At 42.4% G+C, this 144,179-nt stretch overlaps 2 protein-coding genes and 1 pseudogene across 2 annotated transcripts; all 3 read right to left on the bottom strand.

Moving 5' to 3' along the window:
• Positions 1-14,334: 14,334 nt before the first annotated feature.
• LOC145361674 (gamma-crystallin N-like) lies at positions 14,335-21,995 on the bottom strand. The gene is made up of 4 exons (XM_080217574.1): positions 21,927-21,995; positions 18,097-18,345; positions 16,827-16,972; positions 14,335-14,470 (listed from the first exon to the last, which is right to left on the bottom strand). Exons 1-4 carry the CDS (start codon positions 21,945-21,947, stop codon positions 14,335-14,337), a joined length of 552 nt encoding a protein of 183 aa, XP_080073700.1. The 5' UTR covers positions 21,948-21,995.
• A 27,263-nt stretch (positions 21,996-49,258) lies between these two features.
• rheb (Ras homolog, mTORC1 binding) lies at positions 49,259-143,858 on the bottom strand. Its single transcript, XM_080213183.1, has 8 exons — positions 143,446-143,858; positions 97,079-97,150; positions 71,202-71,269; positions 67,634-67,716; positions 64,805-64,861; positions 64,662-64,709; positions 63,774-63,855; positions 49,259-50,672 (listed from the first exon to the last, which is right to left on the bottom strand). Exons 1-8 carry the CDS (start codon positions 143,495-143,497, stop codon positions 50,580-50,582), a joined length of 555 nt encoding a protein of 184 aa, XP_080069309.1. The 5' UTR covers positions 143,498-143,858; the 3' UTR covers positions 49,259-50,579.
• On the bottom strand, positions 116,474-135,029 carry LOC145351776 (small ribosomal subunit protein mS23-like; annotated as a pseudogene).
• Positions 143,859-144,179: the final 321 nt, after the last annotated feature.

Raw genomic sequence — 144,179 nt, 5'->3', positions numbered from 1 at the left:
CTTCCTCATGGTGCATGAGTCACACCTTCCCGTGAACACTGACTGGGAAAGGCTGGTACTTTTATTTCAATATGTCTTCAGAGTTAATGAGTTCAATGATAATTTTCCTTTTGAATCCCACTATTCCCATTGGTCACATTAACCATCCTGTCCCAAGCAAAAATACAAATGGAATGTTGAAGATCAGATAGGAAGAGATAACGACTAATACCTTTATCAAATAACGACTAATACCTCTCAGCATATTGCATTGTCTTCATTTGTCACTGTCTGTTATATTGGGCAGGACCCATCTGTGGAGGGATCTGTTGATAGCAAGAACAGAGAACTTGGCATTCCAGCCAAAACTAGTCCCTGGATGGGTTTCTGAGAAAGACATGGAATCTGCTTTGGTCACATCTGTCATTTATTGTGTAGTGTAGTGTGTCCAACCACAGTCAGCCTGTTAATTCACATGTACCTCACGCTTACCCTGAATATTAGAGTATGAGATAGATATTGTAAATTGTTGCATCTGTTTCTTTTTATTTGTTTAGCACCCAGGGGATCTTGTGGCTTTATTCACAAGTGTTGTGAATCTCAAACTTTGTCGGCTAATTTTGCACACTAACACCTTATGAGAGACTTTATCAAAAGCTTTCTGAAAATCTGAATACACCACATCCACTGGTTCACCCTTATCTATTCTACTAGTTACAACACATGATGGGTTCCAAACTGAGTCAAGTTGACCAAGGATGATAACAAGACTAATTTTGGTCAATGTCCCTGTTACCCTCCTCTCCATTAGGATATTTCTTGAAACCTGTCTCTTTAGAATCCAATAGTGCAGAAGGAGGCCATTCAGTCCATCAAGTCTGCACCGACCACAAACCCATACAGGCCCTATCCCCATGTATTTACCCTAGCTAATCCCCCTGACACTTGGTTCCCCCTTGATCGAGTGTTTGGTCATCTACCTGAATATCTGTTTGTGTGGTTATAATGCTCTCGTTCGGTTCTGTGTGCTTACACGCACTAACCATTTTCACCATATCGTCAGTGGTCACTGATAATGTGCACCGGAGAAACTGGCTCTGTACAAACGCTTGGTGCCCTGTCCCTCTGTGGCTGTGACTCCAAGGTAGCATGCTTTGCTCCACAAGCACTGACTGCCCTGTCCCTCTGAGTCACATTGTTATCCAGTTTGCTGCGAGGGACATTGCCAAAGCTGTGTAGTTGCACCCTGATAGATGGGTGGCAAAAGTGTAAGTGGAAGGCATACTGAGTATATCCCTGTTCACCATTCTTCCACCCACTGAGCCCTGACACTAACTACATGACTGCAGGCTACCAGGTGCCACCTCCATGACTGTACCTGCGAATCCGCTCCGTGGTTTCAATACTTCAGTAGAAACATTGAAAATAGCTGCAAGAGAAGGCCATTCAGCCCTTTGAGTCTGCTGCGCCATTCAACATGATCATTGCTAATCTTCTTTGGGTGGCATGGTGGCACAGTAGTTAGCACTGATGCCTCACAATGCCAGGGATTCAATTCTGGCCTCGGGTTCAGACTGTCTGTGTGGAGTTTGCACATTCTCCCCGTGTCTGCGTGGGTTCCCTCCAGGTGCTCCGGTTTCCTTGTACAGTCCAAAGACATGCGGGTTAGGATGATTGGCCATGATAAATTACCCCTTAGCGTCAGGGAGACTAACGGGGTAAACACGTGTGTTTACAGGGATAGGGTCCGGGTGAGATTGTTGTCTGCGTGGGCTCGATGGGCCTCGTTCTGCACTGTAGTGACTCTGTGATTCAATGCCACACTCATGCTATCCCCGTACTGCTTGACACCTCCAGAGTCTAGCACCAAGGATTTTCTGGCCCAATACTGGAAAATCCTGCCTGAAGTCAACGGATCCGTACCCCGCCCATTACAATTTCCGTGGCAGGTGAGACTGAAAAATTTCACCCGAGAAATCTATCCATTTCCTTCTTAATGATTTGGCCTCCACAGCTTTCTGTGGTCGAGAATTCCACAAGTTCACCACCCACTGAGTAAAGAAATTTCTCCTAATCCCAGTCCTAAGTGCATCGATAAATGGAGGAACTGCCCAGCTCATATCCTGAGACTGTGACCCCCCCCAGCCAGCGGAAACAACATCCCTGCACCCAGTCTGTCCAACCCTGTCAGAATTTTATATGTTTCAATGAGATCCCCTTTCATTCTTCCAAATACAAAATGAATACAACCCAGTCAACCCAATCTCTCCTCATATCACGATCCTGCCATTCCAAGGATCATTCTGGTGAACCTTTGCTGCGCTCCCTCTATGATAAGTACATCCTTTCTGAGATAAGGAGATCAAAACTGCACAAAATGCTCTAGGTGTGGTCTCACCAATGCCCTGTACATCTGCAGTGAGACAATCTTGCTCCTGTACTCAAGTCTTCTTGCAATGATGACCAACATGCCATTTGCCTTCCTAACTGCTTGCTGTACCTGCATGTTTACAGTCAGTGGCTGGTGCACACCCAGGTCCCTCCGCACATCAACATTTCCCAATCTATCACTGCCCATCTCCCTCACTCAGTTCACACAGTTACTGTTCTGACACATCTTTACTCGATGAATCTTGGTGTTTCCAAACTTTTTCTCAAAATTTATATTTTATGATATTAATTTATCATTATATTATTTTCTTAGAATTCATTTCATTCAGAATTCTGGGTTATTTTGGTGAAAATCAGGCTTTGTTCCAGGATCCAATCCCTGATGAGTAACACTGTTCTTGTGGGAAAATCAGTTCCGGCTTACGACATTTCAGATTAAGATTTGGTTTTCTGGAAGCAATTGCATTGTACATCCAAAGACTGCCTGTAAATCCTGTGGGCTAGTAACCGTGCAAATCAAATCTCACCCAAAGCGGTCACAGAAATTATGCTGCATTGATAAAATATAGTGACAGACAAATGAATATTTTAAATAAAGAAAAATGCATACATGTGGCACGGTGGCACAATGGTTAGCAGTGCTGCCTCACAGCATCAGGGACCTGTATTCCATTCCCAGCTTGGGTCACTGTCTGTACAGAGTCTGCACATTCGCCCCATGTCTGCGTGGGTTTTCTCCGGGTGCTCTGGTTTCCTCCTACACCCCAGAGATGTGCGGGTTAGGTTGATTAGCTATGCTAAATTGACCCTAGCGTCAGGAGGATTAGCAGGGTAAATATGTGGGGTTGCGGAAATAGGGCTTGGGGGGATTTTGGTCGGTGCAGACTCAATGGGCTGAATGGCCTCCTTCTGCACTGTAGTGATTCAATGCTCATTCAAAAAGCTGCTCATCACATCCCTCCACCGTCTTCGAGAATTGGATATGAAGACAGATTTCAATTCTGGACCTCATTGCTTGAAAGATGGGCACAACCATCTGGAATTTGACTGGGTTTGTGCTTTTGTTTCATTAAATAATTTCTGCTGAAATGTAATCAGTTCCTTTGAATTAATAGAATTGATTTACATTCAGCCGTGTTTGCTGAATGTAGGAGGAGCTTAGAAGATGATTGACATGTCCAACGCACTGTCTCAGTGCGTCTATTGAAGTGAGTGAATGGTATCAATCTTAACAAACCAAAAACAGGAGAGTGTTTAATATCACTAAACACAAATGACAGATTCACTACCACTCTGTCACCCCCTCGAGTGAAAGGCAGCAATGCCCTCCTGCTTTATAAATTAGTCACAAATTGGAACTCGAGCACCACACGAGAGTCTTTTACACATTACTTCATGGACTGATTATTATAATTAATCAGATCCAGAAGCAACACAATTTGAACAGTCACTTTGAATTTGTGTCAGTGTGCACCAGGGAGAGAAATGGATTGAGGTTACAGGGCAGTGAAGTTGTTTGCACTGCTGCCTCACAGTACCAGGGATCCGGGTTCGATTCCGGCCTTGGTCACTGTCTGTGTGGAGACCGCACATTCTCCCCGTGTCTGCGTGGGTTCCCTCCGGGTGCTCTGGTTTCCTCCCACAGTCCAAAGATGTGTGGGTTAGGTGGATCAACCCTTAGTGTCAGAGGGATTGGCAGGGTAAATGTGTGGGTTTATGGGAATAGGGCCTGGGTGGGATTGTGGTCGGTAAAGACACAGTAGACCGAATGGCCTCCTTCTGTACTGCAGGATTCTATGATTCACTTTAGGAAATACTCATTTAAAATAACTCAAACATTGTCATGAAATTCTCATCATGTATGTCCATTTGATCATGCACAGGGCTTGTTGAACAAAAAGTAGGTTTTGTTCCGATATACCATAAATTCTGGAAAATTTATGGAGTCGATTAGAAAATGTATAAAAGGTCAGTCAGGTTTAGGAAGGAAAGGAATGGATTAATGCTTCAGTCATAGGTACTTTGTCACAATTATAGGAACCTTATCCTGCCTTTCTGTTGCAGATGCTAATTAATCTACTTCCTGCCTGTTTTTGCTTTGTTTTTACTTTTGTTGAATTTATTTTACCTTTTTTTCCATTTTTTATTCACCGCAAAATAACGTGCCCACCTGACAACATGAGAGGTCACACGACACCAGGTTATAGTCCCACGGCAGCACCCCGAAAGCTTGTGGTTTCAGATAAAGCATTGGACTGGGGTAAACACAGTAAGAAGTCTCACAACACCAGGTTAAAGCCAACAGGTTTACTGGGTAGCAAACGCCACTGGCTTTCAGAGCACTGCTCCTTCCTTACCTGACAAAGTTTACTATCAAATAAACCTGTTGGACTTTGACCTGGTGTTGTGAGACTTCTTACTGTGTTTACCCCAGTCCAACGCCAGCATCGCCATATCATGATTTCCCCCAACCCAAGAGTGCTGACCAATTGTGACCCTCTCGCCCTTAAGGGCGTTCAAATGGTCAGTGGATAGGCATATGGATAACATTGGAATAGTTTAGGTTAGACGGTCATTAGATTGGTTCCACTGGTCGGCACAACATTGAGGGCCGAAGGGCCTGTACTGCGCTGTGATGTTGTATGTTCTATGTTCTCTCGCGGTATCCAAGTTGAAGTTAGCCAACACCATTTCATCCAACTCTAAGTCGGTGTCACTGTGTGGCAACATGACCCACCCCAATCCTTCCTACAAGCCATCAGTAGAATAAATGGTGGAATCGCAATGTCCCAGTGCAATTGTATCCCTGTCTCTTTCTTCAGAATTCATGCAGACCAGAACAATGTGCAAAGGCCACGATGCATTCTGAATTGATGAAGCTCCGTGTTGTCAAAGCATTTCTTGGCAGGTACATGATAGATTTATAAATTCCAGAGTCATCTCCCTCGCTGCAGGTTATCAGGCAGAATAATGATCACCTTGAGGCTTCTTGGCTCCAGTCCACGCACAATTACTCATGAAAAATTAGACGTAGATGGGGAGAGCGGTAAGTGCACACACTATAAATAGACACAGCAGATGGTCAGCAATGAAGTGCAAACACTTACATGCTCCTGAATTCGTAAGACAGCAGGAACAGGATGGTATTGCCTTTATCCGTAGTCAGCTGTTCAAACACGGGCCACTCGCTGTTACTTCATTCCCTGGTTACCATCTGGTGCTACTTGATCCAACAAGTAACAGTGCACGGTGAGAGAGAGGCGATGCCTGTTCCGGAGCACACTGGGTCACCGGCTCTGAGGTTCAGAACTGTGGACAAGCTCGAAACAAAGAACCATTACAGCTCAGAAGGAGGCCATTCAGCCCATAGTGTCAGTGCCAGCTGAGTGATCCAATTTGTGCCACTCATCCTGTTCTTTCTCATAAAGCTGCACATCTTCCCTTTACAGATATACAACTCCCTTTAGAAGATTACTACTGGATCCACATTAGGTGCTCTCTAAGGCGCCATGTTCTAGATCTTAACTCGCCGTATAAAGGATTCTCGCCTTCCCTCTGGCTCTAACATTTTAACATGTTGATTCTGAATTTTGGAATGTGCAAGTTGTAGAACATAGAACATTACAGCGCAGTACAGGCCCTTCGGCCCTCAATGTTGTGCCAACCTGTGAAAACCAATCTAAAGCCCATCTAACCTACACTATTCCAATATCATCCATATGTTTATCAAATGTCCATTTAAATGCTCTTAATGTTGGTGAGTCCACTACTGTTGCAGGCAGGGCATTCCATGCCCTTACTACTCTCTGAGTAAAGAACCTACCTCTGATGTCTGTCCTATAATTACCACCCCTTAATTTAAAGCTATGTCCCCTCGTGTTAGCCATCACCATCTGAGGAAAAAGGCTCTCACTGTCTACCTTATCTAGTCCACTGGTCATCTTATATGCCTCTATAAAGTCACCTGTTAACTTTCTTCTCTCTAACGAAAACAGTCTCAAGACCCTTAGCCTTTCCTCATAAGACCTTCCCACCATACCAGGCAACATCCTGGTAAACCTCCTCTGCACCCTTGCCAATGCTTCCACATACTTCCTATAATGCGGCGACCAGAACTGTACGCAATACTCCAAGTGCGGCTGCACCAGAGTTTTGTACAATTGCAACATGATCTCATGGCTCCTAAACTCAATCTCTTTACCAATAAAAGCTAATGTACCGTACGCCTTCTTAACAACCTTATCAACCTGGGTACCAACTTTCAGGGATCTCTTCATATGGAAACTGAGATCTCTCTGCTCATCCACACTATCAAGTACCTTACCATTAGCCCAGTACTCTATATTCCTGTTACTCCTTCCAAAGTGAATCACCTCACATTTTTCTGCATTAAACTCCATTTGTCACCTCTCAGCCTAGCTCTACAGCTTATCTATGTCTCTGTGTAACCTGCAATATCCTTTCGCACTGTCCACTACTCCACCAACTTTAGTGTCATCCGCAAATTTACTAACCCTCATCCAGGTCATTTATAAAAATGACAAACAGCAATGGCCCCAAAATAGATCCCTGCAGTACACCACTAGTAACTGAACTCCAGGATGAATATTTCCCATCAACCACCACCCTCTTTCTTCTTACAACTAGCCAATTCCTGATCCAAACCACTAAATCAGCTTCAATCCTATGCCTCTGTACTTTCTGCAGTAGCCTATCATGGGGAACCTTATCAAATGCTTTACTGAAATCCATATACACCACATCAACTGCCTTACCCTCATCTACTTCTTTGGTCACTTCTCAAAGAATTCAATAAGGTTTGTGAGGCACAATCTACCCTTCACAAAACCATGTTGACTATCCTTAATCAAAGTATTCCTTTCTAGATGATTATAAGTCCTATCTCTTATAATCCTTTCCAAAACTTTGCCCACAACAGAAGTAAGGCTCACTGGTCTATAATTACCAGGATAGTCTCTACGCCCCTTCTTGAACAAGGGGACAACATTTGCTATCCTCCAGTCTTCAGGCACTATTCCTGTAGATAATGATGGCATAAATATCAAAGCCAAAGGTTCTGCAATCTCCTCCTTATCTTCCCAGAGAATCCTAGGATAATTCCCATCCGGCCCAGGGGACGTATTTATTTTCACACTAAAATCAGTTGATGAAGGAGTTTGTATAAGTGCCACAAAGCTGTATTGATTAGAGGGTTCACTGGTGATAAACATTGGAAGTTCTTTATCTTGATCAGAACAACAGGGTGTGACATGCCAACATGAGATGTTTTTCTATTCATTTATGGGACATGGGCATCTCTGGCTGGGCTCAGAATTTATTGCCCATCCCTAACTGCCTTCCAATTTCAGAGAGCATTCACAAGTTGACCACATTGCGGTGGCCCTGGAGTCTCATGTAGGCCAAACCAGGTAAGGGCAGCAGATTTCCATCCCTAAAGAACACCAGTGAACCAGATGGGTTTTTTCTGACAATCGTTTCACGGTCATCATTAGGCTTTTAATTCCAGATTTTTTATTGAATGCAAATTTCACCATCTGCTGTGGCGGGATTCGAAATGATGATGCCACTGCATTTGTCCCTGACAAATGTTTCTTCCCCTAAGGGAGTGAAGTGGACAATAGTTTGTCCATGCTGTTTCCTTTCTCAGTTTCCAATCGCTGGACAGCAAGAGGAGAAAGAATGTGAGTAAGAGAGAGATTGTCCAATCTCATTAACCAGGGACTGACCACTGTTTGATCTGGAAACATCTAACCAAGAGAAAGGATGGCTTGGTATGGCTCTAACCAAGACTGCAACAAATTACAAATGGTTGTGAATGTAGTCCAATCCATTACGCAAACCAGTCTCCCATCCAGTGACTCTGTCTACACTTCCCACTGCCTCGGCAAAGCAGCCAGTATAATTAAGGACTCCACACACCCCTGACGTTCTGTCTTTCACCTTCTTCCATCAGGAAGAAGATACAAAAGTCTGATCTCACATACTAACTGACCCAAGAACAGCTTCTTCCCTGCTGCCATCTGACTATTGAATGGACCTACCTCACATTAAGTTGATCTCCCTCTTCACCCTAGTTATGACTGTAACACTACATTCTGCACTCTCTCTTTTCCTTCTCCCCTATGTGCTCCATGAACGGTATTCTTTGACTATATTGCGGATTACAGACAATACTTTGCACTGTCTCCTGATACATGTGACAATGATAAGTCAAAATCAAGGATGCAGGAGCATGTTAGAGACAAACATGCCAGTGGTTGGAGTGGAACATTGTCCATGTTCTTTGTAGTCAGGGGGTCAACTCCAAACACTCGAGGCAAATTTTGAGTTGTATCGGAGGTTGAGTACTGAGTGCCTGAGAAGGCAATGCAGGGGGCAGGGGAGGGGGTCGCATGATTCACACAGCCTGATGTTACCCACAGGTGAAAACTCCACCCCATCCAACAGGGAACCGATACATTTATTCATTCATAAGACATGGGTTTCGCTGGCTGGCCAACGTTTATTGTCCATCCCTAGTTGCCCTTGAGAAGGTGGTGGTGAGCAGCCGCCTTCTTGAATGAGTCCACGTGCCGTGGGTTAACCCACAATGCCGATGGAGAGGGGATTCCAGGATTTGGACCCAGTGACTGTGAAGGAACGCAAGGAATGCAATGAACATCATTCCATCACACTGTCACAAAAGTCATCTTTATCTGAGCAAAGCATCAGTATGACAGATCCAGTTAGAACATAGAACATTACAGCGCAGTACAGGCCCTCCAGCCCTCAATGTTACGCCGACCTGTGAAACCAATCTAAAGCCCATCTAAACTACCCTATTCCAATATCATCCAGACAATGACCATTTAAATGCCCTTAATGTTGGCGAGTCCACTACTGCTGCAGGCAGGGCATTCCACACCCTTACTGCTCTCTGAGTAAAGAACCTGCCTCTGACATCTGTCCTATATCTATCACCCCTCCATTTAAAGCTATGTCCCCTCGTGTTAGCCATCTCCATCCGAGGAAAAAGGCTCTCACTGTCACCCTATCTAACCCTCTGATCATCTTACATGCCAGTTCTCACAGGAAAGGCTTATTGTTCTTTCACAGAATCCCTGCAATGAAGAAAAGACCATTCGGCCCATCAAATCTGCACCGACTCTCTGACAGAGCATCTCATCCAGTCACTCTTCCCTACCCTATCCCCGCAACACCACACTTTCCCATGACCAATCCATCCAGCCCACACATTTTGGGACACCAAGGGGCAATTTAGCATGACCAATCCATCTAACCTACATATCTTCAGACTGTGGGAGAAAACTGGAACTACCGGAGGAAACCAGCGCAGACACAGGGAGAATGTGCAAACTCCCACACAGACAGTGACCCAAGCTGGGAATTGAACCCAGGTCCCTGGCACTGTGAGACAGCAGTACTAACCACTGTGCCACCATGCCACCCTCTTTGGGCTCTTCCTGTAGTAGCAAGCAAAAGAGAATCAAAAAGAGAGACTTGCATTTCCGTAGCACCTTTCACAACCTCATGATATCCCAAAGTGCTTTGCAACCAATGAAGTATATTTCTTGAAGTGTAGTCAATATAATCTCGCAAAGTTGCCAAGATGCCAACTTGCATAAAACAAGGTCTCACAAACAGCAGTACGCGCCTGAGAAGGCCACTGCTTTTATTAGATATTGGTTGAGTGATAATTATTGACCAAAATATCCTGCCCTCCTGTAAAGTACTGCAACGGGATTGTTTATATCCAACTGAGAGGGCAAACAAAGCCCCCAGTTTAATGTCTCATTTGTAAGGCACAGCTTTGACAACACAGCTCACCCTCAGTACTGCGCTGGTGTGTCAGTCTAGTTGGAGCGAGAGAAGAAACATTCTGTCAATGCTGATAAAGAGGTGAAAGTCCTCATAGGGGATATAAACTTATTAATATTAAACTAAATTTTTCTCAATAGCTGTTATCCAGTGTTGCCATCTTGTGACTACTGAATGGCATTGCCAGTGGAAGATTTGGATACTGCTACTAATTGGGTGACACGGTGGCACAGTAGTTAGCACTGCTGCCTCATAGCATCAGGGACCTGGGTTCAATTCCTGGCTTGGGTCACTGTCTGTGTGGAGTCTGCATGTTCTCCCTGTGTCTGTGTGGGTTTCCTCTCACAGTTGAAAAGTGCTTAAGTGCACTGGCCGTGCTAAATTCCCCCTCAGTGTACCCAAACTAGGGGATTTTCACAGTAACTTCATTGCAGTGTTAATTTAAGCCTACTTGTGACACTAATCTTTAAACTTTCCTTCCTTTGGTTTCCTTAGCAGCCTGAGATATATTTCCCTTGGGGCCTGGTAATTAATCCACTTTCAAGGTTACTAAAAGCATTAATATTTCCAGCTTTAATCCATTACGCCGAGGTCTGCTTTTCCTCTCTCTGTTATGTATACAGATGTAGATGTAAGGTACTCATTAAGAACCATGCCCACACTCTCCAATTAGCCCTCTTCCTTATCCTTTTGCTCTTTATGTATTTATAATCGTCCCTGGGTTTTCCTGTCTTTTACTTGCCAATATTTTTCCAGACCCTCTCTTAGTTTTCCTCACTTCCTTTTTGATTTTACTTCTGCACTTTCTGGGCTCTCTGCAGCTGTTTACATCGGACATCAGCTTTCTTCTTCAGCATTTTGACATCCGGGGTTGGGCCCCCGGGGGGGGCGGGAGGGGACGGGACTCTAGATTTATTCATCACTTTCCTTTTCTCTGTGGGAATATATTTATCCCGAACCCTCACTAACTCCTCCCTGAATGCCTTCCACTGCCCTGACATCTTCAGCTGATCATTTGCAATCCATTTTTGCCAAATCCATCTCAGTTCAGTCTGAATGGCCTTTTCCCAATTTAAAACATTGACTCTTTGTCAACTTTTATCCTTTCCCATAGAATCCCCACAGGAGGCCATTCAGCCCATCGAGCCTGCACCAACAACAATCCCAACCTGGCCCTATTCCCGTAGTCCCGTGTATTTACCCTGCTGATTCCCCCGATACTAAAGGGCAATTTAGCATGGCCAATCAACCTAACCCGCACATCTTTGGACTGTGGGAAGAAAGCGGAGCACCCGGAGGAAACCATGCAGACACAGGGAGAACTACACTAAATCTATCTGTCTGGTGATCACCACCACCATATACAAATACTCCTTCCACCTGCCCAGATTTCTTGCCTAAAACGAAACCAGAACTGTCACTTTTCTCTTGTTGAGCTTGTTAATTACTAACTGAATTAAGGTGCAAAACAATAATGTTTAAAAATAATCCAACGCTACAATCTGGTATGTCCGCTACGTCTGTCACCAACTTTTATACTTGCACCATAGAAAGCACCCTTTCTGCATGTATCACAGCTTGGTATGGCTCCTGCTCTGCCCAAGACTCCAAGAAACTGTAAAAGGTCGTGAACGAAGCCCAATCCATCACGCAAACCAGCCTCCCATCCATTGGCCCTGTCTACACTTCCCACTGCCTCAGAAGAGCAGGCAGTATAATTAAGAACCGCACGCACCCCAGACATACTGTCTTCTACCTTCTTCCACCAGGAAAAAGATATGAAAGTCTGAGGTCATGTACCTACCTCCTCTAATTGTTTGAAACTGTGGAATCTTGTTCTTTTTGTTGTCTTAGTAAATACCTGGGATTTAAAATTTTGGCTAATTTACAGCAGGTTACTGGCTCCTAATCAGATCACAAAGACTGATTTATTTAAAAAGTCAACTCCCATTACAACCAAGGGCTGAATTTAGGTCGGTTTTACAATCAAGCATCCCAAGTAAAATATAAAATACAAAAACATGACACGAAGATTAACTTCTTCCCTACTGCCATCAGATCTTTTAATGGACCTACCTGATATTAAGTTGATCTTTCTCTACACCCTAGTTATGACTGTCACACTACGTTCAGCACCCCCTCCTTTCCTTCTATCCTATGTACTCTATGAATGGTATGCTTTGTCTGTATAGTGCGCAGAAACAATACATTTCACTAATGTACGTGATAATAATAAAGCAAATCAGATCAAACGCATCTCATCTGCACAATGAACAAATTCTAACGACTGTTAAACTTAGAACCCTGATAACATAAAGACTCCAATCAAATAATTAGCATTTTATCCTATTCTGTTCTTTGTGTCATGTTTTTGTTGGTGTGTCTGCTACAGCTCTCACCAACTTTTACAGATGCACCATAGGAAGTATTCTTTCTGGTTGTATCACAGCTTGGTATGGCTTCTGCTCTGCCCAAGACCGCAAGAAACTACAAAAGGTCATGAATGAAACTAGTCCATCGTTCAAACTACCGATTCCCATTGCCTTGGAAAAGCAGCCGGCATAAATAAAAACCCCACACACCTTGGACATTCTCTCTTCCACATTCTTCTGTTGGGAAAAAGATGGAAAACTCTGACGTCAAGTACCAACCGACTCAAGAACAACTTCTTCCCTGCTGCCATCAGACTTTTGAATAGACCTATTTCATATTAAATTGATCTTTCTCTGCACCCTAACTATGACTGTAACACTGCATTCTGCACTCTCTCATTTCCTTCTCTATGAATGGTATGCTTTGTATAGTGCACAAGAAACAATACTTTCCATTGTATGCTAATACATGTGACAATAATAAATCACATCAAATCAAGAACTTGTCATCATTCCCCCACTCAGCCCAGATCACTGCTTTATAGCGATTCACCTTAAATCTCCGCTTTTGCACTCTGTGCCTCTATTTATAAAACACAGGGTCCTATGTGCATTTTTAACCATTTATGCCACTGTCAATGTATAACTCAGGTTTCTCGCTGTCTCTACACCCTCTTCAGAATTTTATCTTTTGTTTATATTGCCTTTTCTCTTCCTTCCAATCAAAATCCATCACTTCACACTTCACTGATGTATATCTTCCTCCAGTCCAAAAGACAACTATTCACCTTTACTCTCTGTTTCCTGTCATCCACTGCTCCTTTTATCGCTGAAAAATCTACTGTGTGGCACGTTCCCAAATACCTCTCAGAAGTCCATATACACCACATCCGCCGTGTTATCCTTATCCCATCTCTTTTACCGCATCCAAAAAACTCAATCCTCCCTTCTCTAACCAGCTAAAACCTGTCTCATAGAATCGTGCAATAGCACAACAGAGAAGCAGGCCTGGTGTAACAGTGGTTAGCATTGCTGTCTCACAGACCCAGTGTCCTGGGTTCAATCCCAGCCTCGGGTCATTGTTTGTGTGGAGTTTGCATGTCTTCCCTGTGTCTGTGTGGGTTTCCTCCTGGTGCTCTGGTTTCTTCCCACAATCCAACAATGTGTGGGTTTGGTTGATTGGCCATGCGAAACTGCTCCTTAGTGGCAGGGAGACTAGCAGGGTAAATATGTGGGATTATGGGGATAGAGCCTGAATGGGACTGTGGTCAGTGCAGACTCGATAGGCCTCCTTGGGCACTGTAGGGGTTGTATAAGAGGGGGAGGTGGGGGGTCATTCTGTTCATTAATCTGGACTCGCCTTTAGGACAGCAATCCAGTTTGTTCCACGTTCCTGCTCACTCCTCATATCTCTGCAACAGCTTTTCTTCTGAGTATTTCCTTTTGCGGGTTACTATTGAATTTGTTTCCACCACCTCATCAGGCAGTGCAGGCCAGCAACTAACCACTGGTCCCGTCAGGAAGCTTTTCCTCACATCTCCTCTATAGAAATGAGGTTGGTGATGAACTTCTTCACCTCTCCACACAAGATCCTGCCCTGTCTGTGAAACCTAAATTCAATCCAGTCATCGAAACAGGAAAGAATACACGTGGCCATGAATGATTTTCTTTTTTAAATAGTTTTATTTACTTTGCAGTTTTGAACGTTGATGGTGTAAGCTTGACCTCAGCAGAAAGAAGTACTTGCGGCTCGTTAGAAGTAGTTGACCACTCTTCGCAAGGACTGGATGTTTCCGTTTTGTGCCTGCCACTCGGAGTGCGAATGGTAATATCCTCGCTCCACTACGTACATTCTACCTCGGTAGTTGGGTTCGTCGTATAAAACCCAGCTGGGGATTAAAGGGAGAAATGGCAAATAATTAAGTAGCCGCAGAACGAAAAGGCTTGAATCATGACAACAGATTATATAGGCCCGGTTCGCGTTCATTCCTTTTGGTAAAATATTAGTCAGGTAGCCGACCCATGCAAACAAATTTAAATTCCCATAAACAAAAGTCGCTTCATGATACACGCAAGTGTCTTCAGTGCAGAAGGTTCAGGGGGCGATCGAACTGGAGTGTTTCCAAGGTTAAAGAGATTGGTTGTTCAGAGAGACAGGAACTACGCCCTCTAGTGGGGGAGGTCTGGAACGGCCCAGAAAATCCAATTTCAGCCACTCAGGGGTGAGGTCATGAGGAAGAGGTGGCGCAGTGGTATTAATGATGTGGAGATGCCAGCTTTGGACTGGGGTGGGCACAGTAAGAAGTCTCACAACGCCAGGTTAAAGTCCAACAGGTTTATTTGGTAGCACAAACTTTCGGAGTGCTGCTCCTTCATCAGGTGAGTGACGATGGAGTAGTGGTGTTGTCATTAGATAAGCAATCCAGAGACTCCGGGCGGCATGGTGGCACTGTGGCCTCACAGCACCAGGGACCCAGGTTCAATTCCAGCCTCGGATCACTGTCTGTGTGAGTTTGCACATTCTCCCCGTGCCTGTGTGGGTTTCCTCCGGATGCTCTGGTTTTTCTCCCACACTCCAAAGATGTGCAGGTTAGGTTGACTGGCCATGCTAAATGGTCCCTAGTGTCGGGGGATTTGCAGGATAATTATGTGCGGTTATGGGAATAAGGCCTGAGTGGGATTGTAGTCAGTGCAGGTTCGATGGGCTGAATGGTCTCCTTCTGCAATGTAGGGATTCTATGAAAATCTGGGGACCTGGGGTTGAATCCTGCCATGGCAGATGGTAATACTTGAATTCAAATTTTAAAAGTCTGGAATTTAAAGTCTAACAATGACCATTGTCAATTTTTATAAAAATCCATCTGGTTCACTAATATCCTTCAGGGAAGGGAATCTGCCATCCTTACCTGGTTTGGCCTACATGTGACTCCAGGCCTGCAGCAATATGGTTGACCCACGGAAATGGAGAGCAGTTAGGTATGGGCAATAAGCCCTGGCCCAGACAGAGGTGCCCACATCCCATAAACGAATTAAAAGAAGGTGTTTCTTCACCCAAGATTGAAATCTGGAATCATATCCCCATGAGAGCAGTTGGTGCTATGGGAGGATTGATATCAAGTCTGAGGATGACCAGGTTTTTGTTTGGTAGGTGAGATATTAAGAATCCCCGAAACAAGGCAGATAAACAGTGTGAAGATATAACCTCACCTTGACCTAGCTGAATGTGGAACAGGCTTGGGGGGCTGAATGGCCCCTGGGCCGAAATTTACAGTCCAGTTGTAGAGGGGGTGGGACTGAAAAATGCGGCGAGCTGTTCAAAACTCCAATGACGCCGGCAGGACTGGAAAACTCCCCTGGCGGAAGGGGCTGGAAAATTCCACCCATTGCGTTCCCAAATGCCAATTGTAACCACGTAACTTGGGGTACGGGGAGCGGCAGGGATTTGTAATTGGGAAATGACATTTTACTGAGTGAGTAACTAAATGACAATTTGCCAGTTTGAGCTATGAGATGACTTGTAACCTATCAAAAAGTGGAAATGAGAATAAGAATGTAAAGAGATTGATAAATGGATTTGAAGAGCAGCTGTGAGCAAATTTGGAGCTCTATCCTGTTATTGTGTTCCTTTTCTAAGATGTTCCTGGACTTTGCTGAGTTAGCCCAGTTTCTTCCCTGTGGGGTCCGTTTACAGTGGGGAGGTGAGAAGTTCAGGGGCCCATTCCTGGTCACATCCTGGGACACCCTTCTGGGGGGATGCTTCTGGGGCAAGCAACGGGATATCCCATGAATTCTACCCAGCTCATCCACGCTAGGCCCAACTGGGCTGACACTTGCTGAGGGCTTTGGATCCTGCCAGGGTCAAGGAGAGGTCAATGCAGCTTGGGCTTGTTTCTATTCGAAGAGAGGGCCAGAGGGGTTGTATCTCGAAGTGAGAAGATTAGAAAATGTTTATCTGCTCTTGCCTTTGGTCCAACGGGAATCTGGGGTCGCTCCTCTCCAAGAAGCAGGATAGCTTCAGAATACCCTTGTTACCTCTTGAGTAAAATCCGTCAATTTTCTTTTTGACTGCTATATTCAGAAGAGGACGTGAGACACAGCCAGACGGAATATCATCACCAGCCTGTGCATTTCACTTTCCATTTTTCCAATGTGTTCAAAAAAAAAGATTGCGACTTCCAAACCAAGAATGGACATTAAATTTACATCAGGTAAGAGCTTCAAGCCAACAGAGAAATCTATACATACGCTCCATCACCATAAACCCTGAGGGAGTTGACACACGTCTTGTTCCAGCCTCTTCCCTGCAGGAATGGGCAATCCTCACAGAACTCCATACACTGGCCGTTGAAGTCACAATTCTCAAACAGCTCTATTCTGTAATGTTCACCGTGCTGGAACAGATCAGAAGCAAAGAGTGAGCTAGGTACATGCTGTTCATTAGTCCTGGGAAATTCTGGGTGCCTAGAGCAGGAAGATAACATTCGACACACCCAGTACAGCTCAACCAGTTCATTATCTGAGGTTTCAGAGATAAAAATGAATACATAATCTAGATTATACCTACTGGTCAGAGATTTTTTGAACACTTTCAATGGGTAACAGAGTCCAGGAATGTTCAGAACACCCTCATGTTTCACAATGATAAATAACCATGGAAAGTGGCGGGGAGTAAAATATATTTGGTGTGGGCTGGGCTGTAGTGGGGGGTGTGAGTTGATCATAAGAAATAGCAGCAGGAGTAGGCCATTTAGCCCTTTGAGCCTGTTCTGGCATTTGATAAGAGCGTGGCTGATCTGATTGTGGTCTTAACTCCACTTTCCTGACTGCACTCCTCCTTCCCCCAACCATCCATCCCCCCATCCATCCGTCCCTCCATAACCCTCGACTCCCTTGTTGACCAACAATCTGTCCAACTCAGCCTTGAACAGCCGCCACTGCTCACTGGGGAAATCAATTCCAAAGACTAACAACGCCTTGAGAGAAGAAATTCCTCCTCATTTCCATCTCAAATGGGAAACTGTGTCCCATGGTACTCAATCCTCCCAGGACAGGAGGTATCCATCCGCCATCTACCCTGTCAGGCTCCCTCAGAATCTTATTTCTTATATGTGATGTACTTGGACAGATGGGCTGAATGGCCTCTCGCAAAACCATTGGAACGCCAATGTTTTCAGCACTCGTGTGTTCACCATGTGGACTGCTGTGTTCAAGAGGAAGGTTCGTCGCCAATCAGGGGATTGGCAATGGATGTCACCCACCCCATCCCCCACCCTCCCACTACCCCATCCCCACCCCACCCCCACACCCCAACCCCAACACCACCCCGCACACCTGCTCCCACCATCCCAACCCTGCCCACCCAGGCCAGAGACAATCCCAGAATGGATGTCAATGAAAATGTGTTGCGATGCACTCTTGTACTGATCTTGCTCCACAACGAGCTTGGCTGGGTCCCCTCTGCTCTTTGGTGGATTTGAACCAAAGAGCAGAGGAGGTTCTTTGAATTTGGACGCACCATTTTCACAGGTCTGCAGGATCCCATGTGGTCATTGTAGGCATTCCAGCGGTAGAAATCAGGATACTCTCCTCGTTCCAGGATGTACTGGTGCCCTTTGAAATCAGGGTGATCGTAGCAGATCCAAGCACTGCTCTCCACCCGGATGGAGTTCACTCTGTTCAAGAATCCCCTGTCCTGGAAGTTGTCGCAGTCTCCGCACACCTCCAGCTTCCTGCCCGTAAAACTTTTCCCCTCGTAGAAAATGATCTGAGGGAGGGATAGAGAACACAAACATCTTAACTAACGTCCTGGTAACGTAGCTAATTTCCCGAGAAATCCAAAGCAAGCTGGGATCAATTGAGCTAACTCAATACATACAAACAGGAAGTTTATTATTAGTGTCACAAGTAGGCTTACATTAACACTGCAATGTAGTTACTGTGAAAATCCCCTAGTCACTGCACTCTGGCACCTGTTTGGGTACACTGAAGGAGAATTTAGCGTGGACAAGGCATCTAACCCATACGTCTTTCGGTCTGTGGGAGAAAACCGGAGCACCCGGAGAAAACCCACACAGGAGAACATCCAGACTCCACACAAGCAGCGACCCGAGGCTGGGAGTTGAATCAGAGTCCCTGGTGCTGAGCTGCCATATGAGCTGGGGATAGGAGGAGGCCATTTGAAATCAGGGTACTCAGTTGATTTGATTGCAGCTTCAACTTGACATTCCCACCTTCCCCCAATAACCCCCAACTCCATTCTTCGTCAAGGATCCAGCTACCTCTGCCTTAAAAATATTCAACCACCCTGTTCCACCCCCCCTCCCTGGGGAGGAGAGTTCCAAAGACTCACAACCCGCTGAGAGAAAAAATGTTCCCTGCAGCCCTGCCTTAAATGGGAGACCCATGTGGTTGAGGCCAAAACGTTGTCTGATTTCCAGAAGAAATTAGATACAGTTCTGGGGGCTAAAGAGATCAAGGGATATGGGGGAAAGGGGAGATCAGGATATTGAATCTGATGATCAGACATGATCGTAATGAATGGCAGAGCAGGCTCGAAGGGCTGAATGGCCTCTTTCTGCTTCTACTTTCTATGTTTCTATGTTGATTGAATATAAAAGCTTTGACGAAGGGTCATCCTGACTTGAAACCTTGGCTCCATTCTCTCTCCATAGATGCTGCCAGATCTGCTGAGTTTTTTTTGTTTTTGATTGAATAGCCATTGGCCAGGAAGCTGGGAAAGACACAGTTCCTCTTTGAAATATTGTGTGGTTTCTACCTGAAAGGACCCTCAATTTAATGCCTCATTCAAAGGATAGTTACCTCCAACACTGCAGCACTCCCTTGGTTCTGCAATGCAGTGTCAAAATAGATCCAAGTCTCTGGAAAGGGAATCGAACCCTTAACCTTCAGAGTCAGAAAAGAGGCCAATACCTAATCCGACTGTGTCATCCCAAGAAATCCCATGTGTGAACTATCCAGCAACAGTTCCAAAAGAGGTTATCTTCCATCAGTGCTCTGAGCTGGCACACACAACTCACCCACCAGAGAGGTTTACAGCATGGAAACAGGCCCTTCGGCCCAACTTGTCCATGCTGCCCTTTTTTAACCCAAAGCTAGTCCCAATTGCCCACATTTGGCCCATATCCCTCTATACCCATCTTACCCATGTAACTGTCTAAATGTTTTTTAAAAGACAAAATTGTACCCGCCTCTACTACTATCTCTGGCAGCTTGTTCCAGACACTCACCACCCTCTGTGTGAAATAATTGTCCCTCTGGGCACTTTTGTATCTCTCCCTCCTCACTTTAAATCTATGGCCTCTAGTTTTAGACTCCCCTACCTTTGGAGAAAGATATTAACTATCTAGCTGATCTATGCCCCTCATTATTTTATAGACCTCTATAAGATCATCTCTCAGCCTCCTACGCTCCAGGGAAAAAAGATCCCAGTCTATCCAGGCTCTCCTTATAACTCAAACCATCAAGTCCCGGTAGCATCCCAGTAAATCTTTTCTGCACTCTTTCTAGTTTAGAGTGGGCATTAGGTTTGGGCTGAGCCGTGATGCTCCTGTGGTCAATGGGTCACTTATGAAGAAGGGCTTTTGCGATGAAGTTGATTCAGCCCATGTGAGGGAGAAGCAGCTCAGGTTGAAGCATTGGGGTGGGAGTGATCCCACTCTGCCATCCGCCATATTTGGCCAACATGAGACCTCACTGCCAATCAGCTTGTCCACTCCAACTCCATACCACTCTTCATGCCAAATTCAAATCAGCATCCCAGCATTTAAAACTCAAAGGACAAAATGATTCCGGTCAGTTTTGGCTGAGTTAATTTTTACTCCATTCCTAAAATTAAAAAGCCAATGCTCTGAATGGACCAGGCAAACCCCAATCCATTCCTTGCTTCAAGTTTTGACCAATGAAACAGGCTGACCTCAAAGTGACCAGGGCAGCAAAAGTTCATGACCTTTCCTGACCTAAACACCTCCCACCCCCTGCCCTGCCAATCAACCAACCAATCCTGCCCTTTGCTCTGCCACTGGAGAGAAGAGACAATAATATTATCTAAGAGACAAAAGAAAATCATTTATACAACAGCTAAAATAGTCGAAGAGGTGCCATTAAGGCCCACATTACTAACATTTGAATATAAATTCATGATTAATAACAAGGAAGTTAATAACAGAATGAGTGTCCTTGCCAAGGTTTGCTTTATAAATCACATTCAATTACTAAGCTGATTAAGTTTGACTTCCTTCAAATATCACATCATTGACCTTTTGACTGTAACAAACCAATGTGAAAATCTCAAACACAGGGACAAAACAAGCACAGACTTCATTTGTCGAGAAGGGTACGAGGAACAGTCACTTCATGAAACAATTAACTAATTCCAATCTGCAAGAACTGAGGAATATAATAAAGGGAGAGCATCGCCCCCACTCTCCCTTGCCCCAAGCTTGTGTTTATCAAACCACAGCTAAACCAGGTTATTCCAGTCCCATTCTCTTCAGCCCTGCTGTTGCCCTGGACTGTGGCACTCCTTTACATAGGTTCTGAATCGCGGAACAAACAAACCAATGTGTGAAGTGAAATTCGCTTTTATCGGCTTTGTAGTTTAACAAAGAAAATAAAGACCTTGCGTTAATGTAACACTTTTCACAACTTCAGACCGTTCCAAAGCACCTCGCAGCTAATGAAGTACTTTACAAGTGTAGCCTGGGTTGAAAGGCAACCATCTTCACACTCAAAAATAGCTCCCACTAACCACAGTGTCTTCATGGCCCCAGACACTTGGTCTTAACATTTAGTGATGCTGTTTGAGGAGTAACTATTGGCCAGTACTCTGGGGAGAATCCCCTGATTATCTCACCAACCAATTCAATTACCAACCAAACCAAGAACAACTTCTTCCCTGCTGCTGTCAGACTTTTGAATGGACCTACCTCGCATTAAGGTGATCTTTCTCGACACCCTAACTATGACTGTAACACTACATTCTGCACTCTCTCTTTTCATTCTCTATGAATGGTATGCTTTGTATAGTTTTCAAGAAACAATACTTTTCACTGTATCCCAGTGCACGTGATAATAATAAGTCAATTCAATTAGCTAAATTCAATCCTTGAAACAGAGCCACGGGACTCTTTCCATCCAACCGATAGCCAGGCCCTAGATTTTATTTCTCAAACTAAAAGTGACATCGCTGACAGTGCAGCACTCCGTCAGCACTGCAGTGGAAGCCCCAGAGCTGATTTTGTGCTCAGGTCTCTGGAGTGAGACTTGACCAGGTGCCGACTGCAATTTACAAACATCATGGTACCCTGAAACAGAAGGGCCTCTTACCTTCCCGGAGTACTGTGACATGTTGTTGCTGGATTTTGTCCAACCAAGCGAAATGCCAGAATGCTTTGTGACAGCTGGGAATAGTTGGACACCCCAATATATACCTCCGAGGCTGGGCGAAGTCCACCCCTCGCGAGGATTCCTCGTCAATAGAAGTGCAAAGCGGGGCTGAAAAGATTTTGCTTCCCTCACCAAACCATTTGGAACGCGTTCTGCTGACTCTGAGCTTCTGTGACTGTTGCGGGCAGCTCGATAAAAGATTTGCCCGGGGGAGGGGATTAGGGAGGATTAGCCCCCTTCATTCAACGCCTCTAATCTGCTGGCTGGAGCTGGCCTTGGACTGATTCAGGGGCAGATGCCAGAATTTGAAAGAGTAAGTGTAATCTGTGTGTTAAATAAAGGGCAGGGTGATAATATCTGTAACAGTTTGTAAATCAGAGGTCAGATTGTCAAATACACACCATGAGTTGCTCTCCTAAAACTTCCCTCGGTGCTGCACAGAGGCACAACCACCAAAATAAATCCAATGAAGGAAGCGTCGGGAGGGAAACTCAGTCAATGAATCCAAACGTCTGCAATTGATTTGAGTTATTGTTGTGACATGCATTGGGATGAAGTGAAATGTATTGTTTCTCGCACACTATACAAAGCAATCATACATAGGGGAGAAGGAAAGGAGAGGGTGCAGAATGTAGTTTTTTTTTATTATTCGATCGTGAGACCTGGCCAGCATTTATTGCCCATCCCTACCTCCCCGAGGGTAGTTGAGAATCAACCACATTGCTGAGGCTCTGGAGTCACATGTAGGCCAGACCAGGTAAGGACAGCAGATTTCCCTCCCTAAAGGACATTAATGAACCTGATGGGTTTTTCTGACAATTGACAATGGTTTCATGGTCATCAGTAGATTCTTAATTCCAGATTTCTTTTATTGAATTCAAATTCCACTGCCGTAGCGGAATGCAAACCCGGATCCCCAGAACGTTAGCTGAGTTACTGGATTAATAGTACAGTGATAATACCACTGGGCTTCTCCTCCACTGTTGCAGTCATAGCTAGGATGTAGAGAAAGATTAACTTAAAATAAAGTAGGTCCATTCAAATGTCCGATGGCAGCAGGGAAGAAGTTGCTCTAGAATTGGTTGGTACGTGATCTCAGACTTTTGTATCTTTTTCCCAATAGAAGAAGATGGAAGAGAGAATGTCCAGAGTGCATGGGGTCCTTAATTATACTGGCTGCTTTTCCAAGGCAGCGGGAAGTGTAGACAGAGTCAATGTATGGGAGGCTGGTTTACATGTTGGACTGGGCTAAGTCAAACCTTTGTAGTTTCTTGTGGTCTTGGGCAGAGCAGAAGCCATACCAAGCTACGATACAACCAGAAAGAATGCTTTCTGTGGTACATCTGTAAAAATTGGTGAGTGTCATAGTGGACATTCTGAACTTCCTTAGCCTCCTGAGAAAGTAGAGGCGTTGGTGAGCTTTGTTAACTATAGTGTCGGCATGAAGGGACCAGGACAGGTTGTTAGTGATCTGGACACCTAGAAACTTGAAGTTATTGACCATTTCCGTTACATCCCCATTGATGTAGACCAAGGTATGTCCTCCACTATTCTCCCAAAGTCGATGACTATCTCCTTTGTTTTGTTGACATTGAGGAAGAGATAATTGTCATTGCACCAGTTCACCAGATTCTCTAAATCTCTTTCCTGCGCTCACGAGGCCCAGTTGATGGGAGGTTAATATGGGTAATTGGTAGCAAACGCCACGAGCTTTCGTTGGGAGAGTGGGCTATCAAATAAACCTGTTGGATTTTAACCTTGTGTTGTAAGACTTCTTACTGTGTTTCCAGGAGAACCCCAGCTCCCCGATGGAAGCTGGAAAAGCTGAGGTGCAGCAACAGAGAGACAACTTCAACTCCAAACAAAACCAAATGTTTTCACCTAAAACAAACCTTGTATTTACACTGCACCTTGCACAAGTATTAGAACAAGCCAGAGTTTCCTCCTCTGTCACCAGGTCCCGAGTAGCATCTACTTCCTGGATAAAAACAGATGCAAAGTATATATTTAATAAAACAGCCAAGCCCCTCCTGTTTTAGATCCCTAATTGGCTCTACTCACCCTTTAACTATTTATATACTTGGAGAAACCTTTAGGATTCCCCTTTATATTGGCTGCCAGTCTTTTCTCATAATCCCACTTTGCTTCTCTAATGTGTTTTTTTACTCCTCTCAACCTCCTGCATTATAATGGAGGACAGCACGGTGGCACAGTGGCTAGCATTGCTACCTCAAGAACGGGGTTCAATTCTGGCTTTGGGTCACTGTCTGTGTGCAGTTTGAATGTTCTCCCCATGTCTGTGTGGATTTCCTCCCACACTCAAAGATATGCTGGCTGGGTTGATTAGCAATGCAAATTGACCCTAGTGTCAGGAAGATTAGCAAGGTAAATCTGTGGGGTTACAGGGAGTGAGATTGTGGTTGTTACAGAGTGGATGGGCTGAATGGCCTCTTTCTGTCAACTGTATCTTCTACCTGGCACCTTGTCAGAAGCACACATTCTCTTCCTTATCAGAATTTCTACCTCCTTTTTCATCCAGGGAGCTTTGAATTTATAAAATTTGTTTATTTATTAGTCACGTGTAAGGCTTACATTAACACTGCAATGAAGTTACTGTGAAATTCCCCAGTCACCACACTCTGGTGCCTGTTCGGGTCGATGTACCTAACCAGCACGTCTTTCAGAATATGGGAGGAAACTGGAGAACCCAGAGGAAACCCACACAGACATGGGGAGAACGTGCAGACTCTGCACAGACAGTGACCCAAGCCAGGAATCGAACCCAGATCCCTGGTGCTGTGAGGCAGCAGTGCTAACCACTGTGCCACCATGCCACCCTGTTTGTTTGCTATACTTTTCCCCTTTTAAGGAAATTTATCTTGACTGCACCCAAACCATTTTTATTTTGAAGGTCGCCCATTGTGGAGCTACAGTTTTACCTGCCAACCTTTTGTTCCAGTCTAACCGGCCCGGCTCCGTTCTTGTCCCATTGAAGTCAGCTTTCCCCCAGTTAATTACTTTTACTCTAGATTGCTCATCCTCCTTTTCTACCATCGACGTAAACCTTACAATACAATGATCACTGTCTCCTAAATGTTCCCCCACTGAAGCTTGATCTACTTGGCCCACCTCATTTCCAAGATCCAAGTCCAACGGCGCATCCTTTCTTATTGGACTGGGTGTAAGGGAGGCGGTGGTGTAGTGTTATTGTTGCTGGATTAGTAATCCAGAGACCCAGCATAATTCTCTAAGGACCCAGCTTCAAATCCCACCATAGCAGATGATGGAATTTAGATCCAATATTATTAAAATTCTAATGATGACCGTGAAAGGGTAGTTGTGAAAATTGCCTTTTGGGGTTGAACCCTGCTGTCCTCACCTGGTTTGGCCGGTGACCGGACCCACAGCAATGTGGTTAACACTTACCTGCCCTCTGAAATGGCCAAGCAAGCAACCCAGTTGTATCCAGCCCGACCCTACCGACCTGCAATGTATCCTTATGAATATCATAGAAACCCTACAGTACAGAAAGGCGCCATTCAGCCCATCGAGTCGGCACCAACCACAATCCCACCCAGGCCCTACTCCCATATCCCTACATATTTGCCCACTAATCTGCCCATCTCAAAGACACTAAGGGGCAATTTTTAGCATGGCCAATCAACTGCACATCTTTGGACTGTGGGAGCAAACCGGAGCACCCGGAGGAAACCCACGCAGACAAGAGGAGAAAAGGGGAAAAGTATGGCAAACCCACAGAGAGTGACCCGAGCTGGGAATCAAACCCAGGTCCCTGGAGCTGTGAAGCAGCAGTGCGAACCACTGTGCTATCATGCCGCCCAATATCTGTGGGAATTTGGAAGGGAGGGTTTGAGAAAAAAACTCTCTCGCTTGGAGGGTGGTGAGAATCTGGAAGGCATTGCCTGGGAAGGTAGTGGAGGCCAGAAAACTTACAACCTTTAAAAAGTATTTGGAGGAGCATTTGAAATATCAGAACATTCAAGGATATGGGACAAGTGCAGGAAAATGGGATTAGCACAACTTTAGTGGTAATTATTGTCAGTGCAGACTTGATGGGCCGAAGGGCCTTTTCTGTGTTGTATGATTCTATGACTCCAATGCCATATTCCTGCATTCTCTCTATATGCCTTGATGCCACTAAAATCTAAAAAAAATCTATCTCTTTCTTGAATACATTTAGTGACTTGGCCTCCATAGCCTTCTGTGGTCGAGAATTTCATAGGTTCACCTCCCTCTGATTGAAGAAACTTTTCTTAATTTCAGTCCTAAATTACCTTCCTCATATCCTGTGTTCCCGGGTTCCAGATTCCTCAGCCAGGGAATATATTCTCCCTGCGTCAAGTGTGTCCTGCCCTGTTAGAAATGATGCATTTCAATCAGATGTCATCCACCTGATTTCCAGTGAATTCAGGCCCAATCAAACAAATGTCTTCTCAAATGTCCCCCCAACTCCAGTGTCAGCCTATTAAACCTCTGCTTATTCTTTCTTAGGTAGGGTGACCAAAGCCACACACAATACTTCAGATGTGGTCTCTTCAGGACCTTGCATATCTGCAGTAAGATAGCTCTACTTTTTACTTTATTCATTCATGGGACATGGGCATCGCTGGCAGGCCAGCATTTTTACGGTCACCCCTAGTTGCCATTGAGAAAGTGGTAGTGAGCTGCCTTCTTGAATCACAGTAAAAAGTCTGACAACACCAGGTTTAAGTCCAACCGATTTATTTGATAGTAAACTCACAAGCTTTCGGGGTTAGTCCCTTCGTCAGGTGAATGGAGAGTTCTGGCCTCAGACAGAGCATATAACAGCACAGACAGTTTACAGAATACTGATTAGAATGCGAATCTTTACACCTAACCTGCTGTTCAAGTCTTAAAGTTGCCTACAATGTGAGTGGAAGGAGCACTGAGCACAGGTTAAAGAGATGTGTATTGTCTCTGACCTTCGAGTAAGCATTCTCCAAGGCGGCCTTCATGACACACGACAGCGCAGAGTCGCTGAGCAGAGACTGATAGCCAAGTTCCGCACACATGAGGACGGTGTCAACAGGGATCTTGGGTTCATGTCGCACTATCTGTAACCCCCGTGACTTGCCTGGGTTTGCAAAACCTCACTTACTGTACTGTCTGGAGACAATACACATCTCTTTAACCTGTGATCAGTGCTCCTACCACTCACATTGTCAGCCACTTCAGGACTTGAACAGCAGGTTAGGTGTAAAGATTCGCATTCTAATCAGTAACCTCTAAACTGTCTGTGCTGTTATATGCTCTGTCTGAGGCCAGAACTCTCCATTCACCTGACGAAGGGACTAACCCCAAGAGCTTGTGAGTTTACTATCAAATAAATCGGTTGGACTAAAACCTGGTGTTGTCAGACTTTTTACTGTGTTTACCCCAGTCCAATGCCGGCACATCCACTTCTTGAATCACTGCAAGCCCACATGCTGTAGGTTGACCCACAGTGTCTTTAGGGAGGGAATTCCAGGATTTTGATTTTAGGGAGGGGACATTCAAATGCAGGAACTGGCATCAAAGGCACTGCCTTTATCACTCACTGCCTGTGTGGCTCTCCTACCATCGGACACCTGTGAAAGATACGACAAAATTCCACCACATCCCAAAAACGTGCTTTTTAGGCTGATTGGTGTCAATAAATTGTCCCTGAATTGGATCTCCCTTAATCTGGCACACATATAATTCCCTAAATTTGCACCCCCCCTTTATTGTGGAGTCCACTAGAGATAGACAAGGACGTCAACGATTGACGAAAGACTTGAATAAGGCACTCACTGAGTGTTAAAATAGGTGGCACGGGCTTGTAGGGCCAAAGGGCCTGTTTCCTGTGCTGTGCTGTTCTTTGTTCCTTGTTCTATATATAATCCAGGCCAATAAAAATGCTTTTATATCATAGCCTGAGTCTCCCTCGCTCCCACAGGTAATTTGTGCGCTCCCCATAATACTTCCTGTCTGTAGTCTACAGGCAGCACAATCTGGTGAACTTCCGCCCATTCCTCATTGGCACTGACCTGGTGCAAGAGGGAGGGATTCAAATTCCTGGGACATTGGAACCGGTTCTGGGGGAGGTGGGACCAGTGCAAATCGGACGGTCTGGACCTGGGCAGGACTGGAGCCAATGTCCTAGCGGGGAGTGTTTGCCAGTGCTGTTGGGGAGGGTTTAAACTAATGTGGCAGAGGGGAATGGGAACCGATGCAGGAGGTCAGAGGGAAGGAAAGCGGGGATTGAAACAAAAGGCAGTAAGGGGATGGCAGAGAAACCAAAGACAAACATCAAAAAGTGGATGTTTCCAGTCAGGTTAAGAGAAATAAAACACAGGGAGACTGTATAAAATATGACAGGACAGATGGTCCGAGGTGTGTTTGCTTTAGCGCAAGGAGTATGACAGGGGGTAAGGCGGACAAACTCAAAGCTTGGATTACTACATGGAACTATGATGTTGTAGCAATTACGGAGATTGGATGAATGAAGGACAGGACTGGCAGCTTAGCATTTCAGGATTTAGATACGGAGGGTGACGAAAGAGGTGGGGGTGTTGCTTTATTGATTAGGGAGAATGTCACAGCTATATGGAAGGAGGACACTTTGGAGGGATCATGCAGTGAGGCCATATGGATAGAACCCTGGAACAGGAGCGGTACAATCACACTGTTGGGGTTGTACCTCCCAACAGCTTCCCATAAGCCAGCTTATGGGAAAATGTAAAAACAAGAGGGTTGTTGTGATGGGCAATTTTAACTTCCCCAACGTAGACTGGAATTCCATTAGTCCCAGGGGCTTGGATGGGGCAGAATTTGTTCAGTGCGTCCAAAAGTGCTTTTTGAAGCAATATGTAGATAGTCCAACTCGAGAAGGGGGCTATCGTAGACCTGGTTCTGGGAAACGAGCCCGGATAGGTGATTGATGTCTCAGTGGGGGACCATTTTGGGAACAGCGATCACAATTCTATGAGTTTCAAGATATTTGAAGAAAAGGATAGAAGTAGCCCCAGAGTAAAAGTACTAAACTGGGAGAAGTCTAACAACCACAGTGTTAAACAGGAATTAGGGAATGTAGTCTGGCGGGGGATGGCTGTTTGAAGGTAAATCCACATCCGATATGTGGGGGTCTTTTAAAAGTCAGCTGTTAATAATTCAGGACAAGTGTGTCCCTGTGAAAATGAAGGATAAAGATGACAAGATTCAGGAACTGTAGATGATGAGAGAGATTGTGAGCTTAGTGAAAAAGAAGGCAGACATAAATTTCAGGAAATTGAAAATGGGTAAGGCTGGAAGAATACAAAGATAGCAGGAAAGAGCTTAACCAGGGACTTAGGAGGACAAAAAGGGGCCATTAAATGTCCCTGATAGGCAGGATTAAGGAGAATCCCAAGGCCTTTTATGGGTATATAAGGAGGAATAAGATAGCTAAGGAAAGGGTGGGTCCACTCAAGGACAGTGGAGGAATTTGTGTGGGAATCCCAATGAGGTTCTTTACGAGTACTTTGCATCAGTATTCACAAAGGAGAAGGATGTGGTGGATGGGGTGTGTAGAAAGGAGGATGTTGACATTCTAGGACATATCGAGATAAAAAGGGAAGAGGTATTGGAGGTTTTAAAAAACATTAAGGTGGACAAGTTCCCAGAGCCAGATAGGGTCTATCCCAGAATACTGAGAGAGGAGAGGGAAGAAATTGCTGAGGCCTTGGCCAAAATCTTTATATCTTCTTTAGCCACGGGCGAGGTATCAGAGGATTGGAGAGTAGCTGACATTGTTGCTCTGTTTACGAAAGGCAGTAGAGACAATTCAGGAAATGACAGCCCTGTGAGCCTTACATCAGTGGTGGGGAAATTATTGGAGAAGATTCTTAGGTTGTACTCACACCCGGAAGGGAATAGGCTTATTAGCGATAGGGAGCATGGTTTTGTGAATGGGAGGTCATGTCTCTCAAAGTTGATTGAGTTCTTTGAGGAAGTGACAAGAAAAACTGACCAGGGCAGGACAGTGGATGTTGTATACATGGGCTTTAGTAAAACCTTCAATATAGTTCCTCATGGCAGCTGATACAGAAGGTGAAGTCATATGGGATTCGAGGTGAGCTGGTAAAATGGATACAAAACTGGTTTGTGTATGGAAAGCAGAGCGGTGGAAGGGTACTTTTTTAACTGGAGGTCTGTGACACAGAGGGTTGTGACATTCTGGTTCTCCACAAGGATCAATGCTGGGGCCTCTGTTGTTTGCAATATATATAATTGATTTGGAAGAAAATGTAGGTGGTCTGGTTAGTAAATTTGCAGATGAAACAAAAATTGGGGGAGTAGCAGATAGTGAGGAGGATTTTCTAAGAATAAGGATCTGGGTGGAAAGATAACAGGTGGAATTTAACCCTGACAAATGTGAGGTGATGCAATTTGGAAGGTCTAATGCAGAAGGAAAGTATACAGTAAATGGTAGAGCCCTTAGAAATATTAGCATTTAGAGGGATCTAGGCAAACACATCCATAATTCCCTGAAGGTGACAACTCAGGTGGACAAGGTGGTCAAGAAGGCAGACGGCATTCTGGCCTTCATCAGTTGGGGCGTTGAGATTAGGAATTGGAAAATCATGTTGCAGCTGTATAAGGCTTTGGTTAATCCACATTTGGAGTATTGTGTACCATTCTGGTTGCCACACTACCGGAAGGATGTTGATGCATTGGAAAGAGTGCAGAAGAGATTTCCCAGTATGTTGCCTGGTTTGGAGGATATGGACTAAGAAGAAAGGTTGAACAAACTTGGATTGTTTTCATTGGAGCATTTGAATATGAAGGGGGACCTGATCAAGGCTTATAAGATTAGAGCGTATTTATTAGTCACAAGTAAGGCTTAGATTAACACTGCAATGAAGTTACTGTGAAATTCCCCTAGTTGCCACACTCCGATGCCTGTTCGGGTCAATGTACCTAACCAGCATGTGTTTCAGAACATGGGAGGAAATCGGAGCACCCAGTGGAAACCCACACAGACACAGAAAGAATGTGCAAACTCCACACAGACAGTGACCCAAGCTGGGAATCGAACCTGGGTCCCTGGTGCTGTGAAGCAGCAGTGCTAACCACTGTGCTACTGTGCTGCTCGGTATGATTATGGTAGAGTGGGTAGTCAAGAGTCTTTTTCCCAGGGTCAAAGAGTCAATTACTTGGGGGCATAGGTTGAAAGTGAGAGGGGGAAGTTCGAAAGAGATGTAAGCGGCAAATTTTTTCACACAGAGGGTGATGAATCCTGGAACACACTGCCAGAGGAGGTGGTGGAAGAAGATTCTATAACAATGTGCAAGAGCATTCACATAGACAAGGAATAGAGAGATATGGACCATGTAGGGCACGCAAATATTAGATTAGGGAGGCATCTGTGACAGTACAGACTTGGTGGGCTGAAGGGCCTGTTCCTGTGCTGTACAATTCTTTGTTCTTTGAATGCTCCACTATTAACATCCTGGAGGTTATCATTGATCAGAAACTGAACTGGACAAGCCATATACAAACAGTGGCTGTCAGAGCAGGTCAAAAGCTAGGAATCCTGCAGCGAGAAACTCAGCTCCTGACTCCCCAAAGCTTGTCCACCACCGACAGAGCACAAGTCAGGGGTGTGATGGAATAAAAAGAACAAAGAACATAGAAAATTACAGCACAGGAACAGGCCCTTCGACCCCCATCCAAGCCTGCACCGACCATGCTGCCCGACTGAACTAAAACTCCCTACGCTTCCGGACCATATCCCTCTATTCCCATTCTATTCATGTACTTGTCAAGACGCCCCTTAAAAGTCACCATCGTATCCACTTCCACTACCTCTGGGTGCTCTGGTTTCATCACCACAGTCCAAAGATGTGCGCGTTAGGTGGATTGGCTATGCTAAATTGCCCCTTAGTGTCAGGGGCAAATGCATGGGGTTGTTGGGATGTACCTGGGTGGGATTGTGGTTGGTGCAATTCAGTGGGCTGAATGGCCTCCTTTTGCACTGTAGAATTCTATGAATCTATGATTCTATAATGTATCATCCAAAATAGCTTACTGATCCTCAACATGCTGTTCTAGAAAACCATCTTATATACATTCCAAGAATTTGTCCTCTACATTAGTGCGAATTAGGTTTACCCAGACTCTTGTAGATTAAAGTCTCCCCGATCACTGCATTACCCTTCTTACAGGCACCTCTAATCTCCCCACTTATACCATGACTTACATAAGCACTGCCGTTTGATGGTCAATAGACAACTCCCACCAAGATTTGATACCCCTTGCTGTTTAATAGCTCCCCAAACTGATTCAACACTTTGATCTTCAGATCTACAATCCTCACTCACTAATCTACTGATGCCATCCCTTACTAACGGTGCTGCCCCACCTCCTTCTGCTTTTTGTCACCTATCCTAAATGTTGAATACTCGAGAATATTCAACTCCCAGCCTTGATCAATCTGCAGCCATGTCTCTGCTTTGGAAATTAGATCGTATTTATTTACTTCTATTTGTGCTGTTATTTCATCACCTTGTTGTGAATGCTGCATTTATTTAATTTTGCCTTTTTAACTTCTTTCCATATTTTAACCTGTTTGATATTGGCCTTTCTTTCCATCACCGTGCGATTTCACTTACCGCTATTTTTTCCCAATCATTTCCCAGTTTCATTTCTCTCCTACACACAGAGGGTGGTGAGTGTCTGGAACGAGCTGCCAGGGCGTGTACTATTTTGTCTTTTAAAAAGCATTTAGACAGTGACATGGGTAAGATGGGCATAGAGGGAATTGGGCCAAATGAGGGCAATTGGCACTAGCTTAATGGTAAAACTGGGCGGTATGGACAAGTTGGGCTGAAGGGTCTGTTTCCATGCTATAAACCTCTATGGCCTATCTGTACTCCCTCTTAAGTTTGCAACCCCTTGCAAAGCTAGTTTAAACCCTCCCCAACAACAAACGCAAATTCCCCTGCACGGATATCAGAGCCAGATCTGCTAAAGTGTAATCTGTCTCCCTTACACTGGTCCCATTGGCCTCAGAACTGGGTATATTTTTAAAGTTTTTATTTGTTGGTGTCACAAATAGGCTCACATTAACACCGCAATGAAACGACTGTGAAAATCCCCTCGTCTCCACCCTCTGGCACCTATTTGAGAGAGAATTTAGCACGGCCAATGTACCTGACCAGCACATCAAAAAAAAACAGAGACCTGGGGGAAACCCACATAGACATGTGGGGAATGTGCAGACTCTGCACAGACAGTGACCCAAGCCGGGAATTGAACTCAGGTCCCTGGCACTGTGCAGCAGCAGTGCCAACCTATTATATGTCAGGATGAAATCTGGGACAACTGGATGCCAAGGAAATTGTGAAACAACTTTTCACAATCAGTATGCATAGCATTGTATGACCATGAAAAACACGATTAATTGACTAATGCTTTCCAGTAAGCACTGCAGAAAAATGGGAATCACACTTCATTGCGTTAGTTTGAATGTAAGAAATTTCTCTGGTATTTAACGGAAGTATTAACCTCTTTAAACTAAACAGTCTCCACGTTTGTTAGAGGAACCCATTTGCGTCAGTTTAATTATGTCTAAATACTGCAAAATTACATCCGCTAATGACATAAAATTAAATCAAAATTACAAAGCAGAAAGGGGCCATTTAGCCCAACTAATCTGTGTTAGTTTTTATCCTCTCCATGGTCCGAATCCTATGCGCATGTCCTGAGTCATCCCAATGCAACCAAGCTAATCATAGAATCCCTACAGGGTCAAATCCCAACAACTAATTATACATGAACCCGCCCTTATCAGTTTTGTATCCCTCACCCCAAGGCTGAGCTAACCTGTGGCACTGTGATTAACTACACCAGCTAAAGCAGGACAGATGAAGAATCCAACCTGGGGGGTGCGGTGGGGTGGGGGTGGGGTGGGGTGGGGGTGCGGCATTTAAATTGTGCTGTTGTGATCACTGCTCCTACCCACTGGGCCATTTAACGTAGACTTCAGTCTCTAAACACTAACATACACCATCATAAATATCACAGTAACTGCCCAGAATGAATGCTGCTTCATAATATTCACACTGCAAAACATGAAAGACCAGGCTGCTGTTTGCAATAATGCTTGGTTATTTTCAGCAATACGGCCAAAAGGTACACTTGCGATTTATTTTAAGGGCGGCACGGTGCCACAGTGGTTAGCACTGCTGCTCACAGCACCAGGGACCCAGGTTCAATTCCAGCCTGGGGTCACTGTGCAGAGTTTGCACGTTCTCTCTGTGTCTGCATGGGTTTCCTCCGGTTTCCTCCCACAGTCCAAAGACGTGCTGGTTAGATTGATTGGCCATGCTTAGTGTCCTCAGTGTCGGGAGTACTGGTAGGGTAAATATCTGGGGTTACAGGGATGGGGTCTTGGATGGGGCTGTTGTCGTGTGGGTTTGATGGGCTGTAGGGATTCTACAGCTGGGGAGAAAGATCACACATTTGAGCTGCGGCTCAGTCTGGAAGGCGCTTGCTTCGGGGTCAGAATGTTGTGGGTTCAAATCCCACTCCAGAGCAGACAGTCTGAGGTGATGCTCCTGTGCAGCGCCGGGGGTGGTGCTGCTTTATAGACCAAGCATTAAACTAAGGCCTTGTCTGCTTTTATCTGGACATAAAGGATCCTATGGTATTATGTTGAAGTTTTGGAGGGAAGTTCTCCCTGACTTCTTGACCAATATTTACCTCCTCAACAAACATCTGTTACAGAAGTAACCACTAATCTGGCCACTGCTGGGGGTGGGAACTGGCTGTGTGAGGATTGACTCCAACATCATAGAAGGCTGAGGGATGCTCTTATAGAGGTCTATGAAATAAGGGCATAGATCAGCTCGTCAACATCTTTTCCCAAAGGTAGGGGAGTCTAAAACTAGAGGTTTAAGGTGAGAGGGGAGAGATATAAAAGTGTCCAGAGGGGCAATATTTTCACACAGAAGGGTGGTGAGTATCTGGAACGAGCTGCCAGAGGTGGTAGTAGAGGCGGGTACAATTTTGTATTTTAAAAAGCATTTAGACAGTTACATGGGTACGATGGGTAGAGAGGGATATGGGCCAAACGTGGGCAATTCAGACTAGCTTAGTGGTAAAAAAAGGGCAGCATGGACAAGTTGGGCTGAAGGGCCTGTTTCCATGCTGTAAACCTCTATGACTCTATGGCTGGGATTTTACCGGCATGCCCACCCCAATTCCGGGGGCGGGCTCAGCCCGGGGAATGGTATTCTCCATTCGTACGGACCTCGGGCGAACGTGCCGATAAAATTCCGCCCAATGACTCAAAGTCTGGAATGAATGTCAGTTCAGAACATTCTGAACAGGCAGCACAGTGGCACAGTATTTAGCACTGCTGCCTCACAGCGCCAGGGACCGGGTTCAATTCCAGCCCCGGGTCACTGTCTGTGTGGGGTGTGCACATTCTCCCCGTGTCTGTGAGGGTTTCCTCCGGGCGCTCTGGCTTCCTCCCACAGTCCAAAAACGCATGGGTTAGGTGGATTGGCCATGATAAATTGACCCTAATGTCAGGGGGATTTGGAGGGTAAGTATGTGGGGCTATGGGGATAGGACAGGACGTGGGTGGGGTTGTCGATGCAGGCTTGATGGGCCAAATGGCCTCCTTCTGTACTGTAGGGTTTGTATGGTTCACATTGCAGATCATGGAAAAAAGAAAATATTTTCATAACAAGTTCATTTATTTTCAATTGTAGACCGGTACAAAAGCCATTCTGGCAGAATAGTACATAGATGAAGATGAAGATAAACGCTCCCAGATTTGTGACTGTGTAGTGCATCTCAATACAATGCTTTGCTTCCAGACTATATGATATCCAACAATTCTTCATTCATGTTTGTGAACTGTCCCATGTGGATCACACTGCCCTACATCTGTGTACGTGTTTTACAAGCAAACATTTTGAATAGAAATGTATCAGTCGGTACATCTCCACGACATCAGGACACTCAGAAGTACAAATGATTACAGAGCAGTTAGATGGTGTTCTGTAATACAGAAAATGTTGGTAATCTTCAATTAAAAATGAAATTACTAAGTGTTGCAAGGAAGTGCAAATCATTTGAAGCAGTCAACCGTTGCGAGTCTTTGGAATTCTCTATCCCGGAGGGAAGCTCAATTATTGAACATATTTAAAGACAGATTTCTAAATGCGATTGGCAGAAAGGGGTAGTATGGGAAAAGGGCACTGAAGTGGATGACCAGCCATGATCGTATTGAATGGCAGAGGCAGCTCCGTGGGCTGTATGGCCTCCTCCTGCTTCTATATTCCTATCACAGCTTTCAGAAAGGAAGATCATGCTTCACAAACCTGATAGAGTTCTCCGAGGAGCTGACACATGGTGAATGGAGGAAATGCAGCAGGCAGGAGCTCTGAGAAGGTGTTTGACAGAGTATGACCCAGGAGGCTGTCAGACAGGATTATGGAGCATAGAATACTGACAGGCCCGGATAGAACGGACATAGGAAAGATATTTTATATATTTTTTTTAAAGATAGGGGAGACTAAGATCCGAGAGTACAGCCTCAGAGTAAAGGGATGACCTTTTAGAGCCGAGATAAGGAGGAATTTCTTCAGCCAGAGGGTGATGAATCTATGGAATTCGTTGCCTCAGAAGGCTGTGGCGGGCAGGTCATTGAGTGTCATTGAGACAGAGATAGATAAGTTCTTGAGTGGTAAGGGAATCAAAGGTTATAGGAAAAAGGCAGCAGAATGGAGTTGAGAAAGATATCAGCCATCGTTGAATGGTGGAGCAGACTTGATGGGCCGAGTGGCCTAATTCTGCTCCTCTATCTTATGGTGTCATGGCCTCATTAGAAGAAGGTTTACAAATTGGATTTAAAAACTGCATTGAAAGAGAAGAAGCAAAGAATAAGGGCTTGAGCGCAGGGTGATTGAAAATCAGGCTCATGTCCCACATATTCCGTCCTGAAACTGCGCACTCCAGCGATTTGGATCTTGAACAGGAGGGAGTGATGCCAAATTGTGTAAACACTGCTAAAGTAGTGAGACATTCTGAGGACCAAAGAAAATGACAAAAGAATATCGAGGAGTTGATGGAATGGACTAAAAAAAAAGTGGCAGGTGGAATTTAACGTTGCTAGGTTTGAGGTAGCACATTTTGAAGCAAAAAAATAATATTTATCCCTTGAGTGGTGAAAGGTTGTGGAAGACCAAAGGGGATTTGCAGGGAATGGGGCTGGGGTTGTGTTCACTAAATATTGAAATTGCTGAGGACATAAATGTCTAACAGAATATTGGAATACATGGCAGAAGATTTAAAGACTTAGAAAATAGGAGCAGGAGTAGGCCATTCGGCCCTACAAGCCTACTCCACCAATCATTATGATCACCTGTTCCTCCTTTCCTCCTGTGTCCCTCGATCCCTTTGGCCCCAAGGGTTATGTCTAATTGAGAGACATTTGTGAATCTATTCAAAACAGTTGGAGCACAGTAAATAAACAGATGGGACAGACTGGGTAGAAGTTGTTTTTCTGTGGTTATATTGAGCAGACGTAGGTATAAGAAATGAAATGTAAGTGGGATAAAATACAGAGAAGGAGAAACATTTGTACACAAAGGATCACTAGGCTGTGAAATACACGGCCACTACCAGAGTTTGTGATTGCAGCAGAGGTCATCTCAACATTTGACAAATATGTTAAGATGGCACAGTCAATCCCAGCCATGAGTCACTGTCTGTGTGGAGTCTGCACATTCTCTCCATGTCTGCATGGGTTTCCTCCGGGTGCTCCGGTTTCTTCCTACAGTCCGAAAGATGTATTGGTTGGTGGAATGGCCAAGCTAAATTACTCCTTGTTGTCCACTTAGGTAGATTAGTTATGGTAAACATGTGGGGTTACAGAAATAAAGCAGGGGGCTGGTGGTGGTGAGAGGGTCTGGATGAGATGTTCATTTGGAGAGTCATAGAATCATAAAAACCCTACTGTGCAGAAAGAGGCCATTCGGCCCATTAAGTCTGCATCACCTACAATCCCACCCAGGCCCTATCACTATATCCCTACATATTTATCCGCTAATCCCTCTAACCTATGCATCCCAGGACACTAAGGGGCAATTTAGCATGGCCAATCAACCTAACCGGCACATCTTTGCACTGTGGGGGGAAGCACCCGGAGGAAACCCACGCAGACACAGAAAGAATGTGCAAACTCTACACAGACAGTGACCCAAGCCAGGAATTGAACCCAGGTCCCTGGAGCTGTGAGGCAGCAGTGCTAACCACTGCGCTACAGTGCCAGCCGAGTTGTTGCAGAATAGATGGGCATAATGGACTCCTTCTGCAATTAGCGATTGAGGTTTGATACTGGTGCAGAGATTGTCCAGTGAGGTGGGTATTTGTATTGGGTTTGGCTGAGTTACGTTGCTGGGTTTTTCCTGCGTTATTGACATTCAAATGTGCAGTCTCAGCGAGAGGTGACATGTTTACAACTAGTATGGGCTGGTAGTGGGAAGAAGTTCCCAGCTTGTTTGACTTATTTATAACCTGACAATGCCTTGGAGAACATTAACCCCTACAACACTGACTTTCCATTTCAACAGCATGACTGGAGAGAACACAATTTGTCCTTCATTACCAGGCAGTACCGGATTGCTCTCCACTTCCTGCTACTCCAAGAGGTTAAACACTGGTCAGGTCACATGAAGTTCATGGAGTGTATACACTATACACTGTGTGAGGGATAAGCAACGTGAACAGATCAGCCAGCCAGAGCTCTTAAACATTACAGAGGAAACCATATCAAGACATGAAGGTGTTTTAAATTTTATTTATTAGTGTCACAAGTAGGCTTGCATTAACAGTACAGTGAAGCTACTGTGAAAAGTCACCGCACACTGGTGCTTGTTCGGATACACTGAAGGAGAATTTAGCCAATGCACCTAACCAACATGTCTTTCGGACGGTGGGAGGAAACCGGAGCACCCGGAGGAAACCCACAGGGAGAATGTGCAGACTCCGCACTGACAGTGACCCAAGCCGGAAATCGAACCCGGCTCCCTGGCACTGTGGCACAGCAGTGCTAATCACTGTGGCACTGTACTTAACAAGAGAAATTAAACCCGAATCGAAAGGGTGTGACATTAAACCGAGTTTCCTCTGTCTGTGTTAGTCGTTGAATTTGGGCTTCTTGAACATGCCCAGATTTTCGTTGCTTCACCATTTGTACCTTCAGCTGCCTGGTTCCTAAGCTCTGGAATTTTCTTCCATTGGCCCCTTTGCCTTGGTTCCACCTTTAAGTGACTCCCAAAGACTCCTACTTCTTTGATCAAGCTTTGGGTCATCTCTTCTGTAATGTACCTGAGGATGTTGAACTCCATTAAAGATGCTTTAAGGGATCAATGAAAATCCGGAGATGTTCAAAAGGCCAAAATTCAACGACTAACACAGACAGGGGAAACTCAGTTTAACATCACCCTTTGCTTTTGGGTTTACTTTCTCTTGTTAAGCACGGCTTACACAGAAGTAAAATACCGTAACATCAAACAGAATTATTGCCAGGAATCCCACCAGTATCCAGGCCAACATCATGTCAGCACCTCATTTATCTCACTGATGTGTCCAAGCATGTATGTGTGTATATGCATGTGTGTTATGCTTGTGTGTATGCATGTATGTGCAGTCCAAGATGGTTAGAATCATAGAACCCCTATAGGGCAGAAGGAGGCCATTCAGCCCATCAAGTCTGCACTAACAACAATCCCACGCAGGCCCTATCCCTGTAACCCCATGTATTCACCCTGCTAATCCCCTGGCATTAAGGGGCAATTTAGCACGGCCAATCCACCTAACCCACACACCGTGGGAGGAAATCGGAGCACCCGGAGGAAACCCATGCAGACACAGGGAGAACATGCAAACTCTGCACAGTGACCCGAGGCTGGAATTGAACCTGGGCCCCTGTTGCTGTGAGGCAGCATGCCAACCGTTGTGCCAAGTGACACTATGAGGTGCTGTGTACAAAGGGCCTCAGCTACAGAAGCCTCGGCATTTTTGCAAATATATCCTTCGCAATAGGATGTATCTAACCCTGACACAGCAGGATTCATAGATCATAGAATCCCTACAGGGCAGAAGGAGGTCATTTGGCCCGTTGAGTCCATACCAACCACAATCCCACACAGGCCCTATTCCTGTAACCTCACTATTTACCTTAGCTAATCGCCCTGAGACTAAGGTGCCAATCCACCTAATCCGCACCTCTTTGGACTGTGGGAGGAAACCCACGTAGACACGGGGAAAATGTGCAGACTTTGCACAGACAGTGACCCAAGCCAGGAATTGAACCTGGGTCCGTGGTGCTGTGAGGCAGTAGCGCTAACCATTGTGCCACCCAATTCATCACGAGAAAGACACGATGAGGAACTGTCTTCAACACATCCACGCAGGTGTATAATACTGTGGATGCTGGAAATCTGAAACAAAAGCTGAACATGCTGGAAACACACATCAGCTTTGGCAGCGTCTGCCCAGAGAGAAACAGAGGCCATGTTTCAGGTCTTTTGTCAGTACAGGGAAGGTAGTTTAATTTCTCTTTCATATTAAGCGAATTACCAAAGAGACACTGGTTAAAAAATATCCAGAATTAAAACCTGATCACTAAGGTCTGTTGCAAAAAGAACAGTTCAGACTAGCTTACTGGTAAGACATCTTTCGGGGACAGTTCTGGCACACATTACTGAGACCTTACAGAGCATTGACAGTTCATTAACTATACATGTGTCTCTGCATTGCCGTGAAGTGAGAATTGGAACAATTGCTGTTGTCAGCACCAAATGTAACCCATAAGAACTGCGTCAGCTTTTAATTCTAATGTGAAAGAACGCCAGCTCAGATATTCTGTTGTTGTGACTCACTTCATATTGTTTCTAGCACTACCCCCACCCGCCTGCAACCCTGGACTAGAATAAACTGACAACTGTTTGCTCTGCACATTATCCCAGCTGCCTTACATATACAATTATTCCAGTCTGCCTTCTGAATGGCCAGAGCGCCCAGCTTGGGGGATAACTTTCCGCCCTCACATTTACTTTGTCACTCAAACTCTTTGTCAAACTAGGCCTCGTTCCTCCATCGCTTCTTATCTCTCAGGTGATTTAGCCATCACTCCCCCCCTCGCAGACATTCTCACCTCAATTCCTTCAAAACACTCCTTTCCTCTCAGATACCCCCTCCTTCCCTCCCATCCTGCGTTCTGTCTCTGGGACTCTCGCCCTCACACCATCTTTGGGACTTCGCCCTCTGGGACACTCCTCCCACTCTCTTTTTCCTAGACACTTCTTCCTACTGTTCCTTCATTCCTATCTCCTACTCTCACCCTCTGGGACTCTCTGCCACTCCTATGTAACTTTCCCCACATTCCCCCACTCTCCCTCCTTCCAAGTGGGCCTCTCCCTTAATTCTTTTTGATTTGATCTATTATTGTCACATGTATTAGTATACAGTGAAAAATATTGTTTCTTGCGCACTATACAGACAAAGCATACCATTCATAAAGAAAGAAATGAGAGAGTGCAGCAAGTAATGTCACCGTCATAGCTAGGATGAAGAGAAAGATCAACTTAATGCAAGGTAGGTCCATTCAAAAGTCTGATGGCACCAGGGAAGAAGCTATTTTTGAGTCAGTTGGTACGTGACCTCAGACTTTTGTATCTTTTTCCTGAGGGAAGAAGTTGGAAGAGGGAATATTCGGGGTGCGTGGGGTCCTTAATTATGCCGGTTGCTTTTCCTAGGCAGCGAGAAGTGTAGACAGAGTCGATGGATGGGAGGCCGATTTGCATGATGGATTGGGCTACATTCATGACCTTTTGTAGTTTCTTGTGGCCTTGGGCAGAGCAGGAGCCCATACCAAGTTGTAATACAACCAGAAAGAATGCTTTCTATGGTGCATCTGTAAAAGTTGGTGAGAGTCATATCTGACATGCCAAATTTCCTTCACCTTCTGAGAAAGTAGAGGCATTGGTGGGCTTTTTTAACTATTGTGTTGGCACAGGGGGGACCAGAACAGGCTGTTGGTGATCTGGAACCCTAGAAATTTTAAGTTCTCGACTCTTTCTACTTTGTCCTTGTTGATGTAGACAGGACATGTCTTCCACTACGTTTCTTGCAGTTGATGACTATCTCCTTCATTTTGTAGACACTGAGGGAGAGATTACTGTTGCCGCAGCAGTTCACCAGATTCTCTATCTCATTCCTGTACTCTGTCTCATCATTGTTTGAGATCCAACCCTCTACGGTGGTGTTGTCAGCAAACTTGAAAATTGGAGAAGAATTTGGCCACACAGTCATAGGTGTATAAGGAGTATAGTAGGGGGCTGAAACACAGCCTTCTGGGGCACTGGTGCTGAGGATGATTGTGGAGGTGGTGTTGTTCCCTAACCTGACTGATTGCGGTCCATGGGTCAAGAAGTTCAGGATCCAGTCACAGAGGGAGGAGCCGAGGCCCAGGCCAAGGCATTTGAAGATGAATTTCGTGGGAAAATCCTTCCATTTTTCTGCCAATGCCTTTCCAAACATAGGGCAAATCGATGAGAATATTTGAACGCAGGATTTTGTTATGATCTGGAATGCATTGTCTGTAAAGGTGATGGTGGAAGATGTTAGACGAGAACAACACTCAAGAAGCTGATCACTATCCAGGACAAAAGTTGTTTGTTTGGTTGACACCATATTCACCTCCTTAAGCATTCACTTCCTCCAACATTGGCTGTACCAGCTATAAGCTGGAAAGTAGCAAGTCACCAAACCTCTTTTGACAGCACATTCAAAAACCTAGAGGAACAAGGTCAGCAGGTCCCCTCCAAGCTATGTCCTGATCTGGAACGATATCACCATTCACTGCTGTCAGGTCAAAACCTTGGCACTCCCAACCTAACTGCAGTGTGGGTATACCTACAACAGATGGACAGTTGTTCATCACCACTTTTTGATTTGATTTATTATTATCACATGTATTAGCATACAGTGAAAAATATTGTTTCTTGTGCACTATAAAGACAAAGCATACCATTCATAAAGAAAGGTAATTAGGAACAAGCAACGAATGCTGGCCCAGTTAGTAACATTCATATCCCATGAACATTTTTAAAAGATTGGCCCCTGAGCCTTCGATATTCAGTAAACTGGCTCATGTTAACTGCAATACCTGTTCATTGAAATAAAAAGATTGCATAAGTCAAAAAACTCAACAATAATGGAGCAAAGGTCAAATTTTGCACTCAAACTCCTGTGTTGGGTCTACATTTTGGCCAATAACAAATCATCAACCTACAATTTTTCATGGCCTCTGGTCGTAGAATCCCTATAGTGTAAAAGGAGGTCATTCAGCCCATCAAGTCTGCACTGACCACAATCCCACCCAGGCCCTATTTCTGTAGCCCCACATTTGCCCTACTAATCCCCTGATACTAGGGTTAATTTAGCATGGCTAGTCCACCTAACCCGCACATCTTGGGCTGTGGCAAGAAACCGAAGCACCTGGAGGAAACCCACACAGGAACGGGGAGAATGTGCAAAATCCACAGTCACCCGAGGCCGAAATTGAACCTGGGTCCTTGGCGCTGTGAGTCAGCAGTGCTAACCACTGTGCTACCCCGATATGCGATTTACAAATACATACTCTCAATGCATGCCAGGAATGCAGCAGCAATCAATATCACTTCTCCTGGACAGGAACAAGTGACAACATGGAAAGTACCGGAGTTGCTGCCTGACTGGATGTGAGGCGAATTGGTGGTGATATAGTTAGCCAGGATGGCTGATGGTTCAAAGTAGCAAGGTGGGGCCTGTCCTTCTGCTCCACTCCATTTACAGGCTCACTGGACTCTGCTCCTTCCAATAAACCTAAATATTGCTCACTAGTCTCTGCCTCTTCACTGCAACAACGTTCCTCCTCACCCCCGCCAGAACCCAATTTCAACTCCATGCCCACAAATCCCGAGAACAACTCTGTGCTCACAAACCTCTACAACACACTCCAACCCCAGGCCAATATCTGATATTTCCATACGCAGCCCTTAACCTACCCGAAGAATACTGACACCCCATTGCAAGGAAGTCACAGTTTATTTATTAGTGTCACAAGTAGGCTTACATTAGCACTGCAATGAAGTTACTGTGAAAATCTCTGAGTCACCACACACCGGTGCCTGTTCGGGAGAATTTAGCACAGCCAATGCACCTAACTACCACGTCTGTTGGCTGGAGGGAGGAAACTGGGGCACCTGGAGGAAACCCACACAGACACCACACAGTGACCCAAGCTGGGAATTGAACCTGGGTCCCTGGTGCTGCGAGACAGCTGTGCTAACCACACTGCCACCCAGTCCCAGACTTCACAGTGACCCAATATTGGTAAGTCATCACCCCTGTTAATGACATGGGTGGAACATAGAACATAGAACATTACAGTGCAGAACAGGCCCTTCGGCCCACGATGTTGCGCCGACCAGTTACAAAAACAATGACCCTCTAACCTAAACCAATCCCTTTTCATCCATAAACCTATCCACGGATCTCTTAAACGCCCCCAAACTAGGTGCATTTACAACTGCAGCAGGCAGGGCATTCCAATCCCTCACCACCCTCTGGGTAAAGAACCTACCCCTGACATCCGTCCTATAACTACCCCCCTTAATTTAAAGCCATGGCCCCTCGTGCTAACTTTCTCCATCCAAGGAAAAAGGCTATCACTATCCACCCTATCTAAACCTCTAATCATCTTACATGTTTCAATAAGATCCCCTCTTAGCCGCCTTCTTTCCAGCGAAAACAACCCCAAATCCCTCAGTCTCTCCTCATAGGACTTCCCCTCCATACCAGGCAACATCCTGGTAAACCTCCTCTGCACCCTCTCCAAAGCCTCCACATCCTTCCTATAATATGGGGACCAGAACTGCACACAGTACTCCAAGTGCGGCCGCACCAGAGTTGTGTACAGTTGCAACATGACGCTGCGACTCCTAAATTCAATCCCCCTACCAATAAACGCCAAGACACCGTATGCCTTCCTAACAACCCTATCTACTTGATTCCCAACTTTCAGGGATCTATGTACACATACACCCAGATCCCTCTGTTCATCCACACTATTCACAGTCCTCCTGTTAGCCCTATACTCGACACATCTGTTATTCCTGCCAAAGTGAATTACCTCACACTTCTCCGCATTAAACTCCATCCGCCACCTCTCGGCCCAGCTCTGCAACCTGTCTAAGTCTCCCTGCAAACTATGACACCCTTCCTCACAACATCACTGCTCACGTAAAGCCTTCTGAGCTACTGTGTACAATATCCCGGTTTGATTAAAAAATGCTCCAGATATTATTCTGTACCACCACCAAACGCCAGTGGATCTCCCTCCACCATCACCAACTGAAGTGAAGCTCAAAACAGGAACTTAATTTTGATCTGATGATGTTTCAGTGGATGCTCCAGCAGCAGATTCAGATAATGATTCCCTTCTCTTTTGCTAAGTAGTATCTGGCCCACTGAAACCATTTCCCAAATGTCCAGGGAGAATTGGCAACTGTGAACTTGTGGGATTTGGTGACAGCGATGATACTCTAGCATACTGAGGTAACCATAGAACATTACAGCACAGAAACAGGACCTTTGGCCCTTCATGGCTGTGCCGAACCATTTTTCTGCCTAGTCCCATTGACCCGCACCTGGACCCTATCCCTCCACACCCCTCTCATCCACGTACCTATCCAAGTTTCTCTTAAATGTTAAAAGTGAGCCCGCTTTCACCACTTCATCTAGCAGCTCATTCCACACTCCCACTACTCTGTGTGAAGAAGCCCCCCCAATATTCCCTTTAAACTTTTCTCCCTTCACCCTTAACTCATGTGCTCTAGTCTTTTTCTCCCCTAGCCTCAGTGGAAATAGCCTGCTTGCATTCACTCTATCTATACCCATCATAATCTTATACACCTCTATCAAATCTCCCCTCATTCTTCTACGCTCTAGGGAATAAGTCCTAACCTATTCAGCCTTCCCTTCTCACCCCACAAATCAGGGGTAACGAACACAACCACTGCCCAGTCCATGTTGTAAGGTTTCAATTCCCAAAACAACCAGAAATGAATAGAGTTAATGATTTCACAGTACTGACATATTATCAAAGGTTCTTTATTGTTATAAGAATACATGAAGTTTCATTTTCCAAACGGCTGGAGGAAGTTCCTTCAGATTGTCTTTGTAACTGAGTCACTTGCGAGTTTTTGTTTCAATAAATCAAAGCCTGCATATAAATTTACTTGTACAGACAATGTTACAAAGAGATAGTTTTGTTATCCAGCAACAGCTTAGGGCGCGCAATCCTTCACAGTGAAACGCTCTGATGCTCCCTACATTACGTTGTACTTATTTATATATTAAATTTCCCATTTGTAATATGCTCTCCTTATTTGGACATCACTGTAGTTATACCTGCAACTGGATGCTTCTACCACTAGATGGAGTTTGCAGATACCAACACACACATTAGTTTAATCCCAACCTGTCCAATAAATTCTGCATCTCCATGTCCCCACCTCAATCTTTTCAGAAAACACTGCAATATCTTTCCTCTGAGTACATATGTAATTTTCTTTTGAAAGTTACTCCTCAATCTGCTTCCAGTGCCTTTCAGGTAGATTAATTCTAATCTCCCCACTGCTTAGAGTAAGAAAAAAATCCAGTTTCTTTTATCTCTTTGCTTAACTGTGAATCCCCTCATCCCTGGCATCATTCTCATAAATCTCCTCTGTACCCTCTCCACTGCCTCAAGTGAGATGTCAGAAATAAGACTCAAAACTCCAACTGAGGCCAAACCAGCGTCCTTTAAAAATTGAGGAACTTGGTCACTTTTGTATTTTATTCTTAAAGCCGACAATCCTTTAAAATACTTTAAAAAAAACCTCACCAACTCCATCCACTTTCAAAGCAGATCTTTCGATATTCAAAATGTTACAGATCTGACGTAGATTTACCAAACAAGTTTTTCAAAAACTTCCTTCAGAAACTTGATTCTTTTTGAGTTTCATGTTTTATCCATTATTTTAAAGTTCTAAGTTTATTAGTGTCACAAGAAAGCTTACATTAACACTGCAATGAAGTTGTGTGAAATCCCGTAGTCGCTACTTCAGTGCCTGTTCAGGTGCATTGAGGGAGAATTTAGCATGGCCAATACACCTAACCAGCACATCTTTTGGATTGTGGGAGGAAACCAGAGTACCCGGAGGAAACCCACACAAACATGGGGAAAATGTACAAACTCCAGACAAGCTGGAAATCAAACTTAGGTCCCTGGTGCTGTGGAGCAGCAGTGCTAACCATTGTGCCAATCTTTGGTTAAAGTGCAACTGTCCTCCACTTGGATAGAGATTTGGATCAAATGTTTGAGGCAAAGACTTGAGGACAGGAAACAGCTCGTCTGATGGGCACTTCAGCTCTGTACTTCTGGCATCCAACCAGTCAACATTCTTGCAAATATTTCTCGTTTTTTGTAAATTCCTAATAGGTTCAGCTTCAAACTTGGCTCATCCTACATACCCACTATATTGAAATCCAGGACTCAAAACTTTGGGGTAACCAAAGTAATGTTGCAATCAACTTAAAAACCCAAACCTGGCCTCACCTAACAAAATTCCCCATTTAACTCAATCACCACATTAGTTGCATTCTGAGCCAGAAGCTTTTCACTCAGGTTTTACATCTTAAATTAATGTGCAAAAAGGAATTAATAGATTGCCCAAAGGTTATAGAGATTTAACATAGTAGAAAGGTTTCTCTGTGACGTCTCATTTCACTTTGTGTTGTTCAAATTAGGGTAAAATTAGACTGAAATCTACATGCTTTAGAAAGTCAGATAAAACATTGACTGAGTTGGCAAAGTAACAATTAACAAGGGTTTGGTTGCCTAGGATGCTGCAATGTTGCAGCCTTTCTAAAAGCTCAATCTTGAGAGATAGTCAGTAACTTTATTTTTAAGAAGCGGGTTGATGGGTTCTTGATAAGAGAGGGGATTAAGGGTTATGGGGAGAGGGCGGGAAAGTGGAACTGAGCCACAACAGATCAGCCATGATCTTATTGAATGGCGGGGCAGGCTCGAAGGGCTAGATGGCCTACTCCTGCTCCTATTTCTTATGTTCTTATGTTCTTATGTTTACTGTAAATGTTTTTCTTCTAATAATTGAGCTTGTTGAGGTATAGGCCGCCATGAAATGCTGCCTGTGTGACATAGCTATTCTAAGCTACAATAAACACATATTTTACCCAGTGGATGAGCAGATTTTCAGCAGTTTTCCATGAAAGTTGCAGTTCACAATTGTTGCTGTTTAATCACATTTTAAGTGCATTTTTTAAAGGAAGCTGTTTGACGGTTTTCATGGTGACAGCAGCAACATTGAGAAGATGACTTCATAGTTGCATCTTCTAAAAATTGCTCTAAAAAGAGCAGTCATTATCTTAAGTGATGCTGAGAAGAACGGGTAGGCCTCAATCCAATATTGAGGCTCTAGGCCTATCTATCCATCACGCTATGGCGTATAAAGACATATCGAGAAGAGGGATGAGCCAGCTCCACCAATACCCTCAAGACAGCAGCCTCACCGCAGCATCTGACCATCTTTATGACCCATTCTGCACTGTCAACCAAGCAGCAGCAACAACAGCTACCAACCTACTTCATTCTCTGAGGGTTGTCTCTGGAACTCTTGCCAATGGCAGTGGAAGCAGAATCTTTAAGGGCAGAACAGGAGATTCTTGATTAACAAGGGTATGGAAGATTAACAGGAGTAAGCAGGAATGTGGGTTTAAGGTTAGTCAGATCAGTCATGATCTATGGAGTGGCAAGGAAGCCCGAGGGGCTGAGTAGTCCACTCCTGCTCCTAATGTGTGTGTGTGTACTGTTAATGGTGTGTCATATTTCCCATTTCCCTTTCACCTGTTAGTCAGACAACAGGCAACTACACTCCTGAAATATCCAAGCCTACCAGTTTTTCCTGAAGGAACAGGTAACAACTGCTCTTTTCAGGACCAAGTCTACATAGTGCAACTGTAAAATCTTCTTGCTCAAGTTCAGGCATTTCTCTTGCTGTTCTGCACCACCTTCTTCCTAACTGCAAAGTTGTTGCTATGTTGCAGTGACATGGCTTCCAATCGGGCTGAACTCTCAAATAGTTTGCAGCATTCAAGTGAGGTGAGATTAAAATATTTTTATTGCATTTTTAACCGATCACAGTAATATTTTCATTGTGTCGTAAATAGCATTGCCCAAGGTTGTAAGACCAATAGGCATCGCAACAAATTTATAGTCGAGAGACAAACTAAGCCTTCCTCATCTTTAACTTAAAAACATTAATATTTTGCATTACTTCAGGCAAACAAAATTTCATTACATCTATCCATGTACTAAATCCCACTTTTTATTAACTGGCAAATACCCTGTGTGTACGAATTACAACAAAGGATGGAATAGGACATTTTATAAATCCTCCAGCAGAGTTTTTGCAAATTGTTGGGGGGGAAAAGAACATGAAATGCAATTTCCTTGAAAACAATGACAAATGCTACCCAGTGGAAGTTTTAAAGGCAGTCCGTGTGAATATTTATGCATTAGTTTCAACCTACATAAATAATTATTTCAGGATGGTCTGCTTAAAAAGTAGATAATATATAGCAGTCGTACTACTGCAGATTGTCAATAGCTACATCAATTTTATGTTTCTAAATAACATTTGAGTGAATGGTAATTTCATAAATACATATAAAAATCTGTTTTGTTGCATTGCATTTTTAGAGACCTCTCAAGTTTTAACCTTAACCTGCTGAAAACCCATTTAAATACACAATAGAAACCTGAACGCAGCAAGCTAATGACTTTTAATTAATGAATGTTGTTTTCAACTTAAAAAATGTTAGAAACAAAAAAAGCAGATGTCAGTCAACTCCCCCTTCCCCAACAAGCTCCATGCTCAAGAGCAAGAATGAGGTGTAAGCATCATCTTAAATACAACTCGTCTCGATTGATTTAAAATACCTTTGTACAGCAAGTCTAGTAAAAACTTAATACAGCATTTTTCTACCAGCAAGTATTAAAAACAAATCAGTTTGCTGCTAATGTTTATTTACAAGTGTACATACAACATGAAGAAAAACACTGATATATCCAAGCCCATTTGTGTAAATAGTAGTGTAACAATATGCACTTTTCAGTTTACAATCAACTACTTCCAATTGACATTCACGCTACATGAAGAATGAATGCTGGCAAATGATTATTCACTGCCCATGTCAAGAAATACAATATACAATCTGAAAAATATGAATTGCTTTTTTAAGTTTTTTTATGCCGAAGTGAAGCTGTTTGCAAAAAAAGGGTCAGAGTTCAACTTAAGTGAGGAAAGATAAAGGAAGTCTCTGACCATCTGTAGAACTGGTAAAAAGGCATAGTTTTTATTTCAAGGGAAAAGTGGCAGCATGCCTCTTCAAGTGGAGCAGTTTCACCGGCAGCTTCAGGGCTCACATTACAGAGCATGAAGACTTCGCTTGCTGACAACCTCCATCTGCCCTTTCAGCCTCCATAATTATTCGCTTAAAGACCTCAACCGCAGTCTGAAAAGAAAATGCAGGACAATTAATCGAAATACCTTTTTTTTGCCAGGATACCACAAATTCTGTAGGACAGTCAAATGTCTTTAGAGTCAATACATATTCATGAGAATTTGAGCAGCATTTCCATTTTTTGGCTCTGTTCCAATATTTCTCTTGTGCGCATTGCCTAAGATCACAAATCAGTTCTAATCAACCAGGGATACTCAATATGCTCACTTGCCCACTGAACTGAGACATGAATCATGGAATTCACCTGCTCTTTGGGACAGAAGAAACAGACTATCAATTGAGTTTTAGTAGATGCAGCGGCAAAATTCGTCAGAACAAGAATGCTTAATTTGTATCTTTCCCAAGTGGAAAAAATATAAGAAAAGCAACACTGGGCTAACTAAACCCAGACCACTGTCTCCAACATTAAACATACATATCAAATTTTGTCTAATGATCGTGGAATCTATGTACAATCTGTCACTTTTTAACAAGTGCAGAAAAAGAATCTGAAAGAGATACCCAAAGTTGCATGCCTTTGGCTGGACACTGAGGTTAGTTAACTGTCAGTGACATCCTGTGGGAATATTCCCTTCTGTCCTGTCCCCTCAATCATGCATTCACCAAATTGCATATGTTTGCCATCATTTAAATTACGTCAATGGTTTCAACCAGACAGCCTTGTAACAGATTTGAGATTCAAATCCATTCAAAGTCAAATCCAAGCACCTTTATTGACTTACTTCAGTGCCAAGACAGAAACAGATATGAACCGATTCTGCAGGAGCACGAAATATTCAGCCGTGGTCTTATTGAATGGTGGAGCAGGCTTGAGAAGCCAGATGGCCTACTCCTGCTCCTAATTCTTACGTTCTTCTCTGATGTTTCTTGAGAATTCAAATAGATACTCAGGAGAACTAAATTTTGAATCTGCTAGAAGCACAAAGCGGCCTAAGTGTAAACACAGAGCACAGTTTTAAGATAACATTTAGGGTAGATTTCTGATGTCACGCCATTCTGATTTGGACAGATATCTTTGTCCATCCGTGGGCTGAAATCCTGGAACTTCCTACCTAATACTATATAGTGTTGATATAAGATTGAAGATTGCCATAAACTGCTGCAAAGAATAACTGGAAACATACTAATAACTGTGGATTTGCCTGCACTGTCATATCCCAAGAAATAAATAAAAATACAAATCTGCTTATAAGGAAGTTAATGGAGCAGGAGAACAAATTTCTACCACATCTTTCCTCACTGTTGATATCTGCATCATGAATTATCTTGTGCATTTTAAAATATTTTCACATCAGATGCTATGGAAACCTAACATATTTTAATATAAAAGGTCAAGTGCCTTTCACAATCTCAGGACATCCCAAAGCACTTTATAACTGATAGCACAGTGGCACGCAGTGCTGCCTCACAGCGCTAGGGACTCGGGTCCAATTCCTGCCTTGGGTGTTTGCCTGTGTGGAATTTGCATGTTCTCCCTGTGTCTGTGAGGGTTTCCTCCAGGTGCTCCAGTTTCCTCCCACAGTCCAAAGATGTGCAGGTTAGGTGGACTGGCCATCCTAAATTGCTTTAGTGTCAAAAGAATTAGTGAGGGTGCAGGAATAAGGTTTAAGTGGGATTATTGTCGGTGCAGGCTCAATGAGCTGAATGGCCTCCTTCTGCACTGTAAGGTTCTATGATTCTATGAAATATTTCTTAAGCACTATAGAAATACAGCAGCCAACTTCCACAATTAGCAATATGAAATTGCTCAGATGATCTAGTTTGATGTGTTGGCTGTGACTCCATTGTTGGTCTTTAAAATAGTGTTGTGGGATCTCGAGCATTCATCCAAGAGAGAAAACAGAGCTATTGTTTAATGCTTCATCTGCTCAACAGTGCAGCTCCCCTCCAGTACAACATTCGAGTGAGACACGTGAACTAACAACCTTATGTATCACATGCCTCCTACTAAGTCACATTCTGTGGATATCATGGTTCCAGACTACTTAAATATGAAATTTCAAATAGCCAATTTAGCAAGACCAGGTAAGGACAGCAGATTTCCTTTCTCTAAAGGACATTGGTGAACCAGGTGGGGTTTTACTACAACTGACAATTGTTTCATTGTTATCACTGGACTTCAATTTCAGATTTTTTATTGAATTCAGTTTTCACGATCTCGCCATGGTAGGATTCAAACCCAGATTCCCGGAGCATTACCCTTGGTCTCTGGGTTTCTAGTCAAGCAACAATACCACTACGCCATTGCTTCCCCACAACTGTCCACCTATCCATAACCAGCAAACGGGGAATGGGAAATTGAGACATTGTGGTAATGTCACTGGATCAATAATACAGAGGCCCAGGTTAAAGTTCTGGTTGAAGGGTTTAAATCCAATTATGTCAGTGGTGGAATTTAAATTCAACTAATAAGTTTAGGTTTAGTTATTAGTGTCACAAGGAGGCTTACATGAACACTGCAATGAAGTTACTGTGAAAATCCCCTAGTTGTCACATTTTGATGCCTTTTCGGGTACACTGAGGGAGAATTTAGTACGGCCAATGCACCTCACCAGCACATCTTTCGGACTGTGGAAGGAAACCAGAGCACCTGGAGGAAACCCACACAGACACACAGAGAACCTGCAGACTCCAGGCAGACAGTGATCCAAGCCGGGAATCAAACCCAGGTCACTTGCACAGTGAGGCAAAAGTGCTAACCACTGTGCCATACAATATCATAGATTTTTATAACAATCAATCTGGTTCAGTTATGTCCTTTCGAGAAGGATATCTACCATCCTGTCTGACCTACATGCGACTCTAGAGCCACAAAATTGTGACCAACTCTTATGTGCCCTCTGAAATGGCCTAGCAGATCACTCAGTTCAAGGGCAATTAGGGATGGGCAACATCTACATCCCATAAAAAACTAATTCCAATCACAAAGTTGTTCCAAGGAAAATACTTCTTGAAATCGCGAGCTGACAGTAGTTAGTTACTTGCATTGAAATAGGGCTATTTAGATTACTCCCTGATTGTTTAAAAAGCTGTAACAAGTCAGAATGATTCAATTTCCTTAGTGTCACTGCTAGGATCAAGCAAACAAAACTCTTGCCAAGTACCAGCAATCACCTTCTCTTAACCAATGAATTGGTACTCCCCCACGACAAACACTACATAATTGTGCCCAAACCCTGATCCCAAAATCTACGGAAAATCAGCAAATGCCCATTTTCACATCCTGATACAAGGAGGGGCACAGACAGAGTCAGGGAGAGAGAGACTAAAACAGCCACTGTGGTGAAAAGCAGAAATCTTTTTATGTTAGCCACCAAGCAAGATGCTGGTGAGCACTGATTCTCTGTTCCATGAGACTTGCAGATATTTACAAATTAAGGAATTATGGAGTCAGAGTCATGCAGTACGAAAGAGGCCATTCAGCCCATAGAGTCTACACTGACTAAACTACATAAGCGCAGGCTTGTTGGGCCGAAGGTCCTGTTTCCTGTGTTGTGTTGTTCTTTGCAAACCCAATTTCCAGCACTCAGCCAATAGCCTTGAATGGTATGACATTTCAAGTGATTCGCCACATACTTTTTAAAAGGTGGTGAGGTTTCCTGGTGTCCAGCCATTCATTGAGTTCTCGCTTATTGTCTTACTCCTGCCAAAGTGCATCACCTTGCACTTTTCAGGGTTAAATTCCATCTGCCACTGATCTGCTCATCTGACCAACTCATTTATATCTTCCCACAGCCCAAGACATTTTTCCTCACTATTCACCAACCTGCAATCTTAGTGCTATCTGCAAACTTATCACTCCCTCACATTCTCATCTATACACATCACAATGAAGAGACTGATTCCTATGGTACCTCACTGGACACTAATCATACAAACAGTGCAATGCTCAGGGAACCTGGGCTCAAATCTTACCACAGCAGATGGCAAAATTTGCATTCAATAAGAACATGGAATTAAAAGTCTAATGATGACCATGAAATTTTGGGGGCAGATGGTGATACAGTGATTAGCACTGCTGCCTCACAGCGCTAGAGATCCAGGTTCAATTCCACATAGAGTTTGCATGTTCTCCATGTGTGGGTTTCCTCCTGGTGCTCTGGTTTCCTCCCACAGTCCAAGTGAGGTGAATTAGACTGGCCATGATCAGTGCACGGGGTTATAGGTACAGGGATAAGACGAGGGAAGTGGGTCTACGTAACTCTTTCGGTGCCTACTCACTGAGCCCAATGGCCTCCTTCTGCATGTTGGGATTCTATGATCCATCAAAGGAGCTTGCTGAAAAGTCAGGAGCGTGGAACTTAATCTTCTGGGCTACTTTACTGCTGGGAGTCTGGTGTAAAGTAAAAATGGATCAAAATATTTCAGGTGTGTTAGTTAATGGAGAAGCACCTTTTCTGTGTTTTGGTGTAATAACTATCTGTTGATTCAGGTTTAGTCTCTGTTGATTTTAATTTATTACAGTAACAGTCTCAAAATGTGAAATTCTTTGAATCTTGTCCCATGATTCTGTCAGCTGCTAGGAAATGAATTTATCTTTATAAATGTCACTGGTCTCTAAGGGAATCATAACTGCCATAGGGAATAGTTGAGATGAATAGCATCAAGGAAAAGCTACAGAAGCATGAGGAAGAAATTAAAAGCAGGATATGCTGATGGGATAAGACATTGTAGGATAGAGGAGGTTGGTGCACACCATTAATTATTTAGATTAAATGGCTAGTTTCTGTGCAGTAAATTCTAGGTAATAGTTAATGAGTATTCAAAATCACCAACTGGCTTTTTGGAACACTGCCTTTTGTCACTTTTCATCTTTGATTTTGTTTTGCAATCTGGAGTACAGCTGACCTTTTAAAATTAAAAACAGAGGAACTAAAACTTGTGGGTCTACAAACATCTTTGTATCCAGTCAAGTAAATTTTTGTTAGTTGTTGCTTTGCAATTGCTAAGAACCGTGATTCTATTCAGCTCGAGAATGTTATGGCTGCTCAGATTGCCCCAGAATGTTAAATGTGCCAAATACAACTCCATCTTCAAGAATTTTAATGGTAACAGTGAAGAAAAATTCCAGTACTGTATCATTAGGCTGGGTACGGACCTTAAACACAAAGCAGTTCACGCACGCTACCTTGTGTGCCTACGCTGTGTTTATGCAGCAGAAGTGATACTGCAGAGTCACGATGATCTGGCAGTGCTCCACACTGATTTACTTCAGCCTTGTAATTAGGAGGGCTATTGCATTTTAGAGTTTTTGCAGACTAACCCTTCAAGCTCATAGGGAAGGATGCCAGATTCGATTATATGCTTATCCTGCCATTAAACCGGTCACATCAGAGCTGAAGGAATCAAATGAAACTGGGTAACATACACTGCAGAAGCCTGTCGGGGTCATATTAAAGCTGACCTATGGATCTCTGCCACCACACAGGTTAACACTGATTTCCAGAGGTTGAATAGATTACAGAAACAAAACCTTGAAACTCTGCCTTCAGGATTTTCTTCTGTTCTATGCTGTTCAAAGATGTAAGACACTAAGCAGTTCTGCAAGAAGAAAACTTTTCTGCTTAAATTTAAATCTGCGTGTGCATTCTCAAATTACAATAAATACTGTACTAATGAATCTTCTGTGCCATTGCTTAGTGAGCTGGGAGATAAATTGTCTTCTGAGGCACGCAATATTTCTTAACTTTGAAAAGCACAGCATCCACATCAAGATATACAAGGCTGGAGTTAGGTGCTCAACGCAGGGTATTATTTTGGGGGAGGGCAGAGGAGGAGTACTAAATTTGCAACACCAAAGAGGGCTTTAGTGGGATAGGGTGGTTTACAAGGGTTAAATCAGTGTTCCTGGGGATTTTGCTGCACTGCACTAAGTTTGATTTGATTTATTGCCACATATATTAACAGTGAAAAGTATTGTTTTTTGCACACTATACAGACAAAACATACCATTCAGAGAACAAAAGGGGAGACTGGAGAATGTAATGTTACCAGTCATAGCTAGGATGCACAGACAGATCAACTTAATGCAAGATAGCTCCATTCAAAAATCTGATGGCAGCAGGGAAGAAGCTATTCTTGAATCGATAGGTATGTGACCTCAGACTTTTGTATCTTTTTCCCGATGGAAGAAGATGGAGGTATGTCTGGGGTGCGTGGGTCCGTGGTTATGCTGGCGAGAATACAAGTACAGGATATACTTTGAGGCAGTATGCTGTTCGCCCATTGACGCTGATGAGGACCACGACATCATTAGTCATTTTGAGGCTGGATGCGATGTGTCCGAAGATGACTGATCAGGCCAATTCGGGCACGGAATGTCCTGGCATATATTGGACAGACTTGGGTAGGCACTGTAGTTGTTGCGCTGCTGGCTCTGATCTTGTGCAGCTCGCGTTTAAGTTGTGCTTCAGCAATGCACCTTGCTTCATAAACTTGACAGCCCTTGGGGATAAGGCAGCACCAGGTAGAGCAGTTTTGTGCCAGCTTTCCCAGGTGGTTGTGTCTATGTCAAGCGACTTCAGGGAGGCCTTGTGTCTTTGTAACATTTCTTCTGCCCTCCATGCCAGCATCTTCCACCAGATAGTTCTCCAAAAAGCAGCTGCTTGGGTATGTACTCGTCTAGCACCCAGACCTGCCCACTGGGTCTGCACTCTTATCAACAGTGTGTGGACTGATGGTAGACTTGCTCTAGAGAACACTTCAGTGTCGGGTACTTTGTCTTGCCATCTGATGCGTAATATTCTGCGAAGACAAGTCATGCGGAAATGATTGAGCTGTCTTGCATGCCTTCAATACACAGTCCACGTTTCACAGGCATACAGGAGGGTAGTGAGTACCATGGCACTATGGACCTTCAGTTTTGTTGATGGACTGATTCCTCGATGCTCCCATACAGTGGAGCGCAGTAAAGTAGAACTTGCCTTTGCTATTCTGCAGTTAACTTCTGCATCAACAGTCACTGCTTGGGAGAGGGTGCTGCCAAGATTAAGTGAACTGGTCCACTGTTTCTGCCCTTTGATTGTGATTATGGGTTCTGTGTACAGTGCATGACCTCGGTCTTTTTAATGTTGATGGTGAGTCCAAAGTTGTCACAAGCTGTGGAAAATTTATCCACACTGATCTGCATCTCTGGCTTTGAACTAGTATATAGGGCGCAGTTATCGACAAAGACAAAGTCTCTCAGAACAGTCTCCTTCACTTTGGTAATAGCTTGAAGTCTCCTCAGGTTGAAGAGCCTCCCATCTACTCTGTACTTAAGGCTGATTCCAGCAACACTGTCCTGGAAGGCATCATTCAACATGGCAGCAAACATCATGCTGAACAGTGTAGGTTCAAGCACACAGCCCTGTTTGATGCCATTGATGACTGGGAATGCCTCAGAGGATTCTCTACCATCCAGTACTCTGGCCATCATGGAAATGATGTGGGTATGCCGGCGTTGGACTGGCGTAAACACAGTAAAAAGTCTGACAACAACACCTGACGAAGAGGGTGTCCCTCGAAAGCTTGTGAGTATATTATCAAATAAATAGGTTGGACTAAAACCTGGTGTTGTCAGACTTTTTACATCATGGAAATGGCATACTATCTGAATGAATTTGGGGGGACAGCCAAACTTTTTCACGATCCTCCACAGGCCTTTCTGGCTGACAGTGTCAAAGGCTTCCGCGAGGTCAAAGGTTGTGTAGAGCTCGCGATTCTGCACCTGACACTTCTCCTGAAGTTGGCACGCAGCAAAAATCATGTCAATAGTCCTGCGATCTTTGCGGAAGCCACACTGTGGCTCTGGAAGCAGGCCCAGTTCCAGATGAGTGACAAGACAATTTAGCAGGACTCTTGTGAGGGTTTTTCCTGTGATGGAGAGCAGCGAGATTTCTCGGTGGTTGTCGCATACTTGCTGATTGCCCTTCCTCTTGTAGCGGTAAATGATGGATGCATCTTTAAGTTCCTGAGAAATGGGTCCTTGCTTCCAAAAGGACTGAAACAACTCTGAGCTTCTCGATAAGTACAGGACCAGCAGCTGCTTTGTAGGTCTCTGCGGGTATGGCATCTGCCCCTGGGGCTTTGCCACTGGATAGCTGGCTGACAGCTTTCGTGACTTCGGCTACTACCGGTGGGTCATCCATGGCGCTGTTGATATCAACCTGGGGAGTCCTGTCTATTGCCTCATCGTTAATAGATGACGGTCGGTTGAGGATGGCTTTAAAGTGCTCAGCCCATCTCTGCAAGATCTGAGCCCTCTCTGTAATGACAGTTGTACCATCTGGACTCAGGAGGGGGCAACTTCCGAGAGATTGAGGTCTGTAGAGAGTGTTGAGGGCTTCAAAGAACCATTTCAAGTCATTTCTGTCAGCGTATAGCTGTATTTCATCTGCCTTGGCACTCAGCCAGGCATCCTGCATTTTACACAGTTTATTTTGGCCCATCCAACGAGCACTGATAAAAGCATTTTTCTTGGCAGCTGATGATGGGTCATTCTGACAGGCTCAATGAAGATGGTGCTTTTCAACAAGTAGAGCCTGTATCTCCTCATCAAACCAGTTATGCTGCTTGTGGGTAGAGAGCCCGAGCATGAGGCAGTATAAGGCTCTAGTCAGACCCCATTTGGAGTATTGAGAGTTTTGGGCCCCATATCTAAGAAAAAAATGTACTGGCCTTGTCAAGGGTCCAGAGGAGGTTCACAAGAATGATTCCCGGAATGAAGAGCTGGTTGTAAGAGGGATGATTGAGGACTTTGGGTCTGTATTTGTAGAAGTTTAGAGGATGACAGGGGATCTTATTGAAACTTACAGGATACTGAGAGGCCTAGATAGAGTGGAGGATAGGATGTTTCCATTAGTAGCAAAAACTAGAACCAGACAGCACAACCTCAGGCTAAAGGGACAATCCTTCAAAACAGAGATGAAGAGGAATTTCTTCAGCTAGAGTGGTGAATCTGTTACAGAAGACTGTGAAGGCCTGGTCATTGAGTTCTTTAAGAGAGATAAATAGGTTCTTGATTAATGGGGGGGGGGGGGGCTGCAGAGGTTATGGAGAAAAGGCAGGAGAGTGGGGATGAGAAAAATATCAGCCATGATTGAATGGTGGAGCAGACTCGAGAAGCCTAATTCTCCTATGTCTTGTGGCTTCTTGCCCGAGGCAGTGGCAAGCATAGACAGAGTCAATGGATGGGAGGCTGGTTTGAATGATGGACTGGGCTATATTCACAATCCTTTATAGTTCCTTGCGGTCTTGGGCAGAGCAGGAGCCACAGCAAGTTGTAATACAAACAGAAAGAATGTTTCTAGGTGCATCATACGGTGAGATGGTGGAGGAACTTTTGTGATTTGCACAGTGGTGGAGGGTAGGGGAGAAGAATCTGACTTTGGGAGAACTGGGAATTTGGTTGAGCAGGGGAGCAGGAAAGTTGGGATGGAGCTTCCATGGATTTTCAGTATGAGATTAGATCTTCATGTCTCAAGTACTGGACAGAGAATCTAGGGTGGTTTCACAGACTGAAAGCAATGCCTGGGCTGTATCAGAATTGGGAATGAGATCCCAGGTCCCGTGTGCCAGCAGCATCAGAAAATGGTTCCAGGGCATGTGAAAGCACAATAGTTGGAATGAGATTGGAGCCCACCAGTACTGGGAGAGTGCCAGAGGATGTCCATGACACTTTACCGAAAGGCTTAAACATGTCAAACACTGATGCTCACAACACCACTTGTCTAGAGACGCACTTAGGAAGTTTCAACAAGAACTTGTATTAATAAATTTGATGTAATAAGACATAACAAAAGACTCCAAGGGGCACTATAAAACAGACATACAAGGAGATACAACGAAGACAGCCAATGAGATTTTAAGAAGCATCTTAAAAGGAAGATGTATTGGGGAGGGGGCCAGTTAGGTGAAAGCACTTCCACCAATGGTGGAGCCATTAAAACCAGAAACAGAAAAGGAAGGATTAGGGAGGGAGGGGCTATGGAAGGATTTGAAAATCAAAGGTTGAGACTCCTTGCCTTACTGGAGAAAGAAATGGTGCTCAGTGAACACACGGGTGATGGGGGAAAAAGGGATTAAGTACGTATTAAGACATGGCAACTGAGTTGTGGGTGACCAAAACTTTTGGAGGGTAGACGTGGTAACAAAAAGTTACCATTAATTAGCTGGAGACCAACCACAGGGAATCCAAGTTTTTAAATCAACAGAAAACCGGCAAGGATAGAAGTTATGTGACACCATGATGTTAGAACGAGGAAATGCTAAACTCAACATTCACTGAAACCATTCCAGCTGCTGCAGAAAATCAGTCACTTCTTCTCACACAATGCTCCCTCATTTAACTACCCGATTTTATAAACCTATTGCTCAACTATTTCACAATCATGTACTATCATGTACTTTTAATCCCAAGAATAAAATTTGGCAGTGACAATGCAAATTAAGAACTAGAATGTTTTTAAAAAATGTTGCTATGGTAACAGGAGATGGAACCCTCCAAGGCAGAATTAAAACAGTGCCAATCGAAGATGGATGATACAGTTACAGGTTCAGTATGGAGTGTCGAAACTCAGGACAATCTCAGCAGCTACCTGCTAACACCTGTTAACAGACTGCCTAACCACTTCAGACTTTTGCATATAATGGAGGAGTGGATTTTGGTTACTGTCTGGAAACTACTAGGCTGCTGTTATCTTGAATTAAACAAACAGCTTCTTCTACTGAAACCACAGTCCGGAAGAATCATTTCTCCATTCTATCCTCTTCCCCTCTTGCTTTGGGCAATGATTTATTATGGTTGATTAGAATCTCAAAGCAGCTCGCACACAATTTCAGTCTAAACCTAGATCGACATTTCTCATGCACAACCAGATGTATTTAACACTTGCAAGACAAAGAAGGAATGTGACAGAAATAATATTGGAACACTAAGAAAAACAGATGGCAGTGGATGATATTTCCATCATTGGGCTTTTTGGTCATGCATCAGAATTTACACATGCAAATTTGCACTAGACTGGGGGAAAAAAATCAAACATTTTCAACAGTCAGGGGATCACTATCATTTACTAGGACGCGGGACAGATCTTTTTACTGTATCACACCAAAGGAACTTTTTTTTTAAAACCAGTTTCTCTCCTTTCATGACTCTCCAAACTCATGCCCACAGGATCTACCTTGTGCTCAACCACATTTTTATTAAACTGCTGACCGCTCAACTTCTCTTCCTAGCCCTCATATTGCCAAATGTGGTTCCCTCCCCACAGTTCTGGTTCTCCTCCCTTTCAAAACCACTGACATCACCTACTCTTCAAAAAAATCCATGCATGAACTTTGTCCTTGAAAACTTCAAATCTCCAATCTCTATGCTATCAGTAAAGTAAGATTAGTCCACATAATTTCTGCCTCATCTTTCCCAGTCTGACCAACACAATATTCTGTTACAACTCAACAATATGTCTGCATGCCACCATTAAAGAATATTTAAGCCACAACCTTGGATTTCCTTTAGGTGCTCTGATTTCCTCCCACAGTCCAAAGATATGCAGGTTAGGTTGATTGGCCATGCTAAATTGCCAGTGTCAGGGGGACTAGCTAGACTAAATATATGGGGTTACAGGGATAGGGCCTGGGCGGGATTGTTGTCAGTGCAGGCTTGATGGCTGCCTTCTGCACTGTAGCGATTCGATGAACTGTCCGAGCATGAAAGCATCCAGACATCAAGATTGTATTATTGATAATCTGCACCACTCACAAGTTACTCTTTCTTTTTGAAAGTTTATCTCTCTGTGAACAATCATTGCAAAAGAAAGCAAAGTCCTTATAATGTATCACTCCAACATGGAAATCCTTTTGCAATATCAGGTATTGAATGCCTCAAAAGTTTGGACAATTTTCTACTTTCCAATTCTGAATTCACATTTACAGGACATGACATTTAAAAGGAGCAGCTTTCTAAAATCTTCACCAGAGAACTATGCAATACTGCAGTCATCAAACCTTGTACTTCGGTAATCCTATGATATGGGAACTTATTACATTTCCAATCAAAGATCACTTTGGCAAATGTTAAATCTGTGTTTTAGAGCACAATGTATAAGTAAGCTGTGAAACCTTCTAGTGTAATCATCGCAAGTCCTTACCCCAAGTTCTACTTTTGTAATAGAAAGTAAACTTGTATGATGTAACAGGTCATGGAATGGTGATATAGGCATGGCAAATGTGTAGACTCGCAAAAATAGTGGTCTTTCCAACAATTTATGGAAGAAAGCTGGTTATTGGAAACGTAGGTTAACGCTAAGCTAAGGTCACGGTTTGCATACATAACAGCAGTGTCAAAATTTCAAAAAAGCGATTAATTAGCTGTGCAGTGCTTTGCAACATCCTGAGGACATGAACGCTCCGTAAAAATATATTCGATATACTAACAGATGTTGACAGAATAAGGACAACCAACTTGCAAAGTTGACCTTGGTAGTTACAGTACAGAAATTAAAGGCACCAATTGGCCAATTTACAGATGTGCTACTGGATAAGCATCGGGTATGGTCTATGCCTAACAACTTCAAAACAGAGCAGAAATTCTTCAAATAATGTGTCTCAGTTCTAGCTGTGGATGCAGCATGTGAAGTTTTACCATTGGTTTTCTGTACAGGCACTTAGGCTTCAAGCAGCAGGCTTAGTTCAAAATCAAATGGTCTTGGCTTCAAGTCCCACTCGAGACTTCAGCAAATAACCAGTGAGAGCAGCAATGAAGGTGCGCCTTAGTGTTGCAGGTGCCATGTTTCAGACAAAATGGTAAATCGTTCAACTGGACATCAAACATCCCAAGATACCTCTTGAAAAGGGGTAGGGGTGCCTTGGGCCACCATTTATCAATTAACCACCATACAGAAAACAAGATCAATGATCTCATTGACGCTTGTAGGGGCTTGCTGCATACAAACTGGTCGCTGCATTTTCCTGAATTACGAGAAAGCCTGCACTTTGTTCATTATGAAGAACTGAGGGTTGGTCCTGTTTTGTGAAAGGAACAGCTGTAACAAGCATAGGGACAATAATGCTTCAAACTCCTGAACAACTGCTTCACAACGTTACTGCCCTTACCTGATTCTCTTTAGCAGAGGATTCCATAAAAGCAGCACTCCAGGAATCAGCTAAGCTCTTCCCTTCTTCATAACTGATCACCCTAAAAATAAGATTAAAAAACTCACTGACGATCAACTATTTGATATGGACAGATAGGAGGGTGTTCACTGCTTATCATGCACCGGAAGAAAGAAAACGGCTGCAGAAAAGAAAATTAATGCATACCAAAGTGAGAAAATATAATATTTTGGCCCACATTATTAGAGCAGACAGACAATTATTGAAAGGAAAAGTTGACAGAAGTGGTAGGAGAGGGAAGCAAAAGAGAAAATGAACAGATATAATAGACCAAATGTTGTCCTTTGTGGAATGTGTAAGAGCCACACAAACTGAGGTGGCAGTCTAAAGCAGTCAACCAACAAACAACTTTTTAAGTGCAGGCTAAAAGCAAAATACTGTGGATGCTGGAATCTGAAACAAACAGAAAATGTCAGAGAATCTCTGCAAGTCTGACTGCACCTGTGGAGAGAGAATAGAACCAACATTGAGTCAGAAGGGTCATCCTGACTCAAAACATTGACTCTATTTGCTCCCCACAGATGCTGACAGGCCTGAGATTTTCCAGCCTTTTCCGGTTTTGCAATTTAAATAGATGAGGCTGGAAATACTGACAAAAGTTGGAAAATGACCTCAAAAAGCTTCTGAACACTTGCCTCTATGAATTAAAGGACTACATGCAACTGTGAAATATGTTAATTTTTACAAAATATAATTTGAAAAAACAATGCAGATCTTGGCATTTGAAATAATACTAAATTACATACATTCTATCTGGTGATACTTTTTCAAATTGCCCATGTACCTTTCCATATGTATATACCTACCTTTCCATATGTATATACCTACCTTTCCATATGTAGATCTTTTTTATTTCCAACCAACATAATGGGAACTCTGCAAAAGAAAAGTTAATGGTCAGGTTAAAACAAAGTTAAAATACAATCTAGAAAAAAAATTTTGAAAATTGTAATAATTTCTTTTTTACTTACTGCACTTTCCCCACCATATCCAACAATTTTTCATGAATAACTTTGATCACCTCAAAACTGCCAACATAAGAAAATAGATAAATAATTATATTTGGATCCAATCCTAGCCAAACTAGAGTCATGGGTGACTACCCATCACATTAACATAACCAAGCTCATCTTTTCACAGTTGTCATCCTTTATTCTGAAGACAGAATGTGTGTACTGGGGAAGTTTATACTTAGGATTCATAAATCATTTTCTCACTAAGTAATTTCACCATCTTCGAAAATTCAAAACACTTACTGATATTTATTACCTCTAAAAGACACAGCACATCAGGTCTTCTTGATCCTAAGCCACTCTCTTAACATTAGTGAAGCGTTGGTGGAAGATTCCTGGATTGGTTTTGGTGCAAGTATGGGAGGTTAGGATGTGGGATAGGAAGGAGGGGGGAAAAAGGTGGATCAATTCTGACTGAGCTGAACTAGAGATGCTGAATGCCAGGAAAGCACAGTACCAGCACAGGTCATTAGAGTCCTTCTTTAAAAAAAAACGTACTCTAAACATCTTGCATTATTGTTAACGCTTCAATTGAGTTATATTAAAATTTACAATAAATTGCGATTAGAAAAACATACTGGTTTAAGACTAATCCTAGAAGCGTAGCTATATAAAACAATTCACTGCTAATCGCTGCAAAAGTGAAACATGTGAAGCAAAATTTGTAACCTTTTTAAAGTATTACAATTGAATTACTCAGCGTCACTTGGATTGTACTGGGCAATGTTCAGATTAATTTCAGCGAGATCCAATTCCTTAATTTTACAGGGTAGCTCCTCCCCATTTTAGGATCAAGAAACATTCTACATAAACTCTAATTTCACTCACTGGTCAGCTTCATATCTGAGCTTAGAAACGTAGAAGCTAGAAGTAGGCAGCAGGCCATTCGGCCCTTTGAGCCTGCTCCGCCATTCGCATTCATGACTGATCATCAAATTCAATATCCCAAACCCCCTTTCCTCCCAACATCCCTTGATCCCTTTAGCCCCAAGTGCTATATCTAATTTCTTCTTCAAATCAGATAACGTTTTAGCCTCAACTACATTCTGTGGTAGTGAATTCCACAGATTCACCACCCTTTGGATGGAGAGATTTGTCCTCACTTCTAAAAGGTTTATCCCTTACATTACATCCAAACTCCCAAAGTTCTGCTTATTTAATATTAAAATCAGCAGCCAGAAAGCAACATTGTTATAAGTAAAATTCAAGGAGTCCTCAATAACATCCAGTAGCATCCTAGAAGGCAGCAAGGTCTTAGTGCGAAGTTATAAGCCCAAATATGTTCACTTCGCAAACCAGTTATAAATAATTAACATTGCAAGATGATTCCAGTTAATGAAAACGTATTTTCTTAACTGAAATCTTGCCGATTTAAGATTTACTAGAATACAAAGAACGTAAAAGGTTCCCATCACATAGACAGGCTTGAAAAATGTATTCATAATTAATATCAAAGGCTGGTGAATTGTATGTTTCAATTTTATACTTTATTGGAATGCAATCAGGCAGCATAAACTATGATTTTAATGAAGGGAAATACAATTTTTAACAACTTAATTTGAATGCTCAAAACCATGGACCACCATAGCAAGTTGCATCTATTCTTTGGTGAAATATTGTGTGGGCATATTATAACGAATTTGTGCAGTTATTTGGGAATGTCACAATGCACTGTATTCTAATGATAATGAATGCAACTCCCACTTACAATAAAGCACTGGTGTGCTTCTTTAAGTCAGTGCTGACTGAAAATTTGATTAAGCATCATGCTCTAGACTCACTCTCAAGCTCTGACCATCTGCTGCAAGCACCCTGTCCTGAAAGAAGATCAGGTTACACTTCCTCCTCGAATGTCTTCAACTTGAAATCCATGTCTTCATGAATAAGTCTCTCGAGGGATCAGCTTCAACCCATCTCTCGAATCTAAGCCAACCTTTCACTAACCTCTTGCCTGACAAATATTTATTTTCTCAAATGTCACCCTCCTTGCTTCACTTATGCTATTACTCCATTAGAGGCGAAGCATTAGCTACAAGGTCCTTCTTTAAATTCTTTGCCAAGACTTGACCAGCCATTTTTTCCTTTAAAAAAATCTGCTCGAATCCCACCTCTGATCCCTAGTGATACTACCTGAGGAAGTCTTTTATCCAGCCATGAAAATGTTGGCTTTGTCAGAAATCTTAAACTAATCCCACTGTCCCATTTTCAGTCCAGTCTGGCTCAACATTGATTTTCAATATGCTTATTCCATGAAGATCCATGAACTCTTAACTCAAAAGATGCTATCCAGAGGGAAATTTCCCACTTTCTCCACTAAAGAATCCTTCTTCACTGAAAATAAACCTCTATTCTATAGAAAACACAATGCCAGGAAGGAAGTTCAAGACTGTAACCTAATTTTTCAAAGCTGCTTATAAACCATTTCTACCTCAATTCACACACAGGCCTTTGAAAGGCTGTTTTCATAAAGCCCTAGCAGTTTGAGGAGCTCAAATATATATAGTAGAATTGGAAGGCATTTTAGCTTCTTGTTGTAAAAGGATAACTAATGCAATAACACAACAATGTTCAGCATTTCTGAAAAAAACAGCTTTGTGTGTCAAAAAGCATTTCCTCATCAATAGCAGATTGTCATTTTGCTGAATAATGTAAAGTAATAACACCACTTCAATGCAACTATCAATACGGCTGGTAATTGGCTCATTGCTGTCTTCTGAAACAGCAATATGCTAACACAAGCTAATGCAGCTGTCTTACCGAAAATGAATATTAAATACAAATTCTTACCTTTTGTTCGATGTAACTGAATACACCAGAATGTATCCATTAATGTCTATCGAATAGGTTTGAGGGAAAATAGAGTATTCATCCTAATGATTAAAAAGACACAAATGGCAGGATGTCAAGGTGATGAATATACATTACTATCAGTCATAGAGACCAAAGCAAGGTTCAAATCATGACTTGCAAATTTGCTTGCGAGCATTTCTACACAAGAACTCAAATGCATAATATTCTGATTTTGCTGACAGCATTGACACTGTTTTAATAGAGAAGAGTTTAAATTCATAGTATGCATTAAAGTGTTGAATACATTTAGAAGTCACTCTCACTAACTATATATTTATGTTGTTACAACCTTGGCCAGACCCTGGGTTTTGGGGGCAATCTGGCTAGGAGCCAAAAACGTTTTGTATAAAATAGACATTTGACTAAAAGACCTCATTCAACAGCCTGGCACACACTGCATCCGCCCCTGAAGATTTATCGAAGCTAATGCCTGGAATATTCAGCTGCCGTAAGACTTAGGGGCAGAATTAGGCCATTCAGCCCATCGAGTCTGCTCCACCATTCAATCATGGCTGACATTTTCCTCTTCCCCATTCTCCTGTCTTTTCCCCATAACTCCTGCACTCATTAATCAAGAACCTATCTCTGTCTTAAAGACACCCAATTATCTGGCCTCCACTGCCTTCTGCGGCAAAGATTTCCACAGATTCACTACTCTTTGGCTGAAGAAATTCCTCCTCATCTGTTTTAAAGGATCGTCCCTTCAGCCTGAGGTTGTGCCGTCTGGTTCTAGTTTTTCCTAGTAGCGGAAACATCATGTCCACTTATCCAGGCCTCACAGTACCCTGCAAGTTTCAATAAGATCCCTCCTCATCCTTTTGAACTCCAGCAAATACAGACCCAGCGTCCTCAATGACAAGCTCTTCATTCCAGGGATCGTTCTTGTGAACCTCTCCTGGACCCTTTCCAAAGCCAACATATCTTTCCTTAGAATCCAATCCTGCTCCTCTTGCAACCATGTCTCAGCAATAACATCATACCCCATATTTAATTTGTGCCCTCAACTTATCTGCCTTGTTGGTCAAATTGTACTGTCCTCTGTGGCAACAAGTTCGAATCGCTTCAGTACATTTATTCCCTCTAAGCTGTGTGGCCATCCAAAAGTCCACATACATGCCAATCCCTTTCAGTTTCAACATGTACGTGGCCATACAAAAATGTTTAAAGCAGCTTTGCATTTAAATTGCCCACGCACTCAAAAATAATTTATGGAACACAGATTCTTGGTACACTAACAGATGGAAAAAGGATGATGAATGGAACAATCTTAAATAGCAAAGTGAGGTGCTGCCAAAGGAATAACTTTTGGGATGCCATCTGAAGTAGAAAGAATTTATCTTTGCAAGTTCACTGATCCTTCATGTGAATATACATGACAGCCTAAACAGCAAATCAAAAGGATCCTACATTCACAGGTTTGCTGGTTTAAAAAAAAGTGAAGGCGCCAGTAAGTTCTACATATAGGACAACTGTAATAGTCATCTGCAAGTTGATTGAACAGGTGCTCAAGAAACCAATGAACAGTACGATTGCAGTTAGCAGGGTCTATCTCATATCAGTAGCTGCTGGAAATTGAGCTCCTCTAAATTGACCTAATCAAGAACTTTGCCGCCAGGTTAAAAAACACTTGTGGTTTTACCAGATTTTTTTTCTCAAGACAGAAATTTAAAGAACTGACTTTTTCACGGCCATTACTCTGCCAAAAGGATAAGACATTTCACTATCCTGCAGCTAGGAAAAACAGGTCAAAGTTCTTGCCCTGGCATGGAATTAATGGCCTGCATATAAACAACGCTGCAGTTGGAATTATGCAACACTGAAGGCCCCACAACCCTCAATGGAATTATCACTGATCAGAAACTGAACTGGATCAGCCATATAAATATGGAGGCTGAAAGTCAGTCAGAGGCTGGGAATTCTGCAGAGAACTCTTCCCCTCCGGATTCTTCAAAGCCTGCCCAGCCCACCATCTGCAGGCACAAGTCAGGAGTGTGATGGAATACTCCCCAATTGCATGAATGAGTGCTGCTCCAATAACTGCTGTTCTCAAGAAGCTCAACACAATTCAAGACCATGCAGCACACTTGATTGCTACCCCCATCCACCATCTTAAACATTCATTCCTTCCACCTCCAATGCAACTCGGCAGCTGTGTATACCGCCTTCAGACTGCACTGCAGCAACTCACCAAGGCTCCATCAAAGTACTTTCCAAATTTGTGATCTCTACCATCTAGAAGGACAAGGGCAGCAGATAAATGGAAACCTCATCACCTGCAAGATTCCCTCCAAGTCACAAATCAACTTGACTTGGAATTATATTGTCGCTCTTTCACTGTCACTGGATCAAAATCCTGGAACTCCCTCCCTAACATTATTGAGCCTGTAACAGCGTAACACTGACTGCACAATTCAAAGAGGGCAGTTCTTCACCAGCTTCTCAAAGGCAATTGGGGATGAAAAATAAACGCTGGCTTGGCCAGCACTGCCCATATCCTGTGAACAAAAATAAACCTCTGCCAATTACAATCCAAATTGTAAAAGAAAATTCTATTGGCGATTTGTGGACAAGGCGGACAGGTACTTGCAGTGTCACAGACTGAGATGCATTTTTGACAGAAGAGTAACGTCCAACAGCTTCCCATGTTAAAAAGGACACACTGAAAGGAAGGCTATTAATAAGTAAATAATGAGAAAATCTGGAGAAACAAAATGCAAACTCTAACTTAGGAGAACAGCAGAAGGCAGTGATTTTTGACGGGATAAACCAAAATGTTTGGAAGTAAGTGAATCATAAATAAGAGAATATCTTAAAAAGGCAGCTTGCCTCTCTTTCCCCCTACATCCCAAATTCCTTATTTTCAAATGAATGATGGTTCATACCTACTGGCTGAATAATAGATGCATTAAATATCTTTTAGTCAAGCAGATCTTTCAAGAAAAAAATTTGCTTTATTCTTTCCTTAGAAAGAGGGTGGAGGGAGAGGAGGAGGAGGAAATAGAACAAAAACTACTGAAGTGCAACAGATTCAGTGAAGTTGTATTATTGTAGCTATCTCATGGCAACACTAAACCACGTTAAGCTAGTTGGTTAGAATGAATTTTTAAAAAAGAAATCCATATAGGGATGAGGACGTCACTGGATAGGCCAGCATTTATTGCCCATTCCCAGTTGCAGTCGAGAAGGTAGCAAGCAAACTGCCTCCTTGAACCGCTGTAGTTCCAGATGTGTAGGTAAACGCACAGTGCTGTTAGGGAGGGAGCTCCAGGATTTTTACCCATTGACAGTCAGATATTTCTGCATAATTATATTTATCATTAACTTGCGTTGTTGTAATATTTTTGATATCAATTTTGCTTAGTATGGTGAGTACTGCAAAAACAGTGAATTAAACTCAGCAATATAACAATTCATTAACCGTACAATCCTCTAGCACAATGGTGCATTTCACTGAATACATCCGCTTAGAACAGCAAATCCATTGATGGAGCAGGATTATCCTTACCTGTCCAGCTGTATCCACAAGCTGCAGGTGGTAATCTTGCCCATTCACGGTAATCAATTTAGTAAATGCTGAAAACAGGCAAGAAAAAAAGCAATGCATTAAAAAGGTCCTGGCAAACAAAGAAATCAACGCATAATAAACGAGGAACAATAGTTTCTTGATAGATTTAGCTCAAAAGGTATCCAAAAACAAAACGTAATTGAACTATCAAAGGGCAGAGTGACATTTTTTCAAATGCAAAGTCTCATTGCATTACTGCATTGAAGCTTGATATTTAAAATTTTACTCAAGTTTCTAAGAAATGAAAAATATTGGAAGCATTACAACTATTACAATTCAGAGACCGTGCTAAATTTTGAAACTTTCAGAATTTCACACTGGAGTAGAATACATTCCAAACAGATTCTATGTCTATAGTATGAGATTGAATATGACCATGAAACAGTGAACATTTGAGTAAAAGCTATGAGCTGAAAACTGGTAACTGAACCCATAGTATTTTGTAAATTCTAGCTCAAAATAACAACAAAGAAACTGTTTCAGCATTTCTCACATTTGCAAAATTCTTTCCACTGTCCAGCACATGAAAACTAGTCGAGATAATTAATGATCAAAACTATCAGCATGTTCAAAAATGGACCATGACACTCAACAAGAGTATCCTAGTAGTCTCCACACACTCCATATTACATCGAACTCTGGCTAACATAATAAAAAATAGCTTGAATTTATATAATGCATTTCTTAACCTAAGTCCCAGAATAAGTACTTTTGATGTTTAATCACAACATGCAGGGCAACTTAACTAAGTTGCATTAAATGAATCAAATTGACAATTAAATCAATGGAAAAGTAATTGTGAAAATTTCCACATAATTTGTGCACAAGGACCCATATTCAGCAATGTAATAAGTAAATAATCAAATAATCTTGTTTAATGGATATTAATCATCAGCTGAAATCTCCTGCTCTTCTTCCAATAGTGGCCCAAAATCCTTTATGTTCATCTCAGTGATGATGACTTGGTTTAAAGAGTCACCTGAAATACAGGAGCTCCTACAACCACTACACTAAACTATGTTCACGTTTCTGGAGTGCGATTTGAACCCATTTTTTGTTGTTAAGCAGCACAAGAGCCAATGGGCCAAGGCATCTGAAAATAACTAGCATTAAGAGATGTAGCTAAATTTAAAGTTCTAAAATGAAGATCTGAAGCATGCAAGATTGATTGTTGAGGCAGCTATAAGATATACACATTTCAAGATTGCAATGAAACAATATTACAAACTAGAATAATGCCAAGAGAAAAATGTATTAGTTACAAAATCTGGCATCAATACTAATTGTGTTATAAATCCTTACTTATTCTCAACAGAGCACAAGAATGAATCATCTGGATGGAAAGGCTGGTGAAATGTGTGGTGCAGGCAGGCAGCATTAAGTTTATTTATTGGACACAAGGTTTGCAGTAACACTGCAATGAAGTTACTGTGAAATTAATGAACTACAGATCATACTGCACTGCTTTGATAAAGGATCGTCTGTACTGAAACACCAGCTCTTTTCTCTCCTTACAGATGCTGCCAGACCTGCTGAGATTCTCCAGCATTTTCTCTTTTGGTTGCAGATTCCAGCATTCGCAGTAATTTACTTTTGTCAGACTGCACTGCCCAGCTAATGCCAGCAAGCTAAAATCTGTGTTGGAAGGAGGAAAGATGAATTGGAGGAAGGAGTGGTGGCCCTGGAGAACTATGCCAGAAATCTCTGCTTTCACTGGGATGTGCGCTTGAATCTGGTGAACAGAATTCAATTTGAATACCTTTGCAAAACGATGTTTAGGTGTGGTTTTCCACACCTAAACATAGCTCCAACCAAAAACTACTACTATTTCAATATCAGCAAATGTCAAGGTCACTTCTTGACCACTGGGGCTCTTAAGGCCAACAGAATAGTCTAATAATGGGCAGCACTGAAGCAAATGGATGGCATAGTGACACAGTAGTTAGCCCTGCTACCTCTCAGCACCAGGGACTCAGGTTCAATTACAGCCTTGGTTAACTGTGTGGAATTTTCATGTTCTTCTAGTATCTGCGCAAGTTTCCTCCAGGTGTTCCTATTTCCTTCCACAATCCAAGGAGTTGCACGTTAGGTGGATTGGCCATGCCAAATTGCCCTTTAATGTCCAAAGATGCATAGGTTAGGTGGATTCAACATGGTAAATCTGCGAAGTTACAGGGATAGGGCAGGGGGTTGGGCATGGGTAAGATGCTCTTTTAGAGAGCTGGGGCAGACTTAATGGGCTGATTGGCTTCCTCCTGCACTGTAGGGATTCTATGAAACTTAAAAGGAAAAAGCACGTTATGTTCATGACGAATGCATTAATCTGCAAATGATATTGTGTCGCTGATGGCATGCCCTTGATAAAGACATAAACAGTAAATGTATTTGGGTCACCAACTCTAACTGCCCATGAGTAATAAAGAATTCTAACGAAGTAAGGTTCAGAACTTGAATCTAGAATCAACATTGGTGGTATCACAATCACATACAATTTTCAAACCTACTTCTCACTGAATAAGATGTCCAAAGATGTGGTTATATTGATTGGCGATGCTAAATTTCCCATTAGTGTCCAAAGATGTGGAGGTTAGCAGGTTAATACACAGGGTTATGGGGATAGGGCCTGGGTAAGATGTTCTATTGGAGAGTCGGTGCAGACATGATAGGCCGAATGGCCTCCTTCTGTACCATAAAGATTCTATGAATAAGAATTGACCAAAGAATAAAATGCCTTTACAAAAGAACTGCACTATTCAAGCCTACTTTATCTTCTCAATTCAGAATTTTATACTCTAACATACGCTTTCACACTAAAAATGCTGTACATCCAAAACAAATAAATGCTTTCACATTGACTAAAAACGGTTGGTGTATGGTCTCCATTTCAAGGGTGAAAATGCTTCAAACGCATCATTCCAAGCTGAAAGACAGACAGTATATTGAATCTGTATTACAGGCTCCACAGGGTGATAATCTTCAAAATATGATTAATCTTGTGCCCTTTGTACTTCTTACCATTGTACGGAATTATAACCATTGCTGTGGTGATTAAAGGCTGATCCTTTCAAAGAAAGGGTGATATTTATTAAAACAGGTCTTAAATAAATCATTAACATCTTTTCAGTATTCTGTTTACAATGCATTCAGCTGATTAAGCCACCGTCACTACGTGCAGGAAATTAAGAAAAGAATAACCTGTTACATATTGATGTGACTGCTGTTCAGTTTCACAGAAAACAGTTTTCCAAAAGCCAGCTTACCACAAGGCTTCCTTGGCATTTGTTGTTCTCATCCTCTCCCCTTCTCCATAAAGCAGGTTGCTGAAAGTGGGGGTTGTGGAACCAAATTCCTATTCAAATTGGGTGGCCAAAATTCAACTAGGTGAAACCCCTACTGTGGGAAGATTAGAAGAAACTGTGCTATCCGCTGCGATGATTACTATAAATGTAATCCTGCAGCACTCATTTTGTTGGCTTAACACAGCATTTTAACTGGAAAGGTTCTCTTAATAAAATGCACTCACATTCTGACCAGAGATAACTCAGTGAATTTTCTCTTCACTTCTCTCATTCCATTGCCATGACAACTGCCAAGCTCAGTGTGAACCCTTTACATGCATAAAAGGGGGCTGACTCTTGGATAGTTTCAAAATTACAGCAGGAGCAGGAGAAACTTTGAGGAAATTTACTGCAGTATTTTTAAAAAAACGATTTTGTACCCAGTAAAATGTTTTTACAGTCAAAAGAATGAAGTTGTTTGAATAACTTATTCTTGAGTTATTAACCCTTCCATGGAAATAGATCAATTAGCCCTTGGCCCCAATGGGGATCATATGTGCCTTGTTCAGACAGAAGAGGTAGCTTTAGATACAGGGAAGCAAACTCAGGAGTCTCTAGCTGGAGTACAAGTGACGTATTCCATAGACAATGACATCCCAAGTCAACTTATTTAAGCAGTTTCCAAAGGTGGAATGTCACATGTTACTTGGAAGGAGACAGTAAATCTATGACTCAATGTAACCTTTGTTGGGGAGCGATTCCCTGGCATTCCAACTATTCTAAAATTGTTTTTAAGGGACTTATTTCTCAGTCCGCAAAGGAATATAGGCAGATTGCGTGGGCAAAAATTTGGCAGACAGGGTGTAATGTGGGAAAAAGCAACTTGTCCAGTTTGGCAGGAAGAATTTAAAAAATACATTATTTAAATGGGGAGAGATTGCAGAAATTGGAGGATACAAAGGGATGTGGGTGTCCTCGTACATGAATTACAAATGGTGAATATACAGAATCGTAAGTGATCAGGTAGACAAACAGAATGGAATTGTTTGGTGCTGGGGAAGGGAATGGGACATCAAGGGATGTTTTGCTACAGTTGTTGGGGAAAACACATCTGGAGTACTGTGCACAGTTTTGGTCTCCTGATTTAAAGGAAGGACATTATTGCATTAGCAGTGGATTTATCCTACATATTCCTGGATGAAGGAATAATTTTACAAGGAAAGGCTGGGCACGTTGGGCCTGTATCTAGTGGAATTCAGAAGAATGAGGGATAATCTCATTGAAACAAAGGAACCTGACTGGATGCATACTAAATGGGTGTTTCCCTTTGTGGGAGAGACAAAATTAGGAAACTGCTTTGGGGTCTCCCACCGAAGACAGATGTGGAGAATTTTTGAGGGCTGAGAGTCAGTGGAATTCACTTCCCCAAGTAACTAATGGAGGCCTGCTCATTGACTATTTTTATGACTAAGTTAGTTGATTGTTCACTGACAAGGGAGTCAGAGTACAGAGGGAAAGGGAAAAGGAAAATGGAGCTAGGCCAGTCAGATTAGCCATGATCTTAATGAGTGGCAGGGCAAGCTGAAGGGCCTACCTCTGCTCCTAATTCATATGCGCAACCCAGAAAATTGTTGCACAATCATATTATAGCTACCTGCAGTTTTACAGAAATGTATTTTCATTGTCTGATATGTGGTCAGCCACAGGCAAAAGGGTTCCTCCGAGGCTGCTGCCCTAGCTGATCAATTGAATTGTGCTCCAACAAACCTGTGAAAGCATCCACAGGTTGAGGAGAAAAACACAATCCTCAGCTGGCATCCAACTCCACAGGCAGCAGTCTGGGCAACTCTGTATATAAACTGATTAGTGCGCACAGAGGGAAGTAGTGATTCTGCCATATAACTAACGTTAGGATGATACGACACCAAGGTATTCAGCTAAATTCCTAAGATTCCATTTCTGCTGAACCTGCTCAAAAGCCAAAGTACAGTATTGATGCACACCTTTCTATCCTGTTGTAAATTACAACTGAACCCAGATCCCTACATTCCCCCTTCAACAAAATTATGCATATGAGTTGATGTTGCACTTTGAGCAAGTTTCTAACCACTGGTGAGTAAACTGCACCTATATTGCAAAAGTTATTACAATTTACAAAGTTTTCATTGCACAAAATCTGACCATTTGGCGCAAGAGGCCCATGAAGACTGTGCCTCCCACTCCTCTTCATTTAACCACAACACATTCTTTGATTCCTTTCTCTCTCATGTACTTATCTAGCTTCCCATTGAATTCATCTCTGCTTTCTGCCTCAAACCATCATTCTCCGTGGCAATGAGTTCCATATTTTAACCACTCCCCAGATAAAGATACTTCTCCCCAATTTCTTGGTGGATTTTTAGTGAATATTTAATATTAATTGCCCCAGTGTTGTCTGCAAATTGGAATCTCAACATCAACGCTATCAAACATTTTCATAATGAGGCCTCCACCAGATCATCTCTCAGACTGCCTTTTCAAAAAAAAGGTGAGCCCTAGCCTGTTCAATCCACCTAGTCAGGTGGAATGTCTGTGTTCTGGTATCATTCTAACAATTTTGTTTGGCATCCTCTCAGATTCAACAGAGCAGTATTTTATTAAAGACATTTTGGAAATTCTAATCTAGTTACTCATCAAAAATTAAACTTAAAAGCATCGGCTATAAAAAAACTTATGCTTTTAAAAAATCCAATTTAAAGTCTGCCAAGTCATGATTGCCTGGTAACTAGCTAAATCGTCTGACCCGCTGTGAAGTTCTAAAGACACCTGAGGATCACAATGGTATGAGGCCTTTGGTGTTTCAACAAGTGAACAAAACACTACCCTGGAAAGTGTAATAAAATGTGTGCCAGACAGCTGATCCATTGAATCAACTGAGCTTTACAAATTCCCAGATCATAAAATAAAACATCAAGACTTCAAGATACAATACACTAAAAACGTAACTACTGAAGAATACCCCAAATTTACAAAATGATGAAACTTGAGCACAATTTTTGATGACACGATAGAGATTGTGAACCTCTCCAGACTTGCTTTCTTTTGAAAATCTGCATCCAAAAAGCAAGGTCCTACTAGCATCTAATGTGATGCAATAGTAATTGACAAGAGACATCCGCAGCATGCCAACGTTACATAAGAACATAAGAAATAGGGGCAGGAGTAGGCCATCTAGCCCTTTGAGCCTGCCTCGCCATTCAATAAGATCATGGCTGATCTGAAGTGGATCTGTTCCACTTTCCCCTGTAACCCTTAATTCCCTTGTCTATCAAAAACCTATCTACCCGTGGCTTAAATATATTTAGTGAGGTAGCCTCCACCACTTCGACGGGCAAAGAATTTCAAAGATTCACCACCCTTTGAGTGAAGAAGTTCCTCCTCAACTCCGATCTAAACTGCCCTCCCCTTATCTTGAGGCTGTGCCCTCTAGTCCTGCTATCCTTTCTAAGCGGGAGGAATCTCTCTACCTCTACCCTATCCAAACCCTTCATTATCTTATACGTCTCTATAAGATCCCTCCTCATCCTTCTACACTCCAACGAGTACAGACCCAGTCTATTTAGTCTCTCTTCATAGTCCAACTCCCTCATCTCCGGTATCAGCCTAGTGAACCTCCTCTGCACTCCCTCCAAGGCCAATATATCCTTCCACAAATGCAGCAACCAATACTGCACACAGTACTCCAGCTACGGCCTCACCAGTACCCTGTACAGTTGCAGCAAGACCTCCCTACTTTTATATTCTATCCCCCCCGCTATAAAGACCAACATTCCATTCGCCTTCTTGATCACCTGCTGCACCTGCAGACTGGGTTTTTGCGACTTGTGCACAAGGACCCCCAGGTCCCTCTGCACCGTAGCATGCTGCAGCTTTTCGCCTTTTAAAATAATAATCCCTCCTACTATTATTTCTGCCAAAGTGGATAACCTCACACCTTAAGTTACCAACTTAAGAACCACAAATATCCAGGCATTAAACCACAGGAGCATAACAGGACTCTGGAACAATCCTGCATCTCATTTCAGATCAAAAGTTAACTATTCAAACTCCATGTCTACAAAGTTCTTTAGATATTCAATCCTAATTGCAAATCTATAATTGAAATACAGACATTCCTGTTGTGTCTTCAACATCCAACATATATTAAATAACCAGAGCCAGTACTCTAGAAAACCTAGTTAAAATACAAACAAACTAAAATCCTCCAAACAATTCAAATGTAGCAGGATAGCTAATCAATTGTGTTAGCTGAAGCAAATTACTACACATCTGCTTCTGAAGGCTTTAATGCCCAGTGGTTAGCTTGAAGTTAAAGGTATTTGGGAAAAAAATATAAAAGTCATCATTACAGAAATTCCCAATTAGTGCTTTATTATTCCCTGGCCTTTCACATTCTGAGAAGAATTTGCATGCACAACTGGGCTATGGACATGGTTGCCTGCCACATTGCAAAATAAGGTCAGAATCAAACCTGATATTTTCATGTGCCTAAAGATGCTGACAACTGCTACTATACCAGGAGTGCTGCTGATGGAGGAAGCATATGTATGTTTGCAGTTATCTGCATTCCCCTAGTATCAAATTAATGAATTCACATAACAATGGAAAAGTCTTAAAGCATACAAAACAAATATACTTCCTGTTCAACACTTTTTAACTATAATAATGTTTCTTAGTGTGTAACAAATCTTGCTCACCACACAAATACTTGCACATCGAAATATCCTTTGTTACGAAGTAAGTGGATGAAAATCTACTGATAAACGCTGCGTAAGCACTGAAGAACAAGAAAAGAAAATGCTCAAAGAAAGCACCTTTCTCCCTCATTACAATTCCAACAGCATCAGCAACTGACCCATAGACAAGGATAACACAGCGTACTATGCACGAGTTGATTCTGCAACCTGTCAATGCTAAAAATAGCACCTCAGTTCCAACTGCATAGTAAGCAAACAACAATTTTTAGCTTCACGCTTCTACCTCACGTTCACTGTACTTTGGAATCTACTGCAGAATTAACCCTTTCGTGATTGAAGTGTTTAAAATTCTGAAAAACTAATGGTTTTCATCTTTTTCATAAGTTAAATTGCATGCTGAACTCAACTACTGAGGATGCTCGAGGGCTAGTTGGCCTACTCCTGCTCCTATTTCTTATGTTCTTATGTAAAAAGAGGAAAGAAATTGAACCTATTTCAACAGGAATCTGAAATATCAATTTTGAATGACAAGACTTTTAGCTTTAAAATCTGAAGGTGCTAATCGTGATTTTGCAACCTTGTTTGTAATATCTGAATCACAAAATATAGTGGAATGGTCCCTTTGAAATGTTCAGCATAGATAACGTAAACTCCAGTGACAAAGTATATTTTTTAATAACATGACTACAGGAAAGGAAAATTCAATTTATAATGTTCTTATGTTATAATGTTCTTCAATTTCTTATGTTCTTATGTTCTTATAATGGGCTGCAGATACTTGTGACAAATGCAAAATAAAACATGCGTCTCTTTGACCAAGACGACGTACGATGAGAAGGAAGACAAATTTAGCCAATATACACAACAGCACTAATTCGTCCATAATCTGAGAATTTCTGCCATTGTGAATTGGTGGCACTATTTAAAATAAAGTTTATTTATTGGTTCAAACTAAGGTGTATATGAACACTGCAATGAAGTTACTGTGAAATTCCCCTCCGGGAATTTCACACTCCGGCACCTGTTCAGTCAATGTACCTAACCAGCACATCTTTCAGACTGTGGGAGGAAACTGGAGCACCCGGAGGAAATCCACAGACACGGCGAGAACGTGCATACTCCACCGAGACATGACCCAAGCCGGGAATGAAACTCGAGTCCCTGGCACTGTGAGGGGGCAGTGCAAACCACTGTATTTATACGCACCATGACTTGCAGACAGATCTAAATGGCTGAACCATTAATGAGAAAAATAGTCACAGGGTGGGATTTTCCAGCTATGTTCACCCCCAAGCCTGGAAAATCCCGCCCGAAGTCAATGGACCTTGCATGGTCCGTGTCTTGCCTACTACAATTCCTGTGGCGGACAAGATGGGAAAATTCCACCCACAGTCCCAAGATTAACATCTGTGACATAAAAACTTTCTTTGGCATCAAAGGTGTCTTGATAGTTATCTGCTTACAGTATTAAATATTTTAGTTCAACTTTTGACTTGGTTTAAGTTGCTGGGATCCTGATAATTGGGTTTTATAACTTACATTCTGGCAAGTCTGAAAAGACTATTGCGTGCTAAAATTCTTGCAGAGTAGCACGCTTTAAACTTTTGCAGATTGGATCATCTTTATTGTTTGCCAAGAATCTGTATGAGTATTATACCGTTCCTAATTTTGCAACCAAACTGTATTTTTGCCTGAGCACAACGATGTGACACTGTTGCATTTATTGCAGTGCCATTTGGAGTAGGTGAGTGAATCTATGACAGCAGTTCTGTCTCCAGGGTTTTGTCCCTTTGATTGGATCTATAATGGTGAAAATCTTAATTTGTTTGGGTAAACTCTGCTTCAGCATAGAAGGAAAGCATTCTCTCTGCCATGCTACGCTGCTTCTTTCAAAGAGCTATCAAACTAGTCCAAGTATCTTTGCCCTCTGAGCAAAATTTTCTTCTCCAACTATTTATCCAACTCCCTTTTGAATTTTTTCTGCCATGAAAACAAAATATTTGGAAGGAAATCCAAATCATGATATTGTTTGCTGCGAGTCCACAACATTTTAAAAGCCTCCAGCTTCACCTGATTAGAAAACAAGGTGACTTTACTTTTTTGATTTTTATGCTATTTCTATTATGCTGATCAAGGACAAGCAAGACAAACTGGCAGTAGGCTGAAACTTGTGTCTCCTTCTTTGCTCACTAGCTTTTCTACCATCTCATCTTCCTCCCATAAAGTTCTTCTTCCCTAGGACCTGCCTTCTGTACTTTCTATCCCATCTCACCTCAGAACTGTTAGATTCTAACTGCTGCTGAAACCTTGATTTACATCTCAACACCTGCTCTTATGTCCATCTCTCCCATTCCCAGAATGCAGCAGTTTGTGGTGGTGGAACCAATTTTACAAAAGAGGTGATAATTATTTCTCTGCTTAGAGCATCAATTATTAATTTAGGCGAGTACATAACCTGCTTTGCACTTAAATACAGTATTGTTTAACCAGATATCATCAACTAGCCATGCAAAATCAATAATTCATTTCACAATTATTAGTTATACCCGTCACTGTCAACATATAAATTGTGTTAAGATGTACAGAAAACAGGATGGTTTTCTTCCCTTCCCTATGAAAGGAAGTGAATCGCTTACACACATCACTGGCACCTTTCTCAAATTGGACCTACTCATGTACGACGTCTGTTGTAGGTAAAAAGTTAGAATCTGTCATCAAGGAGGAAATAGTGAGGCATCTTGAGGGGAATTGCTTGATAGAGCAGATGCAGCACGGTTTCGTTAAGGGGAAGTCGTGTCTGACAAATTTATTGGAGTTATGAGGATGTGTCTAGGGCGGTGGATAGAGGAGAGCCGGTGGATGTGGTCTTTCTTGATTTTCAGAAGGCGTTTGACAAGGTACCTCACGAGGTTATTGCAGAAGGTAAGGGGGCATGGAGTTGGGGGTAGGGTGTTAGCGTGGATAGAGGATTGGTTGTCAAATAGGAGGCAGAGAGTGGGGGTTAATGGGTGCTATTCAGATTGGCGGTTGGTGACTAGTGGAGTGCCCCAGGGGTTGGTGCTGGGGACTCAGCTATTTACCATTTATATAGATGATCTGGAGGAGGGAACCGAGTGTATGGTGTCGAAATTTGCTGATGACACCAAGATTGGTGGAATGGCAAATTGCGTGGAGGGTCTGCAGAAGGATCTAGATAGGCTGGGCGAATGGGCCAGGAAATGGCAAATGGAATTTAATGTTGGCAAGCGCGAGGTGGTCCACTTTGGTAGGAATAATGGTAGGAAGGACTATTACTTACGTGGAGAAAAACTGCAGCAGGCGACGGTGCAGAGGGACCTCGGGATCCTTGTGCATGAATCGCAAAAACCCAGCCTGCAGGTGCAGCAGGTGGTCCGGAAGGCTAATGGGATGCTGGCCTTCATAGCGAGGGGGATTGAATATAAAAGTAGCGAGGTCTTGCTGCAGCTGTATAGGGCATTGGTGAGGCCGCAGCTGGAGTACTGTGTGCAGTTTTGGTCGCCACACTTACGCAAGGATATTTTGGCCTTGGAGGGAGTGCAGAGGAGGTTTACTAGGCTGATGCCGGAGTTGAGCTATGAGGAGAGGCTGAATAAACTAGACTTGTACTCGTTAGAGTTTAGAAGAATGAGGGGAGATCTCATTGAGACGTATAAGATGATGAATGGGATGGATAGGATAGAGGTGGAGAGACTCTTCCCGCTCAGAAAGGACAGTAGGACTAGGGGGCACAGCCTCAAGATAAAGGGGGCGTGGTTTAGAACGGAGTTGAGGAAGAACTTCTTCACTCAAAGGGTGGTGAATCTCTGGAATTCTCTGCCCGTTGAAGTGGTGGAGGCTGCCTCGCTAAATATTTTTAAGACGCGGGTTGATGGGTTTTTGATAAGCGAGGGGATTAAGGGTTATGGGGAGAGGGCGGGAATGTGGAACTGAGCCACAACAGATCAGCCATGATCTTACTGAATGGCGGGGCAGGCTCGAGGGGCTAGATGGCCTACTCCTGCAGATGTATGCAGATGCAGATGCAGATGTATGGGATTGTGGGTAATCTAGGAAGTTGGATCAGGAATTGGCTATCAGATAGGAGACAGAGGGTGGTGGTGGATGGTAAATATTCATCATGGAGTGCAGTTACGAGTGGTGTGCCTCAGGGATCTGTTTTGGGGCCACTGTTGTTTGTAATTTTTATTAATGATCTGGATGAGGGTATAGTTGGGTGGATTAGTAAATTTGCTGATGACACCAAAGTTGGGGGTGTGGTAGATTGTGAGGAAGGGTGTCATAGTCTGCAGGGAGACTTAGATAGGTTGCAGAGCTGGGCCGAGAGGTGGCGGATGGAATTTAATGCGGAGAAGTGTGAGGTAATTCACTTTGGTAGGAGCAACAGATGTGTCGAGTATAGGGCTAACGGGAGGACTTTGAATAGTGTGGATGAACAGAGGGATCTAGGTGTGTGTGTACATAGATCCCTGAAAGTTGGGAATCAAGTAGATAAGGTTGTCAAGAAGGCGTACGGTGTCTTGGCGTTTATTGGTAGGGGGATTGAATTTAGGAGTCGCAGTGTAATGTTGCAACTGTACACTACTCTAGTGCGGCCGCACTTGGAGTACTGTGTGCAGTTCTGGTCCCCGCATTACAAGAAGGATGTGGAGGCGTTGGAGAGGGTGCAGAGGAGGTTTACTAGGATGTTGCCTGGTATGGTGGGGAGGTCCTATGAGGAGAGACTGAGGGATCTAGGGTTGTTTTCGTTGGGAAGAAGGCGGCTGAGAGGGGATCTTATTGAAACATATAAGATGATTAGAGGTTTAGATAGGGTGGATAGTGATAGCCTTTTTCCTCGGATGGAGAAAGCTAGCACGAGGGGGCATGACTTTAAATTAAGGGGGGGTAGCTACAGGACGGATGTCAGGGGTAGATTCTTTACCCAGCGGGTGGTGAGGGATTGGAATGCCCTGCCTGCTGCAGTTGTAGATGCGTCTAGTTTGGGGGCGTTTAAGAGATCTCTGGATAGGTTTATGGACGAAAAGGGATTGGTATAGGCTAGTGGGTCATTGTTTTTGTAACTGGTCGGCGCAACATCGTGGGCCGAAGGGCCTGTTCTGCGCTGTAATGTTCTATGTTCTATGTTCTATTTCTTATGTTCTTATGTTTAACAAAGAGATAGCAGTTTTCACTATTTAGGAAGGTTCAAGATCAGAGCCCCCTCCTATTCACAGCTGAATTCTATTTACTATCCAGTCGGAGCCTACCTTCAAGTCCAGATAGTAAACATGAGGAGTTGTGACAAAGGGTCATTGAGACTCAAAATGGTGGCTTTATTCTTTCTCCACAGATGCTGTCAGACCTGCTGAGATTTTCTAGCATTTTGTTTTTGTTGTGGTTAATTCAATTCAGGTAAATTACTCCCCAATTCAGGTAAAATGGTGCCAGTTGCAGACCTCCAAGACAGCCTCTTTAAAATTGTACCCTTTATTTTATATAATTTTTCCACAATTCTTTCTACCAAAATGAATTGCTTCAGGTCCTACTACCAATCCCTGGAGAATATCACTGTACATCTTCCTCCAGTTGGAAAAGAACTGTTCACTGCTATTCTAAGCTTCCTCCTTTTCCTTCCTATGCAACACATAGGATATAATTTGTAACTTTAAGAGATATACCAATACTGTAATATGGGCAGAAATCGGATTGGAGTGATTCAAACAAGGAGTTTTGGAAAAGATGGAGAGGATTTGGGAAATGACAACATATTTAAGGACTTGGGAGATTAGAGATGGGATAGTAACTTGCAAAAATGAAAGGATCAAGGGTGTTTTTTTTTGAGAATTTCGTAATGAAGGCAGACAGAGGACAGAGAGAGAAAGACACAAACGTAACACCTGCAGAGGCATAACAGTTCACAACATCAGCTAATGAGGGTTATAAAGCAAAGTTGGGGGTTCAGCAGTTTAGGGGGAATAAGATCAAGGTACAGGGTCTCATCAGCAAGATGATCTCAGAGGGAGTATATGCGGAGATAGAAGTCAAACTAAAGAAAGGTGAGAACTCTGGGCTAGGGCAAGGAGCAACACTGAAGGAAATCTGACCAAGTAGGTGAGTAGAATGGAGGGATGTGGCAAAGACATCTGATTGTATTGCCTCAATCTTTGTGACAAAGTCATCCATGAACTGGAGGTGGAGGAGGAAGAAAAAGGGGGTGGGTTAAAGACAACCTGCAGGTGAGAGAAGGAGTCAGGGGTTATGAAGCAAATTAGATGAAGACTCAGTTGTGATTTAAGTGGTGGATAGCTAAACCAATTGTGCACCATATCCTTTCAAGTTTGCCTCCTTTGAACATAATTGACTGGAGATAAGGGCCATAGCAGGAAACTTCCAGGATGAGAGAATGTAATGGCTTTACTGGGGACTAGAAAATGAACGGTGGAGATGGGGGGTGTGGTTGAGTACATCTGCAGCAATGTTAGCAAACGTTATGGCATGGCAGACAATAAATGCCGAGCTGCTCAAATCCCAAAGGGAAAACTTGAAACAGCTGCCAGTACAGTTTCACAATTTGTATATTATGAAGATTTCTGAAAATCAAGCAGCAACTTCTCAGATCATATATAACTTTATATTAAAGTACAACATTTAAAATAAAAAGAAAAGTTACACTTAAAAACAAGATCACCTTAACACAGATAGCACTTTTTCAACCTTTCCAAACACATCTTGGCTTAAACTCAGAGCTAAAGCCCTTCTGAAGGCAATAGTCCTTATAGAATGTATAGGAACATAACTAGGAGCAGGAGGCGGCCATCTGGCCTCTCCAGCCTTCTCTGCCATTCAATAAGATCATGGCTGATCTTTTTGTGGATTTAGCTCCACTTACCCACCCACTCAACATAACCCTCAATTCCTCTACCATTCAAAAATTTACCTTTCCTTGCCTTAAAAGTATTCAATGAGATAGCCTCAACTGTTTCACTGAGCAGGGAATTCCACAGATTCACAACCCTTCGTGTGAAGAAGTTCCTCCTCAACTCAGTCCTATATCTGATCCCTCTTATTTTGAGGCCATTGCCCCCAGTTTTAGTTTCAGTTTCACCTGCCAGAGGAAACACTCTTCCTGCTTTATCTTATCTATTCCCTTCATAATCTTATATGTTTCTATAAGATCTTCCCTCATTCTTCTGAATTCCAATGAGCGCAATCACAGTCTACTCAGTCTCTCCTCATAAGCCAACCCTCTCAACTCCAGAATTAACCTACTGAATCTCCTCTGTATCCTTTCCAGTGCAGTATATCTTTTCTCAGAGAGACCAAAACTGTACACAGTATTCTAGGTGTGGCCTCATCAGCACCTTATACAGCTGCAACATAACTTCACTGTTTTTAAACTCCACCCCTCTAGGAACGAACGACAAAATTCCATTTGCTTTCTTAATTACCTGCTACAACTGCAAACCAACTCCGTGATTCTTGCACAAGGACACCCAGGTCCCTCTGCATAGCAGCATGCTGCAATTTTTTTACTATTTAAATAATAGTTCATCTTGCTATTATTCCTACCAAAATGGATGACCTTACATTTACCAACATTATACTCCATCTACCAGACCCATGCCTACCCATTCAGACCATCTATATGCTTTTGCAGACTTTCAGCATCCTCTGCACACTAAAATTCCACTAACTTTATCACACATGCCTTGGTACGCTCTCATTCTCTGGGGATGACAACAAACTGGTTCTCCAGATTTAGCCTAGTCCACACACTGCCTTCTTTGAGATCTCGTGAGCCACGACCTACAATGTTTTTCAAGATATCTTAGATCTGTTTTCCCCCTTTAATTTTACTCTATTCTTTCCTATAATCTGTCAGAATGTCCTTTTTCCTAGAATTGATCAATCTCCTTTTTAAAAAAGCTCTGACTACTATATATTGAAAGTAAATTCATACTACCTTGACCCCATCTATTTACAATATTACAATTTCTCCTTTGAAATACAGCAGTCAACTTCAAACCACTTCTTTTGTTGCCTTATGTAAATTATTTAAATGCCCCTAATTTGTCCTATTCATTACCATATCAAACTAACTGTCCTGATGCCTTCTTACCGATGTTTGACTTGTGGATTTTGTCTCTAATCCATTAAACCAATCACACCCCCACACGCTCATCTTCCAGTATTTGAAAATGACAGTGATGTTACAAAAGACAAAATCTTAAAACTTTCATTTTTTTGACACAAAATGGTGGGCCAAAGAAAGGAGATAGTTGAAATTTTGAAAGTACAGTTGTAAGTAAACTGGGGGAAGTGGTTTCTTTTTTAAATGTTAGCTGCCAACCTCACTTTGTCCCTCTTAATTTCTTTTTCACTTCCAGTCAGCTTTCTACATTCAGCCGATTTCTCACTTGTATTGAGTTTTTTTTGTGTTTTGATCTGAATGCACCGACAGAGCACTGGAGAAGGTTCAGTGACTTCTGAAAGAGTTTAAACACGGTGTAAACTTACAGGACTATGGCAAAAAGGGTACAGGAGTATTAGTACATGGTTGGTTCTTTCAAAGAACCAGCAAGAGATGCAATGGTTTAGATGAATTTCTATGCTGTATCACAGACCGATGATCATAGATTTTATATTGTCTCAATTTTAGGAGAAAAATGTTTACCTCATGCACATGTAAAACATAATCTTGAGAACAAAATTAATTTCAGAAGTTACTGGGTGATAAATCAGGTTGGCACTGGGAGGTTCTAGAAGACAACAGTGAAGAGTTTTGGAATTCATATCAGTTGAATAAATGGGGAATTACCACAGATAGGAAAGGCAAGTTTAGAACATAGAACAGTACAGGCCCTTTGGCCCTCGATGTTGTGCCGAGCCACGTCGGAACCCAAGATCAAGCTAGCCCACTCCCTATCATTCTGGTGTGCTCCATGTGCCTATCCAACAACCGCTTGAAAATTCCTGAAGTGTCCGATTCCACCATCACAGCAGGCAGTGCATTCCACACCCTCTGCTATAACACCCACTATTAACCTTATAGTTATGCCCCCTAGTAACAGCTACATCCACCCGAGAAAATAGTCACTGAATGCCCACCCTATCTATCCCCCTCATCATCTTATAAACTTCTATTAAGTTGCCTCTCATCCTCCTCTGCTCTAAAAAGCCCCAGCTCCCTCAACCTTTCCTCATAAGACCTACCCTGCAAACCAGGCAGCATCCTGGTAAATCTCCTCTGCACTCTCTCCAATGCTTCCACATACTTCTTACAGTGAGGTGACCAGAACTGCACAATATTCCAAATGTGGTCTCACCAAGGTCCTGTATAGTTGCAGCATAACCCCAAGACTCAAACTCAAACCCCCTGTTAATAAACGCTAACACACGATAAGCCTTCTTCACAGCTCTATCCACTTGAGTGGCAACCTTCAGAGATCTGTGGATATGAACCCCAAAATCTCTGTTCCTCCACATTCCTCAGAAACCTGCCATTGACCCTAATCTGCATTCAAGTTTGTCCTACCAAAATGAACTACCTCACACTTATCAGGGTGAAACTCCACTTGCCACTTCTCGGCCCAGCTCTGCATCCTATCAGTGTCTCTTTGCAGCCCACAAGAGCCCTCCACCTCATTCACTATTCCACCAATCTTGGTGTCATCAGCAAATTTACTAACCTACCTTTCAGCCCCCTCTTCCAAGTCATTGATAAAAAAAATCCAATTTCCTTCTTTCCCACACCACCTTACTTTCTTCATGAGCCTACCATGGGGAACCTTATCAAACGCCTTACTAAAATCCATGTATATGATATAAACTGCTCTACCTTCATCTACACACTTAGTTACCTCCTCAAAGAATTCAATCAAATTTGAGAGGCAGGACTTACCTCTCACGAAACCACGCTGACTATCCTGCGTTAAGCTGCATCTTTCCAAATGATCATAAATCCTATCCCTCAGGACCTTTTCCATTAACTTACGACCACTGAAGTAAGGCTAACTGGCCTATAATTACCAGGGTCATTCCTATTTCCTTTCTTGAAGAGAGGAACAACATTCGCCACTCTCCAGTTGTCTGGCACAATCTCCGTGGACAGTGAGAACCCAAAGATCAAAGCTAAAGGCTCCACAATCCCATCCCTTGCCTCCCAAAGTATCCTAGGATGTATCCTGTCTGGCCCAGGGGACTTATCGACCCTCATGTTTTTCAAGATTGCTAATACATCTTCCCTCAGAACATCTACCACGTCCATCTTATCAGCTTGTATCTTACTCATCCTCAAAAACTAAAAGTAAAAAACATGCAGCCCAACTGTTCCGGATTCAATTCTGGCCTCAGGTGACTGTGTACAGTTTGTACATTCTCCCTGTGTCTGCGTGGGATTCCTCCGGGTGCTCAGGTTTCCTCCCACACTCCAAAAATTAGGTGGAAGGCAATCAGCACCCTTCCGTACTTTAGGGATTCTTTTCCACCTCTTCCTATTGCGTAAAAGGGCTTTCTTGAGCACTTACTATAAGCTCTGGCTCTTGCCAATGTTAGAATGAAACAATGCTTTAAATAAATGATTCATGATTTTTTAAAACTGCATTTAGGTGACGCATTCACTTTTCATGTATGATAGCCTGATATGGCAGGTGTGGTATTGCAGAACTTGAATATAATTTGCTTGAATAACTAATTTTATACAGAAGGAAAATGGATGATTCTTTCTTTGCACCACAAGGTGCATACCTCCAAGTTATTAAAAAGCAGCTGCTGTATTTAGCTACGCAACCTACAATTCATGCAATGGAATCTCCTTGTCAGGCAAGATTATAAGATGACCAGCAACTATACATAGACCAAACCTGTAAGAAATTGTGGGTCTAGACCCTAGTGTTACATTTAGTGGTTTGTTGTCATTTTTGTTTTATTTGTCATGCAATGGACAGCACAGATACCACTACAAGTGCAAGCATTCCTGGTGCAACCGGACAAGAAATAAGTGAAAGGATTTAACAGAGTAAGTGACCTGCCACTTTTAAACTCAGTCATCAAGTTATTGCTGTAAACAGCTAGAAAGTTTATATACTTCAAAAGGCGATGAAGTGGTTAGATCGTGACCATCATTCTTGGATTTGACTGTTTTGTTGAGATTTCTTTCTTTCTGGATAGTTGCTAGGTTACAAATCAACTCCAGATTCAATTTTTCTTCAGTGAATCAAGCTCAGTGGGTGAACTGAAATGGCAATTTATCACAGCTTCCTCCTCACTAAAATGAATCAGACCAAATTAGACAGCCACAACTTGCCTAGGATGTACGAGTAACACCAGTTCCGAAACATAGTTCTTCTTGGAACCATGATGGTATGTTGTTGTCCTGTGATGCCTTTAGCCTCAAGAGCTATATCTAATTTCTTCTTTAAATCAGGCATGTTTTGGCCTCAGTTACTTTGTGGTAATGAATTCCACATATTCACCACTCTCTGGGTGAAGAAATTTCTCCTCACCTCAGTTCTAAAAGGTTTATCCCTTATCCTCAAACTATGAACTAAAACCTCACTGGAGGTCAGTTGGGAGCATGGTCAATGCAGGCTTAGAGGGCAGGAGGGCCTGTTCCTGTGCTGTAATTTTCTTTGTTCTAGTTCTGGACTTCCCACGCTGGGGACATTCTTTCTGCATCCAGCCTGTCAGAATTTTAAGTTTCATGAGATCCCCTCTCACTCTTCTAAACTGCAGGGAATATAATCCTGACAGATTAAGTTTCTCCTCATATGACTGACCTGCCACCCCAGAAATCAGCTTGGTAAACCTCCACTATACTCCCTCTATAATAAGGATATCCTTCTTCAGATAAGGATCCCAGAACTGCACACAATACTCCAGGTCTGGCCTCACTAGGTCTGGCCAACACAATTGCAGCAAAATATCCCTATTCCGAATTTGCTGATTGTAAGATGTATATAAATGATTCGGAGGAAAACGTAACTGGGTAAGTAAGTTTGCAGACTACACAAAAAATGGTGGATTTGCGGATAGCGATGAGAATCATCAGAGGACACAGCAGGACATAGGTCAGTTGAAGACTTGAGCAAAGAATGGCAGGAGGAGTTTAATCCAGACAAACGTGAGGTAATTCATTTTGGAAGGTCTAATACAGATAGTAAATGGCAGAACCCTTAAGAGTATTGATAGGCAAAGAGATCTGGTGTACAGGTACACAGGTCACAGAAAGCGGCAGTGCAGATGGAGAAGGTAGTCAAGAAGGCATACAGCATGCTTGCCTTCATCGGCCAGGGTATTGAGTTTAAAAATTGGCAAGTCATGTTGCAGCTTTATACTACCTTAAGTTAGGCTGCACTTGGAATATACTGTTCAATTCTGGTTGCCACACGACCAGAAGGATGTGGAGGCTTTGGAGAAGCTGCAGAAAAGGTTTACCAGATAAGGATCCCAAAACTGGGCACGACACTCTAGGTCTGGCCTCACTAATGCCTTGTTGCCTGGTACGAAGGGCATTAGCTATGAGGAGAAGTTGGAGAAACTTGGTTTGTTCTCACTGGACCATAGGTTGAGGGGAGACCTAATAGAAGTCTACAAGATTGAGGGGCATGGACAGAATGGATAGTCAGAAGCTTTTACCCAGGGTAGAAGAGTCAATTACTAGGGTTAAAGGTGCGAGGAGCAAGTTTTAAGAGATGTACGAGGCAGATTTTTTGCACAGAGTCATGGGTGCCTGGAACCCGTTGCTGGGGGAGGTAGTGGAAGCAGATACGATAGTGACTTTTAAGGGGCGTCTTGACAAGTACATGAATGAGATGTCCTGGAAGCGTAGGGGGTTTTAGTTAAGTCGTACAGCATGGTCAGTGCAGGCTTGGAGGGCTGAAGGGCCTGTTTCTGTGCTGTATTTTTTTTGTTCTTTGTTTGTTCTTCGTTCAAATGCTTTCGCTAATGAAAGCCAACATGCCATTTGCCTTTACTGCCTGTTCTACCTAAATGATTACTTTCAGCGACTGGTAGATGGTCTCCAAGGTCTCGCTCAGTATCCACCTTTCTCAATTTACACCCATTCAAGTAATAATCTGTCTTCCTATTACTGTTTCCAAAGTGGATAACCTCACACTTATCCACATTATAGAATCCAAACCGGTTTTCATTCATCCATAGGTGCTATGCCGCTGGATAAATATTAGGAACAAGAATCTAAAATTTACTCAGCAACAGGGCTCAACAGATGGTTGTACTATTCTTATAATGGTAAGCTGAGAGATCAGTGGGTGGGTGATGTTCTTATGAATTTAAAGGATACAGAAACCTTAAGGGGCAAGAACGCTACTCATCAAAAACATTGTTATGGATAACGAAAGAACTAAGGGATTACCTAAAACTAAAAGCCACAATGTGGCGAAGACGGCATTATACTGGGGTGTGCATGTTCGAGGTTGCGCTCCAAAAGCGCTTCCAAGTAAATGTGTTGGACTTTAACCTGGTGTTGTGAAACTTCTTACTAAAACCAAAAGACTAAAAGATAAAGCATACAAGCATGGCATAATTCCAAGTGAACAAGAGATAATCAAAGAACGGAAAAAGATGATAAAACACTCAAATGGCACGTTATAACAAAACTTAAATGAAAGCAAAATACTGCAGATGACAGTAATCAAATAAAAGTGTTACAAAACGCAACAGGTCTAGCAACATCTGTGGAGAGAGAAACAGAGTTAACATTTCAAATCTGTATAACACCTTCACAACCAAGTAGAAGTGTGATGGATTTTATACTGTTGAAGAGCAGCAGCAGATGGAGCAAAATAGGAGTGTACAGGTGGGAGCTCAGGAGAGAGTGACAAAGATGTCATGGACAGAAGACAAAGAGCATGTTAACAATAGTGTTAAAGATTAAAGGAGGTGCTAATAATGGCATAAAGGTGACGGGGGAGGAGGAGAGATAAAACGTAATTCCAGAGTGGTCTGAAGCTTTTGAATTTAAATACAGAGAGCTGTAAAGTACCTAAACTGTGGCATAGTGGCTAACATTGCTGCCTCAGTACCAGGGCTCTCAGCTTGGGTCATTGTCTGTGTGGAGTCCACACGTTCTCTCCATGCCTGCGTGGGTTTTCTCCAAGTGCTCTGGTTTCCTCCCACAGTCTGATGATTATATGCAAAATTTGCCCTCAGTGTACTTGAACAGGTGCTGGAGTGTGACAACTAGGGGATTTTCACAGTAACTTTGTTACAGTATTAACGTAAGCCTACTTCTGACACTAAAACTTTAAATCAATAAGATGAGGCACTAGTTCTCCAGTTTGCAGAGGGCATTACTGGAACATTACAGCAGGCCAAGGACAGAAGCGTGGGTATGAAAACAAGATGATGAATTGAAATAGCTAGCAGCAGGAAGGTCAGGGTCATGCTTGCAGACTGAGCGAAGGTATCCCGCAAAGCAGTTACTCAGTCTGCATCTAGTCTCCCCACTGTAGAGGAGATCACAATGTGAGTACAGTAGGCTAAATTGAACAGGGTGCAAGAGAAACACTGCTACACCTTAAAGGAGTTTTGGACCTTGGACATTGCAAAGGGCTTAGGTGACATGGGGCCTGAGGCATTAGAGCATAGGTAAAGTCTTACTACTATGATTGCATGGGTAGGTGCCAAGAGAAGGGGGATGAGGTATTGGAGGTGAAGGAGGAGTAGACCAGGGTATTGCAGAGGGAATGATCCCTATGGAGTGCTGACAGGGCAGGAGGGGGGGAAAATATGTTTTGTGGAATATGTTGGAGTTGGCTGAAATGGCGATGGACAATCCTTTGAATATGGACATCATGGAATGAGGGCAATGGGAACTTTATCATAGTTCTGGGACAGAAGGGGTTAAAGCAGAGGTGCAGAAGATGGTTTGGATGTGGCTGAGGGCCCTGCCAACTGGAGCGGGAGGAGAAATGAGGGTGCAGTTTTAAAAGGTAGCAACACCATGAGTGTGTAGTAGTTTTGACTGACCACTTGACAAGGAAGCTCAAGTCAACCACTTTGTCATGTGGCTAGAATGGCCCACAAGCCAGAATGAGTGAGGACAGCAAATTTCCAGACATAAGGGAACCAGCTGGGGTTTTACAACAATTTCATGGTCATTTTCACCAACGCAGGTAGTGTCTCAAAATCTACAACCGTCATGCCAGATTTCAGATCAAGTGGTTCATTCAGCACCTAGTCACACTAAGTTATTTTTATCATTTTACTCAAAACTGATGTATGGCACATTCCAAAAACACCCAATTTTCAGACAAGTCTGGCTATTGGACAGACAAATTTGAGACACTGTACCTGTATTCCCTTTTTACATCTGAATTTTTGATCATTAAAATTGTATTCAAATTCTGCCTTCATGGGGTTTACTTTTGATTATTAATTCAAGCCTCTGGAGTACTAACCCAGAAACATAAATACTACAATATCTAGTAAGTACATTCATCAAAATAGAGTAGGCTACTTGGCTGTGTAACTATGACAAATTATCCTTTTTCATAGAATCCCTGCAGTGCAAAAGGCCATTCGGCCCATCGGGTCTACACCGACCCTAGTCCAATAATCCCACATATTTACCCTGCTAATCCCTGACACTAAGGGCAAGTTAGCATAACCAACCTAACACACATCTTTGGACTGTAGGAGGAAATTGGAGCACCCGGAGGAAAGCCAAAAAGACATGGGGCAGAATATGCAAACTCCACACAGAGTGACTGTTGGCTGGAATTGAACCTGGGTCCCTGGCACAGTGAGGCAGCAGTGCTAACTACTGTATTTGTAAGTGTTATGACCCTAATTTTGTTAATCTGGGTGAGAACCCTCTAGTTGCCACCTTTCGGCCCCCAACACCCCTCTCCACTGATAGCAACAAAGTTTAATCTAAATAAGATCCTTTTCCCATGGATACCTTTTCCAGGCCCATAGCTCCATTTTAAAAGCAGCCAATTTAACCAGGCATTCTTGAGTTAGAGTGAGTTTATTAACTACAAAAATGATGAGAAAAATGGTAAAACACATGCATTTACATTCATACAGATTAGAAGTGAGAATTGAGTTCAATAGCAAGTAAAACTAAAAAAGTTCACAGAACAGTCCTTGACCTGAAAGTAGGTAATAAAGCATGCTGTCTTTATGATTATTCCCGCAGTGTTGACTTTAGTAGGCAGATAGTCAGTTTCAAGGTCCAGTAGGGCAGCATGGTGACAGTGGTTAACACTGCAGCCTTACAGCACCAGGGACCCAGGTTCAAATCCCAGCCTGGGTCACTGGTTGTGTGGAGTTTTGCAAGTTCTCCCTGTGTTTGCGTGGGTTTTCTCCCACAGTCCAAAAGGTATGTAGGTTAGGTGCATCAGCCATGCTAAATTCTCCCTTATTGTACCCGAACAGGTGCCAGAGTACGGAGAATGGGGCACTTTCACAGTAACTTCGTTGCAGTGTTAACATAAGCCTACTTGTGACTAATAAATAAACTTTAAACCTTTAGCATTGACTTCAGCAGGTGAATAGTTGGTTCTTTGATTCCAGTGTTCTGTGGTTTGGCAGAGAAATTCCATACTTCCCGTTTCAGCTGTGATCCTTTTGTTGTTTGAACATAGAACATAGAACATAGAACATTACAGCGCAGAACAGGCCCTTCGGCCCACGATGTTGCGCCGACCAGTTACAAAAACAATGACCCACTAGCCTATACCAATCCCTTTTCGTCCATAAACCTATCCAGAGATCTCTTAAACGCCCCCAAACTAGACGCATTTACAACTGCAGCAGGCAGGGCATTCCAATCCCTCACCACCCGCTGGGTAAAGAACCTACCCCTGACATCCGTCCTGTAGCTACCCCCCCTTAATTTAAAGCTTAATTTGGGCCGACTTCCAGTCAGAAAGACATTTTCAAGGTATATCTGCAAAAATGGCTATTTTGTACAGGCACTGCTGGCTGTTTCTGTTACTGTGTCACACACCTTCAATGTGTAAAGCCCCCAGCTGCTTATTCTCAGAGCACACAAAGCCAGACATCAGGGCAGTTTTATTTGCTTCCTTTAAACCTATTGTATACTACGGCTGAGTGGCAAATCCACAATTCTGTGTTGGACAGGATCCCTTGAGAGATGGACATTACATCGTCTTTGCCTTTAACAGTGATGATAATCAGTCTCTTGATGCTTTCAGAAGTACCTTGTCTCAAAGTAGGAAGGGATTTCATTGCCCCTTAGAGAATCATCCTGCAGCAATTCCTGTCAGTAGTTTACATTCTAGAGGGCTAGATTTAATAATGCAAACATACGGAACCAGCTCACAAATGATGGTCTTCTGCAAATCAACCTAAGTGCATGTCAGTGTTAATTTCCTGTAAAACGCAGTGGAAAGCTACCAGAATATTTTGACATGCTGACACGGGAGCTGAGTTCGGAATTCTCATAACACTCGGGAAGGATTTAAACACTACAAAACCCCATATCAAATCCACAATTCCGGTCCATTGCAATGGTTAAGAAGGAAGTTTCCGTTCCGAGCTACACATTGCATATTAAAATATTGCTGTGGAAGCTGGTAACAACAGCTGAACCACGCAAGGTGCAATTACTGCTCAGCTGTATTTACCCACACTTGTTCAAACAGAAGCATTTCACTTATCTCAGATATTACTTGGAAAAATTAGAACAGGCACAAGAGAAAAAACACAGGCTGCTGTTTTACTATTTAAAAAGAACATTCATCCGAAATCAAGTCAAATGAGTTTAGCATACTGTGAAATTTTACAGGCAATATTAAAGTATATTACTTACTGTTTTCTATTGTGGGATCATACGAGTCCACAAATTGTCCTTCAACAAACTGAATAGTCAATGAGGATTTCCCTAAAACAGAAACAGATAAACATAAATCAAGTCATCTTTCCCTGAAAGACTGTAACATTATGAAATATTTCTAATTATCTTACTTCCTCCAAGTCACATTTAGCTCTCTGCACATTATTTCATTTTAATTATATTCTAAACTTTGAGTTTCAGATCATCAAAGCCTTTTTAGTGTTTTACAGAACTTTGTACACAATTTTTTTGTGGCAGATTGTAAGTGGCATCATGCCATCATTTTATCTTGCATTTGCTTCTAGTACACTTTTGCAATTTCTCATTGTTCACATTGGAGAGTCAAAATGGGGCAGCACAATGGCTAGCACTGCTTCCTCACAGGGCCAGGGACCTGGGTTCAATTCTGGCCTTGGGTGACCATCTACATGGGTTTCCCCCAGGTGCTCCAGTTTCATAGAACACTACAGCACAAACAGGCCCTTCGGCCCACAAGTTGCACCGATCATATCTATACCTACCAAGCCAAAGAACTATCTGTAACTCCCAATCCCATATACTCACCCAGAAGTCTTTTAAAAGACCCTGGTGAGTTCGCCTCTACCACCACCAACAGCAGCCGATTCCACTCACTCACCACCGAGTGAAAAACTTTCCCCTAACATCACTTCTGTACTTGCTTCCCAGCACCTTAAACCTGTGTCCTCTCATAGCGACCATTTCAGCCCTGGGAAATAGCCTCCGAGAATCCACCCTATCTATTCCTCTCAACATTTTATAAACCTCTATCAGGTCACCTCTCAACCTTCATCTCTCCAGGGAGAAGAGACTTGGCTCCCTCAACTTATCTTCATAAGACATGCCTCCCACTCCAGGCAACATCCTTGTAAATCTCCTTGTAAATTTCCTCCCACAGTCTGAAGATGTACAGGTTAGGTGGACTGGTCCTACTAAATTGTTCCTTAGTGAACCAAGTTTAAGTTAGTTAAGGGGATTTGCAGGGTAAATACATGGGGTTGGAGGAATTGGGTGGGGCTGGGCAAATTGCTCTGTTGGAGAGTTGGTGCAGACTCAATGGGCTGAAAGGCTTCCAGCTGCACTGCAGAGATTCTAAATGCACACTAGCAGTATGGTAAAGTTACTGGACGAGGAATTCAGAGATTAATGCTCAGCAAACTCAAATCCCACTGCAATGGCTGAAGAGATTTAAATTTTCCTCAGAGGAAAATAACCTTTTACCCACTGCACCAGCCTTTCTATTTCAAGCTTATTTATATCCGTGACACAAAACAAAAAGACAGACCAAATGGATGTGGTGTGACATTTAGCCATTAGGCAGGCCTGATACCCTAACGCATGACTAACCACCTACTTATAGATTAACTATTGAACCCACTGTCCACATGGATTGCAGCAGTTCAAGGCAGCAGCTCACCACTACCTTCAAGGACAATTCAGGATGGGCAATACATGCTAGCTTAGCCAGAAAAGCCGATGTCCCTTGAATGAAAAAAAATCACAAGGTCTGTGCTACTCTGTATAAGATCTGACAATAAGTAGGTAGACTATTTTATAGGGGTCAAGTAAATGGGGCTATGGGGACAACTTTTCAGCTAAATAAGACAAATACAATAGGTTTCACCAACTTAAAAGCCATTTGATGCACTACACAAAACAAGCCATGCTGTTCATGCTACATCCATAATCAAAATACAGTCTACTGCAGTCGTCTTTACATTGTGGTACGATCTGACGTAAAATAACCTGATGTACTTCTGCAAGGACAAGTAAAAGAATGCATGAATCAGCAGACTCATGCCTATACAAGACCAGCGTTCTGATCCTTGGCAGTTTGAACTCAGATAGATACTGTGAACACACTATTCCAGGGTTGCTTTTGTGGTTTAAGGCAGCAGGTGATGGCATTGTTAACCCTTCTTCCAGAAACTTATGATGTGTGTGCATGTACAGTGTCTTTCCACAATATTTTCTGTAGAAGTTTTGATCATTATTTGAAATACATGTTCAATCAGTATGCCAAAACAAGGCAAAGCAAGGGGGAAAACACAAGTGTGGAAGTTGTGAAGGTTGTTTTCAGGGAAACCATTGAAGCAACTGATTTGACAATTTGCTGATCATGGAACGGCTGCTTCTAACTAATGGCAAAAACATTAAGTTGCATCAGTTTTGTGTTTTTCTACCTCAAAATGTAAATATACAATTAAGAGTTTCTGAATGTGCTATATGTTTATTCATGTCTGACCAACTGTGCAGCTACTGTAGAAATTGCAGGTAATGGATCCCACTATTACTTAAATATAATACTGGAACACAGCTAAATATTGATACTGAAATAATACATTTTTCTTAATTTAATATATAAAAGGCAGAAAAAATTGCTGTCTGAGCAAAGGAATTACGACTAGTACTGGCTGTAAATGAAGGTCCACAAGAATTGAAAAGATTGTTCCTAATTATCCTGCATGAAAAAAAATCATAGAACAAAGAACAGTACAGCACAGGAACAGGCCCTTCAGCCTACCAAGTCTATGCTGACACAGATGCCTCTCAAATTCAATATTTTCTTACCCCTACATGGTCCATATCTTTCTATTCCCTGCCTATTCACGTATCTATCCAGATGCTCTTGAACATTGTTATAGAATCTGCTTCCACCACCTCCTCTGGCAGCGTGTTCCAGGCATTCACCACTGCGAGAGAAAAACTTGTCCCTTACATCTCTTTTAAACTTTCCTCTCGCTCTCAACCTATGCCCCCAAGTAATTGATCCTTTGACCCTTGGAAAAAGACTATTCACTCTGTCCAAACCTGTCATAATCTTGCAAACGTCTAATGTCCTCATCCTCGGAGCTCCAATAAAAACAATCCAAGTTTGTTCAACCCTAGTCCATATCCTCTAAGTTAGACAACATCCTGGTAAAATCTCTAATGCATTGGAAAGAGTGCAGAAATGTCCTTCCGGTAGTGTGGCGACCAGGATTGCATACAATACTCCAAATGCAGCCCAATCAAAGTTTTATACAGCTGTAATCATGCTTAATTTTTAAGGCAAACAGATTCTGCAACTGATGAAAAACAGTTATCGTCTTTGCAGTTCAGATGTGTACAAAGAAACCATAGATTAAATGACCATTAATTACATGATAGCAATGCCTGTGCCATGCAGGGCAGTCTGGCTTCTAAGAGGACATACAACATACTGCATCAAACAGAATTCATACATACACAAGTATTTATGCCTTTTGTTATAATTGCAACAGCTTTTTTATCTTAATGACAGCAGCCTAAGGAATGCTTGCTATCACATTAAATTAGACGTCACCCACATACTGACTCAAATACATACATACAAATTAGGAGTAGGCCACTCAGCCCCTCATGGCTGATCTGATTGTGACCTCAGGTCCACATTCTTGGCTACCCCCAATAACTTTTCAATCCCTTGTTAATCAAGAACCGATCTAGCTCTGGATTCCAGATATCACGACCCACTGAGAGAAAGGTTTCTGTCTTAATCGAGTGACTATTTTTAAATTATGACCCTAGTTTTAGATTGTCCAACATGAGGAAACATCCTCTCCACATCCACCCTGTCAATAAAGGTTTTGGTCAAATTGGCTCTTACTCTTCTAAACTCTAGTGGATATAAACCTAGCCTGTCCAACCTTTCTTCATAGGACAACCCAATCGCTCCTGGTGTTAGTCAAGTAACCCTCCTCTGAACAGTTTTGAATGCAATCAAACTCCATTTCTAGGGCAGACTATGCAACAGATGTGATGCTCACTCTTGTCATTTAGCTAGTATGGCTGAATAAGCTGAGAGTTGGCAATACAATTTAAAAAAAACACTAATCTACAAACTTGATGCTGGTCATCTGCAACTGTGCTTAGTGCACTGAAACCAATGTGCTACAGAAAAAATTGCACTTGAACCAATATGTTCATGTATATGACTTAATAGAATCAGAGAATGGTTACAGTACAGAAGGAAGCCATTGTACTGACAAATTCAATTAGTGCCAATTCCCTCCCTATGGCCATGCACATTTTTCCTTTTCAGACAATAATCCAATTCCTTCTCGAAAGTTTTGATCAAGCTTGCCTCCACCACAAACTCAGACAGTGAATTCCAGATTCTATCCAATCACTGCATGATGAAACTTTTTGTCTGGTCACCACTGATTTTTTTATTAATTACCTTAAATCTGTGCTCCCGGTTCTCAATTCTTCCACCAATGGAAACAGTGTCGGCCCATCTACACTGAGCAGACCCAGGATTTTGAACACCTCAATAAAATCTCCTTCTCCAGAGGAAAAGGTCACTACTTTTCCAATCTGCGTAACTAAGGCATCTTATCCCTAGAACCATTCTTGTGAATCTTTTCTGTACTCTCTCTGACACCTTCACATCCTTTGTTGTGTGTTGCCGAGGACCAGACACAGTTGAGTTTGAATCAGTGTTTTGTACTAAATTAAACCTGCATAACTTTGCTTGTTTTTGTCCCTTTGTATAAAAGCCTAGGATGCCGTATGCTTGTCACCTGTTCTCCCCATCCGTCCTACCACTTTCAATCATTTATGCATATATGCACCAAGGTCCCTCTGCTCCTGACCTGAAATCCCTTTAGCATTCTACCTTTTATTTCATATTGTCATCTTGTGCTCTACGTACCAAAATGAATCACTTCACACTTATTTGTATTAAGTTTCATCTAACACTTGTCCAATTGTTTCATCAGTTCACCAACATATCTATGTCTGTTTGAAGTCTGACACAGTCCTCCTCAGTTTGCAATGCTGTCAAGTTTTGTACAGTCCACAAATTTTGAAATTGTGCACTATACACCAAGATTTAGGTCATTAGTATGCAAGAGTCCCAACACTCCACTTTAAACCTTCCTCCGGACTGAAAAACAACCTTTATGCACCCAAGAGAAAACGTTGAAAACTTTTGGTTTCAGATTCCAGCACCTGCATTGATTTGCTTTCAACCATTACGCATCACTGTTTCCTGTCATTTGGCCAATTTTATACGTTGCTACTGTCCCTGTGATTCATGAGCTATAACTTTGGTCACAGGTCTGCTATATAGCACTTTTCAACTGAAAGCCCACATACACATCAACACCATTACCCTTATCAATACTCGCTGTGACCTGAAAAAACTTCAGCGAATCTGTTAACCACTATTCGCCCAGAACAAATCCATGCTGGTTTTTCTGAATTACGTGACACTGTTGCAAAATCTCATTTCTGGAAGCTTCCCCACCACCAAGGTTAACCTGAGTGGCTCATGGCTGGGCTTGTCTGTGATACTCAGCCACGCAAAGTTTCGACTGCCAGCAGTGCTTCATTCTTCTATCAAACTACTAAATATTTTCTCCCCAAGATCAACTCAGTGCTTCGAGACGATATGCTGCTACGTGCACAAGCAGTTCAAGCAGACAAAATTCTCACACTCCCCCTTACTAAAATTCTAGTTACACCATTAGATTTTATAAGATTGATGAGAAACATACAGCAGTAACATTTTTCTTACTATGTGTGGCACTAAACAATCAGTCCAGCAGTTTAGGTGACCAAGTCAGCAAGTTGTTGAGATAGACAGACCACCAGCCTGACCAAGTCTGTATTGAGTCAGCTTGTCTCAGTCATGGTAGCAATAGGTTTACCATAATCTATCTCAGCAACTACTATTTGGAGAGAGAGAGAGAGAGAGGGGTGAGGGAGCAGAAATTAAAAAGCCCAGATACTGATTCATTGGTGCTTTTCAACATTAGCAAGGTTTCAGAATGGATCAGGCTTGGCTGTAGTGTCCTCTACGATACCACAGTCTGTATGAAAATGGGCCAGCTTTACATAGATGGCCATTAATAGCAGACATTTGATGCCTGCATCCATGGAAACATATTTCTTTAAAGTCGTCACACACGCAGAAGGGAAGCAGCAAATGTAAGAAACTTGGCAGTAAGTTTCGGAAGTAAAAGCCTCAGTTTTCCATCACCATTTACTTCTTAAAAATCCTGTGTGCTCACATTATCACGAAATCCAACTTCCCTTCTCAACAAGAGAAGTGGCTGAAACTTCAAGTCCCAACAGAATTTGGGGTTTTCATGTACACTTGGACCAGGAGCAGAGCTTGTGTGCATAGTTCAGCATTTTAAATTCTTTGGACCAAAGGCCAGCCCAGCACATGCAAAAAAGGTGCGAAAATCTGGGTCACAACCATTGTAGACAAGTGTTCCAGGCAGGGGACAGGGAGAGTTCCCAAAGGGCAATGGGACAAGGAGATGTCCCAAAGGGTCCCAAGACAGGGGAGAGGGGCAGGAAGCAGTCCAGGTTAAGTAAAAAGAGGAGCAAAGAAAGAGGCTCCAAGCAAAAAGAGGGCTGCAGTTGGCAGGGTTAAGTAGCAAGGACTCCGGAGATGCCAGGCAACTGAAGAACGCTCAACAGAAGCCTGCTTGATCAAAGAGGGCTTAAGAGATGCCTTGAAAATTGAGAGATGGTGGTTGGTGACTCGCACTGCAGCCAGTGGGGTAAAAAAATCCCTTTGGAGCAGTAACATTCTGTTCAGCATAGCCAAAAAAGCAGAAGTTGTGCTCATAAATTAGTGGTCAAGTGCATACTCGGGATTCCTGGGGAATAAAGCGTCAGGAGAAGAGATTTAAACCCTGCATGGCAAGTTGTTGTGTCAAACTTGGAGCAATATTTGGAGAGAATTCCAGGGCAGGATCTTCGAAGATGAAGGCTGGAATCCCATGCGAGGAGGAGAGAGTTTCAGTTAGATTGGTCGATTCCGTTTACCTGACATCTGGGCAGGTTGTTGCAACCATGGAATCTGCCTTGGTCACATTTTCTATTTATTGCAGTGTGATGTGTTTGACCATAGTTTTCCTGTTAACATATATCATACATTAATCCGGAATGTAAATTGTTTACCTTTGACCTTGTATAGTGAAATTTATTTTTGTTTGTTCAAAACCTTTGGGATATTGTCTTGACAAGTGTCTTGATTTTCAACCTTTGTCTGTTTTAAGCAAAAGAGAAACTTACCAATAGTCAGGTCCAGGATCATAATGATATTCATACACACAGGGCACTGATTTCAAATTAATTATTTACTCCACAATATACATTCGTTTCTAGCACACATTTAAAGAGATTGTTCCTACATATTTCTAAACAAAATACTCATCCTAGCATGGCACTGAGCCTCAAAATCACAGAATCTTACATTGCAGAAGGAGGCCATTTGACCCATTGAGTCTGCACTCACCCACGCCCTATCCCCACAACCCCATGCATTTACCCTAGCTAGTCCCCCTTACTCTAAAGGGCAATTTAGCATGGCCAATCGACCTAACCATTAAGAAAGACAACCTTAGATTTGATTTCTAGTCTCTTCCAAGTTGGTTAGCTGAACTCAGCCGGGAACCACGGAGCTGTGCAAAGTAAAAGCTTCAGTGTCTCAGGCTGGTAAAAGATAACAATGTACTGTCAACGCTAACTCATTATGCTTGTGAGGTGTGATCACTTCAAGTAACATTGAAGACCTGCTCACGCCTATCGAAGTGTGCGCCGAAACAAATTCATCTTCGGGAGAGGAAAAAGAAAACGGGAAGAGGAAGCAGCAGGAAGGGGAGAGCAGGACAATAAACATTTATGAAAAACAAATATTGTCTAGTAAATTTTTAATCTCATGTGTTTTCAGGGGTGAGGTGATCACCAACCCAATCTCTCTCCCCCCACATTTCATTTCTGATACAATATTTATTAATGTTTTTGGATAAATATTTTTAGGATCATACTAGAATAGTTAGGTGGTTTGCCTTGGACCGGTGCAGACGTGATGGGCTGAAGGGCTATTTTTTACGCCGTATACCTCAGTGGCTTGGAACTATTTTTAATATAGCAGACTGCCGCAGTGAAATAAAAAAGACTAAATATCACAACTTGATTTATTAAAGCAGGCTGTGAAAATAATTAAAGCTAATGCCTAAAGCAGCAGTTTCTCACACGCAATTAGTTCTACTCAAGTTTGAACTAATTATCAACCTTTTCACCTAAACATTGGAGAAAATAAATCCTTTTTCAAAATTATTTATACTCTTCAACTGGTGAGTAGCATTGAGAACCACAGCACATTTTTACAAGGAGCAAAAAGAAAATCAAAGATAGTTGCTTTTAGTTCACTAGCTTTGAAACTGTACACATTTATCAGGAATTCAGGGCAAATATTAGTAAATTATGTTGCACAATTTCTTGTATACTTTCAATTAAATGTACGATTCACACGTCTGGAATTGCTATTTCAAAGGTCTCACTATTGCTAGTTTTAAAGGATGTTGGGAATTTATAAATTCCACACCTATTATTCCACAATGAGTCAAGCACACATACCGCCATTCCTGCTGCATCCCCCCAAAAAAGACACACACAGTAGTTCCCATGTTCTGAGAAAAGGAACAACACTTCACCCTGACTACTGCAGGCAGTGAAAATACAATGAATGCTCTTCAGCTGAAACCATTCCTATTGCCTACTGCACCCCAGCAGGGTGACAGCAAAAAATTAACACTTGCCAAAAGGAGATTGTCAAGGAGTTCCTTCATGTATTTTCCATGGTACTTCACATCTGCCAGGGAATGTGATAAATAATTTTGCCTCTAACTAGCTGAATTAGATTCTTTGGGTTAATGGATACTTCAAAAGTTGTGGTGGGTGAATGAAAATTCCAATTGTTAAATTAGAAACTTCAATTTTAATAATAAATACAAAGGACATAATCAGATTTTAAAACTTTTTGAAAATTAATGCTCAAGTATGAGCTTTGCTGACAAGTCCATCTTTTCTATCTGCAACAACTGAGCTGCTTTTGAGGTTAGCTCAGACAGCAGTTAGGAATCAAACATGTTGGTTTGTGACTGTAATCAAATAGGCCACACCAGGTAGGGAAGACAGATTTTTTTGCCCTCAAACAACATAGTGAAGGAGTTGGAATTTTACAACAATCCAATAGCTTCAGGATACTTATATCAGATTTAAAAGGAATTTAATTCAAATTCTCAATCTACCACATGATAGGATTTGAATTCTCAGGAATAGAACCCTCTGAACCTTCTTGAACACTTCTGGCAGTCAGGGCCATTTACAAGTCATGACCCTAGGCAAATCAGGACTGCACCTCCTGGGGTCATTTAAGAGGCTGCTTCCAGCAGTACTGTCCAATTCGGGATGGTGAGCAGGCTATAGGGTCAAGAAGGCGAGTCAGCACGAGACAACAAGGCTGGCCAACAGTCTTCACTGTTAATGCAGCAAGCGTGCTGCTGGAGTGCATGGGGTGCGAGAGAGCCGGACAAAATGGAACCATGAAATGGCTGCCGACTCGCCACAAGCACTGTTCCTTACTGCAGTCTCCAGGAGAATAGAAGGAAAATTATAAGACAAGGACTTCAGGATTGCCAATTTGCATTTTGTAGTAGATGTAATTTATTTGTTATGGCACTCTGACCTCCCACTCTGCATGCTCCTTCTGTTATATGATGAACTGCAGACAAGAGCAGGGCTCCCATGAAACGCCGGTAAGATTACACCGGAAAATTGTTGCTATTTTAACTGGCATCCAGACACTGCCGGGCAGGTTGCCATCACTGCACTGAAAGAAGTGCAATGAGACAGCATCACATGAGAGAACGAGCACAGCCTCTGTCATTTACCTGGGAAAAGTCCCCCCCACATTCTCTCTAGATCAGTAACAACTACAACATGACCATACATGGTACAAGATTCTACTGCTTTGGGCACTTACAAATTTTCCATTTCATGAGAAAGCAACTAAAGTGGAACTGAATTGTCGTTTAAAAAAGACCACAAACCATTCATTGAAAACAAAATGGAAATCTGGAGAATAATAAGCTATATAATTTTTTTGGTCAATGGAATAGTTAACCAATAAGACACAGGAGCAGAATTAGGCCACTTGGCCCATCGAATATGCTCCGCCATTCAATAATGGCTGATATTTTTCTCATCCTCATTCTCCAGCCTTTTCCCCATAATCCCTGATTCCCTTATTAATCAAGAACCTATCTATCTCTGTCCTGAAGACATTCAGTGACCTGGCCTCCACAGCCATCTGCAGCAAAGAGTTCCACACATTCACCACTTTCTGGCTGAACAAATTCCTCCTCATCTCTGTTTTAAAAGATTGTCCCTTCAGCCTGAGGTTGTGCCCTCTGGTTTTAGTTTTTCCGACTAGCGGAAACATCCTCTCCACGTCCACTCTATCCAGGCCTCCTTTGGTCATAAGTGGTTTAAGCAGAACCAAATGTAGCTCCATGATTCAGCTTTATGATTCAGCTCAAGGAACCCCTTCTTTGTGCAGAACTTGCTTCCAATTCAAGCCCAGGCAGTTTAAAGAACTGAGCTAAGTTAATATCTGAGGCTGTCTTACAAGGAAAGTTTGGGTATGCCAAGCTTGTATCTGCTGGAGTCGACGTGCAACTTGACTGAAATGCAAGATCTTGAGGAGTCATGACAGGGTGGATATGGAGAGGATGTTTCCTTTTGTGGGAAAATCTAGAACTAGGGGTCACTGTTTAAAAATAAGGGGCCACCCACTTAAAAACAGAGTTGAGGCGTTTCTGTTTTCACTTAGAGCATCCTTTGAATCTTTGGAACTCTTCTTGAAAAGGTGGCAGAAGCAGTCTTTGAATATTTTTAAGGTAGAGATGGATAGATTCTTGCAGAGCAAAGGAGTTGGTGACATGTCATCGGAGTAGGCAAGTGTAAATTTCAGGTTTCTATCAGATCAGCCATGATCGTACTAAATGGTAGACCAGACTTCCAACGGCTGAATGGCCTCCTCCTGCTCTTGATTCTTATGTAGTATTAGAAAAAAACTGCTCCCCGGCAGGTCAAAATCCACCTGTTTAGTATCAGCCTTAATCAGTTCTTCAGTTTAGGAATTTTAAACAACTGAAGTAGAATCACAGAATGGTTAAAGTACAGAAGGCCAGTTTGTGCTGGCCTCCTGAAGGAACAATTTATCTAGTCCATATTCACTGGATGTCAGCATTGCTGGCTAGGCCAACATTTATCGCCTACCCCCAAGGGCATTTATGAGTTAACCACATTGCTGTGGATCTGGAGTCACATATAGGCCAGACCAAGTAAGGGCAACAGATTTCCTTCCTGAAAGGATAATGAATAAGATAGGTCTTTAACAAATAAAAAAAGTGCTGGAAAATCTCAGGTGTGACAGCATCCGTGGAGAAAAAGATAGAGCTAACATTTCAATTCTGGATGACTGACAAAACTGAAGACAATAGCAAACAGGATGATATTTATTTTGTTAGGGTGGGGCAGATCGACAAAGATGTCAGACAAAAAGACAAAGGGAAAGTAAATGGTGGTGATCATGGCTAAGGAGGGATTGGATAGCAGCCCATTAAGAGATAAGATCATTTAAATTACAGAACAAAGGTAAGCAGAGTGTCAAAGGACAACTTGAGATGTCCTTATTTATTTCTTTGTCACAAGTAAGGCTTACATTAATACACTGCAATGAAGATACTGTGAAATTCCCCTAGTCGCCACACTTTGGTGCCTGTTTGGGTCAGTGCACCTAATCAGTACGTTCCTTTGGGAGGAAACCCACGCAGGTACAGGAGAACATGCGAACTCCACACAGACAGTGACCCAAGCTGGGAATCAAACACGGGTCCCTGGCGCTGTGAGGGAGCAGTGCTAAATCACTGTGCCAAATCACTGTGCCATCGTGCCGTCACATTGACCTCAATTCATTATGTGTAACAGGCCCTAGTTGAGTGGAGGGGGAGGGGAGACCCTAGTTTGAGGAAAAGGATGGAAAGCAAGATTTTTTAAAAAGGTGGAAAAATGAAACGATGAAATGAAAATTTAAAAAATAAATATATTGCTATTAATAAGATAAAATGAAAAAATAAAAATGACTGAAAATAGGGTAAAGGATGAGTTACTGAACGCAGCCGGAAGGCTGTAAAGTGCCTAATTGGAAGATGAGGTGCTGTTCCTCCAGTTTGTTTTGGAGCATTGCAACAGGCCAAGGATGGACATGTGAACATGAGAGCAGGATAGTGTGCTGAAAAGGCAAACGACTGGAATGTCTGGGTCCTGTTCACAAATGGACCAAAGGTGTTCTGCTAAGAGGTCACCCAGTCTGCATTTGGTCTCTCTGATGTAGATCGGATTGGGAGCAGCGAAAGCACTACACCAGCTTAAAGGAGGTGCATGTGAAGTGCCGCTTCACCTGAAACGTGTTTAGGACTTGGGATGGTGAGCAGGTATTGTGCCTTCTGCGATTGCATAGAAAGGTGGGCAGGGGGCAAGGTGTTGGGTAAGAGTGGACCAGGGCATCCCAGAAGAACGGTTCTTGCAGAACGTTGACAATGGGAACAAAGGGAAGATGTATTTGATGGTGGCATCATGCTTGAGTTAGTGGAAATGGCGGAGGATGATCTTTCGAGTGCGGAGGCTGGTGGGGTTAAAAGTGAGAACGGGGCTCCCTGTGCAGATTCTGGGAGGAAGGGAGTGGAGGGTGTGAGAGCATAGGAGATGGATCGGACAGGGTTGAGAACCCTTTCGACCGCAATGCTTGGATACAACCATTAAGGACAATTAAGGGTTATGACAATTGGTTATGGTTTCAGGGTCATCATTAGATCTTTAATTCCAGGTTTTCCGATTCAATTCAAATTTCACCATCAGTCATGGAGGGATTCGAACCACGAGTCTCCAAAGCATTCCCCGCGTCTCTGGAATACTAGTTGGGTAACAATACCACTATGATATGGGAAGGCAATGGCCTAGTGGTATTATCTCTAGACTATTAATTCAGAAACTCAGCTATTGTTCTGGGGACCTGGGTTTGAATCCTGCCACAGCAGATAGGGGAATTTAAATTCAATTTTAAAAAATATCTGGAATTAAAAATCTGATGACCACAAAATCATTGTCAATTGTCAGAAAAGCCCATCTGGTTCACTCATGTCCTTTAGGGAAGGAAATCTGCTGTCCGTACCTAGTCTGGCTACACGGGACTGCAAAGCCACAGCAACGTGGTTGACTTTCAACTGCTCTCTGAAATGGCCCAGCAAGCCATTCAGCTCAACGGCAACTAGAGATGGGCAATAAATGCTAGCCAACCAGCAATACCCATGTCCCACGAATGAATAAAAAATGCCTGCCCCAATAGCCCTGCAAATTTTTCCTTTCCAGTTAATGATCCTATTCTCATTTGCAAGTCTGAAATGACAATGCCTCCATCCCACACTTGGGGAATATTCATTCGTAGCATGTTCCTCATGTCGCCTTTGCTTCTTGAGCCAGTTACATTAAATGTGTCCTCTTGTTCTCAATCATAGAGTCATTGAATCTCTCAGTGCAGAAGGAGGACACTCGATCCATCATGTCAGCACCAACCACAATCCAACCCAGGCCCCACTCCCACAATCCCAGGCATTTACCCTACCTAATCTCCCTGATATAAGGGGCAATTTAGCATGGTCAATCAACCTAACCTGCACATCTTTGGACTGTGGGAGGAAACGGAGCGCCCAGAGGAAACCCACGCGGACATGGGGAGAATGTGCAAACTCCACACAGACAGTGACCCAAGCTGGGAATCGAACCTCGGCTCCTGGTGCTGTGAGGCAGCAGTGCTAACCACTGTGCTGCCCTACGTTCCACCAGTGGAAGCAGTTATTCCCTATGTCCAGACCCCTCGTGATTTTGAATACTTCTATCAAATCTCCTCTCAAACTACTCTTCTCCACGGAAAGAAAATGCAACTGGTTTGATTAGTAAGTTTGCAGACAACTCAAAGGTTGGTAGATTTGTGGATAGCAATGAGGACCATCAGAGGATACAGCAGGATATAGACAGGTTGAAGGTTTGGGCGGCGCGATGGCAGATGGAGTTTATTCCGCAAAAATATGAGGTAATGCATTTTGGAAGATCTAATAAAGATAGAAAATATACAGTAACTGGCAGAACCCTTAAGAGTATGATAGGCAAAGGGATCTGGTTGTAAGGTGTACAGGTCACTGAAAATGGCAATGCAGGTGGAGAAAGGAATCAAGAAGGCATACGGCATACTTGCCTTCACTGGCCAGGGCACTGAGTTTGAAAATTGACAAGTCATGTTACAGCTTTATCGAACATTAGTTAGGCAGCACTTGGAATATAGTGTTCAATCCTGGTCACCACACTACCAGAAGGATGTGGAGGCTTTGGAGAGGCTACAGAAAAGATTTACCAGGATGTTGCCTGGCAATGGAGGGCATTAGCTAAGAGAAGTTGGATAAACTTGATTTGTTCTCACTGGAGGTTGAGGGGCAATATGATAGAAGTCTACAAGATTATGAGGGGCATGGACAGAGTGGATAGTTTTTTCCCAGGGTGGAAGAGTCAATTACTAGGGGGCATAGGTTTAAGGGGCAAGGTTTAAAAGATGTACGGTTTGTTTTTTTTAGAGAGGGTGGTGGGTGCCTGAGACTTGCTGCCGGGGGAGGTAGTGGAAGCACATACGACACTGACTTTTAAGGGACATCTGGACAAATACATGGATAGGATGGGAATAGAGGGATATTGTCCCTGGAAGGATAGGGGGCTTTAGTTCAGTCAGGCAGCACAGTCGGTGCAGGCTTGGAGGGCCAAAGAGCCTGTTACTGTGCTGTAATTTTTTGTTCTTTGAAAGCAGCTCAAACTTTGCCAATTATGTAACTAAAATTCCTCATCTCTGGATCCTTTTTACCTGCTTTATCTGTAAAAGGTACTGCATAAAAGGCTTCTTAATAAGATAATAAGCCATGGTGTTGGGTGTAGTATATTAGCATGGATCGAGAATTGGCTAACAGAGAGTTGGAATAAAAGTGGCATTTTTAGGAGTGACACAGATTATTGTTTATTTACAATAGATATTAATGATTTGGATGAGGGAAGTGAAAGTACTGTTGCCAAATTTGCAAAAGGCACAGAAATAGGTAGGAAAGCAAGTGATGAGGATGCTAGAGTTAAAGAGGTGTATAGACAGGTTAAGCGAGTGGGCAAAAATTTGGCAGACGGAACATAAAATAGTAAAATATGAAATTACATACTTTGGTAGGAAGAATAATGGAGTTGAATAGTACTTAAATGAAGAAAGACTGAAGAAAGCTGCAGCGTAATGATTGGGGGGGGGGGGGGGGGGGGGCTCATGCATAAATCAAAAAAGCTAGCATGCAAGTTCAACTGGCAATAGGAAGGTTGGCCTCTATTTCAAAGGGAACAGAGTATAAAAATAGGGAAGTCTTGCTAAAACTACACAAGGCAATAGTGAGACCACACTTGGAATATTGTGAACAGTTTTGGTCCCCTTACCCAAGAAAGGGTATACTTGGCATTGGAGACAGTCCAGAGAAGGTGCAGTAGGTTGATCCTGGATACGGAGGGATTTTCAAATGGAGGGGTAGCGTCGGTTGGGTCTGTACTCACTGGAGTTTAGAGGAATGCAAGACAACTTTGAGACGTATAGGATTCTTTGGAAGATTGATAGGGTAGATGCTGAGAGGTTGATTCCCCTTGTGAGAGATTCAAAGGCAAAAGGGTACAATCTCGGAGTAAGGGGTCATCCATTTCAGACAGGAGGAGGAATTCCTTCTGAGGGAGAATCTGGGCAACTTGCGGAATTCTTTACTTCAGAGGGCTGATCATTAAGCATGTTCAAGGCTGAGATAGACAGATTTTTAATCAGTAAGGGAATCAAGGATTATGGAGTTAAGGCAGGAAAGTGGAGTTGAAGATTATCACACCAAATCAATCGTGCTCTTGTTGAATTGTGGAGCAGACTCCATGGGCCAAGTGGCCTACTTCTGTTCGTATGTCTTATGGTCTAGCGAGGCTCAATACTCAAATTTGAGGACCAACCAGTGTTTTATTCAGGTTTAACATAACTTCCTTGATTTTGTATCCTATGCCTCTATTTATAAAGCCCAAGATATCAGAGGTACATCAGAGGTACTGATAAAACAGGAACCAAAGTTTATCTAGTGGGTCATTAGACTATAAGTAGGAACTAAGTTGAGACACGTGCAAATCAATAAAATCAATTTTGGTGAGAAGTTGGATTGTATTACCTCAAAAACAGAACATGTGCACTGGAAACAGCCCAAAAGCAATCAAGATGGTTCCGGACCAGACTTATGAAAAAACATTCAAGTGATTAAACTTATTTCACTGAAGATGGGGAACTTGTGATATAGAATATCACAACAACTGAAAGATAGAGAAGTAAACATTCTTTATCTTGGATAAGTTTAATATTTAGTGACTAGGGCATGTCTTTTGGACTGTGGGAGAAAACTAGAGCACCTGGAGGAAACCCACACAGACATGGGGAGAACGTGCAGACTCCATACAGCCTGTGACTCAACCCAGGAATCGAATCTGGGTCCCTGGCAGCAGTACTAACCAATGCCACCCCAGGGAGGGAAACTTCCAGGTGGTGGTCCATGCATCTGCTGCCCTTGTCCCTCGAGATGGCAGCGGTTATGAATTTGGAAGGTACTGCCAAAAAAGCCTTGGTGAGTTGCTGCTGTGCATCTTGTAGATAGTACATATTGCTCCTCCCCCAACAGAATGAACTCCCAGGAAGGTGGTTGATTCAGAACCAACTGACACCTTCAAAAAGGAGCTGAATTGGTATGTTGAGAAACTGGATAAAAGCTCATGCAGCTATATAAACACAGCTGGTGTCTCTGCCTTGGCTGACCAAACTATTGCTTTTGCATCCATATGTTCAATAAACGTGGCGACAACACAAATTGAGATGCATCCCAGCCTAACCCTGACATAGTTCAATATAAACACAGGTTTACAGTAATTTCAAAATCAATCTTTGAAATGGCATTCCTGCAGAAGCAATATGCCTTACCAATGTAGCTATACACAAATGCCAAGACAGCAATTTCATTCCATGGATTTGCTATGTATAGTTTGACTTCAATACATGATAATAAGAAAAAAAACTTGACACCTGCCACCACAAAAATATTGATCTTAAAGCTTAAACATGAACCTGTAATTATATCCACGACAAATTCCTCTAATTCCTATGTTCCTAAATAAGATATAAGATAACAAAACTTGCGTTCAGATGACTTAAAAAACTTCACACAAGAGATGCATGTTCTAATCGGACAGAATCATAGAAGTCAAACCCAGTCCTTTAAGATCACTTTTAGCTAAAATCTCTAAGCTAAACAATGCACATCTTTGAAATCAATAAACTAGCAAAAACCAGGAAGGCTGGTGTGATAGCATTACAGAATTATGTTTCACAGAAGGAAATGTTGGTAATTCCAATTGAAGATTACAGGGAAGTGAAGAGCCAAACAGCAAGTGAATGCTTCCAATCACAACAGTGCAACTACTGTTTTTTAAAATTCATTTTTGGGATGTGGATGTCACTGGCTAGGCCAACATTTATTGCCCAACCTTAACTGTCCTCGAGGAAATGGTGATGAGCTGCCTTCTTGAATCAGAGTGTAGGCAGACCTACAATACCTCTAGGGAGGAGTTCCCAAATTTTGATCCAGCAATATAGTTCAGTCAGGATGGTGAATTACTAAGTTAAAGTTTATTTATTAGTGTCACAAGTAGGCTTACATTAACACTGCAATGAAGTTACTGTGAAAATCCCCTAGTCACCACATTCCTGCGCTTGTTCAGGTACACTGAGGGAGAATGTAGCATTGCCAATGCACCTAACCAGCATGTCTTTCGGGCTGTGGAAGGAAACTGGAGCACCCAGGAGAAAATCCACGCAGACATGGGGAGAATGTGCAGACTCCGTACAGACAGTGATTCAAGACAGAAATTGAACCTGGGTCCCTGGCACTGTGAGGCAGCAGTGCTAACCACTGTGCTGCCTGAGGGGGAAGCTTCCAGGTGGTGTTCCATGGGGCTGCTGCCTTTGTCCTTCTAGATGGCAGCGGTCATGAATTTGGAAGGTACTGCCAAAGAAGCTTTGGTAAGTTGCTGCTGTTCATCTTGTACATGGCATGCACTGCTATCACTGTGCATCAGTGGTGGAGGGAGTGAACATTTGTGGATGAGGTGCTGTCAAGTGAGCTGCTTTGTCTGTATGGTGTTGATCTTGGTTGGAACTGCACTCATCCAGGAGAGTAACTGTATACATCACCAGTCCAGTTCAGTTTCTGGTCAATGATAACCCCCAAGATGTTGGTGGTAGGGGATTCAGCAATAATAATGTCACTTGTCAAGGGATGATGGTTAGATTCTTTCTTGTTGGAGATTGTTATTGATGAGAATTGCATGGCACGAATGTTACTTGCCACTTGTCAGCCCAAGCCTGAATATTGTCCAGATCTTGCTGTATTTAGATACTGACTACTTCAGCATCTGACAAGTTGCAAATGGTGAACTTTGTGCCATTTTCAGCAAACATCCCCACTTCTGATCTTATAATGGGAAGGAAGGTCATTGATGAAGCTGCTGAAGATGATTGTGCCTAGGATACTACCCTGAGGAACTCCTGCAGTAATTGTAGTACAGAGATAATTCACCTCCAACCACCACAACCATCTTCATGTTTATCGCATACACAAGTGAAAATACTGCTTTATACCACACCAACCACCCCGCCCACCCGTGACATACCAGCTTGTCTGTCAAAAAAGCTGCAGTTACTGGATGGATCATCAGATCTGCTGGTCTGACAAGACTAGATGAAACATTATAATAAAGTTAGCAGATTCGCAAAGTCCTACCAATTGGGAGACCTGGCTTAAAAACACAAATCCATGCCACTTCATTAAGTTCAATATAAAACTGGTTGGCTGACAAGATGGACAAAACCTCCTCGAGAAGGAGAATCCACAGCAATGTTTTTCAATTGGGTCAGTACTTTAAATTCAAAACACAATTACAACACAGTGCTGCTGTAATTGTAAAACAGGCCAACTTCAATCCTCTGCACCAGTAATGCAGAATGAAGTACAATTTTTAAGCAACCAGGAAACTCCGAGTAGTTCACCATCCTGACTTGGATCTTTCATGGGGTGATTCCTTTCTATAAAATAACAGGTTATATTTAAGGAGGTAGTGATCTTAGTGAAGTAGCTGGGACACATGCCTTCCCACCCCCCCCCCCACAGATGGCTGATTTTCATTTTAAACATCATAAGGCACAGGAATACTTTCTTGTCAGTTGCTTTGGAGCTTCAAGGTCAGTCTCTAGGATCAGAGGTGGGGCTGTTAACTTCCACTTGTACAAAACAGTTTTTAAACAGTCTGGAGTGCAGAATTGAATCAATGCAGCTGCACCTTCTCTTGTGTCTGAACGCAGACTTGCTGCTGTTGTTCCTCCTGCATCTCCTTCAGCAGCTCTTCCAGCTTCAGATCCAACACCAGGTCCCACTGCTCTCCATCCTGGGGTCAGCTACTTGCAAAACTTGTGTCCCACTCTGCCCCTCCTTTGTAACATAACACCCTCTACCAGGAGTGCCTGGCCTCAAATATCTTTACTTCCTCAACTTCTCATTGTGCCTCCAACTCCTAGCACTTATCTGCAAACCTTTGGCATTTGGGAGACAAAATTGAATCATTTGAGGTTGATGGTTGAAGCATGTTCCGATACAACTCTCATAATTTTGCTTTAATTGATACTTCCTTGCAGAAAATCTCCTGAACTGGGTCTTTCACTTTTCCAAACCTCTCCTTTGGTTTCTGGTAGACAGGCTCATGTTTAAGGGAAGGCAACATAAACATCATATCAGCAAGGTTTGTCCAACTCCTTCATGACACCAGCGTGTGACAAATCGCAGACCCTGAAGAAGATAGTTTCTTCAGGCAGCTACCAGTCATTCTCTCTCTCTCTCTCTCACTCAATGTCCTCACCTGATTATTGCTGACAAAGCCAGCATCTGTTGCCCTTCTCTAATTGCTCTTGAACTGAGGAGCTTGGGCTACTTCAGAGGGCAGTCAAAAGTCAACCACATTGCAGTAGGCCTGGAATCACACTGGAGGCCAGACTGAATAAGGTCAGCAGATTTCTTTCCTTCTACAACAACTGATATTTGTTTGCAACGTAGAAATATTAAAGAGAACAATCTGTCCTACAAGCATTTACTTTTAAATTAACCTGAAGGGAATTACCTACCAAGTTGCTTGTTGCTCATCAAGTTATAAAAATCTTTATTTTTGTATCAAGACAATGTTGAAGGAATACAATTCATATTACATACAGAAGAGTCCTAGTCTGCCATCACAGCGAGCACACGTATCTAGCTTGTCAGAGTAGTCACGTACCAAGTTGTAGTGGGCTTCCCAGGATTCATTTAAAATTATGACTTCTACCAGCTAGCTAACCATCACCTGCCCAAGGGCAGTTAGGGATGGGCAATAAAAATGCTGGCCTAGCCAACAACACTGAAACCCTGTGAATATTAAAAAGTCTGGATTTTCCAAATCAAAACATTAACGCATGGTCAAATATTTGATTTATTGTTGTGACATGTATTAGTATTGTGAAAAGTATTGTTTCTTGCACGCTCTACAAAGCATACTGTTCATTGAGAAGAAAAGGAGAGAGTGCAGAATGTAGTGTTACAGTCACAGCTAGGGATGTAGAGAAAGATCAACTTAATGCGAGGTAGGTTCATTCAAAAGTCTGATGACAGTAGGGAAGAAGCTGTTCTTTAGTCGATTAGTATGTGACAGACTTTCGTTTTTTTACCCCTGACGGAAGGGGGGGGGGGATTCACGGGGTGCATGGGCCTTTAATTATGCTGGCTGCTTTTCAGAGACAGCGGGAAGTGCAGACAGAGTTGATGGATGGGAGGCTGGTTTGCATGATGGATTGGGCTACATTCACATTTTGTAGTTTCTTGCAGTCTTGGGCAGAGCAGGAGGCACACCAAGCTGTGATACAATGAAAAGGAATGCTTTTTATGGTGCATCTGTACAAGTTGGAGAGAATTGTAACTGACATGCCAAATTTTTTCTCAGCAGACAAAGGAAGAAGCATTGGTGGGCTTTCTTAGCTATAGTGTCGGTATGGGGAGGGACCAGAACAGGTTACTGGTACCTAAAAACTTGAAGCTCTCGACCATTTCTACTTTATCCCTGTTGATGTAGATAGGGGCATGTTCTCCACTACACTTCCTGAAGTTGATGAGAATCTCCTTTGTTTTGCTGACATTGAGGGAGAGATTGTCATCGCACCAGTTCACCCATTTCTGTACTGTCTCATCATTGTTTGAGATTCGACCCATTACAGTGGTGTCATCGAGTTAGTGGGGAATTTGGCCTATGTATTTAGCGGTATTTTAAAAATTAACAACTACACACTTATGGGGCACTTAGCACAGAAGTGCATTTGCAGCCATAACATAGTGATGATGCACCAACATGTCTAGACAAGCAGCCGATAGTCATTCAAGATATACTCCCAATTTGGCCTAACAATGTTACTGTAACAGTTAGCAATTATGCGTTTTCATCCTCAAAAAGTCTTTTATCAGTTGTGCAAAGAGCATATTCTCCTAGCTGCAGAGATTATATATTGATTATATATTGTACCCTATTGAAAGGGTACAGAGGAGATTTACAAGGATGTTGCCTGGATTGGGAGGCATGCCTTATGAAGATAGGTTGAGGGAGCTGGGACTCTTCTCCCTGGACAGACGAAGGTTGAGAGGCGACCTCATAGAGGTTTATAAAATGTTGAGGGGAATAGATAGGGTGGTTTCCCAGAGGCTATTTCCCTGGGTTGAAATGGTCGCTACGAGAGGACACAGATTTAAGGTGCGGGGAGGCAAGTACAGAAGTGATGTTAGGGGTAAGTTTTTCACTCAGAGGATGGTGAGTGAATGGAATCGGCTGCCGTCAGTGGTGGTGGAGGCAAACTCGCTGGGGTCTTTTAAAAGACTTCTGGATGAGTATATGGGATTTAGTGGGATTGGGGGTTATAGATAGGTCTATGGATTGGTAGGTGTTGATGTGATCGGCGCAACTTGCAAGCCGAAGGGCCTGTTTGTGCTGTAGTGTTCTATGTTCTATTGCCAACACCTCAACATTCTCTAGTCAAACCAATGTGCTTGACAATGTCCGGGAGCAAAAACATCACTGCTACAGAAACTAAAATCTTTTTCTTCCTCCTCACTTAAGTTTAGCAATTCTGTGCATACATCTATACTTTACTGCTGTAATACAAGCCTTACTTGCAACTGATACATCTTCAAATTCTGACTATTCACTACACTATGCAGATCACTCGGGGTAGGTGATGGTCTAATGACATTATCGTTAGTCTATTAATCTGGAAAGTCAGCTAACGCTCTGGGGACCCGAGTTCGAATCCTGCCACAGCAGATTGTGGAATGTGAATTCAATTAAAAAATATCTGGGATTAAGAACCATGAAACCATCGCCGATTGCCAGAAAAACCCATCTGATTCACTACTGTCCTTTCAGGAAGGAAATCTGCCATCCTTCCCTGATCTGGCCTACATTTGACTCCAGAGCCACAGCAACGTGGTTGACTCTCAACAAGGGATAGGCAATAAATGCTGGCCAGCCAGTGACACCCATGTCCCAAAAGTGAATTTAGAAATTCACTAGAATGATGCCAGGGTTAAGTTGAGGCCACAGGCCAGTCTCCTTCTGAGCTGCATAATCCTACACTCCATAAACTTGGTTTGTTTTGGCAGGTTTAGATGGTCTGGGTGATTTAATTCAGGTGTTTAAAATGATAAGGGATCTGGCAGAGACAATAAAGCAAAACGTTCATCAGGTTGGAGAATCCAGAACAAAGATGTGCAATCTTGAAATTAAAAGCCAGGCCAGTTGGGATTGAAATTTTTCCAAACTGAGATCGACAGGGTACTAGTTGAATGATGGCATCAAGCTACCTAGAATAATGGGAGAATAAGAATTGAGGCACATGTCAGCCATGACCTAAATGAGTGGAAAAAATGGTTTAGGGCACACAGAGCAGAATCACGGAACACTACAGTGCAGAACAGGCTGGTCAGCCCATTGAGTCTGCGCCGACACATGAAATGCCCTGACCTATCCCACTTGCTAGCACTGGTCCGCAGCCTTGAATGTTATGGCAAGCCAAGTACTTGTCCAGGTCCTTTAAGTGCCTTACTCCTATACCTCAATCAGGGCAAGTCATTAAACCTGGCAATAGTTGATGAAAAGTATGCATGAATCTACTTTTTCTTTATACAGATTCAGAGTGAGTGACCTGCTGCGTATTTCCAACATTGTGCAACTGTCTATCCAAACATGACCATAAAAGCCTTTGTATCTTCGTGCCATTTCCACACCAGCAGCTTGAAACCAGCATTGGCCTGCAAGAGTAGGCTTTTTCAAGGTGTCACTTTGTAGTTGTATTAAACAGTTGTTTATGTTGCTCATTCTGTATTTATTTTAATGCACTCACCATCTTGTTGTCATTGAGGGCTAATTATTTTTCTGTTACAAGGTATTTTACCCAAGTGTCTAAAACAATCCAAGGAAAAATTGCTCGGATTGAGAGCAGTGAGACAATGGCGAAGTGCCACTGAAAGTTTTTGAAGAAAACAATTCAGAATAAAGCATCAGCAGACAATGAACTAAAGACCTGCCTTCAGAAAGAGCTTACATAACATGACACTGCCCAGACCCCTTATGATTTTGAGCACCTTCGTTAAACCTCCTCTCCTGCATGGAAAACAATCCCAGCTTCTCCTAACTATTTGTGAAACTGAAGTTGCTCTTCCCTGGAATAACTCTTGCAAATCTTTTCTGCATCCTCTCTAATGCCAGTGTGCTCAGCTTTGGACTCAATACTCCAGTTCAGGCCGAACCAGTGTTTTATACAGGTTTATTTTTACTTCCTTACTTTTGTACTCTGTGCCCCAGTCCAAAGATGTGCAAAAAGGTGTCTTGTGATGCTAAATTGCTCCTTAGTGTCCCGAGCCATGGTAAAAAGTGCAGAATTACAGGGATAGAGCCCAAATAAGAGTCAGCACATGCTTGAGAGGCCAAACGGCCTCCTTCTGCACTGTAATGCATCTATAATTTATAAAACTCAAGATCCCAAATGTTTTACTAACTGTGCTCTCCAGTTTCCTAACCTAGCATGCTAAAGTTTAGTGAGCTAGGTATCTGCATGGGAGAGGTCAATGTTAATTTAGTTACTAAGCTTTCCATAAAGCCCTTTACTCACCATTGAGCAGTTAAAAAAATCATAAGATGAGGAGCCATTGATCAATCCATGACCCACATACACAGCACATATCAAAGTTAATCACACATGGGACAAGGCATTAAAACATTAGCATCAACATTTAATTTCACATTGCTTTCTGATATTAGAACTTGAGACATAAGATTGAGAGATGAAAAGCAGTTGGCAGCACCATTTATCAACATGCTTGTAGTATATTTGACATGAAATGCTGCTAAATCAAGGTTTATTGTTGACTAGCTTGAACATTACTAGAAACCTTGGGGGGCACGCGCATGTGCGCGTGAGAGAGAAATCAAGGCTCATTTCTTGCTCTGTATGTTCCCATCACTCTGCAGGTTCACTTCTAGGAAACAAGTCTGCTCTTTCTACTTCTAAAACAAAGAGGATGCAATTCACAGATATGACAGTCAAAATTAGAAAAAAATAAGCTCAATGCCAGCTTATGTACATTAAGTGCAGTTTCAACCTGCAAACCCATGCTTCATAGGCCATTGGTCTACCAGAAATTAAACAAAGCCTACTTAGTTATAGGATTTACTAGACAACAAGTTAGTTGACAGACAGCACCAGATATAACAATTGATCTCTCATTAGAAATGGCACTCATTTTTCTTGAACGCAGAAAGTCTAACAAAATAATAATGCTTCAGGGTTAAAACTGTGTATGGAGTCAAAAACAGCGCAGGGCTCAAAACTATGTGGCTGCAAATTCCTGCCCAGATTGTGTACAAGTTGGCTCCCCTTAAAGTTACCACATGCATGGCCACACAAAAAAGTTTAAAGAGCTCATACCTAAATAAATCAGCCATGTGCTAAAAAAAATTAGAGGCTGGCTGGCCAGAGGGCCTTAAAGTTATGTGTTATCAAGGTGGTAGCACCAATGTATTATAATATTCATCACAAAATAGTATAATTAAGTCCTCGCTAATTTGTGATGACATACCTGAACTGAGTGGTTTGCTAGGCTATTTCAGAAGCAACCATCTTGCTGTGGGTCTGGAGTCAAGGTAAGCATGGTAGATTTCTTTCCCTAAGGGACATTAGTCAATTAAATGGATTTTTACAATATTCCAGGTTACTTCATGATCACCATTACGGACATGGACTTTCAATTCCAAATTTGTTTTTTAAAATTCATTAATTGAATTCAAGTTCCACCACAGTGGGGTTTGGACTGTGTGTCAAGAGCATTATCCTGGGTCTCTGGTCCCTAGTCCACTTTGCCAACTGCTGACAAAGGGACCATGTTAAGTTGCTGCAGTGCATCTTACAGACAGTGTGCTAGCGGTGTTGGGAGTGAATGTTTAAGGTGGATAAGATGACAACTGGCTACCTTTGAATTGTCCTGCTGATTGTGAGCAAGGTATACTTGAGCAATTTTCCATATTGATGGGTAAGTGTCAGTGCTTTAGCTGTACAGGAACAGCTTGTTCTGAGTGGGTCAGTATCAGACTAACCAGTGCACAGTTACCCTATGAGTTACTGGGAGGGTTCAGACTATCTATTTGGTCAAAATAACCCCTCCAAATGAGGCAATATTACATTTGCTCTTGCTACCATAGCACAGAAAAACTGTTAAATAGTTGAGCTAAGGAGTCACTAGTTTTGAAGTACTAGTCCAAACTATCACGATTTCAGGAGTGCACTGTAAGCCTACTAACAATCAATCAAATGCGTGTGTGTGTGTGGACTGTCAACAATTCTGTTTCCATTGCGATACCATATTCACACTGCATCAGTATAAGAGCTGTCAGCAACTTCTCTGCTAATACAAATAATGTATCATCGCTGGTGACAAGCTTTGGAGAAAGCACTGCAAGAGGCTGGAATATGAGAACTTGCTGCAATGTTTTACTTTGACGAATGAAATGTCAGCGAAATAGCATCATCAGCTTTATCGCTATTCAGGCTCTCATACTGAAGAAAGCTTAGGTGCAAACTAATTAAAAGTTTATTTAGTAGTTACAAGTAGGCTTGCATTAACACTGCGATGAAGTTACTGCAATGCCCCACTTAAATGCTTACCATCTTGGCTCAGAAACAATCCACGATAATAGTGCTGAAACACACCAATTGCACGTAGAACCACACCACAAGAACAGAGGGTGGAAGGAAGAGGCAGAAGAAAGAAAGTGGAGTCTGAAATTTTTTTTAGATGTACAGATACTGATTTTCTATTGAAACAACAAGCAGCACCAGTGCTGGATCAAAAATAAGAACACCCAACTGACCTTTGAACTGAACTCTTACCTTGGGCAAACTATGACTAATCATGCATAGCAGTAATCTGCTAACTCAATACATTGATCTAAACTGGAATTTTTGATATGATCCACCAACACACTGGCAAGTACGCTTACAAAAGAATGTAAAATGAAACTTCACTGTTTAGCAAAATGGGAAGAGAGAAAATTACATTGAAAACTTATTCAGGCGAACACAAAACGCATAACATATACAGCTACACACGCTTGGTTGATGTATCACGCCAGAACAAAATTGCTTAACATAGCAATTTGCAAAACAGAACCGATCTTCTTTATTACCAAGCGTCTATTATATTACAAGCAACATGCTTCCTGGAACTATTGGGAAAAAAACAATGTCAATGAGTGGCACAGTGGCCAGCATTACTGCCTCTGTTAGGCACCTGGGTTCAAATCTAGTCTTGGGTAACTGCCTACGCAGAGTTTGCACATTCTGTGTGCCTGCGTGGGTTTCCTCCAGGTGCTCTGGTTTCTTCCCAGTCTAAAGATATGCAGATTAGGTGGATTTGCCATGTTAAATTGCTCCTTAGTGTCCCAAGATGTCTAGGTTAAGGGGATCTGTGGAGTAAATTTGAGGGGTTATGGGGGTAGCGTATGGGATGGTCCTGGGCACGAATCTGTCAGATAGTCACTGTGGACCCACTGTGCCAAATGGCCTCCTTCTAAACTGCAGGGATTCTATGATTTAGGTCAAAATGGTACTCCAAAACATAGGGGGAAAATACATCAAATTCCAACTAACTATCCCACCATTGCTATTTTGAATTTTATTTTTGCTGAATTCAATAGAAAATCGAATGAAATCAGTTGCAAACCAGATGACGTGTAATATATACATTTCTGATTTAGTTGCAAAATCACAGCAAATTAAAATCAATGCACAAAACAATTTAACCCATTGACAGCTGCTGTATTTAAAAGTTTCAACAGGTTTAATTTTAAAATTCGGTTTTCAGAGAATTAACATTAAAACTTTTGAACTCAAATCTTCCTTTGAAATAAATTTAACCTTCCATATTAACATTTTTAAAATTGATATAGTATAGATTGCTGGCGTTTACTGAATGTACAAACGTTAGTTAATTAATGACAGGTGTTGTGATGTTTTTAGCTCACAAATGGGAGAACCTGCATTTCGAAAGCATTCCATGAAGCTGCCAATTTATGGAAATAGTCAAATTTACTAATACTGCACATCAATTTCTTATGATTGCAACATATTTTATTTGAAATTATAAGTACAGCAACAAGGGCAATTAATTTAATCAGCCATTTGGCATGAAATTCAACCAAAAGAAAGAAAATGCTGAAAAATCTCAGCAGGAGTGTAAGGAGATCCAACAGTTCTACTGCATAGACTACATATGCATAACTTGCTCCACTACAGATTCAAACATATTAATAAAACTATTTATAAGAATCTTCAGGTTTCTTGCTGGTTATTAAAAAACTAAATGGAACTGTACAAATCATTATTTTAAAATCGTGGTTCACATATCACAGCATGAACTACAGTACAATAAATACTTAATTATCTACTCTTGCCCTCAACACCTTCAACCCTAATAAGTGGACATTTTTTATCCTGATCTAAAAACATATAACACAATCTGTATATTAAAAATCCAAGATCACGTTTCAGCAGCACCACGCTCCAGACGAGTGTCAACTGCATTCATTAAACTGTCACCAGTATTTTATACACTGACAGAGACTCTGATCTTTTGCTCAATGTTTTATTCCTTTCTGTTACTGAAATGAATTGCAAAACCACGCAAGTTTCCATAACTATTAACACTCCAAATTACATATACACAGATACCACTATATATATATATACCACTACTTACTTAAATCTTGACAGAAAGCTAGTTTTAAGCTCAGCGAAATTGGGCTGTGAACATTGAAGTATAAATGAAAACAGTTATTCCATCTGAGTACATCCCACTTAATTCTGTTGGCAATGTTGTACACTGGCATTTAAGATTTTTTAAATCTTTACATGGTAAATGCCTTCTGAATCAATGACAGGAAGAGGAAAAATGGCTGAAGGCAGGAAAGAGAACCAGCAATCTCATTTAAGTAGTAAAGCAAGCAAGAAGAATCATAAATTTTAGTACTTAACACTCAGCTATATATTATTTAATCAAAAGGAAAAGAGAACTCCCAGATAAACACATGGGCAGGATCTCATCTCCCAAATGTCTCAACTGCAAAATTGCTGATCCTACAACGGAGTCACTGGACTGAAATAAAAGCAAAATACTGCTAAAAGTCTGAAACAAAAACAGAAAACGCTGGAAAAACTCAGTAGGTCGGGCAGCATCTATGGAGAGAGAAACACTTATAGCTTGAGTCCAATATGAGTCAGTCATACAGCACAGTGAAAGGCCCTTCAGGCCATCGAGTCTGCACCAGCCATCAAGCACCCATTATTCTAATCCCATTTTCCAGAACTTTGTCCATAGCCTTATATGCTATGGTCTTTCAAGTGCTCATCAAAATGCTTCTTGATTGCTGAGAATCTCTACCACCTTTTCAGACTGAGTTTCAGATTCCCACCACTCTCTCAAATCCCCTCAATCTCCCGCTTATCATCTTAAATCTATGTCCCCTAATTATTGACCTCTTTACTAATGGAAAAGTTTCTTCCTATGTCCTCAATTTTGCACACCTCGATCAGCCCTACTCCCCCACCCTCTCTGCTGTAAGATTTAAGAGAATTGGCAATAGAATTGAGAATAGAACTGAGGGGAAATATTTTCAAAGAGCAAGTCATGATCTGAAATGCACTATTTGAAGAGAGTGGTTGAAACAGACAGTAACTTCCCAAAGGAAGCAGAATATATACTTGAAAAGGGAGAAGTTTCAGGCAATGGTAGCATAATGATTATGTTACTGAACGAATAAGCCAGAGCCCTGGAATAATGATGCAGAGTCACAAGCTCAAATCCCACAAAGATAACTAGAGGAATTTAAATTCCAATAACTAATAAACCTAAAATTTAAAAAAGGTAGTCTCAGTAAACAGAATGAAATGACCAGGGCATTTTAGGCACTAATTTCTTTCAGAGGAAGAAATCTGTAATCCATAAATGTTTTGACCTACATACAACAGATCCACAGTAAAGTAGCTGACCCTTATCTGCCTTCTGAAAAACTGCAAGTCACTCACTCATGTTAAAAGGCAGAAGAAGCTCACAACCACCTTCTCATGGGCAATTAGGGATGGACAATGAATGCCATCATATCCACATCTTGTGAATTATGTTTTAGAAAGCAATGGGGAAAAAGAGTGGGATAGATGTGCACTGGTGGTTCAGTGGTAGAATTCTCACCTGCCACAGAGGCCCATGTTCGATTCCCAGCCAGTGCAAAGTCCCTTCTTTGTGAGCACAGTGGTTAACACTGCTGCCTCATACCCCAGAGACCCAGGTTCAGTTCCCAGCTTGGGTCACTGTGTGGAGCTTGCACGTTCTCCCCATGTCTGCGTGGGTTTCCTCCGGATGCTCCGGTCACCTCCCATATCCAAAGGTGTGCGGATTAGGTAGATCAGCCATGCCAAATTCTTCCTTAGTCTACCTGAACAGGCACCAGAGTGTGGCAACTAGGGAATTAACACTGCAATGAAATGAACCTACTAGTGACTAACAAATAAACTTCAAGCTCTCTCCAAAAGCTAGCACAAGATGATAGAACACAGTAAGGGGCCTAAGATTCCAAGAGACAGAAAGAAAAAAAAAATCACATTTTCTCCTAAAATATTTTCAAGCCAAGGTTACACCTTGGACAGATCACACATATAGTGTGCATTTCAGCCCGTGTTTCAATAATGAAATTTTTGCAATGAAACATCCATGAATGGCTTACACAGGTTACAAAATATTTCAGTCTGTATTTTCTGCAAATTGCCAAATAACCAAATTATCAATTAATTAAATTTGATTAAGGGTTTTCAAAGTTAAGTTTTCGCAATGATTGGAGATTGGCAAATCGCAATTTAGTAATATCAAAGACAAAAGCAGCTACAAACTCACTAAAATGTGTCTCTAACATTCATTATTTGTACTTAACAGTTACTAACACTTTTAAAGTAATTATTCAATCATCTCTGCATAAATGTTGGAGAGTTTAATAATCTGGGTGGTTTCTCCTTCAAGTAAAATGACTGTTAGACTAAACTTAATTACGACCGTAAAGAACTTGTCTATATTTAATTAGGCAACATTAAAGTGATACAACAATTCACACTACTGATTCTCTATTCGAATGGGTGATTCTCCACAACTGGAAAGAAAATTCAAAAGCAATATAGTACAGAGTAGAGAAACGAAGTGTTGATTGGTATTATCAACTGAATGATGAATGAGTGAAATGTGAACAGTTTACGTAAAAGACAAACAGAATTAATGGCTGATGAGATAAAATAGAAATACAATGTTGACAGCATTCCACTAAAATATTTTCTATGCTATTGAAATTTGATAGCCATTAAAATAATGGGAGTTTGGAAATACATTACAGCAATTTTGCTAAAAAGAGTAACCAACTTGAGATGATTTTTTCTCGTGTGAATTTGAAACATTTACTAAACCATTCATTGCCTCAGTGAGCACCTATGCCACTCAAACAAGGATCAATCCAGTTTTGCAACCCACTAATCTTAGCTAAAATGGCAGACTGGACACTATAACTAAGCTCAGAACTCAAATTAACAGGAGGAGAATTTTGATGCTTGCTGATTTCAATCTAATGGCAACTGCTGTTACTGCTTTTGTGTTGATGGCCAATGTATTGGATCAGATTTATTTACGATGCGTCTTGCTGTCAAATAATTCAGCAAAAATACTCACATTATGCACAAGCTACTGGTGGGGTAACCAGCAAAATGGAAATCCTATCAACAATGTCTTGGAAAGACAGAATAGTTGAGGTGCTGGGAGGAAGTAGTTGGGTGGAGGGCGGGGCAAAAGAGAATTGAAAAGAAAGTCAAATCTAAAGACTACAAACCTCAAATACTGGATACATTGTTTGAGCTTTTCACACAAAGGAATGTCTGAAAACTGATGATATTTATCTGCCCCTAAGTGCATGCCAATCCCACATCAGGACTGTTTGCGGCCAACTTATTCCCAGATTTCTGGCAATGCTTCACTTTGGTTAATTTGCGTACACACAATGTTTCAGCCATTTTCTGATTTAAATATACATTCAGAGGAACTGCTACATCAAATATGAATAGTTAATTCAAATTTATATAACATTGCTCACGATGTCAGTTGATAAAACTGCTCAAGGGTATAACCCCAGCGCAGAATGTATTATGCTTGTAGTGATTTTATATTCTATTAAAAGCACAAACGCAAAGGCTGCCTAGTCCCCCTATACAGTAAAAAGTCTGACAACACCAGGTTTCAGTCCAACCGATTTATTTGATAGTAAATTCACTAGCTTTCGGGTTAGCCCCTTTGTCAGGTGACGAACATCAGGTTCACCTGACGAAGGGGCTAACCCGAAAGCTAGTGAATTTACTATCAAATAAATCGGTTGGACTGAAACCTGGTGTTGTCAGGCTTTTTACGGTGTTTACCCCAGTCCAATGCCAGCATATTCACATCATGACTAGTCCCCCTATGACAGTCAATGTGGTGATCCATTTAAATCCCCATGGACTTTACCAGAACCAGAAAATCCCGCCAGAGAAGGAGCCTGAAAATACCACCAGATGCTTTAAAGATCTCTAGTTATTCAAAATTTTATTACTGAATCATCAGGAAACTTGAGTAATTGAAAACCTTACACACTTCCCATTTCAGATGTTGTATGCCACACCCACATTTTTGGATTTTCAATTTACAGATCACCTTTCCAGGTACAGGAACCTGTGTCTGCCACTCTCAGTGAAGCTTCTCAAGAAAAGCTGAACAAGTTTCAGTTAACTCATCAAACGTTTACTTATTAGGTTTGTTAGAGAGACATACCTACATTTCAGAAGAATACTGCATATTTTTAACAAAAATGGTACAATGATCCTATCCTCAACTATATAAAACATAATTAACATCCAATATGCACAGCCTACATAGTGTGACATACTACAAATATTAACCTAAATCAGCGTCATTTCAGACAGTAGATAAATGCAAAGTCACAAAAGAACTTATTTTGTCCAGAACATAAGAACATAAGAAATAGGAGCAGGAGTAGGCCATCTAGCCCTTCGAGCCTGCCCCGCCATTCAATAAGATCATGGCTGATCTGTTGTGTCTCAGTTCCACATTCCCGCCCTCTCCCCATAACCCTTAATCCCCTCGCTTATCAAAAACCCATCAACCCGCGTCTTAAAAATATTTAGCGAGGCAGTCTCCACCACTTCAACAGGCAGAGAATTCCAGAGATTCACCACCCTTTGAATGAAGAAGTTCCTCCTCAACTCTGTTCTAAACCGCCCCCCCCTTTATCTTGAGGCTGTGCCCCCAGTCCTACTGTCCTTTCTGAGCGGGAAGAGTCTCTCCACCTCTATCCTATCCAGCCCATTCATCATCTTATATGTCTCAATGAGATCTCCCCTCATTCTTCTAAACGCTTCTAAACGAGTACAAGCCTAGTTTATTCAGCCTCTCCTCATAGCTCAACCCCACTCAACTCCAGAATCAGCCTAGTAAACCTCCCCTGCACTCCCTCCAAGGCCAAAATATCCTTGCGTAAGTGCAGCGACCAAAACTGCACATAGTACTCCAGCTGCGGCCTCACCAGTGCCCTATACAGCTGCAGCAAGACCTCCCTACTTTTACACTCAATCCCCCTCGCTATGAAGGCCAGCATCCCATTCACCTTCCTGACCACCTGCTGCACCTGCAGGCTGGGTTTTTGCGACTCATGCACAAGGACCCCGAGGTCCCTCTGCACCATCGCATGCTGCAGTTTTTCGCCACGCAAGTAATAGTCCTTCCTACCATTATTCCTACCAAAGTGGACCACCTTGCACTTGCCAACATTAAATTCCATTTGCCAGTTCCTGGCCCATTCGCCCAGCCTATCTAGATCCTTCTGCAGACTCTCCACACCCTCCGCGCAATTTGCCGTTCCACCAATCTTGGTGTCATCAGCAAATTACGACACCATACACTCGGTTCCCTCCTCCAGATCATAAGCCTGAGTTGCTGTAACATCGCAAGTGGCTTTGCAAAGCAGATTTTAAAATGGGTACTGTTGGGGGATGTAATCATAAGCCTTAAGATCTTTGACTTCACCCAGTGATTACTTACTGTCTCGAAGGGACACAGCTTCAGTACAACAACAACGTTTTATACCGAAGAAATATTATAAAAAAAACACATCTCGACTTACTTTGAACAATGCGGTGGAGATGCAATAGTATCAGTAATGTACGCTATTAAAAATCTTGTACTTTGTCTATAGAACTTTCAGTCTCATCACAGTAGCATCAGCTTTTCCCACTGCAGATTATTCTCTTTTTACAATGGAAACTGCACAAAGTTAACCAGGTTCTTTGTTTCTGGACCTCCTCCAGTGTTCGGAAGAAGTTACATTGGACTCAAAACATTAACTCAATTAATCTCTTCACAAATGCATCCAGATTTGCTGAGCTTTTCCTGTGCTTTGCTTTTATTTGACCAGGCCCTTGCTTAATGTGGCACAATTCAACCTCAATCTGATCTTGGCCAACTCCTTAATCTGTTCCGTAGAATATCCAAATCCTTCAAAAAACTTCCCAAATTACTATTCACCAAACATGATATAAAGTATCAAAAAAGGTATTGGTTTGGGGCACTGGAAGGATGGGTTTACAGGTTACAGCACTGAGGGACAGGTTTCAGTGTTTGCAAGTGCAGCAATGGAAATATGTTGGGAGAGATCGCTGAGGTGACAAGTGGGACAAGGGAAGAGCATTCAGAAATGCCACTGGGAAAAAGCACAACAGCTACATTTGCAGTTGCAACTGGAAAGCTGGCTACAAGTACAGGGTAAGCATATTCCATCATCACAGTTGAGTGCCAATTATTTTGGGTTGGGGGCAGGATAGATTAAGTGAGGGAGGAGAGTGACATGAAGTAGCAAAAGACAGAAGGAGAAAACCAAATTGGAACAAAGTGTGGTTGATCAAGACAAGGGGAAAAAAGAGCATTTCAGTGTAAGGCAAAGGGAATGCAGTCTACAAGCATCAATTAATCCCCCCTCGCTCTTGGAAGATTTTAAAAAGCTCTTATTTAAAGCTCAAACATTTTCTATATTTAAGTAATAAAGGTTATCCCCCAGTTCAGTTGTGAGGGAACTCTACCTCCATCCATCAAAAACAACGTGCCCTGCATACTATTGCTAAGGGACACTGGTTGGTGAATGGCAACTTTAGCATTGGTGGCCAGTTGTGGGGCAACGAAAAAACCAACTCAGGAAAGAATGAAAGGGTGATCATCGGTACAAGGTTCAACAAGTGGAACAGATAGCAGTGCAGACTCATTAGATGATAATCCCATGACAGGTGTGCTGTGTTGGAAGGACATACTTGGGGATAGCTACAACATATAATTTGTCTTAAGCCCAACAGGCAGGCATGATGGAAAAATTAACTGTTAAAAGTGAGATACTTACAGGAAGCACATAAATAATATAATAGCCCAAATCTCTCAGTCTCCGGATCATGCTAGACAGGTTATATCATGTTAAGACAGTTAGAAAGATGCTACACATCAGGCCAGAACTTCTTGGCTCTCTAGGATTGCATTTGGCGATCCCTCAAAGATGCGCTAGGGAAGCTCTTTCTTCGTAGTTTCTATATATGGGTTAGTTGGCAATTGTCCAGAAATGCCAACTTCCCCTGAACAATGGTGCTAAGCTGGGAACCATTTGAAAGATTTAAATCACTAACTTTGAATGGTGCTACCAATTTTACCCTCAGTAACGCTGAAAGAATTAGAAGGGGGAGAAAAAAGCACTTCAGAGCTCAGAGTAACTGTTTTAGAGACCAAGACCCACATGGGAACCAATCACTTACTGGCCTCACTCAGCCCTGATGACCCCTCAGACCCAACTACACCTCCACCACAGGCTCTCCTCCCATCATCCTACTACCTCCACCAACAAAATCCATGTTTCCTATACCACCCATCTAACCCAACCCTGCCACTGGTCTACCCTGCCCTGACCACCCCTTTTAACACCCCATCCAGCCCTAACATTTTCTCAGACCCACCAGCCACCTCATCCATTCTAACCTTATTCAACCTGCGTACTTAACTCGTCCACTACCCATTCACAAACATTCAAACCAGGGGCTGGGGGCAAGGGAGCTGTCAGCATGTCCTGTCTTGCTCCTGGGCCTACGCTGCATTCTAGGAAAGTTAGACTCAGAAGAAACAGCAACAAAAGCGGAGCAGTCAATCGGGGAAAGGTTCGAGCGGGTGTCAACCCAGTGATGTTTGTTCGTACTCGAAAGATCCAGGCCAATGCTTCAGAGTTATTTGGCAATAACATAGTCGACTCACTATATATGCATACTGTATTAGTCTAGAATGATTGCAGAATCCACCATGTGATTCAAATGTGAATATAATTATTTTACAAAGCACGTGATTTATTATTGTCGTATGTATTAGCATCCAGTGAAAAGTAGTGTTTTTTGAGCGCTATACAGAAAAGGCATACTGCACATAGAGAAGGAAATAAGGGCAGAATGTAGTGTTACAGTCATAGCTAGGGTGTTGAGAAAGATCAACTTAATGCAAGGTAGGTCCATTCAAAAGTCCGACAGCAGCAGGGAAGAAGCTGTTCTCGAGTCAGTTGGTACATGGCCTCAGACTTTTGTATCTTTTTCCCGGTGGAAGAGAGGATGTCCGGGGTGTGTAAGGTCCTTGATTATGCTGACTGCTTTGCCAAGGCAGCAGGAAGTGTAGTCAGAGTCAATGAATGGGAAGCTGGTTTGGGCTACGTTCACAAGTTTTTGTAGTTTTTTTTTGCAGTCTTGGACAGAGCAGGAGCCATACCAAGTTGAGATACAACTTTCAGTGGTGCATCTGTAAAAGTTGGGGAGAGTCATAGCTGACATGCCGAATTTAAGAACATAAGAAATAGGAGCAGGAGTAGGCCATCTAGCCCTTCGAGCCTGCCCCGCCATTCAATAAGATCATGGCTGATCTGTCGCTGCTCAGTTCCACATTCCCACCCTCTCCCCATAACCCTTAATCCCCTCTCCTATCAAAAACCCATCAACCCGCGTCTTAAAAATATTTAGCGAGGCAGCCTCCACCACTTCAACGGGCAGAGAATTCCAGAGATTCACCACCCTTTAAGTGAAGAAGTTCCTCCTCAACTCCGTTCTAAACCGCCCCCCTTTTATCTTGAGGCTGTGCCCCCTAGTCCTACTGTCTTTTTTGAGCAGGAAGAGTCTCTCCACCTCTATCCTATCCATCCCATTCATCATCTTATACATCTCAATGAGATCTCCCCTCATTCTTCTAAACTCTAACGAGTACAAGCCCAGTTTATTCAGCCTCTCCTCATAGCTCAACCCCCTCAACTCCGGTATCAGCCTAGTAAACCTCCTCTGCAGTCCCTCCAAGGCCAAAATATCTTTGTGCGGTTTTGGGCGCCGCACCTGCGCACAGTACTCCAGCTGCGGCCTCACCAATGCCCTATACAGCTGCAGCAAGACCTCCCTACTTTTATATTCAATCCCCCTCGCTATGAAGGCCAGCATCCCATTCGCCTTCCTGACCACCTTCCTTAATCTTCCGAAAAAGTAGAGCGTTGATGGGCTTTCTTAACTATAGTGTCGTCACTGGGGGACCAGGGCAGGCTGTCGTTGATTGGACACCTAGAAATGTGAAGCTCTGGTTCCTTTCTCCTTCACCCCATTGATGTAGCCAGGAGCATGTTCTTCACTATGCTGTCTGAAGTTTTTGACAACCTCCTTCATTTTGTAGACAGAGGGAGAGATTATTGTTGTTGCACCAGTTCATCAGATTCTCTAACTCATTCCTTAACTCTGTCTCATCATTGTTTGAGATCCAACCCACTACGGTGGTGTCGTCAGCAAATTTTAAAATCGAATTGGAAGGGAATTTAGCCACACAGTCATAGGAGTATAGTGGGAGGCTGAGAACACAGCCTTGTGGGGCACCAGTGTTGAGGATGATGGTGGAATAGATGTTGTTGCCTATCCTTACTGATTGTGGTCTATGGGTTAAGAAGTTGTAACTCAAAAGCATAGAACACGTACTTCATGCAACTTAGCATAAACTCTGCTCACGAGTTCATGCTCAGAGTGCATAATTGTTTTGCAGAAAACCTTTGTTCGGGGCACAAACATGATCCGTGCTTTCAAGTTGTTTGCCATTTTAATTTTCCATCCCACTCCAGCCCTTGGTCTCTTGAACTGTTCCAATAAAACCCATAATCAACATGAGAAACAGCAAAATATTGTGGGTGCAACAAAAATGCTGAAGAAGTTCAGCAGGTCAGGCAGCATCTGTGGGGAGGGAAACATCAACTTAGCTTCTCCCTCCACAGTTGCTGCCAGACTTGTTGAATTTTTCCAGCATTTTCTGTTATTTGAAAAACAGCACTGCGTCTTTCAATTGGGCACTTTACACGAAAGGGAATTAACACCGAGTTCAACAGTATCAGATCATAACCGCTGCTTTCAATTTTTCCAAACAGCAGCTGCAGGTAATATATTCCTATTTATACCTCCTCCAGATCCATCTTTTGTTTCTTTACTTATTCTATTACCATTTCTTTTGTCATTTTCTCTCCTGCCTCCAAGGGTCCCTCCCTTTTTGTTCTTTCCTCAGTTCCCCCATTTCCCTGGTTCTGTACTTACTGGAAAGCTGTTAAATCTTTAACATTTTCCAGTGAATTGGCCACTGAGCTGAAACATTAATGGCTTCTCTCTTCACAGGTTTCCAGTCCTTCCTGTTCTCCATCAAGAATATGCCAGAAAGTCTGGACAAACTGACAAAGGCCGTCAGGTCTCTTTCAAGACCAATAAGCTCCCAGAAGTGACAGTTTAGCAACTAAGCTGTATTCAGTTCTGTGGGACTGAAGCATACGCGAGTACACCAGCCAGCTGTACACCAGAACCCATGAGTAAAGGTATCATCATCACCCTCTTCTACAAGTGGAATGGGAAGGATATCAGAAACAGTCCGCTGAACATGAATTATAAAATAATCTTTCTATCCAAGGTAGTTGCCAATCAGTTTGTATTTGCTCTGGAGTGGGTGATGAGTTGACTTTGATCAGAGCTGGTTTGTACATAGCAGGAAGATCTCTGAAATCTTTCCAGACTTGCCTTTGCAAAGGCAAAGAGACGCAGTGGCTTTTGTTGCAGTTCATTCGGACCAGCTTTGTAAATCAGGAAAGTGTCCTACTGGCTGCTTTCAGGGATTGACACCGATATAAACATCAACTGCTGAAGGACCACCAACGCAGTGAATGATTTCAGTCTACCCAAAACCTGCTGGTTTTCCAGTTCGAAGGGTTCTGAACATGTTGCAGATTAGCACATTGCAAAGACAAGGACAACATGTTGAAAGCCACACTAAAGCTTGGGATTGAAGCTGCAATGGTTCAATGGGGAAAGGCTACTGTCCAAGGACCTCCCACCATGGCACATCAAAGGGCTGAAAACCATGTAAAACCTCTCCAGCTGTAAGCACCAGAGAATCTTTGACATGAAATATAAATATACACTGTAAATATAACCTGAGATAAGACACAGAAGCAGAATTAGTCCACTCAGCCCATCAAGTCTGTTCTGCCATTCAATCATGGCTGATATTTTTCTCATCCCCAAAACCCCTGATCCCCTTATTAATTAAGAATCTATCACTGTCTTAAAGACACTCAATGACCTGGCCTCCACAGCCCTCTGCACTAAAGAGTTCCACTGATTCACCATTCTCTGGCTGAAGAAATTCCTCCTCACTTGTTTTAAAGGATTGTCCCTTTAGCCTGAGGTTGTGCTCTCTGGTTCTAGTTTTTCCTACTTGTGGAAGTATCCACTCCATGTCCATTCCATCCAGGTGTCACCGTATCTTGTAAGATTTCGCCCGCCCGCACCCCCCCCCCCACCTCACCCCACCCCAACCCTGTCCTTCTAAACTCCAACAAGTACAGATCCAGAGTCCTCAGCTGTTCCTCATATTATAAGCTCTTCGTTCCAGGGATCATCCTTGTGAACCTGCTCTGGACCCTTTCCAAAGCCAAAGCATCTGTCCTTACGATTATGGGGCCCAAAACTGCTCACAATACTCCAAACGGGGTCTGATCACAGCCTTATACAGTCTTAAAAGTACATCCCCGCTTTTGTATTCTAGTCCTCTCGACGTGAATGCTAACATTGCATTTGCCTTCCTAACTGCCAACTGAACCTGCACTTTAACCTGAAGAGAAACTTGAACAATGAACACCCAAGTCCCTTTGTATTTCTGATTTCCTAAGCATTGTCCCATTTAGAAAATAGTTTATGCCTCCATTCCTCCTTCCAAAGTGCATAACCTCACACTCCTCCATATAGTATTCCATCTGTTACTTCTTTGCCCATTTTCCTAACCAAGTCCTTCTGCAGCCCCTCTGCTTCCACAATAATCTACACATCTTTGTACCATATGCAAACTTAGCCTCAGTGCCTTCAGTTCCTTCCTCTAAATCGTTAATGTATATTGTGAAAAGTATGTGTATATTGTGAAAAGCACTGAACCCTGAGGCACACTGGTCACCAGCTGCCATCCTGAAAAAGACCCCATTATGCCCACCTCTCTGCCTTCTGCCAGTCAGCCAATTCTCTATCCACGCCAAGATTTTACCCTTAATACCATGGGCACTTAATTTATTTAACATTCTCCTATGCGGCACCTTCTCAAAGGTCTTCTGGAAATCTGAAACAATCACGTTCACTGGTTCTCCTTTATTTAACTTCCTTGTTATCTCCTCAAAGAACTCTAGCAGATTTGTTAGACGTGATCTCCCCTTGATCAAGCTGTGCTGGCTCAGTCCTGCTTTATCATGCATTTCCAAGTACTCTGCGATCTCATCTTTAATAATGAACTCTAAAATCTTGTCAATGACTGAAGTCAAGCTAACCGGCCTACAACTTCCCGTCTGCTGCCCCCCTCCTTAAACAGCGGTATTACATTAGCTACTTTCCAGTCCTCCTGAGATGTGCAGTGCAGCACCTCATGTATTGAAAGAAACTGATCTATGCTGCACTATGTAACGTCGAATTTGAACTGTTATATACTTCTAACATTTTATGAATAAAGTATATTGGGGGGGGGGGGGGGCGGTGGTTTCTCTCTCCAATGGTGTTTTCTGACCTGTTTTTAAGTGTTTCCATACTGCTTTAATTTTATTTCAGATTTTTAGCATTGGCAATACTTTGTTTTCACACATTCACATTCTCCTAGCTGGTTAAATGATGGAACCAATCTGCAGGTGCCATTAGCAATACTTATTCAACCAAATGCCAGAATGCATTTACTGTGGGAATAGCTCCCTCTTCAACTAGCTTTGCTTCCCTCCCATACATTAGCCAGCTGAGTCTTGCTATAATAGAGAAGTTAGACCGCAAATGTTAATCAGTGGGCGGCATGGTGGTTAGAACTGCTGCCTCACAGCGCCAGGTACCCAGTTCATTTCCAGCCTCGGGTCACTGTCTGTGTGAAGTCTGTACGTTCTCCCAGTCTGCTTGGGTTTCCTCCCGTTTCCTCCCACAGTCTGAAAGACGTGCTGGTTATGTGCATTGACCATGCTAAATTCTCCCTCAGTGTACCCAAACAGGTGCCAGTGTGTGGCAACTAGGGGGTTTTCATAGTAACTTCATTGCAATGTTAATATAAGCCTACTCATGACGCTAATAAGTAATTAAATTAAAATTAAACAATTCTGGGATTCAAATCAACCTAATTGAGAGTCTAATGCTCGACCACTGATTCTGCCAAGTCACCCTACAAAAGATCCTTTAAATGTCAATCTCACAGTTGACAGGTCTCTGTAACCTTGCAAAAAAATTCCGAGAACCATTTCCAAATACTTTTACAGCAACAGCATAACAATAACACTTTGTAAATATAAATGCTTAAAAGAACCGTTTCCAGTTTACACCAATGTGCAAGCTCTTCACTGCTCAAAAGAATGCAACAAGTTACCCTTTAGGATTAATACAATTTTTTGTAGACAGATTTAATGTTGTTATTTGTTTTTAATAAATTTAAGCACTAGATTTTACATTTGTGTAACAAATGTTAAAGAGGTACTTGAAGAATTTAGCTTGCTCCACTCATCTAGAGAGATCAAATAAATCTGCTGGTAGCGATCATATTCTAAATATTGTTTTAATGGAAAACAAGGTACATCCTTTATAACATTAGAAATAATAGCCCAAGTGTAAAAATAATCAACTGCATTACAAAAATGCTGCAGATGAGCAGAATTCCAATATGGATAAAGGACTGATTAAATCAGGAAAGAGTCAGGATAAATCGGTCACTTTCAGATTGGTGAACTGTAACAAGAAGTGTCACAGGGATCAGTGATCGGATCACAACTCTTTACAAGCTACATCAATGATGCACAAAGAGACTGAGTATATCATAACCAATTGTGAAGATACGAAGGTGGTAGGAAATCAAATTGAGATGAGGACAAAAGTTTTGCAAAAGAATATAGATACATTAAGTGAGTGGGCAATAGTCTGACAGGAGTATAATGTGAGAAACTGAGCTTATCCACTTTGGTAGCATGAACTGAAAAAACAGAACATTATTTAACTGGATTGAAACAGATGCTGCAGTAGAGGGATCTTAGTTTCCTCAGACATGCAGTTAGCATATATTGCAAGGGGAATGGAGTATAAAAGTGGGGAAGTCTTGCTACAATTGCACTGGCCATTGATGAAACTACCCTAGGAACGCTATAGGTAGTTTTGGTCTCCTTATTTAAGGAATATATTTGCATTTGAGAAGATACCTGGGATAAAGGGGTTGCCCTATAAGGAAAGGTTGAGCAGGTTGGATCTGAACTCATTGGACTTTAGAAGAACGCCAGATGATCATCTTGAAACACAAGATTCTCAGAGGGGTGGACAGGTGGCACAGTGTTTGGCATTGCTACCTCAACACCAGGGACCTGGGTTTGATTCCCAGCTTGGGCCACTGTCTGTGTGGAGTTTGCACGTTCTCCCCATGTCTGGGTGGGTATCCTCCGGGTGCTCCAGTTTCCTCCCACAGTCTGAAAGACGTGCCAGTTAGGTGCATTTACCTGAACAGGGGCCAAAGTGTGGTGACTAGGGGAATTTCACAATAATTTCATTGTAGTTTAATGTAAGCCTTACTTGTGACCAATAAATAAACATTACTTTTTAAAAGGATGAGGATGATGAGAGAATGTTTCTTCTTGTGCGGAAATGTAGAACTGGGGGGTAGAGTCAAAATAAAGGAGTCTCCTATTTAAGACAGATGGAGAAGAATTTCTTCAAGGGTTGTTAAACTTTGGAATTTGGACAGGCTGGAAAGGGGAGTTAAGACCAAAGTTAGATCAGCCACAATCTTATTGAATTGCTCATTGTGCCAGCTGGCTTACTCCTATTTCATACATTACTTTCCGTCTCTTTCCCCTTTCTCAGAATATTGAGCAAAAAGAGGAAGAAAGAATTTCTGGGGAGCCAGGAGCAGCACTGAATTCAAGTGAGATAAAATAATGGAATTCAATTTTCAGCCACAGCATAATGTGTAATAAAAACGAGAGCAAAATCCAAAAGATTTAAAGCACTCGAGCAAAAAAAAGGCACTTATTACTTTAACAAATATTCTGAAAACAGTTAACTTAAGCCAATGAAAGATTCTACAATCAGTGAGAAGTACTCGGCAGGATGACCGTTGGGAGCCAGTATTGCGGTGGTATTGTCACTGGACTCGTAAGCCAGAGACTCAAGTTAGTGCTCTGGGGGCAAGGTTTCAAATCCTACCATGATGGATGGTGAAATTTGAACTCAATAAAAAAGAACAATGATCATAATACCATTGTCAACTGTTGTAAAATCCTATTTGGTTCACCAATTCCTTTAACTAGAGAAGGAAATCTGCTGCCCTTATCTGGTCTGGCCTACATGTGACTCCAGACCTGTGCACAGCAATATGGCCGAATCTTAAAATGAAATACATTTAGTTGAAGGGCAAATACAGACAGGCAATAAATGGTGGCCCAGCCAGTAACACCCACATTCCCTGAACGAATAAAAAAATTGCAGCATAGGTGAACAAAAGAGTCATGGTTGTTCATTACAATAAGTTTGTCCTCCCTATGTCACACACAAAATAAAAAACCAAAGACCAACAGGTTTGAGTACATTTCAAGGGCATAATACCACTCAGGGTTGAGTTGACATTGTAAGCACAGTGAAACAAGCAGTTAATCAATGTCGCACTAATGACCTTGACTTTACATACATTTACCAATACTTCTTGCTAAACGTTTTTATAGCTCAAGTTGTTTTGCATTCGGTTAGCAAAAATGGTGCTCAAAGTCACTTATTACAGTTGGTGAGTTGTCAGTTCTCAACTTAGCAAGACACAAGAAACGCTGACATTGCCCATCTTGCATTGGGAAAATCTGCACTGCTTTAGTAACTGACAAAGGTGACTAAGCCCTCACTGAATAAATCAGTTTCACACAGGTGCAAGAATTTCTTTCAACAAGAATTCTTTTCAGCAACAGAAAAAAATGCCATCAAGTCAAAGTCACTAAAATCTGAGGGAAAATATAACCATGCTGTTTAGTTAGAAGAGGCTCATAATTCCAAAAACCACTTCATAAAAACACCAAGTTTCAGCCATGAAACTACTTAATCCTTTTTCCACATCCAGAATTCACCCCAAACTCTGGATGTCCTAAATATATCAAAATGAACCACTACATATGCAAGACAAATCACTGCATTAAGCAGCACTGTACTTATCAAAAACATTTTCGCTAGCAACCATTATCCTGAAAGATTGAAATTGCATTATAGAACTGCCAGTATGACCATTTTATAACAGCATTGAAATCTTGCTAGCTTTCCAGCATTTGTGCATCACAGCATTTTCTTTTTTTTCCCCGTTGGCTGTTTCATTGTACTTAACATTTTAAAATATTTCGTGGTAAATCTTGATCTACCAACAATTCTAAAACTTCAAATCACGCAGAGATATCACATACATTATACTAAACAACTGTTGCCATGGTAGAGCGACCCCCATTTTTTAATTAAATAGATCCGATACAATGTATTGAAAAAAAATTATAACGTCAAAAAGCGAAACGAGAGATTGCAACATCAAGAACAAATGCAGGTAAAAAGCCCATTTAAAATAAGTAACAGTCATTTCCAGGAAGCAAGATCCACTAAGTTTCACTCCAGTATGAAGTCAAACCAAAACACGGCCTAGTTATCCAACTATTTTCAAATCTTAGTCACATATCAATTGCTGGAAAAAATATTTAACAAAAAACTCATTTGTAGTATGTAATGTATTATTCTTGATAACCGGCATTATTAGAGAGAGCTTGTGTTTCCTGGAATTTGTATGCGTTTATCTCTCTACCAGCTGCCAGTGAAAAGCTAAAACAAAGCTGGCGACTGGGGGGAGGGAGGGTAGTTAAGGACAGTCATTACGCGAGATTAGGTTTCCCAGAGAATTCCTTTGTGAATTAAAGCTGGTGGAACAAACCAGAAAAACACTTTTAACATGCATCACAGCGACACGCGATGCAAAACAGAGTTCCCCCCTCCTCCCATCCCTGCAGCGAAAGGAAAGAATATGGCCTGTCGTGGCAGGCGAGTAGCTAATCCAATAAAGCCTCCCCACAAGAGGGGAAAAAAAATTCCATGTAAATTGTCGCCAGCAAACGGGGACAACATTATTTACTACGACCCAGGAACACACCACCACACGGTGGTAAACCAAAGTAAGGCTGAGCGAGGGAGGAAAGAAAGTCAGCCATTACACGAGGGTTAGTTATTCCAGAGATTTAATCTCAATGCACACGCACAAAAAATGGTTGCAAGATCCTCTGGAATGAGCAATAATATCGTTAAATGATAAGTTTAAGGAAATACAAATATATTAAAAAACTAGTTGCAAGATTTTGTAGACCAATGCCTTTTAAGCTCAGGCACAGATGTCTCTAAATTCGACACAGAACAAGCAGAGCTCATGGAAATGCAAATATATTAAAAACTAGTTGCAAGATTTTGTAGACTTTTAAACTCTTTTAAACATATATGTCTGAAAACTAGCCACACAGCAAGCAGACTCGTGGACATTGAAAACTAGTCGCAATATTTTCTAGACTGCCTTTTAAGCTCAGACACAAATGTCTAAAAATTAGTCACAGAACAAGTTTATGGATTTTTTTGCGAGATTTGTTGTAACCAATGAATAATCTGTAAATGACAGCAAAATACAAGTGGGGGGGGGGGGGGGAACGGCGGAGAAAGCGAAACTAGTTTGAGTTGCAGGATTTTCCCACCAGGATGTCTCTCAAAAAGCTGCCTGACTCACAGCCTAATGTGGCTGCACAGCTAATACAGAGATGGGAGATTTAGTTGGCCAGGATCTTGTGGAACAAGCTCGGAATTGATGTTTGGTGAAGTGATGGGAAGCACTGCTGCGTGTGGGTGATCACAAGAGAGACACATAGACAAGACAGGAGCTGCGGCTCCCACTCAAGTGCACAAGGCTGGGCTGCGCCAGGCGCTTTCTACTCACCCACTGATCTGTATCCCAATATCGCAACCTTACGGGATTTCGGCTGTGGCATCTTTTTAAAACAACGTGGTTCAAACCCCAAAGAAAAATAATTAAATTAAGTAATTAAAAACACAATTCTCTTTTCTTTCCCCCCAAAAAAATTACAGGCCGGCGACCCCCCAGAAAACAAAATCCCAAGGGGGGAATACAGGGAGGGGGGGGGAGGGGAAGGAACTTATTACTTCAATAACAAAAACTACATCGATATATTTTTGGAAATATACATATGTATATATATAAAGTTTAGAAAGCAAACACTAAATGAGAGATCCGAGGTGATTGCTGTCCGGCTGAGAGGTTTATCTGGGAAGGGACTCGATTGACGCTCAGTGGCGCAGCTCCGTCCCCCTTTGCCCCTCACCAGATTCAACCGGAACCTTCCTTCACCCATCGGCACCCGCCCCCTTTACCCCCGCCCATTGGGTCACCTCGGCCGCCCTGACGTCGATCTATGCATGTCTATTGGCTACTCAAACTGTCACTCATTCCTTCACGTTCCCCCGCCCATTGGGTCGCACTGGCTGCCCTGACGTCAGGACGTGAATGCCTACTCGCCGGTCGGTCTGTCACTCATTCACCTCCCCCCCCCCTCCTCCCGCCCGCTGTGTCAACACGGATGTCCATTAGGTTAGCCCGGAAGCCCTGACATCAGCGCCTGCATGTCTATTGGTTGATCGAACTGTCACTCATTA

The sequence above is a fragment of the Carcharhinus amblyrhynchos genome, chromosome 2 (genome assembly GCF_965287045.1).
Source record: "Carcharhinus amblyrhynchos chromosome 2, sCarAmb.v2.hapA, whole genome shotgun sequence".
Lineage (NCBI taxonomy): Eukaryota > Metazoa > Chordata > Chondrichthyes > Carcharhiniformes > Carcharhinidae > Carcharhinus > Carcharhinus amblyrhynchos.
The sequence above is the reverse complement of the archived record's forward strand: the minus strand, read 5'-3'. Positions and strand labels throughout refer to the sequence as shown.

Excerpts from the sequence above, each read along its gene's own strand:
- rheb (XM_080213183.1), bottom strand. The coding sequence starts at position 143,497 with ATGCCACAGCCGAAATCCCGTAAGGTTGCGATATTGGGATACAGATCA. Across the intron at positions 71,270-97,078 it reads TGATCCCACAATAGAAAACA|CATTTACTAAATTGATTACC; the intron begins GTAAGTAATATA and ends GCCTGTTTTCAG. Across the intron at positions 64,862-67,633 it reads TCAGTTACATCGAACAAAAG|TTTTGAGGTGATCAAAGTTA; the intron begins GTAAGAATTTGT and ends TTATGTTGGCAG.
- LOC145361674 (XM_080217574.1), bottom strand. The coding sequence starts at position 21,947 with ATGTCACAGTACTCCGGGAAG. Across the intron at positions 18,346-21,926 it reads TGTCACAGTACTCCGGGAAG|ATCATTTTCTACGAGGGGAA; the intron begins GTAAGAGGCCCT and ends TCCCTCCCTCAG. Across the intron at positions 16,973-18,096 it reads CCTGCAGACCTGTGAAAATG|CACGGTGAACATTACAGAAT; the intron begins GTGCGTCCAAAT and ends GATCTGTTCCAG.